The following is a 119173-nucleotide window of genomic DNA, read 5'->3' on the forward strand; positions in this document are numbered from 1 at the left end:
CCCCCCCCATCCCACCCCATTACTTGGACCTTCGGTTCCTACCCTTAGCTCTTTCTCATCCCCTCTTCCCTCCACACTTCCCACCTTGCCTGGATCTTCCTCGAATCCTTTCAGCTTCTTTCCCTCTTCCTTTTCAATCAGTCCGCACAGAAATATTTAAGCATTTATTTCCAGGCCCCTGATCTTAAATCCACCAGAATGAACTTGGAAAGAGACCGAGCCAACTAGCGCTTTATTTTTCGGCGTCACTCGTGTGTCAAGTACTGTGCTAGGGACCTTGATACAAGCCCAAAAAAAATTCCCTGCATTCAACATTATGTTCTTAATTGGAGCGACAAGGACATATAGAAGTATATACAGAAATATACATATATGTATATATGTATGTATGTATGTATGTATGTATGTATATATATGGAGAGAGAGAGAGAGAATGCAAGTAAATACAAAGTGGTTAAAAGCAATGTATAGCTTAAACGTGGGGGAGGGGGTGGCAGCGATGGGCGGTGATCAGAAAAACCAGTTTCTATAAGATGGTGTTTGACCTTCCACTTGAGAGGGATTTATATGAGGCCAACTGGGTGAGGGAGAAGCATCTGCCTTTCCTAGAGGAAAGCCCATGCTGAGGCACCGGGTGAACAAGGAGGGTCCATGTCTGCCACAGAGCCCTGTTGAACAGAATCAGAATCGAGAGGGTGCGGAAGGGGACTAAAGAACCCCACCTCCACTGCTGCACAGAATTTCTTAGCACTTCCTAGCCAGCTCGAGGTCGAGCCTTCGGGGCAGCCAGGACTGCCCTCCTAGGACAGTCGCACCTCTTCCTCCTGGCCACCTGTAAGCCGGCCTCTGGCCCAGAGCCCCCAGCTGGGGGAGCCGGTTCTGTTCTACTTTCCTGAATGGATAGGTGCAGAATGACCCCTCTACCGGGGCGGAAGCAATCCTAAGTGAAGACAGAAACAAACTGGGTGATCCAGAAAGCCTTCTGCTTCTGGGCTCCCTTCTCCACGGTCCCTGGCCAAGCACTTCAATGGAGCCTTAACTCGTCCTGTGCTACAAAACGGACTGGGGAAGGGGGCCACGCCTCTGCTGCCTAAATCAGCTCTTCCATTCAAGATGTGAACGCCAGGTAAAAGGATTCTTTAGAAGTGACGGTGTTCGTCCGGACTTCCGGAGTCTTGGGGAGCCTTCCTTCCCCCGCTCTCCAAGCGGCTCACAGGGACCCAAACCTCTGACAGCCCGGACAGAGTAGGGATCCAAACGTGCGAAAAGCCTCGGAAGCAGTAACGGGATAGATTGGATCCTGCCCAGCGGAGCAGAGCGCAGGATCACATTCTTCCATTCCAGTCAGGCCGTGTGCTAAGGCCAGGGCACCCACAGAAGGCTTCTTGAGAAGAGTAGGCCACATGGGGAAAGGGCTTTGCTCCCCAATCTTTCTCTGGGCAAGGGAACACCCCAATTGCAATGATCTTCCTAAACCTGGATCTTTGGAACATACAAAATTCCTTCTACTTGGAACGAATTCACTCCCAGTGTTATGGAAAACAAGTTTTGAGAAGGTTGAAGATAGTGAATAAAGGAGAGAGAGCTGCCGCCCCCCTTACAAAGAAGGAAAAAATAGAGGGGAAAATATAAATATATCAGGCCCCACATCGCCTTGGATGATCTGGGTTCCTGGGAATCTCATGGTGTATTACTTGCCTTTGTCTAGTGGGTGTTAGAGAGAGAGTCTGGGACTTTTATAAAGTTCCCCAGATCCTCCAATCTGAAAGATGGGCTCTTTCTCACTGTCTGTGAGGGCCTATTGTTTGGTGAATTGCCCAAAAGAATCATTTAGGACCATGATTCATTTTCCCCAAACTTAAACTATCCAAATTTGAAATTCCAGGAGTCCTCACTCCCCTGTGAAATGCCCCCAAGAGGATTTTTGCATGGGGGAAATGTAAACAATTCATTTTTTTCTCTTCAAGTTTGGAGTTTACAATTTATTTTTCAGTTATTGGGAAATTCTGCCCTTTTTCCCATCCCCAACCCCCTGAACAGCACCTGCCCCAGGATCATCCCACATCTCACTTCCTTTGGTGTTTACTGGATTGTACAGGCTGTTAATTCCTTTTTTCTTTTTTTTAATCCCCGTGATACTACCTTTTTCCTATTTATCATTATCTGGACCTCCTTGCCTGCAGGTGTGTTCTGATCCTCAGTGGGGCAGGACCCAACTGTAGGAACTAGAATAACAGGAAGATTTTTACATCTTCCTATGTAGGGCATACATATCCTATTCCTATATAAAGCATTCATAGACTGCCCTTCCCAATCTTCCATAACACTGGGAGTAAATTCTAGCATAAGGAGCACAAACCTAGCCTCCCTATTCAAGGAAAACAATGGTTGTCAAGGGAATGTCACCTGGGAAGTTATAACATATCTGACCTGTTTAGTATGAAAGGAATCAATGCCATTTGGCTCCGTCTACTCTAATTCCTGCTCTGTGAGTTTCCAGGGTCTAATCCAGAATTTGAGGAAAGGGGTTGGTTCCTTCTAAAAGTCCCAGACTCTCTAGAACACCCACTAGACAAAGACATCATCATGAGATTCCTATGAACCTAGATCATCAAAGGTAATGTGGAGCTTAAGGCATTTAAATTTTTCCTTTTCCTATTTTTTCATTCCACTTTTTTTAACTATTCCTCTTCTAATACTCTCATCTAGCAAAGCAGAAAGGAGACTGGGGAGAAAGGAAGATGAAAGTGGATGGTGAGCAGATGGGAGACTGAAACTGGGGAAGATCCCATAGAATGCTCTCATGAAAAAGTATCAGGAGAGAACTCCCAGAGATGAGACTTCTTTCCCAAAGAGAAAGATGGGCACCTAGAGGAAAAGGAGATAGGGTTTTAAGGGAAGGAAAGATAGTTTAGGTAGTTGTGGAGGAAGAGAAGAGATCATCCTTTGGTTCCCTGTGACTCAGAACAAGCCAACCCACTCTCAATACTACCCCCTAGGACCCAGCTTAGTAGACATCCCAAGCAAGAGGGAGTGGTCAGTTTTCCGGAGAGGAAACATTACATTTTAGTACAGCTGTTAATAAGAAAACCAACAGAAAGATATATTGTGAACTTTTTTTTTTTAAACAGAAAGTTAATAGCTGAACCAAGTTGCTATGGAAATACACTGAGAAAAAATCTGCAAACTCCTTCCTATGACATGATAGTTTCAGTCTATAAAAGCTCAAACTTAAGAAGCCAAAACCGATAAGGTGGGTGAAGAGAAAAATATTCTAAAGGGTTTTGAGGAGAGATTTCTGCTATATGAGAATTTTCTGACCTTGACTTTTCATGAAATCAGACAAGAATATCCTGATCTATTTAGGGAAATAACAGAAGATAGCAAAACTTTTACTAGGAGGGAGGTTTTCAGGCAAATTTTACCTGGCTACATTAAGCCCAAAGCTCTGGAAAAGGCTTGGAATCAAAGTTTATCAAAATAGAATGTTACAAATATCAGGGATTAGATTCCTAACAGATTTCCTTCATTTTATTTATATAATCATTTTCTTTCAATATTTACTATGTGTTGCCATCTCTTAAATATAGTATTTAGTTTATAATGTAATCTTAACAACAAGCCTTTTTAAATTAAAAAAAAAAGGTGATAAAAGAGAAAATTTATGTTTAGTACTATTTCAGGTAAGCCAGCCTTAGCAGAAAGTCTATGATTCAAGATCTATGGAATGATCAAAACGTCCCACCATCACTGCCTGATGTTGCCAGTTGGATGAAATTATTTTTTAAAATATTCTCTGAGGAAAAACAACTGCTTGAACACATGGTTCAACGGGGATGTGATTGGGGATGCAGACTCTAAATGATCACCCTAGTGCAAATATCAATAACATGGGAATAGGTCTTGATCAATGACACATGTAAAACCCAGTGGAACTGTGTGTCAGCGGTGGGGGGACAAGGTTGGAAGTTACATGAATCATGTAACCATGGAAAAATATTATAAATTAATTAAAGATTTTAAATTAAAAAATAAAAGTAATTTTAAAAGCTTTAAAAATAAAAATATTCTCTGAGTTGAATCTGCATACTCTGTCTTTAAAAGCAGGACAGTAAATAGCACAGGACCCTTGTCTTTTTCAGGCATCAACCCAAATCTGTGTTCAGTCTGGGGCCCAGAGTAGGAAGATCACCAGGCTCAGGAGATAGTCTGGAATAACTAGGAAGAGGAATAGAAAAGAAAATATAAGAACTTCTAGGGATGAGAAAGATGATTCTGAACCTACTTTGGAATTAGCCCTTTTGGGCCTTAGATCCTGCTCATTCTTCTTTATAGGGAAAAATGCCTTATGACAGACACCATACACTGGTCCTTCAGATAATACCCTGTCATTTTAGCTGGCTCAGGCCTCATCAACTTGGGCACCTTAAAGACAAATAATGACGTCTATCTTCTGTTGAGTATCAGAAGCAAAGTAGCTCCTTTAGATCTCAGCCTAGGAATAGAGCAGTGTGGAGTTAGCCTTCATAAGAATGGGCTACTCATCATGCAGACCATCTTACCTCCTCCCCTTATGTCTCCCCCAGAGAATAGGAAAAGATTTCCCTAATTACCCCATCGCCCTTGATATATAATATTCATTTTCTGCTTTTCTGGAGGAAGGTGAGTGGGGAGGTCAGGAACAACAGTGGTCTGATCCCTGGACACTCTCCAATGACCTGGGAACATTGCTATCTTGGCCATTCTTTGGCCTTCATCCCACATTACTTTTCTCCCTTTAGATCTTGACAGCTGTTTCTGAGGGTGGGAATTTACACTATCCCTAGGATTCAAGGCTAACCTTAGACCTGAAATCCCTGCTGTGGAGTTCATATAACATCCCAAGTAGAGTCTTCCATCTGACCTGCCAACACCTGGCTGGAGCCTTGCCCTTCCAGAGACAGAGGAGTCCTGGGGGACTGATGGCAGCATCAAGAAGGGAGTCTAGGGGAACTGGGAGAGACAGAAGAGGGCAAAAAAAGGAAGGAAGGAAGTGTGGGGGGAAAGGAAGGAGAGGATACTAGAAAGTCCCAGCTATCCTGAGAGATATCTGAAAGGAGACAGATCTAGTGAACTGTATGGGCAACTAAGCATGAACAAAAGAAATGGGGTGTCTGTGGGGAGCACAGCCAATTAGGGAAGAAACGCAATTTCTGCCAAGACCTATTCGGAACTTCATCTGATTCACCTCTTGTGGGAACCCTTGCTATACATACACAGAAAATATCGTCTATTATTTCTCATCAGAGTTCTGACAAGCACCATCTCCTGAATACCCAGAGACTCTGTATTCCCAACACAATTTTTGGTTATTAGAGGAGGGGGACCCAATCCCTGCTCCCCTCCCGTTTCCAAATACCCCCCTTCAGTCAAGGTTACTTAGAAAAGAAGACGGTGAAACCCATCAAGATTTGTCCCACTGTTTCCAAAAGCATCAGTTCTTATACAAGTTTGGGGAAATTGGGGACCTTTCCACTGTGGTGGAAATATCCGTCTTGTGTCAAGGGGAAGGTCTGAAATGTAACACCCGAGTTTCTCACTCCTTTTCTTCCTATAACTACATATGTGTATGGAGGGGGAAGAAAAGATCAAACTATCTTTTGACCAATTAAATGGACTTTTGTTCAAGCCTTCAGCTGAAGGTGTAAGGACTTTGGGAGTCTGGTCAAGGTTAACAAGGTTAAAAGATGAAGGCTTCAAAGCAATTCAATTCTACAAGTAATTAAGTACCTATTCTGCCCAAGCACAAAGACAAAAACAAAATAGTAATTGCCCTCAGGAGATTACATTCTAGGGGATAAGGAGGTTGGGGTAGGGGCTAGAGATGGGGGTGGAACAAAGTTCAAGTTAACAAAGCATTTATTAAGCACCTACTTTGAGCTAGGCAACCTGTGCAAAGGTAAGGATACCAAAGAAGACAATAATTAATCTCTCACCTCAAGGAGCTCACAATCTATTGGGGAGACAATAGGCAAAAAACTATGACTATACAAAATAAATTGGAAATACTCTCAGAGGGAACAAGTATTTATTAAGGACTTACAATAAGTGCTTATAAATATCTCAGGGGATCCTCACAATAACCCTCGAAGGCAGGAACAATTATGATCCCCATTCTACAGTTGAGGAAACTGAAGTAACCAGAATTTAATTAACTTGCCCAGAATTTAACAGCTACTAAATGTCTGAGACCAGATCTAAACTCTGGTCTTCCTGATTCCAGACCCAGTGTAATATCTACTGAACCACCTGGTTAAATTTAAGGGAGAAGATCCTTCCTGAAGGCTTGTTTGATCATACTATCTGTAGAGTTCTTTCCCTCGTCAAATTACCTGGTATACATGTAGAAGGCATCCAGTGACCTAGACAGAGTTAATTTACTTGATAACGAAGTCTTTGATCACTAAAGAAATTTCTTCAGACAAAATGTAAACATGTTCATTGATACTCATTTGGGACCTGGTTCCAATGATGAAGTTATCTCCTTGGTGAAGAACATAAGACTTGAGTACTTATGTGGACAATACCTTAAGGATTATCGATTAATTCAGAGCTAGTTTGGGATCATTAGGCTTTTGAAAAGAAGAGCTAGAGAGCTTGAGATTACTGGGGCCATGTCGTTTCCCCTAATTAAAAAAACTCCAGAGGCTCCCAATTACCTCCAGGATCGAATATAAGATCCTTGTTTGACTTACAAAACCCTTCAAACAGGACACTTTCATATCTTTCCAGTCTTCTTAGACTTTACTCCCTTTGTTGTGGGGGGCTTGAGGTGAACCCCTGGGGTTCTGGAAGGGTACCTTTTGCAAGAATGCAAGACTCTGAAACTTAGCTTAAAAATAAAAAGAGAAATTTATTAATTTAGAAGGTAATGTTGAATCTGGCCTGGAGGACAGCATTGTTAGAAGACTGCCTTCTAGGTAGAACAGCATAGATGGAAAGCTGCTCCTAGATGACATCAATTCTGGGGTCTTTTATACTCTTTACAACAGTGAAAATGTGACTTTATGCCACACTGAAGACGTGACTCTAGAGTGGTATGTCCTGAGGTATGAGCAGGGGAGGCTGGTCATCTGACGGGGATCTGCCTAAAGACATAGGGGGTGACCCTCTTAGTTTAGGGGACATGAAAGGTAGATGTCTTAGATACAACCTGATAGTATCAAGGCATAATCTGGAGGTGTACCTCTCTGTCCATCTCAGGTCTAAAGGATGATCCAAGGAGGATAATCCTCTCACGGTCTTGAGTATTCAGATGTTTTAGGTTAGGAGTCACAAGGATAGAAGGGAGCAAAGGAATTTCTCTGCTTATAATTTGCCTGAAACACTTCTATAGTTTTGGGGGTACAATGCCCTTGCCATCTTCTACATACTCTATGATCCAGTGACACCGGCCTCCTTGCTTTTCCTCCCATATTAAATTCCATGTCCTGACTGTGCATTAAAGCTTCCTCCATTCCATACCTGAAATAGTCTCCCCTCCATACCTCTATAAGAGGAATTTTGGATTTTGGATTTCCTTTTATTTCTTACAAGTTTTGGTTAACTTTGGCACAGGTATTGGTCTTCTTGGGAAATGATCTCTGACTTCTAAGACTAAAAGGATACTTAACATTTGATTAGATCTTCTAGCCCCCCACCTAAGCTGAGATCATCAAGTACTTTAAAGTCTATTGTTGTATGGGAGAGATTGGGTTTAGATCAACTTCTCACATCCTACACCAATATAAATTTAGAATGGGTGAATGACTTGAATATAAAGAAGGAAACTAGAAGTAAATTGGGTGAACACAGAATAGTATACTTGTCAGATCTTTGGGAAATCTAAGATTTTAAGACCAAGCAAGAGATAGAAAAAATTACAAAATGTAAAATAAATAATTTTGATTACATTAAATTAAAAAAAATTTGTACAAACAAAACCAATGCAACCAAAATTAGAAGGGAAACATTGGGAAAAAATCTTTATAACAAAAAACTCTGACTCAAATATATAAGGAGCTAAATCAATTGTATAATAAAATCAAGCCATTCCCCAACTAATAAATGGGCAAGGGACATGAACAGGCAATTTTCAGATAAAGAAATCAAAACTATCAATAAGCACACGAAAAAGTGTTCTAAATCTCTTATAATTGGAGAAATGCAAATCAAAACAACCTCACACCTAGCAGATTAGCTAACATGACAGCAAAGGAAAGTAATAAATGTTGGAGGGGATGTGGCAAAATTGGGACATTAATGCATTGCTGATGGAGTTGTGAATTGATCCAACCATTCTGGATGGCAATTTGGAGCTATGCTCAAAGGACTGCCTGCCCTTTGATCCAGCCATACTACTACTGGGTTTATACCCCAAAGAGATAATAGGGGAAAAGACTTGTATAAAAATATTTATAGCCATTCTCTTTGTGGTGGCAAAAAAGTGAAAATGGGGAGGGGGGGGATGTCCTTCAATTCGGGAATGGCTGAACAAATTGTGGTATCTGTTGGTGATGGAACACTCTTGTGCTAAAAGGAATAATGAACTTGAAAAATTCCATGTGAACTGGAATGACCTCCAGGAATTGATGCAGAGTGAAAGGAGCAGAACCTGGAGAACCTTATACACAGAGACTGATACACTGTGGTATAATTGAACATAACAGACTTCTCTACTATGTAGTATACAGAATTGGGGATATAGTTTTTTCTAGCTTTGGCTGAGTTCCAAAAAGCTGTTAGAGGTTTTAGAATCTTGAGGAGAGGCAGTTGACTGGATCTTCCGTGGAGGGAGGAAGTCAATGACCGAGCTCTTAGATTATCTAGCTTCAATATTGAAATTTAGCCTAGCATTAATATATTTACTTAAGAAATTATTATTTTAGATAGACCCTTTATATCTTCCTTTCCTAATACCACCCTACCTTCCCTCCCTTATCTTAGTGGCTGTGGAGTTTATAAGGAGAGTGATTAGAGAGGAGTTAAATCTGTGAAGAGTTATCTAATTGACAGCATAATAAATCATCATTTATTTTCCTTTAGATAGCATTTTGTAAAACTGAGTGAGGCAGGTCCTTACTTAGATTCCATCTTTACTTCCCTTCCCCCACCTGAGGTTCCTGAGATAACTGATAGGGCTTTCCTTTAATCCACCTTCCTAACCAACATCCTTCAAATAAATAAACCCTTTATGTTTCAATAGTCCTATTTAGTGTAATTTGTCTGTTAGTTATCAAGAGGGGAGAAGAGGGAAAGAGACAACCTACTCTGGGCTCAGAGGGTAGCTGGGGCATCCATCTTGAAGGAAGGTGTTACTTCAAAATAGGTCCCTTCCTGTGAAATTAACTAAAGCCTGTTTGTTAATTTCAGACTAGTCTATTTCCCTCAGCTTGTGCTTGAGTCTAAGTCCCTGTCTGTAAGCCTGCAGTGTTAGTCTGTTTAGTTTAACTTCTTTTCTCCCAAAAAGATCTCTGTTTCCCTTCTGTGTTATACTCCTGACCTCAGTCCTATTATACCCTAAATCTCCTTTAATCCCAGCCTACCTGTAGCCTAATTTATCCATTTACCAAGTCTCCAACATCCTCCTTTCAATTCCCTTATCCCAAACACCTTTCCTCAAATTACCCTCATAACAACTAGCAGCAATGCAATGATCCAGAACAATTCTGAGGGACTTATGAGAAAGAATGCTATCCACATCCAGAGAAAGAACTGTGGGAGTAGAAACACAGAAGAAAAACAAATGCTTGAACACATGGGTTGATGGAGACATGATTGGGGATGTAGACTCTAAGTAATCAACCCAGTGAAATTATCAATAATATGGAAATAGGTCTTGATCAATGATACATGTAAAACCCAGTGGAATTGCGCGTTTCAAGGGCAGGGAAAGAACATGAATCATGTAACCATGGAAAAGTACTCTAAATTAATTAAATAAAAATTTTCAATTAAAAAAATAAAATAAATAAGGTCTATTGTTAAGTCTGAAATGGGTGAGTCCGGGACTTCCCTTGGGGTGACTTCTCAGGAGATAGGGGCAAAATTGAGGTCTTCAGATTTCAAGTTGACAATATATGGATACCTATGTGTATTATATATGTGTATAATACATGTGAGAGAAACAAACTGTGAGAAGGGTCATGAGTGAGTACTCCAACCAGCAAGTGAGAGTACAAGGTGTGGGGACAGACAGCTTCCTTTTTAGCCTAGTCCCTGACACAAGAAAACCCCTCCCCTTGTCTACCATTGGCTGGTCACTAAAGAGTTACAATCTATACATAGAAGTTAACTAATCAGAACACAAGCCAGCGATACCTAATTATACTAAATATTCATTTGGTCCAAGCCAATCAGATTAGTGCATATTTTTAAACATTTATCTGCATTATGTTTTCTTTCAACCAATCAGAGGAGGAGAAGGTTATATACTGTCCTTGTTTTGATTGGTTAAAATAGGATTGAAACAATCCTTGTTTTGATTGGTTAAAACCCACTTGAATAATTAGGATAATTAAGTTTTGTAAGTCACACGTTCCAATTAGCTAGCTTTCCAGATAAGGGCATAACTCTCAAGTAACCAGCCAATAGTGAAGGAGGGGATCATCTTTAAGATAAAAAAAGGAGCCTGCCGGGCTTTCAGTCTTTATACTTACTGAATGGCTTGATTTTTTATACAATTGATTTAGCTCTTTATATATTTGAGTCATAGTTTTTTGTTATAAAGATTTTTTCCCAATTTGTTGTTTCCCTTCTGATCTTGGCTACATTGTTTTTGTTTGTACAAAAGCTTTTTAGTTTTATATAATCAAAATAATTTATTTTACATTTTGTAATTTTCTCTATCTCTTGCTTGGTTTTAAAATCTTTTCTTTCCCAGAGATCTGACAAGTATACTATTCTGTGTTCACTTAACTTATTTATAGTTTCCCTCTTTATATTCAAGTCATTTACCCATTCTGAATTTACCTTGAAGTAGGGTGTGAGATGTTGATCTAAACCTAATCTCTCCCATATTGTTTTCCAAATTTCCCAACAGTTTTTGTCAAATAGTGGATTTTTGTCCCCCCCAAAAAAAAGGTGTATTCCTTTTTGCCCCTATTTATTTTTCTCCACATATCTATTAAATCTAATTTTTCTAGGGCTTCATTCACCTCTCTTACCTCTTTCTTATTTATTTTTTGGTTTGATTTATCTAGATCTGAAAGAGGAATATTTAGATCTCCCACTAGTATGGTTTTACTATCTATTTCCTTCTTGAGCTCTATCAGTTTCTCCTTTACAAATTTGGATGCTATGCTATTTGGTGCATACATATTGAGCAATGTTATTTCCTCATTGTCTATACTGCCTTTTATCAGGATGTAATTACCTTCCCTGTCTTTTTAAATCATATCTATTTTTGCTTTGGCTTTATCAGAAATCATGATCGCCACTCCTGCCTTTTTTTTTTTCTCATTTGAAGCCCAAAAGATTTTGCTGAAGCCCTTTATTTTAAACTTGTATATGTCCACCCGCCTCATATGTGTTTCTTGTAGACAACATATGTTAGGGTTTTGGTTTCTAATCCACTCTGCTATTTGCTTCTGTTTAATGGGTGAGTTCATCCCATTCACATTCAGAGTTATAATTATCAATTGTGTATTTGCCAACATTTTGTTATCCTCCCCTAATTCTATTCCTTCTTACACTATTTCCTTTTAAACCAGTGGTTTGCTTTAAGCCAGTAACCCTTGTCCCCTCCCTTGATTTACTTCCCTTTTTACCCCCTCCCTTATTATTCCTCTCTTTTTATTTTTAAGGCCTAATGAATTCCCTCCCCCTTCTTCTCCCCTCCCTTTTATGACCTCCCCACTCCCCTGCTCCCCTTGGTTTATTCCTTCTGACTTTCTCAGTAGGGTTAGATAGAGTTTTATATCCCAGTGGATATAACTACTCTTCCCTGTCTGGGTTGATTACACTGAGAGTAAGGTTTAAATATTTCCTCTTAATGCTCTCTTCCTCTCCTTCTTATAATAGTATTCATCCCTTCCCCTTCCCATGCCTTCTTTGTGTGTAATAGAATATCCTATTTTTCTTATTCCTTCAAGATTCTCTTGGTGTCCTCTACTATTCACCCCCCTTTTTCCCTCCCACCCATATCATCTTAGACCATTTAGTACTCCAACCTCTCCCTATGAATAATTCTTCTAATTATTATAATAGTAAATGCTATAATGGTGAACAGAGTTCACTACAGAGAATTATACATAACATTTCCCCACATAGGAGTACCAATAATTAGATCTTATTGAAGCCCTGAAAGAGGCAAATTTAAAAAATATACGTTTTCTTACTTTCCCTTCTATTTCTTATTTACCTTTTCATGTTTCTCTTGATTTTTGTGGTTGGATATCGAACTTTCCATTTAGTCCTGGTCTTTTCTGTGCAAATTCTTGGAAATTTTCTATCTTGTTGAATGCCCAAATTTTCCCCTGGAAGAATATAGTCAGTTTTGATGGGTAGGTGATCCTTGGTTGTAAACCCAGTTCTCTTGCCTTTCTGAATATCATATTCCAAGCCTTGCAGTCTTTTGGTGTGGAGGCTGCCAGATCCTGTGTGATCCTGATTGGTGCTCCTTGATATCTGAATTGTCTCTTTCTGGCTTCTTGTAAAATTTTTTCTTTTACTTGGAAGCTCTTGAATTTGGCTATTATATTCCTGGGGGTTGTTTTTTCAGTGTCTAGTGTAGAGGGTGATCTATGGATCCTTTCAATGTCTATATTGCCCTCTTGTTGTAGAACTTTAGGGCAATTTTGCTGAATAATTTCTTTTAGTATGGAGTCCAAATTTCTGTTAATTTCTGCTTTTTCAGGAAAACCAATGATTTCCAGATTGTCTCTTCTAGACCTGTTTTCTTGATCTGTCAGTTTCTCGTTGAGATATTTCATGTTTCCTTCTATTTTATCAGTCTTTTGACTTTGTTTTGTTTGTTCTTGCTGTCTTGATAGATCATTGGCTTCTACTTGCCCAGTTCTTGTCTTTAGAGACTGGTTTTCTGCTATAAGCTTTTGATTTTCCTTTTCAGTTTGGTCTGATCTGTTTTCCAGCTGTTTGATTTTGGTCTCCAATTTGCTTATTAATTCTTTTGATTTGGGGGCTTCTTTTTCTAATTGCCCAATTCTAGCCTTTAGAGACTGGTTTTCCTTTTCAATCTGGTCATTTCTGGTCTTTGATTTACTTGCCTCACTTTCCAATTGTGAAATTCTGCCTTTTAAACTGTTATTTTCTTGCCAGATCTCTTCCATCTTTTTCATGATCTCAGATTTGAACTCTTCAAGACCCTGTGACCCATTTTCATTGTTTTGGGAAGGTTTGGATATGGTTACTTGTTTATTCTCCTCTGCTGTTTCCTCTATTGTCTGGATTTTTTCTGTGTAAAAGTTGTCAAGTGTTAAAGGTTTTTTCTTCTTCATCTTTCTCTTCTGGTTTTCCTGATGATTCTGGCTTGCCATTGTAAGCTGAGTGCCCTCTCAGCTTTATGCTTGTGCCCAGGATCTGTCTGCGCCCTTTAGACTCCTGAGATCTCAAGTCTAGTTGTTTTGAGACAAGCCTCCTGGTGGTCTCCTTGCTTGTTCTTCTGCCTGAAGCTCCTTTAACGGTCTCAGGGAGCTGCTTCCACAGTCAAGCAGCTCTCTGCACTGGGTCCCCACTCAAGGTCCGCTCCTGCACTCAGAATCAGCCCCTTTGTCCACGCCCTAGTCTGCGCTTTAATCGGTGCCTCAGCCTGCGCCTGTGTCAGCCCTTCACCTGTGCCTGGGCTCAGGGTCTGTGCTCAGAGTCTGTGAATTCCTGAGTTTTCCGGGGGGTTCCCAAGTCTTGCTGCTCCCAGGAACAAGCCCTGGTGAGCTGCCAATGACCCAATGGGTGCCCAAAACCTGCTCCGACTCCCGTGTACTGGCTTTGGTGTTGTAGATGGTGGGGGATGGGGGAGGGGGTTGCTCCACTCATGTTTTCGTGAGAGCTGTTTTGCCCCTTTATAGCATGGAAATGCCTCGATTCCACGTACCTCCAATGCTGTGCCCTGTTGTGGGGTCCCTTCTTTCCTCTGGATTTGTTTTTATGTCTTCTTGATTAGTCCTATATGCATGGGTTAGGAGAAGTCAAGCAATTGCTTTTTACTCTGCCGCCATCTTAACCTGGAACTCTCTTCTATACATTTTAAAAGAATGTTTCCGTGACATTCTTTGCTAACCTGTCTTCTTAATACTCAATTAAAAGCTCAGAGAAAGGAAAAAAAACATTATCAATAAAAATCTATTTAAACAATAAAAAACAAAACATTTCCCATCTCTAGTAGCTTTTGGAGTTTTTTAAAATTTATTTTAATTTTCTTTTTTTTATTTCTTTAGGACCCTAATTAACTTTTCCAACCTTACTCCATCCATACTTGAAACTCTTTCTCATTCCCCTATATTTCAAAAGGACTTTCCACATATAAAATGTAAATAATTGATCCCTTTTTAGATTTGGGCTGGAGAGGAAAGATTCAGTTCTTAGGTAACTTTAGAGATCTCCTCCTGACCTTCCTTGTTAAAGATGCTTGCAGTTCTTTGACTTGAATACAGCCCACCATATTGAATAAATGAATGAATGAATGAATGAGCATTTAAGCATGTACTATGTGCCAAGAACCATGTTTATTGTTTGGGGCATAAAATCAAAAGAGAGAATTAACATATAAAGGAAGCAGTAACCAAGGTGAATGTTTCCATGTGGAAAACCACAAGGATGGAGAGCAGAGTCATAATAGGGTTGGCAGATATATTTTTTCCAGAACAATGGCAGTGTAATTCAATGGTTCTAGAGAATGGGGTGGGATGGATAATGGAGTGTGCTTTAGGTTGACAAGAACTTACCCAGAGTGGAATATGAGTCATAGCCAGGGTCAACTGGATATAGTAGGGAATATGGCCAACTCACCTGTTAAAATAATGTAGGATCCTAGGGCAAGAGTTCCTGAGCTGAGAGTGTTAAGCCCAGGAAGGCAAACTCCAACAATCTAGAGCAGAGGTGTCAAGCAAGCAAAATGCCCAAGGCATGGAAGTCTTTAAACTGGAGTGGGGCCCAAACCAGGTTAAAATATGATTGGGGGGACCTCTAGATGGCTAAATGGTTAGAGAGCCAGCCTAGAGATGGGAGGTCCTGAATCCAAATTTGTCCTCTGACACTTCCTAGCTGCATGGCCCTGGACAAGCCACTTAATTCCAACTGCCCAGCCTTTACTGCTCTTCTGCCTTGAAACTAAAACTTAGTATTAATACTAAATCAGAAGTAAAATAAACCAATCATGAAAATGTAATTGGGAAATATTTAACAAAATAAACAAAAATGCAGTCAAATATAGATGAGGTAAATACATAGTTTTCTAAGTCAATGTGGGGTGGCACAGATTCTGGATTAGTGGCTTCCATGTCTATGTGAGTCTAATAGCATTGGTCTAGAGAGCACAGGATGGGAAGAAAGGGAATTTCAGACTAGGGAGTAGTGTAAACAAAAGCATAGACAAAGGGGAACACAAATATATGTTTTGAGGCAGGAAATTAGTCTAATATGGCTGAAGTATAGAGTGCAAGAAGAAAAGGAATATGAAATAAGATAGTACAAATTAAAGCTTGGGAGGAAGAAGAGAAACAAATTCATTTGAACTGGTCAAAGGAGAATAGAACAAAATAGATACACAAACAGTTTGATAGGAACATTAAAGATAGCAATAAGACAAGAAAAACAAATTGGAGGGGGGGAGCAAAGGCAAAGAAGAAACAAAATGAAAAAAGAAAGAAAAACAAAAAAGAAAAAGAAAAAAACTTCAGATATGACAATAGATTTAAAAAATAATTTCAACTAAAAATTAAATTTAAAAGCTTCATCTAAATTGAAGGATATAGAATAAATACTCCTAGATATCAGTATTTCTATACTACCAATACAACACAGCATAAAGAGATAGAAAGGGAAATTTCATTTAAAATAACTATAGAATGTATAAAATACCCAGGAACTACAAAAATAATACAATTATAAAAAATTCTTTACAGATATAAAGATATATCTAAATTATTGGGGGAAATATGAATTGCTTATGGGCAGAGCTAGCCAATATGATATAAAATGACTACCAGAGCTAATTTGCTTATTCATTTGCATACCAAAAAAACTACTAAAAGTTGACTATAGAATTAAAAATAAATAATAATGAAATTCACTTAGAGACACTAACGATCAAGATCTCAAGGGAAATAATGAAAAAGAATAGTGGAAAGGAAAGAGGTCTACCAGTATAAGATTTCAAATTATACTTCAAGGAAGTAATTATCAAAACAAATTAATAATGGTTTAAAATAGAGAAGTTGATCAGTGGAACAGATTAGGTACACAACATATAGATGCAAACAACAAATGTAGTGGTTGATAAACTGAAAGCCCTCAACTACTTGGATAAGGACTCACTATTGTGCTAGGAAACTACTGGGAAAGTTGGGCAGCAATCCAGAAAATAGATGTAGATCAACAATTCGCAACACATACCAATATAAGTGTCAAATGGAGACCTAAATTTAAAAGGTCATGTCAACAAATTAGGGGAATAAGGAAAAAATTACCTTTCAGATTTATGAATAGAGGAAGAATTCATGACCAAATAAGGGATAGAGGGGATGATAAAAGATCAAATTTTTAATTACATAATACATAAAGATTTTTGCACTAGTACAAGAGAGTAAAATTAGAAGGGAGAGAAACCATTTTTAGCAAGTTTTCTTGATAAAAGTCTCATTTCCAAATTATAAAAGGACTTGATTCAAATATATATGAATAAGACCCATTCCTCGATTGATAAAAATATAAACTGACAGTTCACAGAGGAAGAAATCCAAGCTCCTGTAGGCATATAAAAAATTGTTCTAAATCACTAATAGAGAAATGCAAATTAAAATAACTTTGAGGTTCTATTACATTACCATCAAATTGGCAAAAAAAAGAAAATGACAAGTATTGGAAAGGCTATAGGAAAATAGGCACATTGATGCACTGTTTGGGGAGGGGGCTGTGAATTTATCTAGATATTCTGGAATGCAATCTGCCACTATGTTCAAACAGTCACTTAACGGTACATACATTTTGACCCATTACATTACTACTACTACTAAGCTCAAACCAAAAAGAAATCAATTAACAAGGAAAAAATCATATATTGACAAAAATATTTATAGCAGCTCACTTTAAAAAAAAATAAACCTTTAGCTTCCACTTTAGAATCAATACTGTGTATTGATTCCAAGGCAAAAAAGTGGTTAAGACTGGGCAATGGAGGTTAAATAACTTTCCCAGTCACTTTCCCAGTGTCTAAGGTCAGATTTGAACCCAGGACCTCCTGACTCTAGGTCTGGCTCTCAGTCCACTGTAAGAGTTAAATTAAAGTCCAATACTTCAAGTATTATTTTTATAAAATTTATTATCTTACAAAATAGAACCAGATGACTAAGTTTTTCTCTGTTCAAAAATCCCTGCTCTACCAAAGCCTCAACAGGAAGGAAAGAGAGCTAGACACAAAACTCCACCAAATATATATCCTGTCTATGTCAACACATAATGACAGGAAGTGAATGGAGTGCTAGAAATCATAGTTTTGCTAGGGATTGTAGTTTTGCTAGGGATCATAGTTTTTAGGGTAACGGATTCTAATTACACAATCTCCTCTGAGATCCTTCGGAAGACTAGTCTCCCCAATGGATCTTGAAAACATAACCAATTTATAAATTACAATAATTTGGGGACTAAAGGGAAAGAGAACAAAACCAATGATTGCTAGGCACATTGACAAAAAAAACAATTAGGGGGCAGTCCCCTTTGGTATATAAGAGTATACATACAAAATAAATATGTTACAACACCCCACAGTTCAGTTTCACTATAACCCAAAGTTCATTCTGGATCTTTCAGTGCAGTGTGAAATTTCTGCAGTCATCTCCATGGTGCCTTCTCCAAGCAGTTCACTTCCTGGATTCTGGGAGGTAGCAAATTTCCTAACTTTATAAAACTAGAGTTTTATGACAATTAAACAATCCCTCCTTTGGAGGGTGTTGATAAACACATGGATCAACTCAGGATACATTAATTTTCACTAAGAAAAGAGCTTTATAAAAAACAGTAGTATAACAGCTAATTCAAGAAAACCTTTTGGGTCTAAAACATCATCAAGAATCTGAATCATTCTGGTGGAGGTAGATCAAGCTGAAGAATTAAAAAAACATCGAAAAGCTAGTAGGCTTCATGGGAAATATTTCCTCTTGGGGGCCATTTAGGGATATCATGCTCCTTAGGAAAATTTTATAAGACTATAACCCATCACGAGGTAAGCCTTGGGTTTGCTCTCTCCTTTGGCATGAGATTGTAACAGCTCTAAAGGCATGTCTTTTATATGTCCCATCCATTGTACTGTGGAAGTGAGAATTAGTGCTATAACATTTCATTTCATCTACTAAATGGACCCTTACTTCTTGTTATTAACAACTCAAAGGTACTTTTATAATGGTATCTTTTAGTTTTTTAGTCATATGGGAAGGTACAAATGAAGACAATGTAACAGCACATATAGCTTATTGTCAAAACACAGTAACTTAAAGTGACATGGTGTAACAGAACTTAAAAAACAAAATAAAATCTTAAAACAAGCAATCAGCAAATAACCATATATGTGACAAGATTCAAGAGTTCTTTTTTCCCAATTCCAATACAGAGATTTACATAAAACAATGGAGTCTAAAAAGGCTTAACTTCCACCTCCAGACTCTATAAGGTTCCTTCCATTCCTCAGTATCATCATCCATCTAGGTTCCTTTTGGTCACACCTCTGGGATCTCTCATAGTGAGGGAGAATTCTGAGCTGAACATAGTGTGGAGGAATCCCACATTGGATGTGTTGTAGAGATTGGGCAGGCCAGAATGGCAAGGGGGTGTAGGGAGAAGAATCTCTCCTTGAAATTGCAAGGACCAGTGTACCTAGGAACAGTAGGAAGAAAAGACATCCTAAAACTGGGAGCTGTTTGAGATAGGTAATGAATTGCTCTTTCATAGAGTGAGCCATCTTTGCAATTCTACTTTCTGTTTGGAAGAGTAACCTTTCTTCCCCTTCCCCCTACAGGTAAAATGCCAGGGAGCAGCTTGCTTCCTCTTCCATGTGGACAGGGTAGAAGCTCTCCTCAGGTAAAAGCCGCTTAGAGGAAGCTAATTATTGGAAACACACCCAGGCTTCCAAGGCAAGCAGCAAACAAGCACTCAGCTGTTGGCAATGTAAGGGAAAGAGGGATTTATACTTTCCAAGCCTCTGGAGAGTGGCTCCAATCAGCAACAGCAACAGCAGCATTAACAGCAGCAGCAGCAGGAGCAGTAATCAAAGAGGCAATGTCCCTGCTAGGACCACCCAGGCAGGGTTGCAGGATGTGCAGGAGCACAGGAGCAGGCAGCTAGGACCACCTAGGGAGTTAGCAGAAGGTGGCAGGAAGAGCAGCAATAGGCTGGACTCCGGAGAGAGTTGGAGGGGGTGTGTGGAAAACTGTGGCAGGAGAAATGTGGTTTCTTTTTAAACTAATCTACTCAGAGAGAATTAAGGATTCTGAATCCCATTTCTGGTCACCATAAATGTAGGGTTTAAATTAATGTTCAATACTTCAACTACTATATTTTTTAAAGTTTATTATCTGACAAAATAGAACCATGTGACTAAGTTTTTCTAACTGATCAAAAATCCTTGCTCCATCAAAATCACAACAAGAAGAAAAGACAGCAAGACACAGTAATGACAGGAAGTGAGTGGAGTGCTGGGAATCATAGTTTTGCTAGGGATCATAGTTTTTAGGGTAACAGATTCTAATTACACACCACTGAACCACCTAGCTGCCCTCAGCAGCTCATTTGTAGTGGTAAAGAACTGGAAACTAGAGGGTTGCCCATCAATTGGGGAATAACTGAAAAATTATACTCTATCCATGAAATAGAATACTATTGTTCCATAAGAAATGATGGAAAGGGTAGTTTCAGAGAAACCTAAGGATATATGTGAGAACTAATGCAGAAACAGAAGAACAATTTTTGCTTATATGCTATAAGTAATATCAAAGCTGTAAAAATGAACAATTGTGAAAGACTAAACAACTCTGATCAATGTAGGTTTTAACTGTGATTGCTAAGGAATCATGATAGAGTGCTGCCCGCTTCAGAAAAGAGAGGTAGAACACATAGGATGAGAAACACTTTTTTGGACAGGGTCAATGTGGAAATTTGTTTTGCCTGATCACATTTAGCTGTACATAAAAAAGTTTTATACTCTTTTGGTGAGGAGATACAGTAGAAGAGAGGGGAAAAATGCTTGAAAATTGAATAAAATTTTTAAGAAATAAAATGTTTTTTTCTTGATTTTAGAGAAAGGCTTTTTAATTATATTAAAGAAAATTTATTTTATTTCTATGCTTTTCATTGCTTTAAACATAATAAATAATAAACAAATGCAGTATTTGATTAAAGACTTCTGCATAAGAACATGGGATCATAGAAGTCAAGGATGGAAGGAACTGTAGAAGCAATCTAGTGCAAGTCCTACATTTTATGGGAGGAAATACTCAGAAACACCAAATAATAATTTGCCTACCCAACAGAGTTCACAGCCAGGTCTTCCTAACTCAAAGGCTAGAAGTCGATCCATTATACTTTCCTGACACTGCCTATTTTCTTCATTTACAGATATAATTCTGTATTTTGTTATAAGATTTTTTTATACTAATTATTTTTCTAAATGTTGAACTATCTATGCATTCATGATATTACCACAATGATAATAATGAATAATTTTAGGTCATATTTCTGTAATTCCTTGGCCAATAGTTTATTTGATATTTTACATTAATATTATTTGGCATTATTGGACTAAAGTTCTTTTCTCTGCTTTATATTTCTCTTGTCTGGGAATCAGGATAATAATCACATACAAAGAGTTTGGCAGAGTATCTTCTTTTGCCATTTATTTATCTCATAGGTTTTGGTTGAATGCCTTCTTTTGCTATTTTTGAAAAAAATTTATGTAGCACAGGAATGCTTTGTTCTTTAAATGTTGTATAGAACTCATTTGGAAATCTGCCTGGACAAAGAATTTTTTCCCATAGGAATTAAATTAAAATTTATTTAATTTTTCTTTCTGAGATTAAATTATGTAGGACATTTATTTTCTAGTTTGCTATTTGGTGCCTATTAAATTTTTGGAGACAATCATCCATTTTGCTTGGGTTTTCAAGTTTGTTGGTGTATAATTTGGCACAGTAGTTTTTAATTATTTATTTACTTTCCATTTGTTGTGAATTGCCCCATTTCATCATTGACTCTTAAAAAAAAACCTAATTAATGATTAACCAATTTATCTGTTTTTAAAAAACTAGCTTTTTAAAAATTAATTCAAATATCTAAAATGTTTACTGTTTATGTTGTTAGTTTTCAGAAACTTCCCTTTTTTGACTGTTTTGAGATTATATTTACATTGCCTTTCTCAATTCATCTCTATTTTGTTAACATAAATGTTCAAGGATATAAATTGTCTTGTAAGGACTTTTTTTTATTAGAAAAAAATTAAAAACCCTTACCTTCTGTCTTATAATTATAACTAGGTATCAGTTCTAGGCAGAAGAGTGGTAAAGGCTAGGCAATTGGGGTTAAGAGATTTACCCAAAGTCACACGGCTGGGAAGTGTCTAAGACAAGATTAGAACTCAGGATTTTCCATCTCCTGGTCTTGGGCTCTATCCACTGAGCCATCTAGCTGCCTCTTTATAAGTATTCAATGAATGAAATAAAATGTATGAATAAGCATTTACTAAGCCTTACTAAGTGCTAAGCATTGTACTGAGTACTGGGGGTAAAAATGAAAAAATAGAGTAATTGCCTTTAAAAAGAATAAGACAACACCTACAAGAGAGTGATGGCCAGGGTCTGTCATTCAAGTATTGACCTTGGAATATTTAGGTTTGGAAAGTTACAGGAATGGGAATAAAACCATGGAGGAATAAATTCTCCTACCTTTTCTAACAACCATAGAAGAATTGAGTTAATTAGGATTCCAGAACTGAAAAGTAGGGGTAGAAATGGAGAAGGGAAGGGCAAAGGACATGTTCCCATAAGTAAGCAAATGGAAAAGAAGATGACTAGGGAAAAAAGTAAAGCATGGTTGGCATTACCCAAATATTATGAAGCATTCACTATTCACTAATATAGACATTCTCTAATCAATACAATGTGACATCTAGAATGAGAGATTGAGCTGCATCCCATGTTACTGTGGCATGTTTTCTTGTTGCTATAATTTTCTGTGGTATTCTTGATAGTTTATACAATTTGGTATTTATTTAACTCATTGATTAAGATGTTGTCTTTAAACTTTATTTAGCTCTATAACTTTTTTCATATTTCCTTTCGAGTTATAGTTTTTGATTATGTTAAAATCTGTAAAAACTGTGTTTAAAATTTTTTCCATTTTTCAGTATATATGTGTTATTTGTGTTCATAACCAGTTTTAGTATACATCCCATAAATGTCTGAGAACATGCATATTCCCTAAGATTTCCCATTAAAAAGAGTCCATAGGTTTGTCAAATGCAGTCTTTCCAAAATTTTATTCAAGTGTATAATAATTTCCTTTGTGGGGCCATCTAGGTGGGTCAGTGGATAAAGAGCCAGGTCTAGAGATGGGAGGTCCTGGGTTCAAATATAACCTCAGACACTTCCTAGCTATGTCACCCTAGGCAAGCCATTTAACCCTGACCACTTTTCTGCCTTGGAGTCAATATTTAGTATGATTCTAAGACAGAAAATAAGGGTTTTTAAAAAAATAATTTCCTTCTTTTTTGTTTTTTTTTCTGTTGTATTTTTCAGAATCAGACAGAATGACATTAAAATTACTTATAATGAGTGACTTACTACTATACAGTGGATCAAGTACTAACGTTAGAGTTAGAAAGACCCAAAGTCAAATTTTGCCTCTAATACTTGCTGTGGTTCTAGGCAAATCAGATGACCTCATTCAGCCTGTTTCCTCACTTGTAAAATGGCTATAGTAATAGTAATATAATATAATAGTAATAACTTCACAGAATTGTTGTAAGGATGGAATGGCATAATATATGCAGATATTATTTTTAGAATACTTGTAAAATTTAAAGTGCTATGCTAATTTTATTATAATTATCTAATAATTAAAATTTTTGTTTAGCTTTTTCTTTAGGAGTTAAGTTACTATGTCATTTAGTGCATAATATTTAATAGTTTATCTATTCTGCTTTTATTAATAATGATTTCCCTCTTCTTTCTCTTAATATTGCCTATGTTTTCTATTGCCTTATCTTAAATCATGATTATAATTTTTGCTTTTGGGGATTCATCTGAAGCAAATGCATCTAATTCTAGCAAATGCATCTAATTCACTTTAAATCAACATGAATCCTCATGGTCAACCTGTTTCTTATAAGCAGCAAATTGCTGAATTTTGTTTTCTAATCCATTTTGAAATTAGTTTTCTTCTTGTTGAAAGATTTAGCAAATTCAATTCAATCAGTCAAATGAACATTCAGATGTGTAAGTGAAGGGTTTAGTTTTCCCTGGAGTATATTCTATTTTTTATAGGGGTATTTTAAATGTTTTTTAATATTCCATTGTGTGATGAGGAGGCCAAAATACAAATTCCTCTTTTTTGTGTTCAAAACCCTTTAAAAAATGTCTTTAGCTTATTTTTCTAGATAATGTGAGAGGGTGATAGAGGAAGGAAGGAGGATTGGAGGAATGGGAGAAAGGAGAAAGGAGAAAGGAAGGTAGCAGTCCCCAGCCCCCCACCCCCAGGGGTTAATTGACCAGAGCCCTTCAGGGGCTCAAATAAATGATCAGAGAGCAACTTTAGGGTTTTGAATAGCTAGGTTTTATTTAGATTAGGAAAGGGAAAGTCTAGGGAAAACTAGGAGGTAGGAAGAAAGGGGAAAAGGCACCAAAAGAGAGAGATCAGGGTCTGAGAGCTTCTAGGATCAAGAAAGCAGCAAGAGAGACTCCAGGGTAGAGAGAGAGAAAAGGTGCCAAATTTTCTCTTTTATGCTTTCCTTGACATCTCCCACAAAGGAAGTGGGAGGTGTCAGGGGAAGTTGTAGCAGAGAGAGTCCTGGGAGTTGTAGTCTCCCAGGGCTTACATCAATTTCAAATAGCACAATAGTGTACATTACACAACCTCAAACATCCTACTTGCTCTTCCCTCCACAGGATATCACATCCTCCAGTTCCCTGCCTTTGACCAGACTTGTCTATAATGTCAATAATGCTTTCTCTCTTAAGTGTACCTTTTGGACCCTTTAACTTCCTTAAAAGTTCAGTTCAGGTGTCACCTCCTATATATGAGGCCTTTCCTAATTCCTCAGCTTTGAATATCATTTTTATTTATTTTTTATTTATCAGCACCCATGTTGTATCTTAACCCTGATTCCCAACAAAAGTTACGTTCATAGCAAGTAGGGAATGTTTGGTTTTTATCTTTGTGTCTCCAATATTTATTGCAATGTATCACACATAGGTGTTTAATAAATATTTGCCTAATTAAATTGGTTTGTAATGATATGGTCTTCCAGTTGTGATTTTAGAATTTTTTTTTTTAGAGATAAGTATTTTTTTAAATTCTAATATCTTTTATATATATCCTTCTATATTAATTTTATTTGTTACAGGGCTAGGCAATGGGGGTTAAGTGACTTGCCCAGGGCCACACAGCTAGGAAGTGTCTGAGGCCAGATTTGAACCCAGGACCTCCTGTCTCTAGGCCTGGCTCTCAATCCACTGAGCCATCTAGCTGCCCAACTTTAGAATTTTTAAAATTGTTCTCATTTTTCTATTTCTGCATTTTTTGTGTACTTGAGCATGCACTGATTCTCAGAGTCAATTGCTTCACTGAGATTTTCTTTTCTTTGTTATCAGCTCTTATCATTTAAAAATTTTTCTTTTCTTCAGCAATCTTATTTCCAGTTTTAAAGATATCAGATCGTCTTTTCTGTGTCTTATTGTGATTCTAAGTAACTGAAGATTCTTGCAATGTGTCCATCCATTCTCTCTTCTTGAGCTATGGGAATTTCCATTGTAACTTGCTCTTTCCTTTTGTATTCATTTATATAACAATATTTATAGAGGTAGCCAGATAGCACAGTGTATAGATTGCCAGGGCCTGAATCAGGAAGATATGAATTCAAAGCTGGCCTTAGACACTTCCTACCTATGTGATCCAGAGCAAATCACTTAACCTCAATCATTTAGCCCTTAGGGCTCTTCTGTCTTAGAACTAAGATAGAAGGCAAGAGTTTTAAAAATATATATTTATAGCTGTTCTTTTTGTGGAAGCGAAGAATTAAAAACTCAGAGGATGCCCATAAATTGGAGAGTTGCTGAACAAGTTAAGACTTACAAATGTGATAGAATACTACTGTGCTAAAAGAAGTGATGGAGGGAATGGTTTCAATAGAACCTGGAAAAATTATTAGGAACTGATGTAAAGTGAAGAAAGCAGAACCTGGGGAACAATTTACTTAATAGTAAGGCCACTATAAAAACAAAAACAAAAAATAAAAACTTTAAAACAATTAGGAACTCTGATCAACATAAAAGCTAGCCACAGTTCTGGAGGATTCATGATAAAACATGTTACTCACCTGATAGAACACTAATGGACTTAAGAGTGTAGATTGAGACCTTTTTTTGGACATGATTAATGTGGGAATTTGTTTTACTTGATTGTACGTGTATGTAATGGGTTTTATTTTATTTTTCTTGCTATCTTGGTAGAAGGGGAGAAGTTGGAGGGAAAGAATGAAAACCTGAAAACAAAATAAAATTGAATTTTAAAAAAGAATTAGGACTTTGAAAAATTGCATAATTCAAGAGGCCATTGACATAGTCAAGTCTCTAAAGGTGATGTTAGAGTAATGGATCCAGAAGAGAATCATGAGCCTAAATTCATTGAGAAAGATGATTGTAGATTGAGTAGATGGCACCAAGTCTGGGGAAAGAGTGGTTTAAAAAAAAAAAAAGGACATTGAAGGATGGCTATAGAAGAATGACTGAGACATGATAGTGTGAAGCAGAATAAATCTGTCCCTCCTGTATACAGAGGGCTGGGATGAATAATATTAGAAGGAATAGCTACCAGTGGAAAGGATAGTAAGGGATGTGGTTTCCTCAAGTGAAAGCCAGGTTCACTTGGGTTCCCAATTGGTTAAGACCCATCACCTTACCTATCTTATGCCGTGAAATTGAACCCAGGGTCTGAATCCAAAACACTAGGATGCAAAGCATTGAATCTGTTAAAAACCAACTTCCTTCCATTCCAGCCCTTTCTAAGGGAGCGGGAATGGGAAAACAATGATTTTCTGGGGAGAGGAGTGTCAGATGACATTCTGACGAATCCCAGGTACATGTGTCCAATCTAAGCCTTGCTCTTGGAGTCTTCAAGATTGTTCTCTTGGATTTTAGGGAAAAGTGCTAGTTCCTTTGGGAAGCCTCAGAGCCTGTCTCCAGGACCCTCTAGAAGCAATACATTGACAGTGACTTACATAAACCTAGATTGGTAAGAGAAGTAATTGTTTAAAATTTTATTTTCCTTCATCCTTTGGGAGGCTAGAATGAAGAACAGAGTTGAGGCTAGTGTATATCCCTGATAGGGGTTAGGAAAAAAATTTATGAAGTCTTTTCAGAAGGATTAGCCTAAGAAAAAGACTCCAAAAGAGAAATACAGGATGGATGCCTAAAGAAAGGTAAGACAGGCTAGAGATGGACAAGGTCAACAGTTCTGTAAGGTTTGGGCAAAAAATTGTCCTTTGATTCTTTGTACTCATCCTTTATTTGTCCAGGCAGGTGCCCTCTCACAACCACCAATCCCAGAGCCTTGCTAAGAGGTTAGAGATAATGAGTTTTGTCTCTAGGGATGCCACAGGACATATTAATATAGTTCCAAAGAGCTTGAGTGTGGGATATTAAAGAAGGCAAAATAATCATGTGTCCCCATTATCTTTTTCTGGCTCCACATTCTCTCTGAGGGACAAGTCAGAACTTTGAGGAACAACCATAATTAAGGGGCAGGACCTAGGATATTGACTCAACAAAAAGACTAAGAGAGAAGTGTTAAGTAGGTAGGAGGAAAATCAGGAGGTAGAAGTATCAAAACTAAAGAAGAGAATATCCAGGAGGAAGAGGATGTCAGATGGTGCAGAGATGTACAAAAAAAGAAAAGAAAAAGAAAACAAAACAAAACAAAAAAGAAAACTAAGAAAAGCTGTTGGCTTGATACAAAGAAAAAACCTTCTAACAATTGTTATTGTTGTTGAGACTTTTCAGTCATGCCCCACTCTTCATGACCCCATTTTGGGTTTCCGTGGCAAAGATACTGAAGTGGTTTGCCATTTCCTTCTTCAACCTATTTGATAGATGAGGAAAATGAGAGAAACAGGGTTGAGTGACTTGCCCAGGGTTACACAGCTAATAAGTGTCTGAGGCCAGATTTGAACTCAGGAAGAGGAGTCTTCCAGACTCCAGGCATGGCACTCTATCCACTGTGCCACCTAGCTACCCGCTTCTAACAATTAGACTTCTTCAAAATTGGAAAGAACCACCCTCCAAGGTAATAGAATCCTTGTCATTAAAGGCCTTTAAATGGAAGCTAGATGTCTATTTGTCAAATATAGATTGGACAAGATGACTTCTGAGGTCCCTTCCAAGTCTGAGATTGTGGGATTCAAAGATATGTGTGAACACACATAGGTATTATAGGTTTAAAGGTAGAAATACTAGTTAGGTGACTATTATAAAAGTCAGAAGTTTTTAACATTTTTTGTATGTATATCATGGGCCTCTTTGGCAGTTAGGAGAAGCCTAGGGATCTCTCCTCAGAAGAATGTTTTTGAATGCATAAAATAAAATATATGGGATGCAGAAAATTAATTTAATTGAAATAGAGTATCATATTATAACATTAAAAAAAGTTCAAAATCATGCTATATGTCCGTAATGGATTACTATTGCGCTATAAGAAATGACAAGCAAGATGATTTCAGAAAAAGCTGGAAAGATCTGCAGGAACTGATGCAGAGTGAAATAAGCAGAACTGGGAGAATATTGTAAACAGTAACAGCAATATTGGATGATTATCTGTGAAAATTTTGCTACTCTCAGCAATGCAGTGATCTGGGACAGTCCTGAAAGACTTATGATGGGGAATGCTATCCACCTTCAGAGAAAGAACTGTTAGAGCCATCTTTCATATCAGTGTATTTTTGGTTTTATTTGGGGGTTTTGGTTATGTATGACCTGGCTCTTACAATGACCAATATGGAAGTACGTTTTGTGTGACAATAAGAATGTTTTAAAAGTTCATCAGTCTTAGGTTAAGAACTCTTAGACTAAACAAAAGAGTTAGGGTCCTCAGCAAGGGTGTTTGGAAATGGAAATAGAAAGGACAATATTAATGCAATAGATATCTGAGGAAAATTTCATAGGCTCTGAAAACTAATTGGATATGAGTAGTAAAGAAGAGAGAAGCACCAAAGATGATTCTGAGGGTCTAGGCCAAAGTGACCAGGAGCATGGAATTACAATCATCTGAAATAGAAAAAATAGGGAAAGGAATCAATTTGGAGTAAAAGATGAGTTTAGTTTCCTATATGTAGTGTTTGATGAGCCTACAGGCATCCAGGTAGAAATAGCCAGTAAGCAGTTGGGAATACAAGACTTCAGGTGGGCTTTTGAGATATTGATTTAGGAATCATCTAGATGGAAGTGATCATTAAAGTCATGAAAGTAGATGAGATCTTCAAAAGACAGAGTTTAGAGAGAGAAGAAGACAAGGGATATACACTTGAAAGAACATTCACTTTGAGGGATGGAAGGTTTTAAAGATAACATAATAATTAGGGGGATAGTTAGGGGAACAAAGGTACAGCTGGGGTTAAATTAGTCCCTCAGCTGGACTGGGGAACAGTGGAGAGGTGACAGATTAAAGGAGATACATTTTGGTAACACACACTAGTGGGGAATGGCTGGATAACAAAACAGATGACTAAAGCCAGGGTACACAAATCACAACTTACAGTGGGTTCACAATGTCACTAAGGTATCTGGGAAAGGAGAAAGACCAAGGAAGCAAGTTTTATGTAAAAAGGGGTTTAATAACTGAACAAGGACAGGGAGTGGAGGTAAGAAGGAGCAACTGCCACTAAAGTCTATTGGTAAATCAGGGACTGGAGGGATGGAGATGGCTAATCTATCTCTAACACTAATCTAGCAGACAGCCTAGGGCAAGGGCTGGCTGGTCAGGGTTAAGGGTATCTCACTAAACTGTCCTTTGGCTATTGTCTAGATGTCTCAGCTTGTCCCAGGAACATAGGTAAAAACAGCAAGATAAATCCAATAGGGAAATCAGGGAGATGGAACTATCCATATGTCCACCATTACAGATAAAATTCCTATCTCAACCTGAAGCTTCTTGGTCTTGCTAGAAGATCTTGTAGTTAATGCCCACAGCTCAGCTCCTAAATTCAAAGATACCACTCAACCCCACAGGCTCCCCAGACAGCTGCTAAAACCAACTCCCAAAACAAATGCCAGCTTAGAGTCTCTGTGAAAATGTCCCATCTGCCAGCATTCCAGGTTTGGAATCTTCAGCTTTTGCCTGGCAAAGTCTGCTTTTTGCTAACTAAGATAAATCCTACATTTTCCTATAACAAAGGGCAATGATGAGCCAACAAGATTGAGAAGAGATGGAGGCAAACTATAAGGGTATAGTGTCATGTGAACTAATAAGGAGAAGTTTATCAAGACTGTAAAATACTTGAAAGTGGTCGAGAAGGATGAGTGTTGAAAGAAAGGTCATTGGATTTGGTGGTAAAGAGGTCATTGGAGTATAAGGGGTATGAATCCAGCCACTGGTGTACATCCTCATTGCCACCCTACCTACGAGAGGGCTCAGTTCTAGCACTGAAGATGCTTTCCTATAGCATATCTAAATATCCTCCTTAACATTTCATTTGAGGATGATAATAAATCCTTTATTAACTGTAAATCTCAGCCACATACTTGGACTTGGCCTTTAAAAAGGAAAGAACAGGTGTGAGAGAGAGGAGATCTACAGAGACTTGGGTTTAACTCCTAGGGTACAGATAAGCAAAAATGAGAGACAAATATTTTAGGCAATACTCCAAGATTGAACTCAATAGGTATAAAACTTAAATTTTGTTTCTAAACTACAAGTTACACTAGGAAAAAAAAAACAACAACCAACTCTGTTCCAGGAAATCAATAAAAATGGGTGCCATTTTGTCAAGCTTGAGTAGGGAGAAAGGAGAGGCAGCAAATATAGACTACTCTTTCTCAAAGTTTGGCAGTGAGCAGGAAGGAGAAATATAATACAAATTTATTAAGAAAGCAAGGTGAAGGGAATTAAACTTTTTTTTAATAATGGGAAAACCTGAGTATGTTATAGCTTGAAAGGATGGAAACGAAAGATCCGAAGATTTGTTTTATGGAGAACACAGAAGCCATTTGCCCTGAGACCTCTCTTCTAACCTATATTACATTTTGAAGCCCTTTGATATTATTATCTTCTGTTCTCAGATGAAGAGAGGGCCTACTCCTGGCTCTACTTGGAATCCCCTCTGGTTTCCTCCAGCAAATTACCCTTACAATCATCTCTTCTTTTCAATTTTTTCCTATCTATTGTTCCTTCTCTGTTGCCTACAAACATACACAGAACTTACCCATTTATTTAGGTTTTTTTAGATAAAGTTTTATTAAAAAAACCCACCAAATTCTTACCTTCTGTCTTAGAATCAATACTGTGTATTGGTTCCAAGGCAGAATCTCTATAAGGCTAGGCAATGGGGGTTAAGTGACTTGCTTAGAGTCATATAGCTAGAAAGTATCTGAAGTCAAATTTGAACCCAGGATTTCCTATCTCTAGACCTGGCTTTCAATTCATTAAGCCACCAAGCTGTCCCCTAAATATAATCATGTATTTTATTTTATTTTATTTTAATTTATTTTATTTTTTTAAAACCTTACCTTTTATCTTAGTATCAATTCCAAGACAGAAAAGCAGCAAGGACTAGGCAATTAGGGTTAAGTGATTTGTCCAGGGTCATATAACTGAAAAATATCTGAGGTCACATTTGAACCCAAGTCTGCCCTACTCTAAGCCTGGTGCTCTATCCATTGTGCTACATAGCTGTCCCCTTCATTTTTTTAAAATAAATTTATGTTGATATATTTTGTTCTTATATCACCTATACATCCCAATGTCTCCTTCCCTCTCATCAGTGTCTATAACAACAACAAAAATTTCCTATAACAAAGAATAAAAAGAGAAATTAAAAGTTTAAAAAAACTATCATGTCAAAGAGTGCTGTAGGCAAAATTGTATAGCCATAGTGCTCTACTTCTTTAAAGAAGTTGATGAGGAAAAGGGGTCTCCCTCATTAAAAAAAACAAACAAACAGAAAATTTCATTTGACCCTACAATTCCCCCAAGTTATAATCCTAGAACTGTTGAGAGGTAGCTTAGAGTAAGAAGATAATTATTATAACACATAATTGTATTATAATAAATGGAATAAAATTATATTAAAAATACATATAAAATACATAATATAATAAAATAATATAAGTATAAAAACTAAAATAATATATTATATTAGAATATTTGGCTATGTATTATAATGATGAGATTATTATTAGACTAGAGCTCCTTAAGAACGATAACTATTTTTTGCTTTTTATTTTTCATCTCCAGCACTTAGCACAGTACTTGCACATGGTAATTGGTGCTTAATACATGCTTAATCAAAACTTGAACTGACATAGAGAATTGGACTTGGTATCAGGAAGGTTTGGGTTTAAATTCCAACTCTGATTCATATTGTATGACCCTGGACAAGTGATTTAACCTCTCTATATTTCAGTTTCCTCATCTGTTAAATAATGAGGATCAACTCAATGACCTATGAATTCCTTTCCAGTTCTCAATCTATGGTTTAGATGTAGATGATTACCTTCTCCCTTTTATAGTCAGACTTCCAGAAAAATCTGTTGTTTCCATTTCCTCTCTTCTCACTCATATTTCATCCTTTTCCATCTGGCTTCTAGGCTTATCAACTGTTCTTTCCAAAGAGAAAGACAAAGAGTAGAATTTTTAGAAATCTTGTTCCCAATGTATGACACAGCATCTTTCACAGAACAGGAATTTGGCAAATGTCTGTGGAATTGCATTTAGAGAATTAATGTTGAATGACCTCAATCTTGTCCAGGAAGCATATAATTTATATAGGGTGTATAATATCATAAATATAATATAAATAAAATATATAATTTAAGGCCATCTACTGTTAAACTGGGAAGAATTTAAGGCCATCTACTGTTAAACTGGTTTTAGGACCCCCCCAAAAAAGAAGAAAGTTTGCAGTATCCAACTTACATACGTGCCTACATATGATGTTGCAATATATATCTGTACATAGAGTATATTAATATTCTTCATCAGATATGTATATAAACATGCACAGAGACATAAGTATGTACATGGTCTTAAATGCATAAAATAAAATGCATGGGATTACAAAGGAGACTAATTATACTGAAATACAGTTATTGAAGAGTTATTGAGAGGCAGCACAGTGGAGTCAGGAGGACTTGGGTCAAATCTGGTCTAAGATACTTCCTAGCTCTGTGATATCACTTAACCCAGATTACATAGCCCTTCTTGGAGTATTAATTAATTAGAATTAATACTAAGTCAGAAAGTGAGGGTTAAAAAATATTGCTGGATTTTGTTTTGTTTTTTTAAAACAGGACCTCTGGTTAAGAATTTCTGTTCTGGACTCTCAGATTTTTTTGGATCCTGAATCTGTCCTATTAGCTAATCTTTCAATTTCCTGTCATCTACAAATTTGATAATCATACCTTTAATTACTTTATCCTGTTATGGGCAAAAGACATTAAAAACTGTCCTGATAGCCCAAGGAGTCAAACTAGAAGCAAAAGATGGAAGATGCAAAAAAGTAGATGCAAGCTTGAAGGAAAACTTCTCAACTACTGGAGCTATCCAAAGTGAATAGACTACCTTGGGAGAGAGTGGGCTCCCCATCCCCTTAAAGGAGGTCTGTAATGTATTTAAATTACCTCCAGCTGCTTTCTCTGGTTATTCAAGAGTAGGAATTGAGACAGATGACATGAATTTCCCTGAATTGGATATTAGTAGGACAGGAATAAGGGAATGAGGAATTAATGAATAGAGAAGAGGATACCCAAAGGGTCAAGATTGAATAAAAAGGGAAGTCAAAAAATCTTGATGGGAAGGTAGACTAAGAAACTGAGATTCCCAAAGGTCATGATGAGTGCAAAGAATTAGTATAGGAAGTGTGAGCAAGAGACAGAGGTAGAAAGCCAAAGAACTTTGTGTAAAAAAAGGAATTTCCAAGTTCCAAGTCTTAGAGATGAAATCATTTCATGTAATGGTGAGGTCTAAGGTGGAACCATTGAACTGGGTGGCTAAAACAGAATAAAGATGAGTCATAGGAATTGAGTAATTCAAGGAATTGTGAGAAGAGGGTGTTAGAAAGGACCCTTCGATATGGATAGTGATGTGTAAGGCTGGTATCCAATAAAGGAATGAAAGAGGAGAAGAAAGATGGTGGGGCAGGAGCCAAAGTCATGGAGAAAAAGATGACAGCGTCCTGGTGGACGGGTGGATATAGGGACAAGGACTGGGATAAGGTGCTAGAGTTGGATGGAATGAATTTCCAAAGAGGAGAAGTTGTTGAATGATGATTGTAAGACTAAGATCTTCAGGAAGTAACTGTGGGGAGTAAGGAATGTCCTGAATTCACCTCCAGGTCTGATGAAGATCTGACTATTTTATAGGCCAACTTTCAAAGCTCCTTCATATATTGTGCCATTTGATCTTTTCAACAACTCTGTGAGTTAGACAGGGCACAGAAGAAGACTAACAACTATAATCTCTGTCTGACTCCTTTTGAACAGGAAAAGAAAAAAAAAACAAAAGAAAAACAAGGAAGGTAGAAACCAGTGTGCCAACTAAAGAGAAGATAGTAGCAAATGAGAAACTACTCCCTAAATAATTTTTATACCAATTCACCTGGTAGTCCAAATGCCTTGATTTATAGGAGTAGATTTTCCATCTAAATTCATAACAAGCGAGTAAGATTCTAAATTTTACTTCATGGTTTGTTTTCTACAAAAGTTTATATGGTTTTGCCTTATTTCAAATACTGTCATTTCAATTTTTTTATATCTCTTATTCTCATAATACTTTTTTATTGAATTTTATTTTATTTACACATAGGAACAATATTACCTTTATTTTCAAGTATATCTCTTCTACTCAGAGAGCCCTTTGCAAGGAAAACTGAAAAAAAGAAAGAGAACAAAAGAAGTTAAGTAAAACTAATCAACAAATCAACTGAGGTAGATAGAAGACATGATATTCCACAAACATAGTCCTCTGGCTTTTGTTCTATTTTCATAAAAAAGGAAGAAAGTTTGAACTTTAGGCCACATAAATCAGCTTTAACATGTCTGTGGTTCAGGGTACATTTTTGTTTGTTTGTTTGTTTGTTTGTTTGTTTGTTTGTTTGTTTGTTTGTTTCTTTCTTTCTTTCTTTCTTTCTTTCTTTCTTTCTTTCATCCTTTATCTTCTGTCTTAGAATTGATACTAAGTAAAATTCCAAAGCAGAACAGTTGTAAGGGCTAGGCTGTTGTAGTTAAATGACTTGCCCAGGGTCACACAGCTAAGAAGTAACTGAGATCAAATTTTAGCCCAGGACCTCTGGCTTCTGGGCTTGGCTCTCTATCCCCTGAGCCACTGCACTGCACCCACAGTAAATCTTAAACTCTTCACTCTCCTTCATTGCTTATGTCCAGCCAGTTTCCCAGTCAGTAGATTCTATGTCAATGATTCCCTTCTCTCTGGTTGTATAATCACCATCTAAGTCCTGGTCTTCATCACCTTTTTCCTTTTCTTTTGCATTTACATCCTAATTGGTCTTCCTGCTTTCAGCTGGTCAGTTGACAAGCTATTATTAAGCACCTAACATAGGCCAAGCATTATGCTAAGTACTGGGGATACAAAGAAAGAAAAGGGGAAAAAAATACTGTCCCTGCTTAAAAGAACTCAAAAGCAAATCGTGGTGACAACAGGAAAAATTATCTACAAAAAAGGAATAAACAGGATAAATTGGAAATAACCAAATGAGGAAAGACACTGGCAGTATTAAGGAGGATCAGGGAAATCTTAAAGATGGTGGGATTTTATCTGAGATATGATAGAAGCCAAGGAAGCCAGGAAGCAGAGATGAGGAGGGAGAGAATTCCAGGCATGAGTGACAGCCAGTAAAAATGCACAGAGCTGTGTGATCCTGGGCAAGTCACTTAACCCCAATTGTCTAGCCCTTACCGCTCTTCTGCCTTGGAACCAATACTTAGAGTCAATTCTAAGGAAGGAAGGAAGGAAAGGAAGGAAGGAAGGAAAGGAAGGAAGGAAGGAAGGAAGGAAGGAAGGAAAGAAAGAAAGAAAGAAAGAAAGAAAGAAAGAAAGAAAGAAAGAAAGAAAGAAAGAAAGAAAGAAAGAAAGAAAGAAAGAAAGAAAAAGAAAGGAAGGAAGGAAGGAAGAAAGAAAGAAGGAAAGGAAGGAAGAAAGAAAGAAAGGAAGGAAGGAAGAAAGAAAGAAAGGAAGGAAGGAAGGAAGGAAGGGAGGGAGGGAGGAAGGAAGACAAAAATAGTTATTGCCCTCTATGGGGAGATTTGTCTGAAGTCCCAGAGATAGTATCAGAGCAGGGATCCAAATCCAGGTACTCTGATCCCAAAGTCAATGCTTTTTCCATTGTCAGGTTCTTCTAGGTAGGGAATCAGAGCAAGTCTTTTAGTCTTGATTTTCTCATCTGTAAAACGGGGATAATAATAGCATCTACCTCCAAGACTTATTGGATCACATGAAATAGAATTTGTAAAGCACTTTGTGAATTTTAAAATGTTATTTAATGCTAGCTATTATTACCACCATTATCATTCTTGTCATCAAGGAAGGTTTCAAGGACCAGTTGTTTTTGAAGAAGGGTCCATCTTGATGGAGGAAAGGATTTCAACAATCCAAAATGTTTAGGGAAGTCCATTCCAGGAACAAGAGATGTCATGGACAAGTGTATAGAAGCAGGAGAGTACAGGAGAATAGTTAATAGTCCAGTTTGGTTGAAACGTAGAATATGTGGAACAGAATTATTTGAAATGAGGCCAGATGAATACTTTGGAAACAGACTATGGTGGCCCTTTTGAATGTTACTAGGATAAGGAGTTTACATTTTATCCTGTAGGCAATGGGGATCTATTAAAAGTTTTTAAACCAAGAAACTTGGCATAGATTTGCACATTAGCAAAATTCTTTTGGCAGCAAAGTAGAAATTGAATTAGAAGGGGAAGAAATAGGAGGCAGATAGACCAGTCAGGAAAACAATATAATATTTTAGGATAGAACTAGGTTGATAGCATAAAATGTAGGGAAGAGACTTCAAATTATATATTTAGAGTTAGAAGAGACCTCAAAGGTCATCTTGTCAAATACCCTTATTTTGCAGATGAGGAAAATGAGGTTGAAAGAGGGTAAGAGACTTGTCTAAGGTTATACAGGTAGTTTAATATATTATAATATATTATTATAGAATTATATAATATAATAATAGCTAGAGTTTATATCAAGCTTTAATGTTTTCAAAGTGCTTTAAATATTATCTTATTCTAGCTTTGTGACAATCCTAGGAAGTAGATGCTATTATGGGGATCAGAGGATGGAGAGAGTAAACATTCATAAGCATCTCTATTCATCAGACAGAGGCAGCTAGATGGTTCAGTGGAGAGGGCACTGGGCCTGGAGTCAGGAAGACTCGAGTTCAAATTTGGCCTCAGTCACTTCCCAGCTGTGTGACCCTGGGCAAGTCACATTGCCTAGCCCTTGCCCTTCTGTCTTAGAGTTGTTACTAAGACAAAAAGGAAGAGTTTAAAAAAGAAAGTAAAAGGCACCAAGTGGGGAAGAAGAAGATGTGATGTGGAAGAGCTAGAAAGAGAGAATATTTTTGTCAGAAGGATGAATTTATTGACTTTGATTAATTTTTTGCCTTTTTGCTCAGTTTCTACTATTGGATCCCTTGTGAAATGATTTCAAATGTCTCATCATAAATCCCATGTTCTCCTTTTCTGTACTTTGAGGGAGGGAGAAAGGGAGAGACTGAAAGATAGACAGAGACAGTGAGACAAAGACAGAAATAGAGACAGAGACAAAGAAACAGAGATAGAGACAGTGACAGAGACAAAGAGGCAGATAGAGAGACACAGAGAGACTTCGAAGGAAGCATATGTGGACGATTCATAAAATACTAATTAACCAAAGTGATGCCAGACAACATCTGGCTACTGGCCACTTGCAGCAATCCCCCATCTAGAAGAGCATTCGGACTCTGGATTCCCACCCTGTCTCTCCAGCTGAGTACAACAGGAAGGGCTCCTCTTGCCTCTGGATCCATTCCCCAGACATCTAGGGGCACGCTCCTTAATCTTGGCCCCCCCAAATCCCTACGGTGTTCCCCGCCCCCAGTCACACCCTTATTGCATCCAAGCACTCTTCCTCACTAAAGTATTGACTCATCAGCCCTTCACTCTCTGTTCCATACACCCTTGGCCTCAGGTTCCATCTTAGTCTTTCAAATAACCAGTACCCAGCTCTCTCACAAATGTACCCACAAACCTAACTTGTATCCCAAATCACTCATATCAGCAGCAGCCCCCCAAAGAAATTCACTGACTCCCTTCATGGAGCCCAGGAATCTGCAAGTATAGTTAAGGAAAGTGGGCGGCTGTGGGCAACAACTCCTTCCAATCCAGCTGTTTGCTTTTCAGCCCTGGCCTCTCCCCAAGGTCTAAAAGTCTTCTAGCTTGTTCATTGTCCAGTTTTATTCTCCCACTTTTCATTTATTTTTCCAGTTACTTTTGTTACAGTAATTATTCTTGCAATAGTTGTATGAAGTCACAGAATTTTCCATTTCTCTTTTTGCTCTATCTAGAAGCTAGTTCTTTCTTGCACATTAGATCTAGTCTTTAAAGGATTAACCTGAACTCAAATTGTTTTGGGCTTTTTTTGAATCACTTATAGCAACTACTCAACACTATATAAAAATTGAAAAGATAATGATGGTTGTCCTTCAACTTTCATTATTCTACTCTATGCATGTCAGTACTCAAAGTCTTTGCCCAGACTAAGAACATTTGCTTTTAACATTCTTCTAAAAATGTGTATTGATCTCTTTGTTTTTATATCACTTTTATTTTTTTTTTGCAGCACCTTACATTTATTTATTTATTAAATAAAAACCCTTTAGCTTCTGTCTTGGATTCATTGGTTCCAAGACATAAAAGTATCACCTTTATTTTAAATAATATTCCTTCTTACTCCCCTCCCAGGCAAACATCCCTAAACAGTCCAATTTTATAGAATTGTAGAACCTCTGAGCTTAAAAGAAGTTATCTTATCTGACCCCTGCCTAAAGAGGAATCCTTCTCTTCATAGCATTCCTGACAGATGGTTGGTCCATTTAACCTTTGCTTTATTGCTTCAAATGTATTATCTATAATTCCCAGGTTTGTGTCATCCATAGAATTTGTAAGTATTCCTTTTCTATGTTCATCCAAGTCACTGATCAAAACGTAGAATGGGAAAGAGATAAGGACTAAGTCCTATGGCCTATCACTAGAGTCTTCCCTTCAAGTTGATTTATTTTTTTTATTATTTATTAAACATATTCTTTGGGTATGCCTCTTTAAATAGCTATGACTACTAATGAGCTAATCTGCCATCATTATCTCGTTTTCGGTGGTGCTCCTCAAATCATATGTGACTGCTATTTGGATCTTGTATACTGTTCCCTTCAAATGATCAGATTGGTATTTCCCAAATCTACACTGTTGCTCAAGCCAGACCTTGACCACTATCTCTAGCTTGTGTTCATGAACTCCCTCTCTTTCTTCTCTAGCTCAAATAGAGGAGAGAACTACCTGTCACATAAAAGAAAATTCTAGTTCTCATTTGAAGTCTGCCCCCTTCCCTGCCTCATTTTTTATGGACTTAGGTATCAAATGCTGCCTTGAGGTTGGGAGTAGACCAGGTGCATATATGACTCCTTAAACTTTATGAATTATGTATAGAATTTATGAATTACGAAATATACCCTTCTTAGTCTATTCTGTGCTTCTCTTTTTTAGAGTTGAAATCTACTTTCTTGCCTTCTTATCACTCTTCCATTTTATCTTCTCAGGTCCTCCTTTCTTTTCCATCTCATAAACCCCTAGAATTTTAGATATGGAAACAAACCTTCATTGGGGAGCTAGTATAACTCTCTAAAGATATATACAAGGAGGAAAATAAGGATCAAAGAGCCATGGTGAGTTGACTTAGGTCATATGGCTATCGATGAAGCTATGACTAGGGCTTAATAAATGTTTATTGAATGAATGAATGAGTGAATGAATGAATGAATGACAGTTCTCTGTTTCTTCAGACTTATGCTGGCTCCCCCTCCTTTCTGCTTTTTCCCACTGCCTTTTCTCTCCTCATCATAGTTGCCCATTGGGTTCTTCCATTTCATACTTAGGATCAGCTCTCTCTCTTCCTGGAGAAGTTTGGGAGTCATTCCATCTACAAGGAAGAGACCTAAAAGCCAAAAGCAACTCTATAGTTCATTTAGTAAGCTTGACAAGAAAAATATCATAAGTATTTTCCTGGTAGGGGTTAGAGAAGAAAGGGAACACAGTGCTTAGGGACTTGGGCATAGGATAAACCCCAGGAGCAGTTTACCAGAAGGGGATCAGATGGATTTAGATTGTAAGTTCCATAAGAGGAAGAACTATTTTTTGTAAGTATAGAGGCTGGCATATTGTAAGCACTTAATAAATGTTTATTGGTGAGTTATTAATAGTATCCTCAGCACTTAGCAGAGTGCCTGGCATATAGTAGACATTTAATAAATGTTTGTTGTTAATCATTAATTATATTCCCAAAGCTTAGTGCTGTATTTGGAACATAGCAAGGGCTTAAAAAATGTTTATTAAATTGTATTAGATGGAAGCCAAGATTGGGAGAGCAGGAAGAGGGTTGGAGGGGATGATCAGTTATCACAGTCTGCAAAGGAGAAAGCAAAACCAAAGTCTGTGGAGCAGATAGAGCTGTGGACACCCTGCAGGTGAGAAAATCAACACATGCAATCATAAGAGATTGGAGAGGGCAAATGACTTCCCTAAAAAGTCCAAATTAACCAAAGGGCACAGGGAGACACAGAGTTCCAGGCAATGAAAGAGGTTCTGCTAAGTAAACAGGCTTAGTAGCAATGAGGTAGTCTATGGGTTACCATGGCAACCAGCATTTGGACCAACTCAGTCAGCCTCGGGGCTATGGAGATGCCCTTTTGTTCAGGACAGAGGTTTCAGCAATTCTCCAGATCCCCTCATTCTTTGATTCATGATTCACTGCTGATAAGAAATAGAATAATGTTGGTAACAATCATCCTGAGTGGGGCTGGTGGATGACAAAGAGAGAAGAAGCTGTCTGGGAAGGTGAAGCTATAAGAAATTTCTCATTATGTGGGAAGTGAGTGTGAGGACCAAACATTTATGGGGATAAATAATCCAGATGAAACTCTCAGTCCCTCGTGGAGCCCGTTTTTGATCAGCTTTCTTTCTTTATTTTGTTTTCTTAATTGTTTTTAATTACATGTAAAAATATTTTTTTAACAATTTTTAACAATTGTTTTCTGACGTTTTGTGATTCAAATTCTCTCTCTCTCTCTCCCTCCCTCCTCTCCTTCCTGAGACAGTAAAAAAAATTCTGATATATGTTATACCAGTTCTGTCATGCAATACATATTTCCATATTACTCATGTGAAAGAAGACACATCACATATACAAGAAAAAATTCATGAAGGAGATTAAGTGAAAAATGGTCTTCTTCGATCTCTATTCAGACTTCATCAGTTCCTTCTGTGGTTGTGAATAGGCATTTTTCATCATGAAAATTGGGTTTATCTTGGAACTTTGCATTGCTGATAATAATGTAGTCCTTCACAGTTGGTCATTGTAAATAATATTATTGTATACCATGTTCTCCTGGTTCTGCTCACTTATTTTTGCATCACTTCAATATAAGTCTTCCCAGGTTTTTCTGAAATCATCCTGTTTGGCATTGCTTATGGCACAAGAGTATTCCATTACAATCACATGCCACAACTTGTTTATCCATTCCCTAATCAATGGACACCCCCTCCGTTTCCAATTCTTTGCCACTACAGAAGGAGCTGCTAAAGAGATTTTTGCACATATAGGTCCTTTTCCTTTTTCTCTGATCTCTTTAGAGTAGTAGTACTGCTGGATCGAAGAGTATGTACAGTTTTATATCCCTTTAGACATAGTTCCAATTTGCTCTCCAGAATGGTTTTAATTAGTTTTCAATTCAATAAACAATTATAATTGACCATACTATGTTAAGCTCAAGGAAATTATTACTGTTCTCAGTTTACATTCTACTGGAAGGTTGACTCCTAGGGCCAAATCTCCTCTTAATCATCTTATCACTTCTCAGTGCTTTATCTTTCAACTGGATTCTGGTATTCCTAAATACCTCCATTTAGGGAGAAGCCTACATTTGTGGGGATCCTCCCCTTTCCCCTCCTTTTTTAGCCAGTCAGAGTTATTTGATTCTCTAAAGGTGGATCTGGAATCTAGGTCTGAAGAGCAGCTTGGCAATGTGTAGAAAATGCCAGAGTTGAAGTCAGGAAATGCTGAGTTTGGTTCCAACTTTGATAATCTTTTGGATGACCCCAAACAAATCACTTAGCTTCTCTGACCCTTTGTTTCTTCAACCATAGCAATACTTAATTCAAGGGGCAACTAGGTGGCACAGAGGATCTTTCATGTCTAGGGTCTCCACATTAAGGGGAATATTAGAAGTATTTAATAGAAGGCATCAAGGTGGCACAGTCAATTAAAGCACCAAGCCTGGAGTTGGGGAGATCTGGGTTCCAATCTGGCCTCAGATACTTCCTAGCTGTGTGACCCAGAGCAAGCCACTTAACCCCCATCATCTAGCCCTTTCCACTTTTCTGCCTTGGAATTAATACATAGTAATGATTCTAAAATGGAAGGTAAGAGTTTAAAAAATATATATAATATACAGTATATATCCATTATAAGGGCAGCTAGATAGTATAGTGGATAGAGCACTGGACTAGAATCAAGACGAAGCACCTTCATGTGTTCCAATCTGGCCTCAAACACCTACTAGCTGTGTGGCCCTGGGCAAGTCACTTAGCCCTGTTTGCCTTAGTTTCCTCATCTGTAAAATGGGCTAGAGAAGAAAATGGCAAACCACTCCAGTGTCTCAGCCAAGAAAACCCCAAATGGGATCATGGAGAGTCCTGATGTGACTGAAACAACATTACGACATAGGTCAATTATAGAACAAAAATTCAAAGCAATTTATTCTTTCCACACACAAAAAAATGCTAAATAAAAAGGAATCCCAGACATATGTTTATCCCCAAACCATCAAATTTTAAACATGAAGCGAGTGGCTTATTAACTGTTAAATTCTCAAAGAGCTTGATATTTAAAATATTAAAATATATTTTAGGAAAATATATTGTGAGATAATTGAATATGCATCGTATCTCCAAATTTCACTTTAGTTCTACACTGTTCAAAGAATTCCTTCCATGTCCATGTCTTTTAGCAAGCAGATAAGTAGTTGAACTCATACTCCTACCAGTGGTCATCCTGTCGAAGAAACACTGCAGTAACTGCTAAAGGCTGTAGCTGGCACCAACTGAGGGTAGAACCTCCTAAATTCACTGTTTCCTCCAGGAATAGACAGTTCATCTCAGGGACTGATACTCAGGAAAGAAACATAAAGCAGAAAAGGCCCTCTTCTTCACTATTAACCTCTGTCTTCACTTCTATTTCCTTATGTACATTTAGAAAGAAGTCTCATTAGTTTTTCTGTCATCACTCTGTTTTTGTACTGTTATCTGTGTTCATTCTTCTGGCATTTCTGTTCTTTGGGATGTTCAAGAAGAAAACCACTTCCATCCTGGTTTTCTTTTTTAAGACGTATCAAACTCTTCTTCATGATTGAAAAGGAGAGGTGCATTTTGCTTCTTTTTTTTGGTATTTTTTTTGTATTTGTAGTTTCAGGTCATGAAGATATATATAATGGGGTCATGAAGAGTCAAGCATGACTGAAAAACAAGTCTTTGAGTTTGCAACCTTGGTTTGTTTGTTTGCTTGTGTGTTTGTTTTCCAGAGGCAATCTAGGAATTCTTTCAATTGGGATTTTATTTTCTATGTTCAGAGGTTCTGGACAGTCCTCTTCTATTATTTCCTTCATCATGGTGTTAAGATTTTTTTGTCCTGTCCTGTTCTTCTGGGAGACCTATGATTCTTAAATTGTTACTACACATCCTGTCTTCAAGATCCATATGTTTTGCTTGCATAATGGGCATATTTTCTTTTAGTTTTATTTCTTTGGTGAAGCTTATCAGTGCAGATCTGAGATTTTCTGTTCTATTCATTATTTTTGTTATGTAAGTCATAAATTTTGGTCCCATAATTCTCTTTACTCTTAAGTATTGGATTATTTTCCTTTTTTCTGTAGTGTTTATTCATAGATGCCTGAACTTATTTATTAGATCTGGAGGCAATATTTTCTTCTACTGTTACTGTTTTTTCCCCCATTAATTTATCTATTTATGTTCAAGGTCTTTGAGATTTCTTCTTCCTGAAATCTTTTGTTACTATTCCTCTTTATCCTTCCCTCCCCTCCACTTATTTTCCTTATCACTCACTTCCTGACTCCCTCCCCTCTGATTGTGGTTTCCTTGTGGGCTTGATCTCAAAGCATCTCAGCCTCAGCCTCCTCCCACACTGGTCACTTCTCTGTTCACCAGCTTAGGTCTCTGTTTCAAGTGACTTTTGGGTAATCAGAACTAGCCCCAACTGGGTGCTATGCTTTTTCCCTCAGGATTAGTAGAGTGCCTCACAGGTCCCCACATGCATAGTCCTGGACTAGTGACCTGTCTTACTCCCTCCATTCCTTAGTCCTCTGGCTCAGAGCCTGTTTTCCCCAACACCGGCAGTTCATGACTCTACAGCCTTGGTATTTTCAAGTTGTAGCCCTTGACAGGATTTTATTCCTAAGGAGCTATGGCCACACTGGCTATTAAGGCCTGAGCAAACTTCCTCAGTGTGAAGTAGTTAGGAAGTCTCTACTTCAAAAAGGAAAAGAGGGACTGGGGTATAGGAGTGAATTTTGATATAAGCTTGTGTTAAATCCTTGGGTCTGCTACTGCAGCCTTGCTGCTAGTAGGATGGGAAGCAAGGGAAAGGTGATTACATGAGCTCAGAGCCATCAGTTCCTGGATGATGATGATGATGATGATGATGATGATGATGATGATGATGATGATGATGATGTTTGTTGTTTGTTGTTGTACCTTTCTTTTAGTGTCTTGGACTATGAAAATGGCTAAAGTTACTTTATCTTTGGAACTGAAATAGGGAACTGTCCTAGAGGGATGTGAGATGATGTAACTTACCTAGGAACCTCTCTAGGGCCAGTAAAACACAAACCCCTTGGCTATAAAATAAAACAAAATTTATTTTATAATAAGAATAAGGAAAACTGGTAGGTAAGACCCTAACACTCTTAAAACTAAGCTCCACCCAACTTCTACACCTCCTGCAAAAGGAGAGCTCTTCTTTCTCTTCTCTGGGTCATACCTATAGCTCCCTGGTCTTTTCTAAACCCTAAAACCATCTAACTCTAAACTAATCTGTTTACTCTGGATTAACAAAAAGAGGGAAAAGGGAATTCTGGAAGATAATTTCTGTTTTGAGGAGGTTTGATATATTATAGGGATTTAAGAAAATGTGTAGTTCACCATGTTGCTTGCATGACCTGAAATATCAGAATATTCCTATTTAATGCTCCCTCCTTCCTCAGATAACTGTCTCGCCATTCTTGGTGTGTATGTTTCCCTTGCTGTCTGCCCACTCTTGCTGGTGCTACAACCAAATCCAGTTTCTGTGATGCCTGTTGGGGCTGCCATACTTCCAGGCTTCCCATGAACTTGTGGCCTTTCAGAACTTTCAAGGTCACCTGGATGCTTCCATCTCAAGGATGGTCACCAACTGAGGGAAAAAAGCACAACCAAGACAAAGATGGGTAGTAAACAGGATAGCTGATTTCTACTCCCACCAACTCTTATGACCATGTCAATACAGTCTACATGCTTCATAGACAGAAAGTAAGAGTGTTATAAGAGCTTAATAGTTTGCTTTTGAATAAATCTTGAGTCATCAGTTTTTCTGGCTCACTAGCTAATTTGGGGTCTCTATAATTATAGAGTGCTCTCCTGCAGATGATCCAAGATAGGCTTCCCCCAAGCTTTCATGTGGTAGACTTGTAATGAGGCAGAAAATATTTGTGCTTTTTTTTTTTTTCAAGGAATGGCTTCCATAGGCTAGTTTACTCATATTACAACTACATCTGGAACTGGGATGTTCCGAGCAGTATAGAAATTCTGTTTATTCAAAGGTAGTCAAAAACAGAGGATAAGAGAGAGAAAAATCTCTTCCCTAATTACACTACCCATTACCTGCCCCCCCTTTTTTTCACACTTCCATATTAGTCATTGTTGTAAAAGCACATTCTCAAATAAAACCATAAATATACTGGTGTGTAAGATAGTATGCTTTGATCTGCATCCACCCAACTCCAACAGTTCTTTCTCTGGAGGTGGATAGTATTCCTCCTCATAAATCTTTCAGAATTGTCCCAGATCATTGCACTACTGAGAGTAGCCAAGTTTTCACAGTTGATCATCATACAATATTGCTGTTACTGTGTACAATGTTCTCTTGGTTCTGCTTATTTTGCTCTGCATCAGTTCATGCAGATTTTTCCAGATTTTTCTGAAATCATCTTGCTTATCATTTCTTATAGCACAATAGTATTCCATTACTGACATATACCACAATTTATTCAGCCATTCCCCAATTGATGGACATCCCCTCAATTTCCAGTTATTTGCCACCACAAAAAGAGCTGCTAACAAATATTTTTGTACAAGTAGGTCCTTTCCCCTTTTTCATTATCTCTTTGGGATACAGATCCAGTAGTGGTATTACAACATCAAAAGGTATGCAGTGTTTTATAACCCTTTGGGCATAGTTCCAAATTGCCCTCCACAATGGTTGGATCAGTTCACAACTCCACCAACAATGCATTATTGTCTCAATTTGGCCACATCCCCTCCAACATTTATCATTTTCCTTTACTGTCCTACTGGCCAAACTGATAGGTGTGAAGTGGTGGTGTTTTAATTTGCATTTTTCTAATCAAAGTGATTTAGAACATTTTTTCATATGATTATAGATAACTTTGATTTCTTTCTCTGAAAATTGCTTGTTTATATTTTTTGATCATTTGTCAGTAATTTCTATTCTTATAAATGGTTTCTATTTTTATAAATTTGATTTAGTTCTCTATGTATTTGAGAAATGAAACATTTAACAGAGAAATTTGTTACAAACAATTTTCCCCTGTTTGTTGTTTCCCTTCTAATCTTGGTTACATTAGTTTTGTTTGTACAGAAGCTTTTTAATTTAATATAATCAAAATTAGTCATTTTATATCTTATGATGCTCTCTGTCTCTTGTTTATTCACAAATTCTTTCATTTTCCATAGATCTTCCAGGTAAACTATTCTATGTTCCTCTAATTTCCTTATCATTTCACTCTTTATATCTAAATCATATACCCATTTTGACCTTATCTTGTTATAAGATATGAAATATTGGTCTATACCTATTTTCTGCCAAACTTTCCCCCCCATTTATTGCCTTTTAACTTGGCAAGATGACCACATTCACCCTATGATTCCCTGAGGAACCCTCTTTATAATGAGATGAGAAAACAGAAGCCCAGAGAGGGGAAATGATTTGCATGGGGACATACAATAACTGTCAAAACAAAGATTTGAAACTGAGTCCTGGGACTCCAGATTCACTGTTCTTTCTAACATATTACATCATTCCAAATTCACCTCAACCTCCGATGCCTTTTCCCAATCCCATAAAGTCAAAATTTGAAATTCTAGGGCCCTGTCTACTCTCCACTCTCTTATGTCCCCCAAAAGGTCTCGATTTGTATAAAAACAGGAAGAAGAAATTGTGCCCAAAGCAATTCAGCCTCCTTCTCTCTTTTCCTCTTTGCTAACAGAAAGATGACCAAAGGCACTAGGAAAGGAAAGGAATCCTCTATTAGAGGCAGCTATTTTTTAAGATGCTTGATTCCACTTAATCATCCATCCATTCATCAGCAAGTAATTAATAAATATCTACTATGTACCAAACTTTATTCTAGGTACTGTAGATACAAGGATATTATATATTCTACTAGGGGAAAACACTGTTAACACAGATAAGGAAATATAATATACATATACAATAAATGCCAAGTATTTACCCCAGGTGGAAAGGGGGAGGCTCTAGTACTGGGAAGAACCAGAATAGGTTTTTGATAAGAAGCTGCACTTGTGATGAGGAAGCTAGCCGTACCCTGAGGCAAAGGTGAGGAGGTAATTCATTCCAGCTGATGGATTTCAAATTGCTTTGGTTGCTCTCAGAAGGAGAGGTGCATTTTGCTTCTTGAATGTGTTTCTAATTTCAGGTCCCTTAATGCATTGGTTGACTGATACAGCAAAAGATGTCCAGATTTGCCCTTTTGATTTGCTAAAGATCATCTTAAATTCTGTGTTCCTGACTCATGGCCTCAAGCCTCGGATACCAGCTATCAGTAGAGAGTGCCAGGCCTGAAGTTGGGAAGATCTGAATTCAAATCTAACCTCAGATACTTCCTAGCTGTGTAGCCCCTAGTCAAGTCACTATAATCTCTGATTGCCTGACCAAAAAAGGACCCACTGGAAAAGAAATGGCAAATCACTCCATAAGTCTTGTCAAGAAAACCCCATGTGTGGGAAGCCAATAAGAGAATAGATAAAAATCTGAGACCCCTCTTTTGACACCTCTTATGATCCATACCTTTTCTTATTGGAAAAACATTATAGACTTATTGGAAAGCTTTGAGTCCATAACCAGACCAGAATCTACTGAGTTAACAATTTCTCTCCTTGACAATTCCTCTCCTTGATAATTAAGAAGCCTGAACCCTAAAAAATATATTACTTAGATAAGGACTGGAGCCAGACAATTTAGTCCAGACTATCTGACCAGGTGCAGATCTGTAAATCAAGGCAGAACACTATTAGTAAACATCTCCATGAAATTTATTTCTGCTCCCAGAATTAAACCCCTACTAATTGGTGGTTGGAATTTGGCCCTTGTCCTTGCACCCATATCTCTACTTTTTAGATTTTAATGGATTATGTATGATTTGTAACCCCTTCGCAGCTGTTACTCTTTCTTTGTGTTCTTTGTTTGAAACCAGTATAAAATAAAGTCCAAATCTCATAGCAATAGAGCAAATGGGCTAACCACTAGTCTGGTTGTTCTCATTTTCTTTCTCCTGCCTTAACAATCCTAAGCCACCAACGCCACTCAGGACCCCAAAACCATATAGAGGCTGGCCCCCTATGCCCATGGACAGCTATGGTCCATGAAGTCACCAAGATTAAGACAGGACTCAATAACAACAACCTCTATGAAAAGGCTGTGTGTCATGGATTCCTTCCGCAGTCTGATAAAGCCTACTGAAGCCCTTCTCAGAATAATGATTTTAAGTTACTAAAAAGAGGAAGTCAAATTGACAAGTATTTTTTAAATGTCTACTATGTGTAAAGCACTGGGTATAATAAAGAAATACAAATAGAGTGCCTGCCCTCAAGAAGCTTACAATCTAAATAACAAAGACCATATACAAATAAGTGCATATGCATATAATTGGAGAGAAAGAGAGAGAGAGAGAGAAAAGAGGGAGAAGAGAGAGAAAAGAGAGGAGAGACAGAGAGACAGAGACAGAGAGGGAAAGAGAGAGAGAGAGAGAGAGAGAGAGAGAGAGAGAAGTCTTGGTTGAGTTGAAAAGATTATTTATTAAAAGGGAAAATAATTAGACATGCATGCCAGAGGACATCCAGAATAGAACCTGAACAGTATGAGACAGGTAGAGATCATTTATATTTGCAACTTACAAAGGGGGTGGTTTGGGTAGGAGATGAGGTTTGAGAGTGGGCAGTCTCTTCCAGAAATAGGTGAAATGAAGAAGCATGATGGGAGCAAAGGCTGACCACAAGGCTGGTTTAAGCCTGCGTAGGCTGCATCAGATAGGGTTTGTGATGGGCAGCTCATCACGGGTCAGCCAGTAAAGACAGTGAAGGCATCTGGTGGTGACCAAGACTTCTGGTTCACTGAAGACTCCTGATTGGCTCTTTTCTGCAAACAGACTTACTCTGTGTCCAGTGCATCTGTGTAGTAAATTAGCTCTTGGAAAATAAACACATTAGTTTTAGGAATATTTCCAAATATTTAGCATCTTTTTTTATAGTAGTAAAGAAATGGAGACAAAAAGAACAAAACCAAAATAACTAGGCACAATGTCAGCAACAATGAACTGTTCCTTCAGGTGCTACACCATCATTTTAGCTGGCTTAGGCTTATTTTGGATTTCTCTCAGTTTAGGAACCTCCCAAGATAAGAAACATTTATCTTCTGATGAGTATTAAAAGCCAACTGGATCTCCCCATACCCACAGACCCCATCTCAGCCTAGAAATGGGGCCATATTGAGATGGGACTGATATGAATAGGCCAATTGTCAACCAAATCTGAGCTTACCTCCTTCCTGTACCTCTCTCCCAGAGACCAGGAAGAAAGTATGGGTGTTTAACAAAATAGAAGATTTCCAAGTATTTGTAAAGAAAAGACCAGAACTAAATGGAAATTTTGATGTCCAAATACAAAAATCAAGAGAAACATGAAAAGGTAAATAAGAAAGGGGAGGGGATTTTCCCCTTTTTTTAAGGGCTTCAATAAAATCAAATTGTTTATATTCCTATATGGAAAAATGTTATTCATAACTGCCAAAAATTGTATTCACTCTAATAGTAGTTAGAAGAATTATTCACAGGTAGAGATTGGGGTACTAAGTGGTTTAAGATGATAAAAAAAAAAAAAGAGAGACTTCGCTAGAGGGCAATTGGACATTAGCCCAACACCCTTTTTCATTTTGTACTTTTCTTGGAGTGAGTGGGAGGGAACAACCTCAGTCTGAGAACTGAATGTTCTGTCCGTCCTGGGAATGTTCCTCACTTGCTCTGTGGCCTCCATTCCACACTTCTTGGGACATGATGATGTTCACAATAGTAACATAACTTTTCTATAGGGAGGCAGTGTGACTCTAGCCTCAGCATGACCTGGGTTTAAATCCTGCCTTGGACCATCCTTGCTCGTTGTGTGACCTCAAACAAGTCACCTCAGGCAATTATATAAGACCTTGAGTTTTTGTGTTTTTTTTTAAACCCTTACCTAAAACCAAGACACAGTCAATACTGCTCCAAGGCAGAAGAGTGGTAAGGGCTAGGCAATGGGGGTTAAATGACCTGCCCAGGGTCACACAGCTGGGAAGTGTCTGAGGTCAGATTTGAACCCAGGACCTCCTGTCTCTAGGTCTGGCTCTCAATCCACTGAGCTCCCCAACTGCCCCCAGACCTTGAGTTTTAGAGAAGGCAGTCACTTACACAGATAGAGCTAATTTCTATTCTCATTGAAACCATTGGTCAAATTCCCTTTTCCTTAAAGTTTGCAGAGTGCTTTATAGAAATGATCTTATTTTGTAATCGCAATAACCCTTTGAGGTAGATGCTCTTATTATCTCCATTTTATAGATGAGGGAACCGAGGCTTCCAGGGGTCAAATAAAATATTCAGGATCCCACAGCTAGTGAGTGCAGGAACTAAATTAAGAAAAACAGAGATCACAGGGGTGGATTGCTTCTGTGCTAAGAGTCTTATTTATCTAAGGGAAGAATGGAGCAAATAATATGGAAAATAAAATGAGCAAAGGAAATACACTAATATAGAGAGGAAAAAGAAGTGAGTAGAATGAATTTGAATTCAGGTCTTCCTGACTCCAGGCTGGTGTTCCATCTCCTGTGCCATCTAACTGCCCCCTCATCCCGGTAAGCAAACATAAGGTATTAAACTGTTTACATTATATGTTTTCTCTCAGAACCCCATCATTATCAGGGAGCAGAGAGAGAGTTTAATTAGACAAAGTGCCCAGGAGCAGTTTTGTCATGTCTTAATGATCCTGAAAAAAGAATGGAAAGGGAAGAAAGGAAGAGCAATACATGATGGGGGCGAGAAGAACCTCACATAATCAGGATGCATGAATAGAGGTCTATACAAATGAAGAGGAAGGCGAGGGGGAGCACTTGGCCTTTGGCTCCCATCTGATGATGGCCTCCCTCTCATCTCAACTGGTCCAAGAAGAGAAGAACACACACCAACACGTACACTCACAGTTGGGTACTGAAAGGTAGTTCACTCCATAGGGAAAGAGGAGAACGTGGAGGCAAGAGAGGAGGGAGGAATAAGGGAGCAGGGAGATCAAGGGATGGATTAATCCTAAACAAAACAAGTTCTAACCGATAATGTAGAAAAATATTATAGAAACTCTTTTTCTTGGCTGCTCTCAGCAATGCAATGATTTGAGACAATCCTGAAAGTCTTTTGACAGGGAATACTATGCACTTCCAGAGAAAGAACTGTTGAAGTTGTCTTTCACATCGGTGTATTTTTAGGGGTTTGATTAAGTATGAGTGTGTTCTTATAACAATGACCAATATGGATGTGTGTTTTGCACAACAATAAAAATAAAATAAAAATAAATCTTTGGGGGATAACAAGGAATTGGAAACTAAGGGCTTTACACATGAATTGGGGAATGGCAGAACAAGTTTTGGTGTATAAATATGATGAAATATTGTACTGTAAGAAACAATGGGTGGCTCAGTGGATTGAGAACCAGGCCCAAAGATGGGAGGTCCTGAGTTCAAATGTGACCTCAGACACTTCCTAGCTGTGTGACCCTGGGCAAGTCACTTGACCCCCATTGCCTACCCTTATCACTCTTCTGCCTTGAAACCAATATACAGTATTCATTCCAAGATGGAAGGCAAGGGTTTAAAAAAAAAAAAAAAGAAAGAAACAATGATTGGAGGGGCAACTAATAGTACAGTGGATAGAGTGCCAGACTTGGAGTGGGGAGAGCTTGAATTCAAATCTGGTTTCTGACACTTTCTAGCTGTGTAACCCTGGGCAAGTCACTTAACCCCCATTGCCTATCATGTACCACTCTTCTACCTGAGAACTGATACTAAGACATAAGGTAAGTTTTTTGTTTTTGTTTTTTTAAAGAAAGAAAAAAATGATGATTGAGATGATCTCAGAAAAACTTGGAAAGATTTGTATGAACTGATGAAAAATGAAGTGAGCAGGACCAAAACAACTTATGCAATTGGCAATATTGTAAAGATAATCAATTCTAAAAAACCTAGCACTTCAGCTTTAATCAACACAATGACTCATGATGAAACATGCCAGCCACGTCCAGAAAGAGAACTAGTAGACTCAGAATGCAGATTGAAGAATATTTTCTTCTATTTCTTTTTTTTTTAAAGATTTTTTTTCCTTTTACTTTTTTTAAACCCTTAACTTCTGTGTATTGGCTCCTAGGTGGAAGAGTGGTAAGGGTGGGCAATGGGGGTCAAGTGACTTGCCCAGGGTCACACAGCTGGGAAGCGTCTGAGGCAGGATTTGAACCTAGGACCTCCCATCTCTAGGCCTGACTCTCAATCCACTGAGCTATCCAGCTGCCCCTTCTATTTCTTTTTTTCTGGGAACATGGTTAATAAGGAAATTCGTTTTGCATGACTATCCATAATTTGTAATAGATTCTATTTTTCCTGCCTTCTCAATGGATAGGGAAGGGAGAGAAATAGAATTTAGAACTGAAAATGAAACAAAATTGAATTAAAAAAATTATTAGGGGGATGGTTTCTAAGAAATCATGGGGAACTTGTATTTACTGACACAATGTGAAATAAGCAGAGCCATGAGAAGAATTTCTGTAATGACAACAATGTTGGAAAGGCAAGCAATTTTGAAGGATATAAAACCTCTGATAAAGGGTAATGTCCAACCATAATTCCAAAGGACTTGATGAAACATTGTATTTAACTTCTGATAGAGATGCACTTAGAGGGCAGAATGAAATATGGCTGGCAAGCCAATGAAGAAATTTGTTAGACTATACATATTTATAATAGAAGTTTTGCTTCTCTTTCTTATTTTGGGTTGGGGATGAGAGAGATGAAAGGTGGATTTTGCTCACTGAATTAAAATGTACATTCTTTAAAAACCCTAAAAAGTTTGTCAAATACAACAAATACATCAAAGTCATCAGGGAATCAGTTGGGGGCAGGGAAAGGGAGGTTAAGGGGGAGTATAATAATGAAGTGGCAAAGAAATGCCAATTTTGGAGGATGGATCCTAGAAAGACAGAGTGGATGGTTTAAAAACTAGAAGAAAACAAAGAAAAGGTAAGATTCATTGATTGAGTCAGGGCAAGGAGAGGGAAGAAGGGGGGGGGGGGAAGATGGATTCAGTTATGAACCATTGTTTTTTGTCAATGGTTTATCCATTTATAGATGAGGAGGTGAGAGAAGAAACAGCACCTTGGAAAAAAATCTTTGCAGCAAGTTTCTCTTATAAAAGTCTGATATCTAAGATACATATGGAACTTATTCAAATATACAAGAACAAAGGTTATTAAAAGATAAATGTCCAGAGGTTTTGAGCAGTTTCCAAAAGATGAAATCTGAGCTATCAATGCCCATGTGGAAAAAAAGCTCCAAATCATTAATAATAAGAGTAATATAGGGGGCTTCTAGGTGGCACAGTAGGTAGAGCCTGAGGCCTGGAATCAGGAGGACCTGGGTTCAAATTTGAACTCAGATATTGTTGTGGGGGGCTAGAGGTGAGCCCTTGGGGTTCAGGATTGGTATCCTTTGCAAGAATTCAAGACTCCAAAACCTAGCATAGAAATAAAAAGCAAAAGTTATTAATTTAGAAATCATCTTGAATTTGGCTAGGAGGACAGCATAGATGGAACATTGCCTCCTCAAAGGGATAAATTCTGGAGTTTTTAATACTCTATTTAGAAGAGGTGTTATGTGACTCCAGGAGGGTATGGATTCAGGCAAAAGGAGGGAGCAGCCGAGTGGCTCAGTGGATTGAGAGCCAGGCCTAGAGACAGGAGGTCCTAGGTTCAAATCTGACCTCAGACACTTCCCAGCTGTGTGACCCTGGGCAAGTCACTTAACCCCCTTACCTAGCCCTTACCACTTCTTCTGCCTTGGAACCAATACAAAGATTCCAAGATGGAAGGTAAGGTTAAAAATAAAAGTGTGTGGGGTCACCTGATCAGGGCCAGAGCAGTATCTTATGTCCTAAAGACATAGGGTTTGGCTGGGCATAGTTTAGGGGGTAGGCAAGTAGAAGTCCAAGATTACAACCTGACGGTATTGGGGCATAACCTGGAGTTGTACCTCTGTGTCCATCTCAAAATCTAGGGGAAAATTCCAAGGGGAATATTTATCTCAGGGGTCTTTCTCTTTGATGTCCAGAGTCATCTTTAATAAGAATGTAAGGAAGCAAAGGAATTTCCCTGCTTAGAGTTTGACCTGAAGCACTTCAATATTTTGGGGGTGCAGAGTCCCAGGCCAACACTTCCTTAGCTGAATGATCCTGGGCAAGTCACTTAAACCCCATTGCCTAACTCTTGCTTGCCCTTCTGTCTTAGCCTTGTTACTAAGACAGAAAAATAAGGGTTAAAAAAAAAGATGCAAGTTAATGCAAGATAAAATAATTCTGGAGATCCACCTCATACCTTTGAGACTGGCACAGATGATTAAAAAAAATGAAAACGAAAATTGTTGGAGGGGATACGGGAAGAAGCAATACACCATCGGTGAAGCTGGGGATCAGTCAGCCCTTCTGAACTATATCTAGAAAGTCAATAAACACTGCATACTCTTCAACCCAAGGATAGTGCTACTTAGACATACCCCCAAACAGCTCAAAGAAAGTGGAAAAGGATTCCTGGAAAGATATTTATAGTAGAACTTTTTATTTTAACCAAGAATTGTAAACTAAGGAAGCGTCCAAAAACTGGAGAATGGCTAAACAAGTTATGGTACCTGATCATAATGTGATATTATCGCAATGTAGGAAACTAGGGAAGGGGTGATTTCCAAGAATCCTGGAAAGTCATGTATGAATTGTTGCAGGGCAAAGGGAAAAGAGTCAGGAGCATAATTTATACAGTAATGCCAGCAATGTAAAGGCAAACAACTTTGAAAGACTGAATTCTTTTTTTTTTCTTAAATCCTCACCTTCTGTCTTAAAATCAATTCTGAATATCAATTTCAAGGTAGAGAAATAATAAGAGCTAGGCAATGTAGGTTAAATGACTTGCCCAGGGTCACCCAGCTAGGAAGCATCTGTGAGCCGATTTGAACCCAGGACCTCCTATCTCCAGTCCTGGCTCTCAATCCACTGAACCACCTAGCTGCCCCAAAAGGCTGAATTCTGTTCAAAGCAAGGACCAGCCATTTCACCAGAGTATTTATAATAAAGCATGTTACCTACTTCCTGACAGAGAGATGATGAACTCAAGGTATAAAAGAAAAATATATCTGTACTTAATTGACATGAGCATTGTGTGGATTTGTTTTGTCTGATGATGTTAAACACAAAGGTGTTTTGTTTTTTTTTCTCCTTCATTTCATTCACTGGAAGAAAGGAGCTGGCAATACGGATGCCTCCTAGACCTGAAAAAAAAAAGAAAGGAAAAAAGGGGCCATTGAAATATTTTTTTTTAAATTTTTAAAACCTTAACTTCTATATATTAGTTCCTTGGTGGAAGAGTGGTAAGGGTAGGCAATGGGGGTCAAGTGACTTGCCCAGGGTCACACAGCTGGGAAGTGTCTGAGGCCAGATTTGAACCTAGGACCTCCTAGGTTCAGGCTCTCAATCCACTGAGCTACCCAGCTGCCCCCTGAAATATTTTTTAAATGCATCCAAGAACACAAAAAGAAGTTGAGAAGGAAGTACTAGGGAATAAGACAATTTTGAAATAGCATTTCAAATAGCAGTTGTTGTTGGGGGGTTTTAAGCAAGCTGAAGGAAACAGATTCATGGTTCAAATACAATCTTCATTTTACTAATGGAAAGCTCATGTCCATACCACCACCAAGATGTCATGAAGGAAACTAATGTGTGTTGGAGTTTATCAGGTAATTAACAATTTAGAGTTAACAAATTCCAAGGAAATTGGGCAGATTTGGCCCAGATACAACACTCCTACCATCCACAGATCCAAAAAAGCAAACAATCATGGTCAAAACGAGAAATCTATTAAATTTCAGATCTAACGACTAAGCAGGAAAATGTGGTAATTTGGGAATAATGAATGCAAACCAAGGTCAACGGTGGCTTTCTTCTTTGTGCCTTTGATCCCTCCTCTCTCCTTGAGAACTTTGATTCATCAATAAACCTCTCTTATTCACATGTGTATTCAATCACTCCCTCTTCTATGGTTTCTTCCACTTAACTTACAAATATATTCAAGTCTCCCCTTGTTTCCATATTTCAATAATTCCATTAGCTCATCACTGTGCAGATTGCATATACTGCATGATAGTATTGACTACATTCTTATCTTAGAGCAAGGGTACTCAATGGGTTGTTTTTTTCCTTGGAAAGTCTAGCTTCCTCTCCATAGCAATAATGATCCCCATAATGTGTGGTCCCCTTCTAGTCCATGCCACTGTACAACCTACCTGCTACCCCCAGCATCCCTTCATAATGATGCCTGTATTTGTCCCATGTTCCTTCATCCCCAAGAGGAAAGTCACCCTCACCTGGTATAATTGCTCTATATCTTCTCTTGTTACACTTTTGGGCATGTCTTCCCATCAGGCCCCCAGTGAGAAGCCACATTAGTCAGGAGACCTACCTCTGGATCTTCCAATATTTCACAGATTGCTGATATCACTGCACTTGGATGGACCATCTGTTACTTCTCACTTTGCCCTCATGATTAGCCTACTTCCATTTCTTTCCATTCACGTTATTTTTTTATTCTGAACTATCTTAAAAAAAGGAGGATATTCCCATACGTTTAGCAGAGCATAAAAAGAGGATTCTGTATGAAACTATGAATGTCCATTTCTGCATTTGCTTTTAAATATGTAATAAATTCCATATGTTACTTTAAAAACTATCCTACAAATTTGCAGGACTTATAACAAAGAAAAGTATCCATTTCCAGAGAAAGAACCATTGGCATCAGATGCAGATCAAAGCATACAATTTTTCACATTAGTTTATTTTTTGTTTTATTTTAGGGTTTTTGGTTTTATATGAGTATTCTTACATATATTACAACAATGACCAATATGGAAATATGTTTTGCTTGATAACACATGTATAACCCAGATCAAATTGCTTACCATCTCTGGGAAGGAGGAGGAAAGGAAGGAGAGAGATAATTTGGATACTATCGTTTTGGAAAACATGTTGAAAATTGTTATTACATGTAAATGGGAAAATAAATATCTCTGAATAAAAAACAAACTATCCCTATTGTGCTTCCTTCTGAACTTTTTTCTATTCTATTCTGTTTGTTAAAAAAAAAAAACAAAATAAAAACAACGTTTCATTCCATCTTAGAGTCAATACTGAGTATTGGTTCCAAGATAGTAGAGCAGTAAGAGCTAGGTAATGGGAGTTAAGTGACTTGTCCAGAGGCACATAGGTAGGAAATGTCTGAGGCCAAAATTGAATCAGGACCTTGTGGAGATTAAAATTAATATGCAAATACTAAATATTAATAAATATTTTATTTATACTTTGGAGATATTGAATATTAATTTAAAAATCCACAACCTCCCATCTCTACGTCTGGTTCTCTTTCCACTGAGCCACCTAGCTAACTGCCTCCTATTCGGTTCACTTTTTTTTTGAGGATAGGGATTATTTTATTTTGGCCTTTATATCCTCAGCATTTAATATAGTCTCTTGTACATGGCAAACAGTTTACAATGTTTGTTCAATTGAATTGAATGGAAATAAGCCATGAAAAATATAGAAATAATTTAAAATTCATTTTAATTCAAAAGAAAATTTTCTGACATTTTTAATTGCTGAGAATGAAAATTTTATGTCAAAGAAATCTCTTCACTTTTAGATTTTCATTGAAATGGAGGGAAAAAGAGGTTGTGTTGGTCTCAGACAATTCTTAGCTGTGTGTTCCTGGGCAAGGGTTAACTTTTTAAAATATTCCAATTACCCTCTCTTTTTTTGCATAATATTGCAAAATCCTTAATCCCTCAATGTTACCCCCAGTTAACCAAGAGAAAAAAGTGGGGAGAACTCTTGAAATAAAACATAATGATAGAGGTGGGGGTACTGACCAGAGCCCAGTTCTTATAAGCCACAGGCATAATTCCTGTTGGGGAAGAGGCTGCAGGGTCTGGTCTCAGAAGAGACACAACAATATAAGTAATGGAAATGTCTTGGAGTGGTTTTGAAGCATGTAGACCAGAGACATTCTGTAACTGGTCTTGGTCTGCTAACCAAATGTCGAGAGCCTGCAGCTCTGGAATCAGAACCTGGGGTAGAGAAGAAATAATTAGTCTGCCTCAATCTCTTTCTCTTTGTTGGGGCTCTAAGAAATTCAGAGAAACATGGGAGAATTTACATGAATGGAGGCAAAGTGAAATAAGCAGAACCCAAAGAAAAAGAAACAAAATTGTTACTGCAATGTAAATGACAAGATCACTAAGAAGGCAGCTATTTCCTCAAAGTCTGGGAAAAAACCAGACAAACAGAGAAATGATCCTTGAATCTCTGGGAACCTCCCTTTCCAGGTTTATTACACATTACTCTCAGCTGATTTGTTCTCTTTAGATGAACATGTCCAAAACAGAACTCATTATCTTTCACCCCAACCTTCCCCTTACTAACCTCCTTATAAATTGAATACTACCATGCCTCCAGTCACCTGGGCTTAGAATTTTGGGGTCCTCCTTGACTTCTCACTCTTCTTCCACCTCTGAATCCATTCTGCTGCACAGAGGATAGACACCATTTGTTCCCATTGCTTCTGAAATAGCCTCCCTGGCCAGGGAACTCAACTCAGAGTTAACAGGGATGCACGAACATTTCAGGGGAAGGGGATAGGCACCTCACTTGGGTCCCAAATCCCTCCTTCCTCTATTCCCCGCTATTCTCTCTCCTTTTTCCCATTTCTCAGTGTGCAGAAGTTTTGGAAAGTGAGAGGTGAACAGCCATTCTTCCTTTTCCATTTATTCTATTCTATTTCTATTATATTCCAATTTGTTCTATTATACATATTTTTTATTTTATTAAATTTATTAAATTTTAAATTAAAATTATTAGCATTTTTTCCTACCAACCAAATATAATAACAAATTTCCACATTAAAGACATTTAAAAAGAGTAGCAACAAAACATCTCCCACTCCCCCCCCACCGGTAAAGTTGGGGCACATTCTCCCCCAAATACAAACAGCATTAACTAGGAGAATGAATAAATAGAGATCATGAATGGGTGCCAAAAACAGGGTTTCGGTATGACCAGAGTATTTATGTGAGGACTATCTCATACCTACAAAGGCTATGGGGCCATTGGTTTTCCATGTGGTTCCTATTTTTAATTTCTTTCTTTTAAAGACCCGGGTTCCCTTTTCCTAGATGAATGCAAGTGTCAACCACTTACAAAATGTGCCTCTCGGTTGTAGAGGTTAAAAGGACAGATAATGGTTATTTGCCCTCTAATTAATTATCAAATAACTCTCAGGCTCAGGGCTTTTGCCTTTATTTGTACCTTCGTATTTAGCACCATGCCCTGGATCATAGTGGTTTGATAAGTGCCACTGAAGATTCTGAAGTTTTAAAGCTCAAGATCTCACCCCTTTGCCCATGTCTATTAGTGGGCAGAAAAAAGGTACTGGAATGATCCATGCCCAGAGATCAAGTTCAGTTTCTCAGTTAACAGTCCAGCCACATTCCTAAACTTTTCTAATGTCAATAGAGCTGCTTAAAGTCTGAAAGGGCTTTTTTGCTCCAAACTAGGGCAACTGGTAAATTGAAGTACTCAAAATCTGAAAGGGGAACATTTGTTTTCTTAAGATTTTTATTGGTATCTCTAGATTTGCGCTGGTATCACTAACCTTTCTCCTTTTTGGACAGCCATTGCTTATTACGAAGAATTTTTGATTTAAAAAAAAAAAGGAAGAAAAGAAAACATTCAGGAAAACTTTTTAATACATCAGAAAAAAATGATGCAATGTTAAGAAGAACATCTTTGTAATTTATGTTCTCTCTTATCAGCCCCTTACATCCTGCCAGGGCAGACAATCCAAGTTTCAGAGGGCACACCCTTTCCTACAGTTTTGCAGAACTCTTTTTTTTTCCCTTTGATTATTTTTTTCTTTGTAACAAGGAATAGCTGACTGAATAAAGAAGGAGAGAAAGATATTCAGAAGTAAAAAGGATATACAAACAAATGAATTAGTAAAAAAATTAGATTTTTTTTTAAAGCAAGAAAGCAAGAGGCTTTCAAGATGGCAGAATATTGGAATTTTATAATCAGAAGAAACATTTGCAGTTAACTAGTGTTACCCAGATGTGAAAAAGAATCCTTGCTGTTAAGTCACTAGTGGTCATCTTGTAACATCAGCTTTGAAAATCTCCAATGAGAAAATCCCTACTATCTTTCTTGGCAGCCTCCTCCACCTAGGAATAGCTCTAGTTGTTAGGGAGATTTTGCTGAGTCTTAATTTGGCTCTTTGCTATTTCGATAGTCCCATTGCCCCAAAGTCCTGTCATTTGGAGATAAAAATACAAGATTAATTCCTATTTCATGTTACTGCCCTTTAAAGCTTGAGGGTCATCAGTATGTCACCCTATGAGTTTTCTCTTCTCTAGGTTATGACATGATCTCAAGGCCTTGACTGTCCTATTTGCCTTCCTTTAGGGTTCCCAAACTTTTTTGGCCTACCGCCCCCTTTCCAGAAAAAATATTACTTTAGCCCCCTGGAAATGAAATTTTAAAAAATTTTAATAGCAATTAATAGGAAAGATAAATGCACCTGTGGCCATCACTGCTCCCCTAGATTGCTGCAGCACCCACCAGGGGGTGGTGGTGCCCACTTTGGGAATCCCTGCTAAAGGTTTTCCAGTTTTGCAATGTTCTGACTAAAATGTGGCTCCTGAAATGGTACACAATTCTCCAGATATGATCTGGCCAGAGTATCATATATTGGGCCATCATTTCTTTATTCCAGTAAGCTAATCATCTCTTCTTGCAACCCCCAAAACACCATGGCTTCTTAAATTGTCATAACATATAGATGTGGAAGGGGGAAGGAAACAGGCATTTTTTTCCCCTTTAAATTCTTCATTTATACTGTAAAAAAATTAATTCCCAGGCATCTCATCCCCTCTCTCCCTCTCTGAATTGTTTTAATCTACAATTCTCTAATTCAGTAGTGATTGAGAATATTTTTTATATGCCTATATATGGCTTTGATTTCTTCAACCAAAAACTGTCTACTCATATCTTTTGACTATTTATCAGTTGGGGAATGGTTCTTATTCTTACATATTTAATAAAAACCTCTATATGTTTTATATACATATATTTTTAGATATACTAAGACCTATAAAAATTATTATAACCCCTTCCCCCCCAATTTTCTTCTTTCTTTTGAATCTTGGCCATATTAATTTTGTTTGTATAAAATTTTAAAATTTAATGTAATCAAAATTATTCAATTTACATTTCACAATGTTCTCTCTTGCTTATTCATGAATTTCTCCCCTATCCATAAATTTGATAGGTAATGTTTCCTGTTCTTCTAATTTGTTTATGATAGCTCTCTTTATATCTAGATCTTTTATCCATTTTGATCTTATCTTAGTAAGTGGTGTGAGAAATTGGTCTATACCTAGTTTCTGTCAGACTATTTTGCTATTGTCCCAGTATTTTTTGCCAAATACTGAGTTCTTATCCCCAAAACTTGGATCTATACTTTTGTCAAATACAAGATTATATAATCTTTTATAACTGTTTGTTGTATGTCTGTTTTGTTCTACTGCTCTTCCCTTCTATTTCTTAACCAGTACCAAATAGTGTTTTTGATTGTTTGTTTTTTAATTAAACTCTTACCTTCTGTCTTAGAATCATTGTATTGGTTCCAAGGCAGAAGAGCAGTAAGGGCTAGGCAATGGGGGGGTCAAGTGACTTGCCCAGGGTCACACAGCTAGGAAGTGTCTGAGGCCAGATAGGACCTCCTGTCTCTAGGACTGGCTCTCAATCCACTGAGCCACCCAGCTGCCCCCAGTACCAGAGAGTTTTGATAATTACTGCTTTATAATATAGTTTCAAATCTGGTACTGGGTTCAAGCATTTATTATGTGCCTACTCTCTGCTAGGCACTATAGTAAATTCTTTACAGATATAATCTCATTTGATTTTCACAACAACTCTGCAAAGTATATGGTATTATCATCCCAATTTTATCATTGAGGCAGACAGAGGTGTGAAGTGATTTGCCCAGGGTCACAGAGGTAGTAAGTAGATCTGGATTTGAACTCCAGTCTTTCTAACTCTAGGCACAGTCTTCTTTTTTACTGTGCCACCTATCTACTAATTTACAAAGATTTTGCAATCCACTAAAATCCCCAGATATTCTCCAAACTTTTGTCTATGTTCTTCTTATTTTGTATATAGAAATTTGGTTTTTTAAAATCCAATTTCAATAATTTTTTTTGCATTAATTCCTATTAAATTTCATCTTATAGGATTCAGGTCTATGTTTTAGCCTTTCAAAGAACATTTTGGATCCTGATTCAGTCATCCCAAGAGCACAGCTAAGGGTTCTCTTATTCTTTATTTATATTAATTATCAACTCCTTATTAGTCATTTCTGACTTCTGTTCTTTCCAGTCCAAAGGTTCCTTTGGTAAAGAAAACCCAAACAAAGTTAACAAAGAATCAACTCTCCTTTTTCTCTTTTGTCAGTTATAATAGTCCTATTCCCTCCAGAGAAGAAGTCCCATCCTTTCTTGGATCTTTTCTTTTTTCTTACCCACTAAGTAAAACAAAACATTTTGTTGTCCTTAGCTTTCCTTGACAGACACAACTCATTTTGAACTTTTGGCCCCATTTATATAAGACTGTGCCTTGCCTAGGGGTAGCATAGAGTGCCCAGCCTGGAGTCAGGAAGACCTGAGTTCCAATCCAGTCTCAAATCGTAGCTGTGTGACTCTGGGCAAGTCATTTAGCCCCATTTGCCTCACTTTCCTCATTTGTAAAATGAGTTGGAGAAGGAAATGGCAGACCACTCCAGTATCTTTGCTAAGAAAATCCCATTTGGACACAACTGGAAATGACTGAACAAGAAGCTATGCTTTTCAGTATTTCTCTTCTGTTACCAGTCCTGGTTGCCACCTTCTATTTCTCTTTTAAAAATTCAAGTTGGTGTGTATCTCTGAGCACTGAAATCAGTTCTTTTCAAATAACTCCTATTTTTTCCTCTTGATATTTCCCCAAATTTTAATATAGAGAGTTTCTTCTCCCTTTTGCACTGACTATACACCTATCCTTCCTCTGAACTGTTCAAAAATCTCCTCTCCAAAACCTAGGATGCATTTCAAACTCTCTTTCCTCTTTATCACAAATTTTAAGTGATAGGGGTCATTTTTTCCCAAGGTTCCCCTGCTTTCCACTCACAGAAACAGATGGTGAGACATCAGATCCTGACTAGAATTTTCCCTTGTTGATTAATCTTATTTTTTGAAGGATGAAGCTGTCATGAAAGGAAATTAGGAAGTGATGATGCCTAATCCCGAAGTCAGTTGGCTGTAGTCAGAGGACACTACAAAGCCACCCCAAAATCATTTTATGAGAGCTGATTGTTAACATTGCAGAGCTGAGTAACCACATCTGGGCAAAACACTACAAAATAGATGTACTGATTTGTTCATTGTTTTCCCATGGTGTCAGACTCAAATAGAAAGATCCCTACTGGCTGCATATTGGTTTAGAGAACCATAAATGAATATTATTTATGTTTTATTATATTTTTATTTTTATGTTAAACATTTGCCAATTGTGTGTGCGTATGTGTGTATATATATGTATATATATATATATATATATATTTTTTTTTTTAACCCTTACCTTCTGTCTTAGAATCTGTACTAAGTATACTTGGGTTTCAAGGCAAGAACTAGGCAATTGGGGTTAAGTGACTTGCCAAAGGTCACATAGGTAAGAAGTGTTTGAGACTAGATTTGAACCCAGGTCTTCCCAAATCCAGGCCTGGCTCTCTATCTATTGAGCCACCTAGCTGCCCCTTCCCAATTACATTTTAATCTGGTTCAAATTTGGTGCTTCTGGTATGGACCAGGGCAAACTATGACCCAATGAGGCTAAATCTACTTATTTTTATAAATACTACATGTGAAGAATGGTTTCTACAATGGTTTAAATACAATAAAATTTTATTTAAACATGTAAAAATTATTTTTTGGTGGTCTTTACGGAACCCTGTGGGCAGCTGGTTTGGGATCTCAGGCTGAAGTTTCAGCTTTCTGGTCTAGACTCAAGAAAATGCATAATAATGCAGATTAAATTTTAAATTGTCTTGTGTGCTTATTTTTCCCCAAAAGCCACCAATTAAACATTTACCATCACACTTCTGGCTATAGAGACATTGTAATGGACTTGGAATCAGAAAAACTATACTTACTAAATGCTTGTTGATTAACTCCCTGAGGGCTAAAGTCCTTCCTCTGAGACAAACTCATTGTGTGATTGCTGGAAACTCACTTAATCTGAGTCTAGATTTGTTTCCTCATTGGTAAAACGAGGATAATAATAATGATTGTACTTCTGACTTCACTTATGAGACTCAAATGAAGCCATATACATAAAGCATTGCATAAATCTCAGTTACTTTATTAATCCAATACTATTATTTTAAGTGGCTCAGTAGATAGAGTGCCAGGACTAGAGTCAGGAAGATCTGAATTCAAATCTAGTCCCAGATACTTATTAGCTGTATGATTGTGGTGTGAGTTTTAAAATTAATATACAATAACTATTATTTTTTATAAAGTTTTATTAATAACAACTAAAATAAAAAAACTACCTAACCCAGCCACAGTTCTGAAAAAAAGAGCGCAAGCAGGAGGAGCTACAGAATTTATAAACAATTACGTGAAGACGCAAACGTGCACAAAGGGAAAAGCATTCTGGGTAATGTAGTTTTAGGGGGTTCAAGATTTTCTAACTATACAGTGGGCAAGTCACTTAACCTCCGTTTGCCTTATACCACTGGAGATGGAAATGGTAAACCACTCCAGTTTTTTTGCCAAGAAAACCCTGTGGACAACATTGTCAAGCTCATGGGGTCAACAAAGAGTTGGACACAATTCATGGACTGAAAAACAACAAATCATTTTCAAGATGAGGAAACTGAGGCTTAGATGGGGGAAAGACCCTCCGTCCCCACCCCAAACTCATTCTCCATCAGGGACATTGAGGGTAGTGGGAGGTAGCACTGTAATCTCCATCTCCAGCTCTTTTTAGGAGAAGCAGCCTGGGGTAGGGAAGCCTAGGGTAGGTGACTGGGCAGTCACTTCCTTCCACTAACTTTCCTGATTCTTTCTTCCTTCTCCCTCCCACTTCAAAGGGAGTCACAGAGCTTTCCCAGGGAAGAGCTGTGCTGGTCCTCCCAGAAGGGACATTTCCCAGGTAAATGAGACAAGAAAACTACAAATGAAATGAAATGAAAAAGCATTCATTAATGAAATATGTACTTACTAGTGAAAGAGACTAGTAAGTGACTAAACACATTAGCAGGCTGGAGACCCAAACATAAAAAGTGAGACCCTCCCTCCCCTCAAAATGCTTACATCAGGGCAGCTGGGTAGCTCAGTGGAGTGAGAGTCAGGCCTAGAGACAGGAGGTCCTAGGTTCAAACCCGGGCTCAGCCACTTCCCAGCTGTGTGACCCTGGGCAAGTCACTTGACCCCCATTGCCCACCCTTACCAATCTTCCACCTATGAGACAATACACCGAAGTACAAGGATTTAAAAAAAAATGCTTACATTAAACAAATATCATTTGTTACATGTATAACCCAGTGGAATTGCTTGTCAACTCCAGGACAGAGGAGGGAGACAACATGAATTGTGTAACTTTGGAAAACTTAGGTGGGAATTTGTTAATAGAATAACATAAAGAAAAAATAAAATCCTTTTGCTCATAACAACAACAAAAACAAAACCCCATTAATTTCTCTTAGGAACAACTCTAAGACAGAAGGGAAAGGACTAGGCAAATGGTGTTAAATGACTTGCTCTATCCATTGTACCACCTGTCTGTCCCAAGAGGCTTACATTCTAACAGGGGAAAATAGTACACATCTAGGTGAGGAGGCCTAGAGTCAGGAAGACTGATTTTCCCGAGGTCCAGTCTGGCCTCAGACACTTTCTAGCTATGTGAACCTGGGCAAGTCACTTAACCCTGTTTGCCTCAGTTTCCTCATCTGTAAAATGAGCTGGAGAAGGAAATGGCAAACTATTCGAGTATCTTTGCCAAGAAAACCTCAAATAGGGTCATGAAGAATAAGATATGAATGAAAGGACTGAACAATACATATCAGGGAGTGGTGGCCAAGAAGGCAATTTTGCTTGGGTGTGGGTGGGTAGACTAATAAAGGTGGGGTGGGGGGAGGGAGCCTCAGGAAAGGCAAATTGATCCATTGGAGAAAGGGCAAACCCTTTCCAAAGTCAATGGTACTATTGTTTGACAGAGGATGCCTTGAACAAGAGGTGGGTCAGATACTGCCTAGACTGCTGGAAAGTGGTAGGATAATTTAGAGAAGCAATATGGCAGAGTGGATAGAGTTCAGGACTTTAAGTCAGTAAAATCTGGGTTCAAATTCTACCTTGGATACTTAATTGGGCAAATCACAACTTCCCTGTGTCTTAGGGAAGTTCCTTCATCTATAAAGTAGAAGGAAGGACTTGGATGCATCTAAATGTATGGTCCTCTAATTCTATTATAGTTGGTCTGGATCAATGATTCCCAAAGTGGGCGCCATCGCATCCCCCTGGTGGGTGCTGCAGTGATCCAGGAGATCGGTGATGGCCACAGGTGCACTGGGGGCAGTGAATAACTGTAAGGGAGCGGTGATAGTATGTGACAGGGGCACTAAGTAATATTTTTTCTGGAAAGGGGGCGGTAGGCCAAAAAAGTTTGGGAAATACTGCTCTGGATGGTCCAAAGCTTCATCTAGTTGGGGCTGGCTAAATGTAGGGGTTAGAGAGGGTTAAAGTTGTTGATGTTCAGTCATTTTTCAGTTGTGTCTGATCCTTTGTGACCCTATTTGGGGTTTTCTTGCAAATTTGTCTTTTTCTTTTGCAATATCCCTAAGACTTAGCACAGTATCTGGCTCATACAAGGCACTTAATTAATGTTAATTGATTGACTAAGATAGTTTGCACATACTTAGTCCCCAGTCCAGGTTGATGTTCAAAAGATGAGTGGATTAACTTCAAGGCCTAGAGCATGAATCTGGAAAATCTGGTCTGAGTGGGGAAAAGTAGGGCAGCAATGCTGGTGTAGATGGCTTCAGGGGAAGGTTGGACTGCTGCTTTGCATGGTCTGGAAGCAGGAATCAGGTTAACAAGTAAGTTTGCAGAATCAAGAGAGCTTGGATCTAGGGTGGGCCAGCCCTCTTTCCCTGGAAGCATGTCACCCACCTGGACATGCCGGAGTCACCAGGGAAGAAGCTGGGACCGTTCCATTCCATTGCCTTAATTGTCTCCCTTTTCCTTATTAGGGATCCATCTCACCCCACTGAGCTCAGAGTTTGAATTCCAATATAAGGAATCAGGAGAAATGATGGAAAGTGGGACACCTTTAAACTTGACCAGAGCCCAAGGCACTTGTCACAAGTTACTCAATGCATCTAGGCTACTCTCTAAGGCTGAACTTCATTTGGGGAAGGGTGGTTCCTTACATTGATGGAATCCCAGGTCTGGCTAAAAAAAAAAAAAAAAAAAAAGAAATAAAGAAATAAAGAAAACCAATTGGTGAGTTGCATAGACACAGTCAATGACGAGACTTGGGGAAAATACTTTGCCATTGAGGGAATTAAGATTTATATTTCCCCTGCTTCATATATTTGCACATAATTACATATATAATGTGTATTATATATGTCATTATAGTGGACAGTTTTCCTTCTACTAAGAGTGGGGGGGGGGGAAGAGAGCTCAATTTTATATAACTGAGTAGGAAGAGGAAGATGAAGAGGAAGTCACAGGTCCTGGCTTCAAACTTGACCTCAGACACTTCCTAGCTGTGCGACCCTGGGTGAGTCAACCCATTGTCCAGCCCTTACTGCTCTTCTGCCAATACACAGTATTGATTCTAAGATGAAAGGTAAGGGAAAAAAAAAAAAAAAAAAGCTCAGAGGCTAATGGAGCTCCCAGAGACCTTGGTGGCAGTACCAATCTTGTTGGCCAGTTTCCAGACTTGAATCTGCTTCCCCTTACCCCCAACATCTTACCTCACAGCACAGGACTAATAGGAAGTTGGGGCAGTTTAAAGCTAATAAGGAAACGAGGAATTGTTTCCACTTCCCCAAATCTAGCTAAGCCCAAGACTGAGGGACAAAGGACTTGGGTAGCTTATAGCATGGGGTCGTGGATGTAGAGATGGAAGGGACCTCAGAATTGTCCAATTACACCTTTCTTTTTATAGACAAAGGCTGACAGAAGTTGATGGGACATGCTAGCTTAAAGTTATACAGGTCGTGAGGGTCTGAGGTGGGATTTAAGCCCAGGTCTTTGGACTCTCGAGCTGGTGCTCTTTCCGCTGTAACCCGCTGCATCCATTTTTTCAGGAACCATCTCTAAAAACCAGTGAAGAGGAGCAGCTGGTTCCACAGGTTTGACTGTGTACACCACCTGTCAAGACAGCTGTCTGTGGGTCACAGGTTACTGGGAGTTGGCTGCCAGTTTTATAGGCAAATGTAGAACCCACCCTACCTCTTTTCCCTGTTAGTCAACAAGCTTTTATTAAGGGTTTACCACTTGTCAGGAGCTGTTTCTCCAGATCATTTTCTCTTTGATCTGTCCTAACCCCAGGCAAGTAACTTCAGAGAAGGAATGATGATGGTAATTTGGTTGGTTGGGAATTACCTTGAGGGAAGAGCACAAATCTGGAAGCTAGTTAGTGAAATGGATAATGTGGGCCTCAAAGTCAGAAGACTCCAATCTAACCTCAGATACTAGCTGCATGGCCTTGGGCAAATCACTCAACCCTGTTTGCTCCAATTTCTTCATCTTTCCAATGAACCAGAGAAGGAAATGGTGGAACTGTCTCAAGTGTCTTTGCCAAGAAAACCTCAAATGAGGTCATGAAGTCAGATACAACTGAAAAATGATTTCACAAGAGTACAGATCACTGGTGGAAGGATCTGGGGTCAGCAAGAATTAGTTGCCAAAATAGTATTGCCATGGTGTTCAATAGACCAGAATCAGGCATTTATAGAGGAGGGAGTCTGAGAGTGTTGGAGACAAGGGGAAAAAAGGGCAGATTAAAAAAAGGCTGAGGATCCAATTTGGATAAAGTACTCATTTTCACCTCCTCAGTTAGGAAAAGGACTAGGACATATTTCATGGTGAGAGACTAGTAGGAAGAGAAATAAAATAGAATTGAAAAGGGGAAAACAAGGTAGTAGGATGTAAGTGCTAATTTGAATAACAAATTTATATGACATGCCTATTGTTCAAAACCTATGTTGTGATATGTAGAACTAATAATCTTGGATGAGAATTCTTTGGGCACGGATGGCTTCTGTGTATAATGATTAAATTGGGATTTTGATTAAATAAGAGTTATAAAAAGTGGTCTATTAGCAGCTTTTAACAATTTTGTTTAATTGGAATATTAGTAAAAAGAGGGAAATGAGGAAGGGAAAGAGGTAAGGAGACTGCCTAGCCTAGCCTACCCTAAATGCTGATCTGGTGAAATGAAGTTCGCTCCCTGACAGAGTTCTAATCTCCATGTGGGAATCCTAGTCACTCACCAGCAAGCTGGGCAAGATCCAGGCAAGGTCCCAATGCAGAAAAACCCTCATGAGCTAAGCTCACCGAGGAAGCCACGAACCCAACAAGAAAATCCTCCACTCCAAGAAGCTCCAAAACCAAAAGTCGAAGTCCCAAAGCCGAAAACTCCAGTGGAAAGCCCAATGCTCCCATTCGAAGTCCAAAAGCTCCTAGGAGCCATCGTCCTCCAAAGGAGATCCAAGGAACAGAGACTCCAAAGAACTCCAAAGGAGAAGTCCCTTGGACAGGAAGTTCAGGACTTTTTATAGTCCCTTCCCCTCTTTACAGGAACCAATCCCAGTCTTTCAATTTGCCTAGCACTGTGGTGGTGGGGAGGGCAGTGGCCTCTGGAGTTGTCACCCACTCTAGCCAAGTGACTTGTGAACTCTCATGCTTAGGGACTGCTAAGGTTCTAAGTAGGGGGACTTCAGTTTTTGATTAACTTAAAAGTCACTGATTGATTCACTCTTCACAGGTGATATGGGACTGATCTCAGAGAAAGGTAGCCAGTGGTGTGACAAGCCTGAGCTTTTAACTGTAGTTGTCCCAGTCACCTTGGTTAGGGAAACCAGATTATAAGGCTCTTGCCCTACCATAGACTTGGAGGAGCCTACAAGGGGTACACAGGGGAAGCTAAATGCTCATGGGAAGACGGTCTAAAAAGAGGAGCAATTGTCCTGGGAGGTGAGAAAAGCTTCTTCTGACAGCCTCATTTAGGCCCCACCAATGGACACAGGGAGAATTTGTCAAATGTGGACGCAGAAGGAGGAGGAGGAGAGGGAAGCTTGGAGTCCCATTCATCCACCTTCAAAGTTTTCATTTTCTTGTTCTACTTTCAGTCCAGCTAAGGGAAAGAAAGAGGAGTAAAAGGCCAACGAAAAGCAGCAGAGTTTGCAGACTTTTGGGGGGCACCCACACCGTCCCTTCCCTACCCCAAAGTCCCACAAAGTACCCCATTTACTGCAGGTAAGAAAAGATTTTATTTTGGAGTGGTAGGAAAAGAGAAAGATACAAAAGACGGATAAGGCCGAATGAGGTTGGTGGCTGGACGCTTTCTAGAATTCTTCGCTTTCATCTTCTCCCTCTATAGAGTCTGTGCCTACTTCCTCGTAATCTTTCTCCAGGGCTGCCAGATCTTCCCGGGCCTCAGAGAATTCTCCTTCCTCCATGCCTTCGCCCACATACCAGTGTACAAACGCCCGCTTTGCGTACATGAGGTCAAACTTGTGATCCAGACGGGCCCACGCCTCCGCGATGGCAGTGGTGTTACTGAGCATGCAGACCGCCCGCTGCACTTCGGCCAGGTCTCCGCCGGGCACCACCGTCGGGGGCTGGTAATTGATACCCACCTGCAAGAGACAGAAGGAAGTTAGCTCCGGCGGATGGGGGGCCGCTCACACCTCCAGGTCTCCTGCGTTCATCTGGGGAGGTCTTGGGTCTGGGCAAGTCATTTAACCCCCATTACCTAGCCCTTACCATTGTTTTATCTTAGAACCAATACTCAGTATTGATTCTAAGATATTTAAAAAAAAAACAAACATCTGATCTCAGGGGGGCAGCTGGATTGAGAGCACAGGCCCAGAGACTGGGTTGAAATCTGGCCTCAGACACTTCCCAGCTGTGTGACCCTAGGCAAGTCATTTAACCCCATTGCCTAGCCCTTATCAACTGTTTTGCCTTAGAACCAATACCCAGTATTGATTCTAAGATGGAAGGGAAGAGTTATTAAAAAAGAAAACAACTAATCTCAGATAATTCCTAACTGTGTGACCTTGGGGCAAGTCACTTAACCCCAGTTGCCTAGTTCTTGCCAATTTTCTGCCTTTAGAATCAATAAATAGTATTGATTGCAAGACAGAAGGTAAGGGTTTAAAAAAAAGAAATCCAAGTAGTCTTTCCTAATTGTTTAGGAGGTAAATTACTAATTATTTGAGAGTTCACCAATTTTTAAAAGTATACTTCTGGGACACAACACAATGATGATGTTGGGGATGAACTCTACATAGTAATTAGAAGACTGAATTCCAGGCTCAGTCCTGACACTAACAAGCTGTGATGCCTCAGGCCCAGAAAGGACCAATAAGTTGCCAATTTCCTGCATGATTCAAATTCTTTTAAAACGGCAATCAAGAATCCCAAGGTCTGCATTCTAAACCCTGTGAGAGCCAAGATAAGTCAAAAGGGTTGGAGAAACCGAAGGTTGGGGTTGCTCCTACCCTTATATGGGGAGTTTAAAGGACTTAGGACCTTGCATTCATTTCAATTTAATTCAATGAATCTTTATTAAGTGCCCGCTGCATACTAGGTACTGTGCTAAGCTCTGGGGATTCAAAAAAGAGGCAACAGAGAGTCACTCTGCCTTCACCAATAACCTAAGTCGCCGTCTTCCTTTCCGATCTATTTATCAGGGGATGTCTGGGCAGTAGCTCTTACCTTCTTAGTCTTGGTTGCCTCGGGTCCGAGAAAGTGAGTTTGTGTTCCCTGAGCATCCAGGAACTTCTAACCACCATAAACTCCTGAGCTTCCTTTCTCCACTTGACCATGCAAGCTCAGGGAAGATACATATTTGGGCTCTGACTCAGGCTTAAGTGCCACGTTTAAAACGGGTGCTATTTTACAGTCAATGTATCCCAAGTCAAATACTGGGGATCTGGGTCATCAGCCACCCTCGGTTCCCTCCCCTGCCTCTCCTACTTGCCTTGAAGCCAGTGGGACACCAGTCTACAAACTGAATGGTTCTCTTGGTCTTGATGGTGGCAATGGCGGCATTGACGTCCTTAGGCACCACGTCGCCTCTGTAGAGCATGCAGCAAGCCATGTACTTGCCGTGACGAGGGTCGCACTTCACCATCTGGTTGGAGGGGTCGAAGCAGGCATTGGAGATCTCGGCTACAGAGAGCTGCTCGTGATAGGCCTTTTCAGCAGAGACGATGGGCGAGTAGGTGACGAGGGGGAAGTGGATTCGGGGATAAGGCACCAGATTGGTCTGGAACTCGGTGAGGTCTACGTTGAGAGCGCCGTCAAAGCGCAGGGAGGCGGTGATGGAGGAAACGATCTGGCCGATGAGCCGGTTGAGATTGGTGTAGGTAGGACGCTCGATGTCCAGGTTCCGGCGGCAGATGTCATAGATGGCTTCGTTGTCCACCATGAAGGCACAGTCTGAGTGCTCCAGTGTGGTGTGGGTGGTCAGGATGGAGTTATAAGGTTCTACCACAGCCGTGGAAACCTGTGGGGCTGGGTAGATGGCAAATTCCAGCTTGGACTTCTTGCCATAGTCAACAGAGAGTCTCTCCATCAGGAGAGAGGTGAAGCCTGAACCTGTACCACCCCCAAAGCTGTGAAATATCAGAAATCCCTGCAGTCCTGTGCATTGGTCCGACTGATGGGAAAGAAAGAAGGAAGAAAACACGCATGTCAAGTGGCTAAGATATCAGGCAAGAAAGACTACAAAACCCTCTCAAATGAATAAGGAGACATCTACCCCCAAACCCCTCGATTTGGGAAAAGAATTCCCTTTTAAAAACAAAACAAAGTATAAAAGGACATACTTTCTTCCCTTCTCCTATGTTAGTAGCTTTTAGGGAGGAGATTATCTGGGAGGTAATTAAAGGATCTTAAGGAGACGTACAGACATAATGGGGATAAGCCACAATTGTTGGCTTCCCCAGGTTCCCACAGCCTCCACACTTCTACTATAAAGAACTTGAAACAACCTGGAAAGATTTAAGTGCCGCTAGGTCATTGTAGCTTTCGGGGCAAGGCAGGCATTAGGGAGAATATCAGGATCTTCCTGATTTGGTCCTAGTAGTTTCTTCCGTTAGGAAGACTGGCTTAAAGCCAGAGAACAGAATTGTTTTCTTAAAAAGGGAGATCTCTGACTCAGTTAGTTTTCCTGCCACATGCTAGATACATTTACAGCTCTTAATCCTCCAGGTAGGGAATGGAATATACTAAAGAGCAAGATTAACTATTAACTTTCTAGGCTGGTGAGTACTGCCCTGAATTCCCAATTAATCATCTAAAAACAGCCATGTCAAGTAGTTATGGATGAGGACAGAAGATAATCAAAGGTGTGGGGCCATGGGGCCACTGGAGCTCCTTACTCCCTCTGTTTGTTGGGATTTAGAATGGACTGGATCCGATACGTGGCTCAAATAGATTATCAGACCCTCCAGGTTTGAGGAAGGACCGAAAGAGCCAATAAATCGCCCTGAGCAAGAGGCTCAGATGGATAATTTTCCTTAGGGCTGGGGTCTTTAACTTGGGGAAGGGAGGGCCAGGATTTCATTGACACATTCCAAGATGGGATCTGTGACATACACAAAAGGTTAAAAACTCCACTGTAGGGAAAGGTTCTATTCTTTATTCTAGGTTTCTTTTTCCTAGTTTAATCTCAATTTGAGAGCATCTTCTCTTTTAGAACATTTCTCATTGATGCTGCCTAAGTGACCATTCCTTGGGAGGGGCAGACACCAGAAAAATGGTTGGACAGGTCAACCTTGACGGAAGACTGGGGAACCATTGTTCTCTGGCAAGGGAGGTCTGGTTTTCCTTTACTCGTATCCTCCTACCTAAGGTCCCAAAGACTTTTGGGGAAAATGGTGATGACTAGGAGGAAGGTAAGGGTTGAGGGAGATAAGGGAGGATGCCATGCTTGCCCAGCTCACCAGTTTTCGGATGCGCTCCAGTACAAGATCAATTATTTCTTTCCCGACAGTATAATGGCCCCGGGCATAGTTATTTGCAGCATCTTCCTTGCCAGAGATCAGCTGCTCTGGGTGAAACAGTTGTTTATAGATGCTGGTCCGAACCTCATCTGTGAGGATCAAGGGAAGAAAGGACAGGTTAGTGGAAGGAATGAAACAGTCATTTTTAAAGCATCTACTATATACAAAGCATGGTGCTAAGTGCTTTACTATTATCATCTCATTTGATCCTAACAACCCTGAGAGGTAGATGCTATGATGATGTCTGTTTTACAATAGAAGAACTTCAGAGAGAAGTTAAATGACTTGCTCAGGGTCTAGTGGGTCTAAGGCCAAATTTGGTCTTCCCTAGTGGACTATATTTTGCAAAGTAACTAAAACATTACCACCCCCTAATGAATTTCGTCACAGAGAATAGGTCAGAACGGAGAAAGGGTCTGGCTTATCCTAAGCCTTTCACTTCAGACTTTTAGGTCTATGGGTTTGAGAGTCTGGGTGTAAAGGAAAGGTAAGAGATATTTAACCTTTGGGCAGCTAGGTGGCGCAGTGGATAGAGCACCAGACCTGGAGTGGAGAAGATTCAAGTTCGAATGTGACCTTAAATCACTTACTAGCTATGTGACTTTGGGCAAGTCACTTAACCCTGTTGGTCTCAGTTTTCTAGTTTGTCAACGAACTGGAGAAGGAAATGGCAACCACTCCAGTATCTTTGCCAAGATAGCCCAAATGGGGTCAGGAAGAATCTCGAATGAATGAATGAATAACAACATTTTAACTTTTAAGTCTTTAATTCTAGAATGGGGAAACATTCCAATATTTCTCTGGAGCTTAAAAAGTGCTTTTAATAACAATCTTGTGAAGCACATAGGAGGAATACTATTATAGGGAGTCAGAGAAGAAAAGCAACATGTCCAGCAGCATTCAGGATTTGAACACTCAGATCTCTTCAAGACTAGTTCTTCCTACTAACTTGAAACTCATAAAAAAACCCACAAAACTCATTGTAGACATGATCAGCATCTGTTTTGACCTACAAGGAAGAAGAAGAGATGGGGAGAAAGGAGAAAGTAATGGCAGATAGTTAGTTGGTCCAGTGGGGCCACTGGGTAAAAGTCAAAGAGAAATGACTTTATATCTGGCTTCAGACCCTTAGGGTTGACCTGGGTCTCAATTTCCTCATCTATAAAATAGGGATGATAATAGTTATCTACCTCCCAGGATTGTTATGAAGAGAAAACAAAATAACATTTGAGAAGCATTTGACAAACTTTTAAGTGCTAGATAAGTACTGGTTATTATTGTTGTTGTTGTTGTTTTTGAGGGCTCAAGGTTCTTGTGCTGGGGTGGGGGTTAGGGAAGGAAGAAATTCATCATCAAAGCACTGATGACCCCAATCTCTGCTATGCATCTAGAAATGCTTATTATTAACGTTGCTGCTCTTGTTAATAACAATAATAAAAAACAGAAGTAAGCCAGATAGACATCAGGACTACGCTCCCACCTTGTCACCTGCTAATTGCAGCAATGGTTTTAGAAAGCTGGGAGGTTCATAGGGCAGGAAGTCAAAGAGGTTCAGTTGAGTTAAGAAAAAAGGCATTGGGGAGCCTACAGAGCTAATAACAATAAATTCAAACAATCCCCTGCTTGGAAGTATTGGTTAAATTCTTTTAGCTAAGCATCCATCATTTTATGAGAATCCCATTCCCCTTAGATTAGTCAACCTGGAACTGTTACTCCTTTTGGAAGGGGGAGGAGGTGCCTGTGTCCTTCTGAGTGGGAGCAGAAGGAGGGGGAAGTGTCTGTTCCTGTTTTTCCTGCCCTATCCCCCATCAGACTGGCTGAAAGAATACCTAGCTGTCAGTGTCCACCCACATGGAGATGATTAACTCTACTGAATGTTTTTTGGGATTGCTCCCTCCACTTCCAGATAAAAGCAGCTCTAGATACAAGGCAGAGATTGAAGGCAGTGGTGCTTTGGGGAATTTCTTCCCTCCCTGGCCCCAAGGACAGGAAGAACCCAGGGTCTTCAGCACTGCTCTCTCCTGGAGGCAGCAGTGGCAAGAGCAGCAGACTGCCCTGTTGTTTTTGGCAAGCAGAAAGACTTGGATTCCATTGCAGGCTCGTTTCCCAAGCCAGGTTCCCCAAGGGCTTTGGGGCCCAGGGCAAGGAGTCCAGGTTGGGGGAAGGGGAAGCTTTTCTTTCTCTCCCTTCCCTTCTCCCAAACAGGGTTCTTTTTAAAAACTCCTTACCTATTACAGAAGGCTCCAAGTCTACAAAGACTGCTCTGGGGACGTGCTTGCCAGCCCCAGTCTCACTGAAGAAGGTATTGAAGGAGTCATCACCACCCCCCAAGGTCCTGTCACTGGACATGGTACCATTGGGTAGGATACCATGCTCTAAGCAATATAATTCCCAGCAGGCATTGCCCATCTGCACTCCAGCCTGGCCGACATGGATAGAGATACACTCTCGCTGTTTGGAGGAGAAAAAAAAACGCACAGATGAGCAGAGGTTTTTTTGTTCCTGTTTTTCGAGGTAGGGGAAGAAGTTGGGAAATGAGGATTTTAGAGGAACAATAACAGCACCTTTCCTGCTATTTCCTACTGGCAAGATCCGCTGTGTTGGCTCAATCCTCATTCCCACCCAGCCAGTAAAAGCAATATCACCTGCTAACTGAAGAAGGGGAATTGTTATGGACACTGCTGTGCTGGTACAGCATTAGCTTAGAGTCGGGTCTGGGCACCGGCTCCATACTCTAAGCCTCCAGAATACCCGGCTTCCTGTACAAGGACTCTAATTGCTATGAACCAGTCCCCTTTGTGGACCTCTATTTCACCCTCCCCCCTCTTCTCCTGCCCAAACAGGCAGGCAAGTTCCTTTTCCCTAATTAGGAAAGGCAAGACCTGACTTCTAGATTCCAGTCAAAGGTATCGTGATTGGCCAAGTATCCTACACCACTTGGAAATGCGTAAAACCAAGAAGGCTAGACAGCCTCTGTGACATCCTTCCCCACTCCCCAGCCCTCCAAGTGGGCCATTGTCTCCATCTTCTATAGCACAACGGGAAGAAGCAAACTGGAAGAGATCAAGTCACTCTCCGGAGTCTAGAAAGAGAGGGTCCCTTCCAGCTTCCGCCGGGCGGATGACTTCTCGAGCGGCTCGGCCCAGATGTTTGAAACTCCTATCTTTTTTTTCTTCACCTTCTTCCCTCTCCCCTACCACCAAGGGCATCACCACCTTTCGGCTGCAAAAAGGAGGCGTTCCCTAGGGCGCTGACCCCTGCTGGCAGGACTTGGGAAACTTGGCAGGCGCAGGGACAGGATAGATTACTGTACCACAACCCTCCCTTCAAATATTTAAAAGGACCCAGCGCACAGGGGGAGATTTTTCCTGTTGCGCTGGAAGAGGCAACATTAGGGAAGCCCCCAAATCTTAAGCAGCTAATACAGTAAAGAAGCTTGAAACTTCAAATTGCGCCCCGCCCCACTCCTCTGTCCTAGTGCGGGCTGCCTGCTCCAGACTGACATCAGACCAAGGGGCCCCAGAACCCCTAAACCAAGAGCAGGAGAGTTTCCTCCCTCCCTCTCTCCGTCTCAGGGTGTCCAAACACCAAGGGCGGTGGAGACTTTGTTCTCCACCAGAAAAATGAGATAAGGGCAGGGGAGGGTCAAAGATTCCTGCCTGATCCCAAGAGACCTCCAAGAGTATCTAAAAGGGGGGGACGGGGTTGGAGCCAACAATCCGACATGGCGAGTTAGTAAATGAGCAGCTTATTCCACTTTCCCCTCCTCTCCAAGGGATCAGACTGGATTCCTACAACGTAACCCATCTCGCCGACCCTCCATCTGGGAGTGCCCTCAGAACGGGTTAGTTAGGGACTTCCCCATAGCCAAGTCCCAGGAAAGTGGGTGGGAAAGTGCCCCCTCCCAGCAGCCCGGACCCTTCCGTACAGTCCTCCCCCCCTCACCATGGTTGCTCTGAAGTGTGAAGATGGGAAGGTGCTGTTGACTGCAAACAGGTTACGGGTCTCGGCCAACACAGCAAATTGGAGAGCGCGTACCTCCTGCGGTGGCTTATATAGCCCCGCCGAGCCTCAGGCCCTGCCCTCATCTCGGCTCGCATTGGGCTGTCTCCGAGCTGGGCCCTATTTTTCACTCTTCTCACTGGGCCAGGCCCCCAAAGAAATCCGCCCCTCATTCCCTCACTGGGCCGCCGCTTATGAAATATCCCCGCCGGAGCTGCTCATTGGGCCGTTTGTAAAAGGAGAGGGAGGCGGCTGTACACCTCCGGACCGAGGGCCGGAGCCTTTCTCCCACCTACTCCCGGTGTGTTGCATGAAGGTCATCAAAGAGAAGATTTGGCGTTTGGCTTCCCTCCGACCCCCACCCAGGACCTCTATGTGGCCCCCGTGTGCCCATAGGAGTAACTGGAATTTAGTTTGGAGTTTGGCCTCAATATACGCCCTGGGAAGCTCTTAGTGGAATCATTTGAGTGATTTTTTTTAAAGGACCTTGAGTTTTCTTTTTAAATTCTTTGTTCTAAGGGGCAGTTTTCTGGAAGCTCAGTGGATACATTCGGAATTATCTGCATTTTACTGAAAAAGTCTCTCCGTGTTATTACTTTGCCTATCTTCAGTTTTCAGGTTGATTGAGCGCAGAATTGGAATCCCACACCCATCTCAAAGTCCTGATTCAGCTGTTGTCCAGAGCACATCTATCTCCAATTTCTGTCCCTTCTGGTTAACCAATTGGCCCCTTTCCCTATTGGGACAGACTGATGAGGGAGTGGTGTCATTCAGCTTCATCAAACGATTGGATAAAGTATTTCCACCCTTTAATAACGATCGCCTTTAATATTTTCCCTAGCCTGGTGAAGAAGTCCATTCCCATCCCACTGCCCCTCAGGATAATTACATCCTCCTGGAAGATGAACTTTAGGAGAGCCAGACAAGGCGGTAGTGGCAACAGGCTATGGGACAGGCTGCTGTGGGAAATTCACTGAGTCGGATTGAGACAGCTAAATTCCATTCTCTCAAGGCACCATTGCAAGTGGTGAAGTTCCTTAGCCCATCCCAGGACTCTAGATGGGGTGGGGTGAGGAGAACATACAGAAGATTTAAAAATTGGCCTCTCCTTTGCTTATCTGATTTGTGATCAGCTGGCCTTTGACCAAGTAAGATACAGATTCTATTTGTGCATACAAAAAAATCAGATAGGTAGCACCAAAACAATGTTTTCGTTTCTCATAAAATATTTGCAGGTGAATATCTCCCTCAAGCACCTCCAGGAGGTAAAAGTCCCAGATTCAATGTCAATTTGTATATTAGAAAAATCATCCCAACTTTTCAAAGGCCACTAGCTCCGCTTGTACTGTATGAAACCACTCTAAAATGTGTCACTGGTCACAAAGGGGATATAGTGAGAAATCATAAATGATTCCCTGCAAGGGAGTACTTTGAAAGTGCTTAAATGTAAAGTGCTTTAGGAAATCCAGATGTCAATGTGGATTTTTGGATGACTCAGTTTACCCTTACTTTTTTTTTAACTCTTACCTTCCATCTTAGAGTCAATACTGTGTATTGGCTCCAAGGCAGAAGAATGGTAAGGGCTAGGCAATGGGGGTTAAGTGTCTTGTCCAGGGTCACACAGCTAGGCAGTGTCTGAGGCCAGATTTGAACCTAGGACCTCCCATCTCTAGGCCTAGCTTTCAATCCACTGAGCCACCCAGCTGCCCCCAGTTTACCCTTATTTTGAGAAACCCCCAGTACTAAGCACACCTATTTTGATTTGAATGTTGAAGCATCTTTTTATTTTGGAGGTTCCTCTATAGAGTCTATTGGATGAAAGTTTCCTCTCCAGGAGCCCAGCTTCTGAGTCTGACCCTTGTCTTTAATTTGTTGCAGCTGACCATTCTCTAATGCCATAGCTGCTAAATGTTAGGTTTACACACCTGTTTATGTTTAGCCTTTGTAGGCTTCCCAAAAGGTATAAAGAGATTCTCAGGTTCAGTATCTCTTTGGAGTTAGCACTAAGAGCTGTGTCTTCTCCCAGGGATACGGTTCCCAGAATCTCAGAGCCTTTGGTTCTGTATGGAATTTGTTTATGACTTTGTGTGGTGCCCAGATTAATGAGCCTATCTCTTTATTTGATTAAAGTGTGGGTTTTCTGACCACTTGGAAGTTTTGTATTTATTTTCCAAGTTAACAGAGGCATTAGTAAACCATCATAGCAACTAGAAGAAAAAAAAAAAGTCTGCTTGCTCTACTGAGGAGGTGGGCAGTACTTGTAGCAAAAAGTAACTATTACTATTTGGCCTAGGGATGCCTTTCCTTACATACATAATAAAGTTAGCAACATTGATGCCACTAAATTGAATAGTACATCCCTCTCCCATCCCTCTTTCCTTAGCAATCAATAATCCTGCCAAAGATGTCACTATAATCCAACCACCTTATTGACTTGTTTTCCAGTTGTGGCTGACCCTGGGACCCCCCTTTTGGGGTTTTCTTAGCAAAGATACTGGAGTTGTTTTGCCATTTCCTTCCTCAACATCCCAGGGATTCTCATCTTTTTGGAACACTGACATTTTGTTTCATTCTGGAATATCCTCTACCAACTTCCATAGCACTATGCATTTCATTTATGCACTGTTCTGTTTTGATTTCTTTATTACTTAAGTATGGATCAAAAACTTTTAAGTTCCAAAGGGGCAGAATCCATGTTTTAATTAAACATTTTCAATATTGTCTAACTTAAGTGGAAACAGGGGCTACTAAACTGTACATAAGGAATACTAACATATTGACACTATATGTTCTATTAGATTTTTATTTATGTTAAACACTTCATTTTAATCTGCTTCAGGCCTCACTAGGAAGTGTTGCCTGCTATGGATTTACATAAAGTAGGGCCTTTAAGACATGGTTGTTAAATTTGATCAGTTTTATGACTTTCTAAAACGGAGTCTTAGATTTCTTTCTTTCTTCACTCACACTGTCTCAACATATTTCCAAATTTAGTGTTTTTAAATCAACCTCTTCTGACTTTTGCAGGTCTCATTGGAGAAGGGCGTATGGAATAAGAAATATGTATTATTCTCAAGGTAATAGTTATTAATATCTAATAATATATATTGACCCCTCCCATCCATTTCTCTTCTAGCTCCTTTCAAGACAAGGTTACTCACCCTCTCCTCCTTCAAGCAGGACAAAAGCCTGCTCTCTGGGTCTCTGGGGATTTGCCTTGGGCAGGTGACCCAGCCTGACCCAAAGATCACTTTTTCCCCCCCTAAACTCTTACCTTCCACCTTAGAATCAATATTGCATATTGGTTCCAAGGCAGAAGAGCAGTAAGGGCTAAGCAAAGGGATTAAGTGATTTGCCCAGGGCTACCCAGCTAGGAAGTGTCTGTGGCCATATTTGAATCCAGAACTTCCCATCTCCAGGCCCTTCTTTCAATTCACTGAGCAACCCACTGCATCCCCAACTTGCTTTTCAAGTAGATCAAAAGCTCCAGAGCCCTTTGAAAAGGGAGTTGGAGCCTTTTTTTTTTTTTTTTTAATATCTTTCCCTTAAACACAACAATAAAATGATACTGAAATGAAAACAACAGTCTTGTCGAGTGAGGGTGGGGTGACTGGAGATGGAAAGGCTCTAAGAGAACAAGCATATCTTGTTCACCAAGAGATTGAATCAAGATAAAACATCTAGACCGACAGGCTTCTTTGGGGGCATCTCTGAGTCTGTGTCAGTGAGGTATTTCTTGAGTCTTTGGCCTTAGCCCTCTTTCCCACCTCCAGGTATTTAACCTCTTATGCTCAAAGCTCAAATGGAGACATTGAAAAAACACTTTCCGGAGAACCAAGAAAAATTGGGAAGCTGGTGTCTCCCCCAGCTCAGCAGTTATTCCCTTTCCATTCTCTAGTTGCAAAGGACCCTCAACAAGGCCAAACTTCCCTGATTACACAACCTGGAGCAACCACAGTGACCTTGACCACAGGAGTAAGCACAACCCTTTCAGATGTAGTGAAAGTGGATAATGCATTAATTAAAAAACATTTACTTAAAGCATCCAGCTATGTGGAAAGCACTGTGAAAAGCTACCCCAAAAAAAGTTTTCTATTAAAGGAGATTGGACACCAAGAAGCCAAAGCCAAGTGGGGCTCCCTACTGGCTTAAGTAGCTGATGAGCCAGAGGAGGCAGGAAGGCCCAAGATGAGCCCCAGGAGGTATGGTTCATACCTTCTCTCCAAGGACACACATGAAGTCTTTTAGCCACTGTTCAGATGTTTTTATTGTTGGTAGTAAATCTGAAAAGATGAAGTAGTAAATGTCTTGTACCAAATTTGGGCTTCTGCATAAAAACTGCATGTCCAGGTTTGGCTGGTGATATGAGGGGCCAACATGCCCTTAGACACACCTATTTGGCTTTGCTTCTCTGGCCCAAATGTCTTTTTTGAATTAAAAAAAAAAAATCCTGTTGTATTCCTAGCAACTATACAGCAACACATTTTACTTACTGGATATTTAGAAAATGTCAGTACTGTACAATTCTACTTACAGGAACACTTCAGGGGTCCACGCCTGGGAAATAAAGTCACTACTCTTAGGTGGACAAGTTGGTCAAAGGTTTATGTACAATGCTTTCACCTTGATAGAGAAGCCCACTCTATAAATATGTTAAGGGGTTGGAGAGAGGCAAGGAAGAGGTGAGAAGAGGAAACAGAGCACCAAATCAAGGGGTGTGAGGCACTGAAGTTCTCAAGATGGCATTTGCACTTTGAATAATCTTTGCTTCCTCTCTACCTCAACTCTCAGCCCCCTGTGTTGTCCTAAGAGGTTGCTTTAAACTTTATACATCATTTGAAAGTACCATGGACCAGTTCAGTGGAGATGATAAGAGTAAATGGAAACCACAGAAGAGAATAAAACAAGTGTGCCAACTCATTCATATTTAATGCCCTCTTGTATCAGCACCAAACCAGAAGGGCCAAGAGTTTTCCTAACAGTCAGGAAACATAAACCCACTTGAACTGAATAAGAATACAGGTAACTAAATGGAAATTTGCATTCTGTAATTTGTTATGATGGTGAATGTTAAAGATAAAGTCCCATCTCATCAATTATTCTTGCCTGTACCACTGTCCATTAAGTTCAGTTACTCTGTACAGATGATGCTTTCTTTAGACACAATTCTTCCCATGAAGAAGGGAATCAGTCATCTGTTTAGACATGAGCCAAGTCTGTGAATTTCACCTACAAGTCAGCAATGGCTCCTCCCTTAAGTGTTCTCCACCCTGATACTCAAAGGAGAATCTTGGACACAATTGGCAAATTCCTTTTCTTTGTGGTGGTTATCAAAAGAAGATGCTAAAAATTTAAGTCTCTACTCATACATTATAGGTGTGGGGTTAGACCACAGACAATAAACCACATGAGAATTTCAAAAGCTATAAAGGGGTCAAACAAATAATAAAAATGACTGTCAATTTAGAGCAAGAAACAAAAAAGTAGCACCCAGATAAGAGACACACACAGGTAGGGCAGTGGAGGAATTCCTGGGAGGCACTTGGCTTCCCATATCACTCAAACTAGAGAGAGAAAGAGGAGGAAGTGTTGTGATACAGGGAGAACTATGAGAGACATATGCACTTGAGGTTTCAAGGAAGCAAGTTAGGGTAAAATCCTCTGTGTTCAAGTAGACATGTTGGTACTCACAACTTTACATTAGTATAGAGAAGAAAGCAGAAAAGTTATATCAGATTAGAATGACCACTCTTTGGGAGAGATGCTTCCACCATGGTAAATTGCTGCTGAAGGTCCCTTAGTCACTCATGAGAAACTCTCTCCAAAGCCACATAGAAACTATTTTTGTCATCCAGGCAGTGCCAGCCGATGGGTCCAATTTCACAATCTGCGCAGACCAGAAATTTGATGTTCCCCACATCTTTGGTGAAGCCCACATTCTCAAAGGTGAACATGTCATCCACCAGCCAGTGTTCTTGAAGGAAGTCACCCTCTGGGTTGCTGCCATCAGCTAGAGCTGGCTTCTTCCTCATGGAGGGAAGGAAAAGCTGCCATGCAAAAAAACATAAAGAGTCACCTGGGCTCACACACCACCCCATTTCTTGATCATACTCATTGCCCTACAACCTCATAACAAATTTTAAAAGGGGAACACGATTTATGGTTTGTAATTTTGGATGGTTTCTGATGATATTCTTATATAGCAAAGGTGCTATTTTATTGCTGGTGCCTTCTCAATGTAGCAGTACAGAGTATCCCAGCTTTCTAATTCCTTGCATGTCCTGAGTGGACGGGATATATAGCATTATATGAAGGGTTCTTAGGATTCAAAGGCAACTTTGGGAGTTGAATTGGAATTCCAAGTCCAAGATCCCTGGAATTCCACCCTTTCAACTTCCAGGATTCTCCATCAGCAGACCAGAAAATCAAAAAGCTTTTGCAGCTAGAGCCACTTTAATTTTCCAATGCTACAAAATCAGCTTTACTTCTACTTGACCAATCCAAATCAGGTTTCCAATCTCTCATCCTTATATAGCTGCTCTTATCACATTTTCCTCTAGACTTCAGCAATCTCCTCTTTTGTAAAATGATAGATTATCTCTAAGTTTTCTTCTAGCTCTAAATTTTAGGATCTCTATCATCTTCAACCAGTTATGAAACAGCTTCAGTGTACTGATTTGGCATTTTGGATGGCTAACAACTCAAATGGAAGCCCTTATATAGTAAGTGATTCAACAGACATGTGGGACAGGAAGAGCAGGATAGGCAGGTTCTCTCCAAACTACAATAAACCATGATGTGTGCAACAGATGTTGATGAGGACTTTCTTAGTTTGCATTCAAGAACTCCTGTGTGGAACCACACTGGTGGTCACTTCAAGAGTTCTTTTGGGAGAACCACACTCCTAATCCTTCCCTGACTTTGAGTACTTACCTTTGTTCAAATAGATGTCTCTGTATAGTCCTAATACACATTTATTTGCTAATTCACCTGTGACTTCTCTGATTACACAACAAAGTTAGAAGTCATTTCATGTCTACAGGCAACAATTTCCCAAAAAATATGTTGTGCCCACACTCAGTCTTCTGGGCATGGATTAGATAGATCACATAACAATATGCAGGGAGACAGGTTATGTGACTTGAGGCAATCCCTGAGAATTTAACCTTGGTGAAGAGCTTTGCTATCAACAGATTAAGCAAAGATGTAAATATACATTATTCCATTAAAGAGATCAAGCAAATCATGTGCTTGGCATTACTCTTAAGTGTTAGCACAACAAAGAAATATAACTCTATTCTATTTCCCCCTGACTTACTAGTACTATCTTTTCTTATTTACTGGTCACATATATTCAACAACACCTCAGTTTACTGAGTGTCCCCACTGTAAGATCCAGTAACTACTCTCACTAATCTCTGAACATTCCCATTTAAATTTGCTTCTTGCCTAGAGCAGTAACAGAGGAAATATCCCAAACTAATTGTCCTAATGTCAGGGACCTCCCTTAAATAAAGGCCAGGTTATGGGAGGTGTTTTTATTTTTATTTTTAATTGATCAAGACCTATTTCCATATTACTGATATTTGCACTAGGGTGATCGTGTAGGAGGTGTTTTTAATAGGAATATTTAAGGGTATTAGTTGAATACTGGGTAGAGGGAATCAAGGTATTTAGCACCTAGGGCCTAGATGTCTAAAAAACCCCTCCGCAGATTGAAGAAACCTAATTGCACCTACCTCACAGGGTAGTTCTGAAGATCAAATAATATGGGGAAATGCTTTGCAAACCTTAACATGGATTATAAACAGTAGCTTTTATTATGAGGGTAAAGGATGCCATTGAATTAATCAATCAAATTATACTAGGATTCTAGAGTTACCTTTGCATAGTTTGGAATACTCTCCCACTACCTCCTGGAACACTCAGCTTCTTTTAAAATTCAAATGCCACCTTCTTCAAAAGGACTTTTCCTAATTCTCAAAGTTGTTAGTCCCTCTTATTTATGAACATGCTATATCCCCCCCCCCCACTAAAAGGTAAACTGAGGGCAGACTTTTTTCTTGTCTTTAAATTCAGTGATTGGCATTCATCAAGAAGTAAAAAACTTTTTCTTTCCATTATTTGTGAGAGAAAATGTTTTTTTGGAGGAGGAAAAGCTGAAAACACATAGGTTTTTCCAGACCTAGAATAGACCACAGGTACTAGACAACACCCAGACTAAGTTACTTTTTGCTAGTTTAGGAATATTGTGTTTTATGTTTAGATTTGTTCGTAAGAGGAAGCAATGTTAAGGTTGCAGAAAGACTAGACTGAGTGACCTAGGTTTTTAGCCACACCTCAGGCCCTATCCAACTATGATGCTCTAGGCCAGTGATGGGCAACCTTTTGAGCTTGGTGTGTCAAAATTTGCCAAAAAATAGAGCATAACTTGGGTGGTGTGTCACTTCAAGAAAAAACCCATAATGTCACAATATTTATAGTTTAAATAACAAAAATGTATAATTGTAATATATAACTGTATTTAATAAACCAAAATAGGTAAATTAATATAGGTAGAATTGTCATCTATAGTGCACAGTGTTTATACTGAACTACAGCAAATGTTTTATCCTCCACACGTGGCCCCATATTTCCCTGTATGCCGTGTGTCATCGAAAATGGCTATGTGTGTCATAGGTGTCAATCATCATTCTAGGAAGTAGGTTTTCTCCTAAGGGGATAGCCATGAGTTAATTTTGATTTTTTTTAAGCTACCTTCCATTTTAGAATCAATACATTTACAAACCGAATTAATTTCTTAAACGTAGGTTTTAAATTTCTGTAATAAATTATCTATTTGGAAACCTAGCTTTTACTAGTTAAAAAGAAACCATGACTATTGGAGGAAAAGAAACTCAAGCTCTAAAGCACAGGCTTTGAGAAAAGATTCTGGAGAACAGGTATAATTCTATCAACCTATGAATCAAAAAATTAGAGCATGAGGAATCACAGAAACAAGGAAAGGCATGAAACCCACCCTTCCCTCCAGAGAAAATGTCGGTGGGGAGATGGAAAAGCACTTGTGAAGAGTTAAACCATTTAGTTTATCCTCCATATTACTTAGTGGGACACTGGCATTTTAGTAATCTGACCCCGCACACAGCTGTACCTGAGACTCTTTTCAAAGCCATTTTTACAATCGTTCTGGGAATGTGGAGAACTATCGGCAAAGCATGTGAACAGCTAACTCTGGATTGTTACCCTATTCTGAAGATTTTTTTAAAATTCGGGGTGACCGTGGGCGTGGGAGCTTTCCCGTTTCCCGGGACTTGGAGTCTACGTGTGGCCAAAGGGTTTGGGGCCAGGAGGCCCGCAGCCGTGTTGCTCGGGCTAAAAGCGGAGGCCGGGGAATTGAGGGGCTTTTTTGCCCACGAAGTGGCTGAGGGGTTGATTCAAACGGCCCGGCTTGGGGCTCACTCCCGGTCTGGAGTACTGGGAGGGCGCCCCTCCGCCCCGAAGTTTCAAGGGATCCTGAGTTTGGGCTCACTTCAGCTCAGGGTTCCAACCGTGACTCCCCAAAACATTGGGATCAAAGAAGAAAGGCTGGTACGGGGTATGTAGGGAGCACGACTACGCCGCGGGAGAAAGGGAAGGACAGGTACGAAATGTTGGAGAGGTGAGGCACTTGCCGGAAGAACCAGCTAGCGAGGGTGCGGATCTCGGGGAAGAAAGAAGTCTCGCGTGTCCAGAAGCTGGGCGCAGAACTGCTAGGGGGCGGGGCCTCAAGGCGCTAAGGGCGGGGCTACGGACTGGGAGGGTGAGGTCTTCAGACCCTGCAGTCCGCTTCTCTAGGCGAGGAAGGAGGGCTCCTTCTTGCCTGATACCTGTCTGCGTGAGAAGAGAGCGGCCCCGGGCTGCAGCACCCGGGATCCACAGCGCTGACACAGCACAGCTTTCCTGTTTCGGCCCTCAGCTGACACTAGTTCGTTCGTCTGCAACTCCGGCTCCATCACGCCGCTGCCGCTGCCACTGCCGCTGCCGCTGCTACCGCTACCGCTACCGCCGCCTCCGGCACCACCACCACCACCACCACTATCACTTCCCTGAGTCGCCTCCACCGCGCAGGCGCAGACTGTCTCTCAGCGTGGGAGCCTTCTTCCCCACCTTCTTTCTTCAGTGCGCAGCCGCTACTTCTCTAGTCGCCACTGTCACTCGAGTCACCGCGCAGGCGTCTTCGGCTACTTTTAGGTCTGCTACGCAGGCGCTATCCTCCTCCATTGCTTGCGCTGAATGGTCAGCTGTGTCGGAGTGGCTTTGTGACACGAACACTGGACTATTGGGAACCAGTGTCAAACTCTCTCCTCCCACCATTGCCAATTCACAGGACGTCAGCTCCCAACCTCCTTTATCCCAAACCCGGTTAGGCCAGATGGCTTACGAAATAACCTTGTTTTACGATGTAACGCTTTCAGACCCTTTGGAAGAATGACCCAGTGACTATTTCCTTAAGCTGCTGAGGGTGGGAGCAGCACGTTCACCTCGAGGCACTCAACCCGATTCTCTAACCCTTTGAGGCAAGCTGGCTTAAAAAGCCGGCGTTGCTAGAAAATGCTGACCATCTTTTTTTCTCTGAGAGTAGTAAAAAGTTCTAAAGATGCCAGCCTTCGTTTCTCTTTTTGCGTTGGGTCTTTGGTCTGGTGAAGAAAATGAGACTATTGCATATTTTCACCCCAGAACTCTCGTTTAGCCTTAACCACAGGTTTTTACAAATATCTACGAACACTTCTGAGCTGGTCATAGGTTAAGATCTACAGTCTTTCCTTCATTTTACGTTTGAAGAAATGAGCCCGTCTATGGAGGCTGCGATTTGCCCAAAGGTTATGCAGGCAGAATCAAGAGGTTAGAACCACACAGGAAGCTGTGGATGGTTTTAGCCCATCACCTTCACCTCTCATATCCATGAGGTTGGGAGGGGTTTTAAAACTTGTGACATAGGTTTGGCTCATAGTCTTAAATGTTCTGGAGGTCACTGGGAGATTGTGACTTGCCCAAGGTCACACAGCTAGTGTTTTAAAGCAGGTCTTGGATTTCCCCTGGGACTGCCCCACTTCAGTATATCTACTATACCAAGTTGTCATCTATTTAATTTCGAAAATTGCTTTAAACCACTGGTCAGAAGATCCCAGTTGCTTAAGACTATCAAAAGGTTGGTATCCTTTCTCAAAGATGTCTTCCTCTCCTACTTCAATAGCCCCAAATTCCTCCTCTCACTGAATACTTGTAGAAGTAGTAGTCAGTGACTGCAGGTTTTAGGGAGACATGATTTAGAACTGACTAGAATACTAATGGGTTAGGACCTGGTAAGGAAAATCTGTTCATTTAGGAAGAGAAATCCTACAATACCACATGACACTAGTGCTTCCTACATTCAGTACAGCTTATCCCATCTTCACCCTGTGTAAAAGTATTATCACCACCTTCCATTGTATAGAAGGACACAATCCAACCAGTTTTTAGCAAGTAAACTAGGTTTTTGATCCAGCTCTTCTGAAATCCCAGTACAATATTCTTAGAGGAACTAAGGACCATGTAGCTGATTCAAACTGAAGTTAGCTGACCATAAGATGTGGCATACATACTTAGAAAGTAACCACATTGATATTATGTTTCTTTTCCTTGACCTCCCCCTCCCCATTTGAGTAAACTGTAGTTGGGCAAACTGAGTGGTATGCTAGGAGTGGTATGACCTGGCCTACAAGGTTGTTCTGGTTCCTACAAAAGAATAGCAGCTGTCTCCCATCTCTTAATTGTAGCAGGACCTAATGCTCTATAGCAAGTACAGAGTGGGTAAGAGATTTAGTATAAATCAAATTCATTCTCAAGAAGGCACCTAAAGCTGATCCTCTCCCCTTTTTCTATAAAGGCCTTTAGAGTACAGTGAGGATCTGCCACAAACTGCACTCAAGACATGTGGTTTTTAATATTTTCATAAAAAAATACAAATGAAATGAACTCTATGAGGAGAGTCAAACACAAGACTCTGGGAAAGGGGCCCAAGTAGACTTTTAAGATCAGAGGTCAAGTGCTTCCTTACTCAGATGACTGTTCTAACCCCACCCCCAAAAGCAAGCATTTCATTTCAACTCTCAGTGGGGCCCAGTTGGCAAAATGGTTCAGAAGACCACCAAAGGTGTGGAAAGCCTTTCAGAACATTTCTGCTTATCCTTGATTATGCAGCACTAGGACACAGGAACATTAATTACAGGGAGAAGTCAGGAACAGTGGAGGAAGATAAAAAAAAAACTGAGCAGCAGCAAGAACCACTCTAAGAGATGAGCCCTGCTGAAAACAAGGCTCTATCTGTTCTAGGCAAACCTTGCCATGGCTAGATGTAGCCTGCTATGGATGAAACGTATGGACTGATTGCACTGATCCTTGAATTTCTTCCCTGGCACATTCCACTTCCACAGTGAGACATTCCATTTGTTAGCTTTGTTTTGTTTCTTCCAGAGGTTAGTGATCTCCAACATCATGAGAAACAAAGCTCTATATTACACACAACAGGGGAGGAGGATTTCTGAATGGGTACACCATAGTCTTTCAGGATAGAATTAGTATGCCAAGTCCACTTATACTCTACATTAAGTTGGATTCTTGTCCATTACCCTCTCTCCCTTCAGCAGCACCCCTGATTCTAGGATGCCTGATGACCCCCCCAGGCCTCCAGCCTCTAAGTTTTGATAGGAACCTTTAATTTCTCTGAGGCTGTTACTGTCTTATGGAATGAAACTTCGAGTCCTGCCGTCCCCAGTTACCAGTGCACACCAAAATAGTTGTTTTCCTAGAAAAAATCCTTGGACTTAACCAATGTTAAAATCAAGTTGGCACCCTGTGAACTAGGCTGAGCATATCAAATGCCCAGAAGCCATGCCCACCTCAGCTTTCTGGCAGGTATCAAGCACAACACAAAATTTGCTTAAGCACAAGGTGGACTGGAGAATACCAGGAAAAGGCTCCCAGAAGCAAGGATTGAGAAGACAGTGATCTCTCACATGTCACTCAAAGTGCTTTCCCTTGTGTTTCTGTCAACTACCCAATCCCAGGAGCTGCTGCCAACACAGGGGAGTTCAAATAAGTATAGCCATCACTGCACCGGTGCCTGTAATCGCCCCGTCCACACAGTGGGAAAGAAATTTCTGCAAGGAATCCTTGGCTCTCCCCCAACCTGCCCCTTGAACTGGTCAATGGCTTTGGCTGGTGTTCCACCCTTGGTCACTTTTCACGGAGGACACACACGCCTGCATCACACCGCTGGGTCCCCATAGATGTCACCACTTCCCAGCTGTCGACGATGGGGTCATAGCACTCAATGCTACTCAGTAGAGAGGTCCCATCATAGCTGGGGGGGGAGAAAGCAAAAGAGGGCATTAAGAGCTCTGCTCCTTCCCCTGACAAACCACTGTTCAATATAATAACTATGTCCCACTCCTGAACCCTCCTCCTTCTAAAATATAGGATTGAGTCCCACAGAGTCTCTTGCCCTAGGCACATGATGACTCCTTCCTAGTTCCTGAATCCTCACCCTGCAATAGCATAGAGCCTCCCCCGAAGCACTGTGGCCCCAACATAGCATCGTGGGGTAGTCATACTGGTAACTGTGGTCCAGGAGTCAGTTCGGATATTATAGGCTTCCACAGAAGAGAGGTGTGCAGTACCATCAAACCCTCCCACAACATAAATATGGTCATTCAGCAGTGCTACTCCTGCACCTGTGGAAAAACAGGGAATACCAAATAAGTATTACCAGATTTAAGATTCTGTTCTAATTAGATCACAGAAATAGAAATTGAAGACCCTTGCTTCTCAACCCTTATAGCCAATTTGCCTTGGAGCAACCTAGGGATGTGGATGCATAATAGGCCTAGAGTAACCAATCCCATGGGGAGATCTTAGGGTAAGGTCTGAGGCAAAGAAAATTAGAAATGGTTCTTATTTCTCATCTTTCCCTCCAATTTCTTCTATTCCATACTGGATTCATCCTTTAACTTCCTTCTCAAAAGAAAGGGAAAAAAGCAACAAGGCAAAAACTTAGAATAAGAGATACCATGAAAGGTAATGACAGTTTTTGCCTTTTTGTCTTATCTCCAACTCTTAGCACGTGCCTGGCATATAATATTAGCACTGGAGGTAGGTAGGTGGCTCACTGGATAGGAAGGCAGGTCTATACAGGAAGTCCTGGGTTAAAATTTGACCTCAGGTTACCAGTGTGACCTTGGACAAGTTACCCCCAATTGCCTTGACTTTAATATTCTGTCTTAGAACAAGTATTTAGTATTGATTCTAAGAGGGAAGATGAGGTTTTAAAAAAAATTTTTTTTTGTTGATTGAATTTTCTTGAATTAGAAGAAATGATATGTAATTAAAGTCCTTCATAAAAAATTAGAAAACCAGGGGCAGCTGGGTAGCTCAGTGGATTGAGAGTCAGGCCTAGATATGGGAGGTCCTAGGTTCAAATCTGGCCTCATCCACTTCCTCTGTGTGACCCTGGGCAAGGCACTTAATAACCCCCATTGCCTAGCCCTACCATTCTTCTGCCTTGGAACCAATACACAGTATTGATTCTAAGACAGAAGGTAAGGGTTTAAAAAAGAATAGTAAATAAAAAAAAAAAGAATTAGAATAGCAAAGTATTTCTTTTTCCCTTTGTTCCCATCTACTCTACTTTTAAAAAATCTTCACTCAGTAAACACCTAAGCTTTGCCTACAACATCCTATTAGCCAGTTGGGGACTGAAGTCCACTTCATGACAAATCCTACTTTGATGGGGAAAACAAAGAGAAAAGAAATCGTTTTGTCCATGCTTTACAATAAGTAGGTGTTAGAACCACTGAAGAGAATCCACAGGTCCAGATTCCTAGTATTAAAGAGACCTTACCAGTACTAGACAGTAACTTAAATTTAGCCCATCAGTATTGCTTTCTCTCCCAATTCCAACCTCACCTTTCCTCACCTGAGCGTTTAGTAGCCATTGGTGTAACATTAGTCCAGTGTCCTGTGTGGGGATCATACTTCTCAACCGAATTCAAAATATTCAGTCCATCATATCCTCCTGGAACACAAAGTAGGACCATTTTGGCAATTCTTATGATGAATGTTTTTTTACTTCCCCATTTGGTCTCAGTTCTCCTACTGTAGTTTCATATAGCTTGAATAAAACACTGACCATCATATTCTTAGAAGCTAACTTGATCTTAGTTATTAGAATTCTAGAAGAAATCTATTTTGTGAAAGCAGCACAACAAATGGAAGATGTCTATGGATTAGCCTGTATTTTGATGAAAAAGAATTCATACCCAACAAGCAGTATCTGAAACAGAGCTCCCTCCCCCATCTCTAGGTCCCACACTAAGTACCAAGGCAGTAGATCACCCCATTGGCCACCACTAGTCCGGCACCTTCCCGGGCTGTCTGCATGTCTCCCAACATGCTCCACTGGTCAATGTTTGGGTCGTATCTCTCCATACTAGTGTGCCGCCTGCTCCCATCAAAGCCACCAGAGACATAGATCATATCTGTACATAATACACAAACAATAATAAGAATACAAGCTAGCATTTAAATAGAACTTTAAGGATTGAAAAGCACTTTACAATATTATCTCATTTGAATCTCACAACAACCTTGGTAGGTAGACAGGTACTGCTATTTTTTAACTGCATTTTACAGATGAAGAAACTAAAGCTGGGAGAGGTTAAGTGTCTTGTCCAAGGTCACAGAGATCATATTGGAATTTCAGGTTCTCCTGACTCCAAGTCCATCAGTAGGGTCATCCTAGCTTCCTCAAATCACAAACCAATGGAAAAAGAAAGGCTTCTAAAACCTCTGTTCCCTACAAACTCTGGAAGTAAACTGAGAAGCTCTGTTAAACTTTTTTTGTTGACATTATGAAGATCTGAAGCTAAGGAAGTTAGTCAATTACTTAATTGAAGAGTAGGGTAGAAAAGAATGCTCTATGGCAATTCAAGGCAAGGGGAGCATTAAAATATAGTTTTTAATCTTAGTTTTGCAGCTAGGACACACAGGGACTTGATTACCCAACTCCTACCCATCACAACTTGGTTCAAGGCTTTGTTTATACTCAAGGGCTAATGGTTAAGGAGATGCAATTTTGGTCTTTTCAGTGTCTTCCAATTCCTCTAATCTCACTCCCATGCCTAACAATAGGAGATGTTACAAGTTCCAATTATTTAGCCATAGCTGAATGTGTTTATTACCCTAAAACATGCCTACCTCCTAGAGTGGTGGCACCTGCCAAGCCTCTCCGGACATTCATGGGGGCCATAGAATACCAGACTCCATCCTCATCAGCTGTGTAGTCCAGGCACTCTACTGAGCTGAGGCGGGAGCGGCCATCATAGCCACCAATTACATAGATTCTGTCATGTAGGGATACTGTGGCTACATAACGCCTTTTCCGAGTGATGCTCTATGATATGTAGAAAGAATAAACAAATGCTAGGGATGGGGTTCAAAGACATCTACCATATGTTTATGAAAGAAAAATCTTGATTGCTACCCTCTGCTATCATATACTTTCTCCTAGCCTCTGCTGGGAGTCATCCCTTTTCTCTTTCATGATCTTCCCACCATACCTGACTTCCAAGTCTTTATTAAAATCTTTTTGGAAGACTCATCAATTCTACATATTTTATTAGGTTCTTCTTTAATGTCCTGTTACCATCCAGTCTCTTATTACTGTTTATCTTACTCTTAAAGGGCCTGCCTGGGGAAAAGCAACATGAATTTTCTTGGTTGGATTTTGAAAAGCACTTTTGCTTTATCACTGCTCAAATCACAGCCACTATCATATGACTCCATTTAGGTCTCATGACGCCTCTTTTAGCTCTGAAAGTTCATCTCATGAAACAATAAAAAGGAAGATAAAATTCATTACCAACAGGACAGTTCAGAGCTTTGTTTGCAGAGATTATCCCTCCCGAATTACAATGAGGCTGTGCTAAGTCCCAATACTATCAGAAGCACTCAAACCTTTATAGTAAAGTTTTGACTTAGAACCTCAACAAAGGCTAAGGCTATCTTCATAGGAATCATGACAAGAAGTTTATCTACTCCTAGGCTGATAATGCAATTTATCATCACTTGGAGAGTAAGTGATGCAAACTGAAACTCTCTGTTCAAAAGGGTGTTTTTATTATTTCTTACTGGCAAAAAACTCCATTCCTGAGTCTTGGGATCATACTTCTCTACCACATCGATGGGGGACTGCTGGCTGCCAAACCCTCCAATCACCAGAAGTACCTCATTGGCTCCTGAGGACAAAGTCAGAAAACAATAGGTTACTTTCTATCCCTAGTTGGAAATGTGGTTCCTCCTGGGGAAGTCCAGACAGAAACATTTAAGGGGCATCTAGTCTCTTCAGTGACTCAGAGGAATGGTTCAAGGTAAACAATATGTACTAGGAATTGTCTGGGAGAATGCTACTTTTTCATAGGGCCTCTGATTGGGAAAAATTGCATTCCTGATATCCTAAGAGTATTCAATATTCAAGAATTCAAGACAGTAAAAACCCAAAATGCCAAAAAAATTCACACATGAAAGTATATTATAGATTCTACTTAGCTATGACAAACTGAAAGGACTGGAGTCACTACAAGAACAGTGAGGAGCTGAGGGAGGATACTTCTTGTCTCTCATTGTGAAAAAAAATCTGGAGATATGGGTTGAAGGATAGGGAAGGTTTCTCTCACTTAAACCCCATATCCCTAAAACGGCCAGTAGTTTGGTTTTTTTTTTTTTCCTCTATGACACCAATTCCCTGATTTTACCACCTGAATGATGAGTAAACTCCTTACCAGCTGACCAAAGCTGCCAAAATCCTGAGACTGCTCACCAGAAAAAGAAAGCTCCATCATTTTCTTTCTTTCTTCCTTCATTCCTTTTTTCAAAACCCTTAACTTATGCCTCTTAGTATCAGTTCTAAGACAGAAGAGCAGCAAGAGATAGGCAATTGGAGTTAATGACTTGCCCAGGCTCAAACAGCTAGGAAGCGTGTGAGGCTACAATTGAACCCAGGTCCTGCTGACTCCAGGCCTGGTGCTCTATCCATTAGCTACCTAGCTACCCCTGCTCCATTATTTTTAAAGAAGAAAATCCCTGTTTCAACAGCATTATTTGCCTCTGTTCTCTTGAAGCACTTCAGGGCAGCTGATTTTCATTCGGTTTCTAAAAGACTGTTGTTACATATCAGACTATTAATGGTTACAATAGTAGCCTGGACATGCCTTGAACCTACCAGGAAAAGAACATAGACTCTACAGTTTAGTCTCATTCTCTAAGGGTAAATTCTTCCCAAAGTCCAAATAAAGAAGTCCCTTTCCCCAGTCTAAAGTAATAGTCAAACCATTCTTTCTTTGGAAAATCAATGAGTTTTGACCAAAAGAACTTTTCAGATTACACTAAACCTGTGATCATATTCCCACAGATTCTCTCCAGTTGGGAGGACGGGACCAAAAGTAGCTTTGTTTCTTTCCTTTAAGCATTGTAGCCACTTTTCCCCAGTCATACCCACTTTCTGTGAAAGTGACATGGAAAGGAAAGGGAGAGAATTCAATCTAAATGCCACTGTCCTTATATGTGATAATGCTACTGAGAGCAATTAATATATGAATGAATAGGCTTAACCAATACATAACCAATTAACAGGTCTTTTCATATTTTGCAAACATTAAGGTTAGTCTTCTGATTTGTGGCTTGTAGTCTCTGCTATTCTATGTAACAAATTTTGTTCAGGATTTCCCAGATATTAAAATTAGAAGAAACTCTTACCCTCTTTTCTTTTAAAATATTCTAAGTACAGATGACCAGCTTTTTGAAGGATTGGCTAGATCAGCTAGATTGCTCTACAAAACTGGGGCAGTCTGACATTCTCTCAAATGGTCTCCACTAGTGAGGGACAAAGAAGAAAGTTAGGTTATGAGCCCAGTGGTCTCCAAGTTCTAAATGGTTTTACCATGAGAAAGTTTGGCCAACAAGTGAAACTAGAGTTAGGGGGAAAGTTCATTTCAGAAGTCAGCTGCTCTCACTGTCCCTTGAGGAGACAGATTTCATGCTTATAAGAGAAAGGATTGCCTAAAAACTTACAAGAACAGAATCAAACACTATATCACCAGAACAGCTTATAGCAGTGTCAAAAAAAAAAAAAAAGCCAGCCTTCTAAAAGGGGTTCAGTTACCTAAACTTTCATTGTGTACTAATATTTAGCTTGTATTTAACCCAAAGACACAATAACTATTTTTGATGCTTACTCTTTTCCCAAAGAAATGCTATTATTTCTTTAATGTAAATATTTTTTGGCTGAGGGAAGCTAACAGTTAAAGAAAAAGCCAACCACCCTACACAATATACTTTTAAAAAATTTAGCTGTCCAAAACCAAGGATTTATTCTAATTTTCAAATGAACTTCTATTCAGAACCATCATTCTACTTGATATATCTTTTTTTTTTAAAACCCTTCCCTTCCCTCTTAGAAGCAATACTAAGTGTTGGTTCCAAGGCAGAAGAGCAGTAATGGTTAGGCAACGGGGGTTAAGTGACTTGCCCAGGGTCACACAGCTAGGAGGTATCTGAAACCAGATCTGAACCTAGGACCTTGTCTGTAGGCCTGGCTCTCAATCCACTGAGCCACTAACTTCCCCTTCCATTGGTATATCTTTCAGTCATTTCTACAGACAGAGAAAGTTGGAAAGGAGTGAATTAACCCTCAGTCACCTCCAAGTAGATCCTAAGCTTAAAGCCTATATGTAGAATGCCATGGGATTGCCATGCTACAACTTCTAAAAAGAGAAAAATGAGAGTCATTTGCCTTCTGAGAAACAAACCAGAAATCTCTCAATCATGTCAGAAGGCAAGATTTGCTGCAGATGATGATTAGCTGGTTTATCCTACGGCACATTACAAAGCATTGAGAATGCGTCCATCCATGTCAGGAAATGTAGCTAAAGGATATCTACATTCTACAAAGGCACAGGCTTACAGCAAAGAATACATTCTCTACATATATGCTCAGAGAAACTTTTTTGTCATGAAAAAACTACCAGAGAAGGGGGAACTCTATATCTGAACTTATATCAGGATACACGTCTATGAGGATAGGAAGTATGGGCTTCTCTAAAGTGCCTCCAATTACAAGCATGGTCACCCATTCCTGCCAAACAACATTTAGAAAAAGGCTACACACTTCAAGTTGTGGCTGTAATTCTTTCCAGATACAAAGGTAATGCCAGTATAGAATGTATAGTTTTAGGACAAGTGCTAAAACAAATATGCCTGAAAAACAATTTTAAAAAATTATCAGCTTTGTCTTAGAGTCAATATTAAGTACTGGTTCCAAAGGAGAAGAGCATTAAGGTGAGGCAGTTGGGGTTAAGTGACTTGCCTTGGGTCATACAGTTAGGAAGTATCTGAGGCTAGATTTGAATTCCTAACCTACTGAGCCACCTAGTGCTCCAGAAACAATCTATTTTGAAAATCCTGCCAAGGGGAGGTTCTATGAGGAATATAGTAATACTTATCATCAACTAATAATACGAAGGTTTGGATCAAAAAAGTCTAGGTTTATGTGCATACAAAAAAACTCACTGTTGCCTACTCAGAAGAATGCAGGTATTATGTTCATAAAAGAACTATGTTATCACCTGTAGTTAATCAATTAAATTCCAGTTTCATTCAACAAATATTTGAGTGCCTACCATATGCCTTGTGATATACATATTCTAGGCACTGTGGGCCAGACCAAATAGTCCAGGCAGAAATTGCAGAGCATCCTCTTGATCAGATGAAATTTAGTGATAATTTTACCAAGACATTATAATCAAAGTATACTAGAGTATAACTGTTCCTATGGAACTAAGTGGCCTTTTATCACATTATGTCACCTCCACCTAGAATTCTCCAGGAGAAACTCCATGATGGTAGAACTTTAGCTTTGTCCCTGAATCACTAGTAGCTTGCACATATTAAAGGCTTAATATTTGTTGGTGTGGAATTAGTAAAATCTTGTCTTTGCTAAAATTTTAAAGCCCTTACTTTCTGTCTTAGAACCAATACACAGTATTGATACACAGTATTGGTTCTAAGACAGAAGAGCAATGGGGGGGGTTAAGTGACTTGCCCAGGGTCATACAGCTAGGAAGTGTCTGAGGCTAGATTTGAACCTAGGACCTCCTATCTTCAGGCCTGACCCTCAATCCCGAGTCACCTAGCTCCTCTGCCTTTGCTAATTTTTGCTAAGTTCTTTAAAAATCTATGTGCTAATATCCTATGACAATGCCTTGCACAAAACAGAAGCTTATTAATAAATGGCTTTTGAATTAAGTCAGTCCTGTCCCAATTGTCAATAGAATTGTTAGCTCCTTTGGGACCATTTTCTGTCTTGCAAAAGAAGGGAACTAATAACAGATCTTAGATGACTTGGGTTCAAATTCTGTATCTGAGGGATCCTATATTTCTTCCTCTATAAAGTGAGGGGGTTGGATTAACTGGCTTCTGTGGTCCCTTTTGGCTCCTATGATCCCATGAAGTCTAACTTTTTTTTTTTACTTTTTAAAAAATTATTAAATAATGGGAAGCTAAGTGGCTCAATGGATAGGTCATCAGGCCTAGAGACAGGAGATCAATCCTGTGTTCAAATGTAGCCTCAGATATTTCCTAGCTGTGTGACCCTAGGAAAGTCACTTAACTCCCATTGCCTTGCCCTTACAGCTCTTCTGCCTTGGAACCAACACACAGTATTGATTCTAAGATGGAAGGCAAGAGTTAAAAGAAAAAATGGAATGCTTCATGAATTTGCATGTCATTCTTGCACAGGAGCCAAATTTCAGTACATGTGTTGCTGAAACAAGCACTCACTAGCTCAAAAAAAAATTTTTAAGCCCTTATGAACCTTCTGTCTTAGAAAGGATACTAAGTATGGAGACATGAAGCCAGGACCTCTTGACTCCAGGTCTGGCACTCTATCTACTGTGCTACCTAGATGCCTCTTCTAGCTCTTTCTTAGAGAAAATCAGTCCCTAAAAGGCCAGATCTTATTTCTTAAGAGTCCTTGTATACAGATTTGGGAGATGGTGCTAAATCTTCATTTATCATTTATAGAAAGAGCAGATTACATGTTTGGAGGGCAGTTGTATTGCTGATGTGAATACCTTAGAGATCGGTTACAACATATTTGCTCCGGGGTATAATTTAAGCATATTAATGAGTTTCTTCATCATCAGTTAATCTAGTAGGGGTTAAATGATTGCCAGTGGAAAGCAAGGATGACAGAAGAGGGAATCTGAAGGGCAAAAAGACAAACTCTACCAACTTCAGACACCCTGATTTTGCCTGGAGTGGGTGGCCATGCTCTCAAGGTAATTTCTGTTTCCCTGTTCTTAACCTTCCATTTACCACACATTCATCCTTACCAAGTCGAGCTCTTGTTCTGGGACCCTGCATCTGACTTCGCAGTTCTGGTCTCAGGTGGAACTTCTTTGCTTCATCAACCAGGTCCCTGCACTGCAAGCTGCATCGTATGAAAGGCTAGAATACAGCCAATGTTTAAATGAACCACAGGCAATAAATATTTTCAGGGACGTGCAAACTATATTAAATGGGAACTGACTTTTAAATATACAGAACCAAGACACTAGGCTCCACAAGGGCTGCTGGGAATAAAACCATAGAAAGAAGTCTTGAAAATATCCCATTACGTTGTTTTCAAGAATATTTAAGGGGAACACTAAGAGGCTGCAGTAACCTCCAGGCATGAGAGGGATGGATATCCTTTTTAAGAAGCTATAGGCAACACACCTAGCTCTCTCACTTTTCTGACCACCCAAGGAGGTCTATTATGAATGGGACAGCAAAATGAATAGTAAGGGTAAAGGCAACTGGTCAAACAATATGAATAGATAGTTTTCAGATGAAGAAGTCAAAGCTATCAATAACCATATAAAAACGTTCTAAATCCCTTTTGATTAGAGAAATGCAAATTTAAACAACTCTGAGGTACCACCTTACACCTGGCAGACTGGCCAATATGGCAGTAAAGGAAAATAATAAAGTTCAAGGGAATGTAGCAAAATTGGGACACTAATACATTCCTAGTGGAGTTGTAAATTGAGCCAACCATTCTGGAAGGCAATTTGGAATTATGCCCAAAGGGCTTTAAAAGAATGTTGGATCAAAAGATCCAGCAATAGCACTACTAGGTCTGTATCCCTAAGAGATTAAAAAAAAATGGGAAAAGACCTCTTTGTACAAAATATTCATAGCTACGCTTTTTGTGGTGGCAAAAAATTCGTAACTAAAGAGATGTCCCCTCAATTGGGGAATGGTTGAACAAATTATGTATGTGGTACATAATGGTGATGGAATACTATTGTGCTATAAGGAATGATGAACAGAATGATTTCAGAAAGAACTGGAAAGACATACGTGAACTGATGCAGAGTGAAATAAGCAGAACCAGGAGAACATATTGTGGGACGATCAAGTGTGATAGACTTTGCTACTAGCAGCAATATAATGATCCAGGACAATTCTGAGGGACTTGTGAAAAAGAATGCTATCCAACTCTAGAGAAAGAACTGTTGGAGTAGAAATGCAAATGAAAACATATGATTTGTCACTTGCTTATTTGGATATATGATTTGGGGTTTTGGTTTTTATCAGGTTATTCTCTTACAAGAATGAATAATATGGAAATATGTTCTGAATGATAATACATGCATAACCCAGTGGAATTGCTTGTCAGCTCCAGGATGGAGGGAGGGAAACAACATGAATTATATAACTTTGGAAAACTTATGTGTAAATTTGTTAATGAAATAAAATAAAGATAAAATGAAAGAAAATAATGAATCATCATGGCAAAAAAAAAAAAAAAAAGAGTAAAGGCTAGCAAGAGGTGCCTGGGGGGAATTGTAAAGGATGACGTGTAGATTAAAGATAATCTGAGCTTTGTTACTAAAAAACTTGTAAATTCTTCAGTTTCCATTTCTTTTCCTTGACAAGTACATTTTTTAAAAAGTTAAAGATGGGTGTTAGGGGGAACAAGAGAGAGAAATTAACAACCATGATAGGTGGCAAAGTAGATAGAGCACTGGGCCTAAAGTCAGGAAGACCTGAGTTTAAATCTCGCCTTAGACACTTACTAGCTATATGACCCTGGGCAAGTCAATTAACCCTGTTTTTTCCTCAGTTTTCTCATCTGTAATTTAAGTTGGAGAAGGAAATGGCGAGCCACTCCAGTATCTTTGCCAAGAAAATCCCAATGGAGTCACAAAGAATCAGACACAACTGAAAGGAATGAGCAACAATAACAAAAAATAACACTGATATAGGGGCCAAACAAATGAGCTTATAAATTAACTTGACTCAAAGTTGCATTTTATACTCATGAAGTCAATGATTAAAATGCATCAAAATCAGAATGGTGAAATATAACATTTTAAAGATACTTTCAGATAGCTTATACTCAACCAATGACCTTGACTTTTCCATGGTCTAAAAAATAAGATATTACTCCTATTCCTTACTGGTCCTGTTTTCCTAGCCAAACTAAAACAGGCTCCCCTTAATTTGGGTGAAAGGGGAGCTGGCTAGTTGCCACTGGTTAGCTGTGTGAAATAGTTAAAGCTTCTGGAATACACAGCAAGTATTAAGAGCCTGGACAAGTAGCACACTATGGTAGAAAGGTGAAAGATTTCAAAGACTGGTCCTGCCATTTAAGCAATTCGTGCAACTCTGAACAAGTCACTGTACTTTTTGTTTCCTCATCTGCAAAATGAATGGGCTAAAAGAGATGACTGCTAATGGCCCAGCCAATTTCAAGTCTATGAGCCTAAATGACAAATTCAAAATAATAACACAAAATGAAATAACATGTAATAGTTTGTGTGTAACTAAAAGCTTCCACAGACAGTACTTCTGGCTACACTGATCTGTAAACTTAAATACATTCTCCTAGATGTTTGAAGATGACTGTTTTTAGCACCCTTTAATCCCAGCTTCATGGCTAGGAAGGTCTCTTAGAAAAACTCTAATGTCCTATATACAGAGAATAAAAATCTTATTCAGTACATGTGGCTGAGAAACAGTGAAACCAAAGAAAATGGTAGAGTCTAGGCATCTCCTAGGACCTACCTCAGCATCTATCACATCCGTGATGTACCTGGGGGTCAGCAGGGGCATCCGGACATATTGTAGCAAATCAGGCAAGGATTCCTCCCTCTCTTTTTTGGCATGCTTCACCCAGTTGATGACAGCCTCAAAGACGGGCTCTTCAGAATCTACCTACAAATGTACCATAAAGAATATGGGTTACTGCTATTCATTTCAGTTCATCTTCTCTAGTTATTCATGGATTAGATGAAGCTTTCTTTTTTTTTTTTTTTAATATTTATTTTTTAGAAAAGTTAACATGATTACATGATTCATGTTCTTACTTTCCCCTTCATCCCCCCACCCCCCCATAGCTGCTGGGCATTTCCACTGGTTTAGATGAAGCTTTCTTAAAGAGATATTGTTTTAATCTTCCTCCAAACTCACTTTTCTAAGTGTCCCAGGCCTAGGTGACAGTTTCCTGTGTCATGGTTAAATCAGGTCAGTCACAGAATGATTGCTGGGTTGCTAAGAATATTTTTTAGGAATATTATAACCAATAGGCTGTAAAATATCTTTTTCATTTTTAATTTCTTCCTCTCCTTCCCTTTTTCTTAAGCTTCAGAAATGTGAGGACATTTGTTATCTTTAATTCAAAACTAGGTCTTAGATTAACCCTTCATTTATAACATCTCTATATAAGAGGCACAGTTCCTAACATTCATAATAGCCTGAAGAGTGTGAACAGAAAACAGAGTTTAAATCAGGTCACCTGGAAAATAGAAGGAATTCATCACCCCTTGTTAGAGAAGGGAGACTTAGGTCTGAATGTTATATTCTTTCTACTTTGTAGTATTAGGTTTCAGAGTTTACTTTACTGCATTAAGTCCATTACCAGAGGTTTCACTACTAATTTTTTCCAAGAATGCAAGTTTTTGAGAAGCTTTTAGTATTTTATTGATATTAAAGTAGACATGGCAGAAATAAATGGAACAAAAGAGCAACACTCTATACTTTTAACAACTCATGGCTTAAGGTAGAGATAGCCAGATCAGCTTGAGTTGTAGGTTTCTCAGTCACATACACCAAAGACATGAGCCTGCCAGGAGGCTGCCCTGGTTCACTTAGAATGATGTGATTTACCAATGTTCAGTTAACATATCTGCTGTATAAAGTAGCATACATATTTGTAGTAGGTGCCATGGACAGCGATTTTCAATTAACTTTCACTACTGTCACAGGAGAATTAAAAAAAAAAACCCAAAGATCTGAAATGAGTTGCAAAGAATTCAAAAAGGTTTATTCTCCTAATGGGGAGAGGGGGAACCAGAATATTTCCCTTTAGAGTCAGCTTATAATGAAACTAACTAAATGAAGATGGAAAGCCAAAAATAGATATAATTATGAGCTGTATAGGTAAGTTCTGTGTTTACAAAGGTCTCTCTCTAGCCCTTAGAGTGATCCTTTGACTAAACCTAGAAAACTACTCTACTCAAGAAAAGTAAATTCTGTTAAATGACTAGCAATGGGATTTAGGACTGGGATTGAGTGGCCTTACTATTCCATTTCTTGCTCTATCATTAACTGAAAGTTTACTAGGGTAGTAATGCAATTATATTCTTTTTTTTTTTTTTTTATTTTTTTTTTTTATATTTTTAAACCCTTAACTTCTGTGTATTAGTTCCTTGGTGGAAGAGTGGTAAGGGTAGGCAATGGGGGTCAAGTGACTTGCTCAGGGTCACACAGCTGGGAAGTGTCTGAGGCCAGATTTGAACCTAGGACCTCCCGTCTCTAGGCCTGGCTCTCAATCCACTGAGCTACCCAGCTGCCCTCTTGCAATTATATTCTACAACAATTTTTGCTTCATGAAAAATTGAAAATACATAAAGAATTCTGAAAGAAATCTGTACTCCAAGAAAACACCTAGGTTAACTTTGCTGTAAGGACTACATTCTCCACTCCATTCCTGCTCCTCAGTTAGGCACTATATGGCTTCCCACTACCCCACCCAAAAACAAAACAAGTCGCCAAAACAAAAGCAAAGCCCTCCCTACCAAATTCAAGTAGAAGAATCACCACCCACCCCCACCAGATTAAGAGGCTTAGTTTGAGATCTTTATTACTTGTTTGCCCCTCTTGCCCCCCTCTGTCTTCCAGCCAGCCAGCCAGGGTGCTCTATCTGTCCCTGGCCCCCAAATAGTACCTGTCCTTTCCTATCTGTGTCCATATGTTGGCCCCATCTCCGCCCAGCACATCTAAAGCCTTGTTGTCTCCTTCCCTCCTTCTCTTCTTTAGGTCATGCAAATTCACATTATGTTTATAGAAATTCTTGGAATTATCACTCATATAAAGTGAAGTCTAGAGAGAACTACTCTCTTTTTTTGCCAGCAATAGTTTATCCCAATATTACAACAGAGTAATTCCCCTAATGGTAGACAGAATAACTAGCAACAGCTAGTAATATCTTATTGCCGAGACTATCATAGAAAGTACTGAGTGAGGCCAACCATCAAGTCATATACGGACCTGAATTTCATCGCATTTGATTAGCTTTTCCACCTCTCCTTGGCTCAGAAGGATGAACTCTTCATGCTGTACCACTTCAGGAAAATGCTTCTGACTGAAGACTTCAGCTGCCTGCATCAGGTCAACACAGTTATGTGTCTCTGCAAAATCCCTGATGCCCAGGCAGTTGGATGGGTCCAGCTGGCTTTCTAAGAATTCACAACAGGCTTGCTTGACACCTATGACGAACACCAAAAATGAGAGACTTTAAGACACTTTGGAAGGTACAGATGTGTGGCACAATAGAGTATAAAGCCTGAAGTCAGGAGCATCTGGGTTCAAATTTGACCTCAGATTCTTCTAGCTGTGTGACGCTGGGCAAGTCACTTAATCCTGTTTGCCTAGCCCTTGCCCTTTTACCTTATAAAGTTGTTCATAAGACAGAAATTAAGGGTTTAAAAGAAAGACACCTTTCTTTTACATTCTCTAGACCCAGCTTTATTGTTGTATGCTGAATGTCAATGAAAGTCTGTGCTCATGATTAAGGCACAGATTGAAAAACAAAGGTAGGAAATTCTAATTGTGATTTTGTCTCACAAGTTGTTCCTTCATCAAGATCATTTTACTTCTCTGTTCCTCATTTTTAAATAGAAAAATCAATTTTATTTTCAGAGAGGTTGGAAAGAATGCAATAAAAATTACTGCCAATGGTTAGGACAGCTAGTTGGTTCAGTGGATTGAGAAAAAGGCCTAGAGATCAGAGGTCCTAGGTTCAAATATGGCTTCAGATATTTCTTAGCTATGACTCTAGGTAAATCACTTAACCCCCCATTGCTTACCCCTTACCCTCTTTTGCCTTGGAACCAATACACAGTATTGATTCTAAAATGGAAGGTAAGGGTTAAAAAAAATTATTGACAATAGTAAGTCATTTAGCAATATTCCTTTTCTACATTCAAGTCTACCAAACAAATGAAGTCTATTTTTTGGTGCAGAGAAGGTAGCCACAATCTCATAACTCCCTAGTTAGTAGTTTAGGACATAAAATGAAATCCACAAATATGTACAAAAGCAACAGTGTCACACTAATACAGTTTGCTTTGTTTAGGCCATACAGAAAACAATGACTAAAAATAATGAGGCATAACTGGTATCAAAGTAAAAACTGGAATAGGAGGAGGGTACTTCATCACAGTTTAGGAATCATGATGGACCCCCAGAGATATAAAAGCCCCTTTCTGAAGAGAATCAAATACCCTTATTTGGAGGTTATAATATATAGCAACTGATATTGCCTATCTGGTACATTTCCCTAATCTAGGAGCAAAAAACAAATGCAGCATATATTCTTTGTCACAGACTGCCCATAGCAATGTTTCAAAAATCTTCAGCAATGTCTGAATTGTGAAAAGCAGCAACTCTGCATGACTGGTATACCTTTCAGCTGAAGCAGACAAGCTGCAGGAAGCAACTCCTGTACATTCTCCACCGTCACATGCACTGTCTCTGTGTATACAAAGTCCAACAGGATTTCCATAGTGGAGGCAGTCAAACCTTGAATATCCACGTATGGCTTCCCCTTTTCTGAGAGCTGCAGATTCAAAGAGTAGTAAACAGGGATTGAAATTCCAGGGGATACAGATGTAATTTCATTTGATGAAGCTTAAAAGGCTATAAAAATTGCAACACTCTACCTAAATTTTGTGAAAATAGAAATTTATAGCTACAGTGTACCAAAGAGGCAAATAGTATTATTTATCCTGTTCACAAAACACATTGTAGCTATAGGCTTCTATTTTGACAAGAATTGGCTAGTGTTGCAATGTACACAGTTTACAAAGACATCTAGAGAACAAAAGTATTAAGAGACAGGCATTTGTAGCATTTAGCAGTTTAAGATTACTGAAAGCACTGCACAATTTCCCAAATTTCATCTAGGACAATTTCTTTCTCCTCCTGTATTACTTGTTGGATATTATAGAATGTATTCTTTGTTCAGGTGCCAGTTACCCTAGATAGCCTCTCAGGTTCTAATTCTGACATTCTATGATTCAGAGAATTCAAAACTGCAGATAACCCAAAGATACCATGTGATTATCGTTTACTTTTGATGCTTCAAATGGGTACAAATAATATACATCATGAAGGAAAAAAGCATTAGAAAATATGGCTAAAAATTGAAGTGCTTGGCAGGAAATGGAGAACCAAGGGACCTAAGAGGTATAGACATCACTGCTGCCCACTGAAGCAAGTACATCAGAAAAGAAACGTAGATTCGAACACTTTAACAGCTGGCTACAAAGAGGGTGCTTGACAGGATGATGGCTTAAAATAAAGGGATGATGGTCTCTGCCAAAGATGATAGGAACCTAACAAGGGTTAGTAATATATCTATATGGAATCTTATAAGTCTAATAAAAAATGCTTTAAACTGAAAAGGAATGGGAAGGAGAAAGCTGCTTTTGTTAATCTATCCACAAAGCTTAGATACCACAGAGAATGGCTACAAAGTAGACAGAATAGGAGTAGACATCCTATTCAAAGGAGATAAAATCCTAAGGAAGGACAACTTAGATTTAAAAACCCACAGTCTTAGCAATTTCTACACAACATCCCATAGTAGGGGTTAAGGGGCAAGATCAGTTAGAGATTCTAACAAAAGGAAACAAATTTGACCTCTTGGTTCTTTTCTGAAGCTTGAAACCCACAACTAGATTATGGTTCAAGATGATACTTTATTCAAAAGAAAATAGGATAGGTATAAGGGAAAAGAATAGTATTTTTATATTAAAAAGATAAAATTACCATGAAAAACCCCAAGAATCTAAGGGAGGAAAGTAGGATAGAGAACATCTGGGTTAAAAATCAACAGGATCAAAAGCAAAATCTTTATACTACCAGCCAGAGAGAAAGAGAGAACAGATGAGTTTGGAAAATGGATCACAAAAAGTAATATAACAGGGATGACACTTCAATTATTCGGACAGCTTACTGGAGTCCTTTCTTTGCCAAAAGCAGAGAAACTAATGATTTCTTGGATTGGTTAATAATAATTTCATCCATCAAAAACAATGGAGGGACCAACATGAAGAAATTCTGTATTAATCTGGCCTCAGACACTTCCCAGCTGTGTGACTCTGGGCAAGTCACTTGACCCCCATTGCCTACCCTTACCACTCTTCTGCCTTGGAGCTAATACACAGTATTAGCTCCAAGACAGAAGGTAAGGGTTTAAAAAAAAAAAAAAGAAATTCTGTATTAAGTCTTTTTTTTTTTAAACCCTTAACTTCTGTGTATTGGCTCATAGGTGGAAGGTAAAGGTGGGTAATGGGGGTCAAGTGACTTGCCCAGGGTCACACAGCTGGAAAGTGTCTGAAGCCAGCTTTGAACCTAGGACCTTCCGTCTCTAGGCCTGACTCTCAATCCACTGAGCTATCCAGCTGCCCTTAAGTCTTACTAACAAAGAAGACTTGGTTATTAGGATGGAAATACTGGGAACCTCAGGAAAAAGTCACCAATCTTCTCTTAATTGTAACAAAAAAGAAGCAAGTCAGATGAATTCTGGGAGAATAGGTTTCAAAAGCTTTAGAGGAAAGAGGGAACTGATAGACTAAAATTCCAGTCAATCCAGTAGTGAGAGGAAACTCTCAAGGATGAAATCCTGAAGACACAAAGAGAAATAATTTTTTAATAAAAAAAAAATACACATAAAGATGCTGGAAGCAAGTGCAGGTAAAAGAGTAAGTGGCATGGTCTTATAAGATCAGTAAATAAGCTAAAGAAACTGAAGATGATAAGGAAAGCAAAAGACAACAAAAACTTCTAAAAAATATGTTGAGGAAAGATGATTAAAGAAGGGATGGAATGCTACAACTCTTTTTCCAAAAGAAAGAATTATAGAAACTCCAATCACCACATATTTTAAAAAGGTCAGGTTTTATGAAGAGTATATGATGCTATAGAAATACTTAAAAGATGGTATAATAAAATTATTATATAATTTAACAAAAATTGTATTGTTACTAAATACAATGATCACCAAATGGATAGAAACTTCAAAGTATGTTTATAGATCACCATTTTTCAAGCTACAAAGAAGTTGTGTATACATCATCAGTAAGCCATTAGTATGGGCTCTTTGCTAAGACATGGATATAACCATTATGATGTGATAAAAATACTTTTATTTATGTAGTGTTTTAGAGCTTTATAAAATGCTATTTATTACATGTGATTTCATTTAGCCCCTCAACAAACCTTCTGAGATAGCCAACATAAGCATTTGTCTCTAGGTCTTAGTTTCCTCATCTGTAAAATGAGAGTTGGATGATTTCTAAGGCTGATCTAGTCCAAATCTGTGGTTTCATGATCCTCTTTATCCACATTTACAGATGAGGAAACTGGTCTTTTTTTTTAAACCCATACCTTCTATCTTGGAATCAATACTGTTTACTAGTTCCAAGGCAGAAGAGTGGTAACAGCTAGGCAATGGGGGTTAAGTGACACAGCTAGGGTCACACAGCTGGGAAGTGTCTGAAGCCAGATTTGAACCTCGGACCTCCAGGCTCTGGGCCTGACTGTCAATTCCCTGAGCCACCTAGCTGTCCCAGGAAACTGGTTTTTAAAAGTTTCTTAGAGTAAGTTATAGTGCTAAGACTAAGATCCAGGCCTTCTGATTGGTCCACTGAGTTTTTGACCACATCATATTGCCTCTATCAATCTTTTTTATCTTTCAAAAATGTGATATTTTCTACCTCTCTTTTACTCTAAGATATCCTAAATATTCTCCCTTTTTCTTATCTTTATATCACCTCTTATATATAAAAACATTATAAAAATGTTTTTTGTGAAGGAGTGGAAGGGGATCTTTCATATGACTTTACATTCATAATTTTCAATCAGATGCCTATAAAAAATGTACACTATATATAAATTTGAAGTCAGCAGTCCTAATTCAATATTCAGCAGCTGCTGAGTACACCCTCATTACTATCTCAAGGCTAATGGTTCTGAATTATCTTGTTCTGATAATCTTAAGCATACAACTTGTCAAAAATTAGGGATCTGATATTCAGTGTTTACCAAAGACCACTATAAAATAAGATTAGATCTGTTGGAACCACATATTTCAGATTTCTATATTTCTTCTAATCCAGATATATGTCGTAGAATTAGCTCCAGGCTCAATGTCTTAAATACAGCAGTCAGATTTTAGGCAAATGATTTAGCATAGTAAAGTGCAATCCACAGTAATAGCACTCTCTATTCCAAAACTCAACATGTCAGTCAGTCTAAATGTTTGTTGATTAATACTATGATTCTGGAATTAGAGGATTAAATTCTTTGTGGTCAATAGATTCTCTGAACCTATTTACAATTCTTTTACAGGCTGTGTAACAGGTAAAAATTCTCTTTTGCTCAGTCTTCCACAATTAGCAAATATAGCCAACTCATTCTAGGTTTCAAGACCTGATAATAACTCTTCACTTACAGCATCTCTCCATACTGTCAGAAAGGCACCCTATTTGTTGTAAGCAAACTTTTTCTTAGTCTCATTGTTACTTTTACATACTCCAGACTAGGACCTTTTCCTAAGCTGTCCCACACATCCACAACAGCCATCCATGTTCTCCTCTTAGGAAGCCTTTTTAGACTAGGTAAGAACTCATTTTCTTCAGACTACAGCCTAAAAATCACCATGAAAAATTTATTAGATTTTAAAAAGGAGAATAAAAAAGAAAAATAGACTGGATTGTAGAGGCAAGGTATTATTATCATCATGCCTTTGCTATTTGAGATACATGATTTAATAAGCTCCAAGTAGGAGTTCTAACCCCTGGGAAACATTAGTTTCCCACTTACCTCACTAGTGAACATAGCACAGAAGTAATCGCTACAAGCAGCCAGAACAATCCGATGAGCAGGGAAGTCCTTCTGTTCCACTTTCAATGTCACATCACAGAGAGTATTGCTCTTCCGGAGAGAGTTCATTGAATTGAGGATGGACTTAGCATGTGAGTTTGTCATTATGTCTTTGGGAGCCATATTGCCTACCCCCAAGCAATATGGAGACAAAGAGAAAGTAGTCCTTGGATTCTGCAGGTAAAAGAGAAAAAACACTAGCTTATTTCTTAAAGTGTTGGGGCCTGAAGCATCTTCTAAGTTTCAGAAACAACCGAGGGTTATTTGTTTGATTTTAATAATGTCTTCCCAGAAGAGAAGGCTACCACACAATCAGAAAGTTTTATCTCCGTTCAATAAATAATTCCAGTGTTGAGAAAAGGCAAAGTGATTTCTGGACACTCTTGAGAACTTTCATGTAAGAAAATGTAGAACTTCATGTTATGCGAATATCAATAACATGGCTTTATTAATTCTATCATTTCATGTTTCTTCTTTCCATTTCCATTGCCACCACCCTAATACAGGCCTTTATTTCCTCATCTCTGCACTCTATTTTATTTCATGGATACCCTTAATAAATTCTATCCTCTTTCCAATTCAAACTCCGCACCACTATCTAGGCCATGTACATCTGTGTTCTAACTCCCTAACTCCCTGAATTGATTGTAAACTAAAGCATACTTACTTTTTATATCCCTCAAAAAACCTGGAAAAGGGCTTTGACTATTATTGCTCAAAAAATATTGATTGGTCTACTTAATATAATATTGGGAAGGCATATGAACTACAAAGTAGTTCTACCACCTAATTGTAACAAAGACAATGTCAATGAGAAAAATAAATCACTTAGTACATTTCATTAGAAATTTTGTTCAGATGGAGGAAATGTACTATCAGTTCCCAACATAGATAACAAAACTGGCAAGAAGAAACTGGACAACTACAACCACCAGATAGCTAAGCTAAAGATAATGAAAGTGAAGTTACAAAGTACTAAAAGCTGAGCTTATGATAATTTTTAAAAAACCCTTATCATCTGTCTTAAAATTCATACAAAGTATTAGTTTGGGCAGAAAAGTGTTAAGGGCTAGGTAACTGGGGTCACTTAATGACTTGACCAGAGTCCCACAGCTACAAAGTGCCTTAAGAACGAATTTGAACCCAGGACCTCCATACAGGGTGACTATCTTGTGAGCCACCTAACTGCCTCTCCCGATAAATTCTTGCTCTTCCTTATAACAATTCTTTGACAATTTCATGTTTTACAGAACAGAAGAATCAGATTCAGAATACTGAAGTGAATAGGACCTTGGGCAAAAGTGGGTTCTCTCTTGGAGTTTCTAATAAGAAAGAAGAGACATGCTGCAGAAAGAAAAAAAAAGTCTTAGACTCTAAAAAATTCATAAACATAAGTAAGATCTCATTGTCTAAGACTCCAAAAGGGAAACAGCTCAAATTTATGACCATATAGCCATGAACTATTTTTCACAATCAAGAAAAAACTAGAGAGGTACCTTAAGAGACAGATATGAGTATACAAGGTGTTCTCTTATGAGCTCAAATCTTATTTACAGTTTTCAACTTTTATTAAAACAATCAGTTAAAATTTAATAATCTTTCAGAATAGAAAACAGACTCGTCAATATTTAACTCTGAAAGGGGAAGGAACTCCATCTTTCCAGTGATAAAACATGCTATACAAATTCAAATTAAACTTTTGCTCTGAAAAAAGAGATAGATATGTCCGTGTTGAGGGTACGATTTGCTAAATAAGATGAAGAAGAAGATTAACTCTCCTTTGTTGGGAATCAAGGAGATTGGCACAAATGAGAACAGTGCTCCTTTTCTGGGCTAGAGAATTTGAGATGAGCTCACATTTTAAAAGGAGTTCTAAAAATACAGAAAGAGAGGCATCTAGCCAAGAAAGGGGGGAAAAAGGGAGAATAGCATAACTGAAAGTTAATAGAGAATGCTGGTTGTCAGCTTACAAAAAGGTCTACTAGTCTGTTTTAAATTTTTAATCATTGGATTAATTTTTTTAAGACAGAAATAATATATTGATCAAATATGTAGATGATGTAAAGCCAAGAAGGAGGGTTATATGTTGGATAAAAGACTAGGAAATTTCACAATAAGCTGGAACCATAATGGGCAATATAATATGATTTAGTTCATAGTACTGGACTTAAAAGGCCTGGGTTCAAATGCTGCCTCTGATACAAGATGGGTAACCATGAAGAGGCAGGCTACTTATCCTTTCTAGTCCTCCTTTCTCACCTGTAAAATGGAGATAACTGAAGTAACTACTTCAAAGAGATGCTGGGAAGCTCAAATAAGAGCGTGTAAAGGTGATTTGCAAACTTCAGAGTACTAGAGAAACTTCAATTATTATTATTATTATTACTTGTACTAAGCAAAAATTAAATTCAATCACAATAAGTGTAAAATCTTGCAATTAAGTTAAAAAATCCACAACTCAAATATAGGATGAGAAGACAAGAGATGCTCAGATTGAGAGAAGGGTCCTCACTCCAGGTGTATGGCTGTCCAAGAAAACAAAGATAGTAAGCAGCAGAGTGGAGATTTGAACTAACATCCTCCAAATCCAAGTCTAGGGCTCACATTTTTCTCATTCTGGTTTTGTCTGCATTCCCAGTCTCAACCAACTACTTGGCAATTTACCAATTTCTCTTGCCTCCACTGACTTTCTTCTCCTCTTCTCTGGGGTAATAATCTCCACTGTAAGACCTCTCTGCTCCTACTGTAGTGTTACTTAATTTTACTAGACCATCAGTTTCACCCACTACAAATTTATGGTAAATAAACATGGCAGATAACTGCTCATTAATTCTTTTACCCTAGCCTTAAAATTTCTGAGATAATAATATAAAAATAGCTGAGAACCTCATATTGCTTCTTCAGAAAGAAAACTCAGATATACAGCAGTCTTTGAGAAAAAAATCATACGGGCTTAGTTCCCTTTAAATTCAAAATGTGTCAATATATGACTACTAAAAATACTATTGAAATATTGGGCTTCATTAGTGGAGATCCTAGTTCCAATGTATTCCATGTTGGTCAGACCATATTTGGAGTACTGTATTCAGCACATTTTAAAAGGAATATTGAAAAAACTGATGCATCTGGAAGAAGGGAAGCAAAAGTAGTGAGGGAACCTGAAACTATGTAACATGAGAATTGGCTGAAAGTATTAGGGACATTCAGCCTGAATAACAAATTTAAAATGGACATAACAGTTCTTTTCAGATATTCAAAGCACTGCTCTGTGGACCAGGGTTTAGATCTCAATGAGATGGAAGTTACAGAGATATTAACTCACTGAACTTGCTACCAATTAGTGCTATCTGAAAATGGAATAAGTACCTCATGAGGTGGCCAGTTCCTCATTACAAGATATTTAAGAAGCTAGATGTTACCTGTTTTTGTTACTAGCTGTGTGACCCTGGGAAAATCCCTTAACCCTGTTTGCCTCAGTTTCCTCATGTCAAATGATGGAGAAGGAAATGGCAAACCACTTCAGTGTCTCTGCCAAGAAAACCAAATAGGATCACGAAATCAGACATGATTGAAACAACTGAACAACATGAATGGCTGCATGTTAGGAATATTCTAGAATGAATTCTGTATTTGGTAGAGACCTGGACTAAATATGTATCTAGTGCTTAGCACGGTGTTTAGCCCATAGTGGGTGCTTAATAAATATTTATTGATTGTTTATCTGAAACCAGGGGCCTTAACACTGAGGCAATAGTGTCAAAACTCAAACAGAAAAGGGTATAAAGAAAGATCTCTGGCTGCACACTGGTTTAGTAAAAACTAATGCAATGTTACTATGTTTTACTGTATTTTTATTTTGTTAAATATTCCCAATAATTACGTTAAAAAAAACAAAACCTGACCTTCTATCTTAGAATCAATACTAAGTATTGGTGCCCAGGCAGAAGACTGGTAATGGCTAGGTACCTGGGGTTAAATAACTTGCCCAGTGTCACAAAGCCAGGAATGTTTGAGATCAAATTTGAATCCAAGACCTCCCCTCTCTAGGCATGGTTTTCTATCCACTGAGCCATCTAGCTGCCCCTCAATTACATTTTAATCTGATTCCAGCAATGCTGAGGCCACATATTTGATCCCTCTGCTCTAAGACACTATGTTTCTATGATTCCACCTCCTCATTTTCTTCAAGTTTCAGCTAAAATCCCATTTCCTGCAAGTCTTTCTTGATTCTCCTTAACACTAGTGGCGGCTTCCCTCTGAAATTGTCTCCAAGTGATCTTGTAAGGTCTTTTTGCATACATTTGTTTGCCTGCTTTTTCTGTCATTACCTATTGAGCTCCTGGAGGGAAGAAACTGTTTTTTGACTTTCTTGAATCCTCAGAAATTAGCACAGTGCCTGTCACATAGGAAGTATTTAATAAATGCTTAATGACAGAAAATCCTGGGGCAGACTGAGCATAACAATATAAAGTGGGAGAAAGAACCTTAGCCTGTAAATTAGAAAAAACTGGTTCTGATTTTAGTTCTGCCACTAACTAGTTTTATGATTTTGAAGAAGTTTCTTTACCTCTTTGGGCCTTAGTTCTCTTGTGAAATACAAGGGTTTGATTAAGTAATTTCTACAGTCTCTTGCATGACAGTAACCTTTCATGATTCTATTGATGAAAGAGAACCTCTGTTATTGGGTATCGATTGACCAAAGTTAAGATGCATCAATAAATAATTCGATTACATGACATTAAAACTTGCCTCAACCTACAATCTTATCTGAGGCCCCTAAACACTTGGAAACTCATCAACTTCATTTATAAGCAAAATCTGCTACTTTTCAGGTTCAGTATCACCAATTCATGGCCATCATTACATAAATAAACAAACCACAGGGTTTGACAACACAGTTGTAATTCATTAAATATACCAACTATTCAAACTCTAATTAGTCTACTTTTTTAAACAGTTACAAACACTTTCTGGGGGAAAGGAATAGGGGAAATTAACAACTAATCCCAATTTCTTTAGGGTCGAAAGCTTTTTAAATAACCAAGAGAATATGATGATGAAAGTCAAATTGGAGTCTTTAATAATTTACTCTCAACTATCACTTTTTAGTAACAAAGAGATCATTCCAGGCTACTTCATTAGCTGCAGAACACCTATCACAATACTTTCATTACTAGTTATCCTTTTTTTTAAAAAATTGGTTAATTCATACATCATCTTTACCAGGTAGGTGAACGTGTTCTCACTGTACTGATGAAAACATAAATCACCAAAATATAAACCTTTACAAAATCTTTCATCATCGGGGACCTTGGGTTATCAATTATTCTTGACTCTCTTGTTTTGAGGTGTTACCATCTACCAAGGAAGTGGTATCCTGTGTAATTGCTCTGAGGTTAGAGAATGTTATAGGTAAGGAGGACTGGGCCTGCAGTCAGGAAGTCTGGAGTTCAAATCTGCCTTTGGACACTCACTACCTGTGTTACCTTGGACAAATCACTTCATCTTTGCCTCTATTTCCTCAACTGTAAAATGGGGACTATTAATAATAGTACCTCCCTCACAGGATGATGCTGAAGATCAAATGAAAAAAAAAATTTTAAGTCCTTAGCACAGTTCCTGGCACACAGTAGGAACTATAGAAATCATTATTCTCATCTCTTCTCATCACAGGGAAAAGTTGCCAATGTACTAGTAGGGCAAATCATAACTTCTGGGGGCCTCACTTTATCATCTGTAAAATGAAGGTGCTGGACTCTATGATGTCTAAAGTGCCTTCCAGTACTAAAGTCCTCTCATCCTACGGGTGTCAATGGCCAAGAAATTAATGGTAGCACTGCACCAAAAATCAGTGCTCATAGAAACCACTCCACATCACGAAATCCCCTTCCCCAGCAGACCCACTTCCTCTTCCCCAGCTGAGTCTCTGAGTTCACCACAGATCGAGGGTTGCAAGGGTAATGGGAACACGGGATTCAACTTCGGTCCACTTTTAATTTTCGGCAGTACAACTAAAGGCCCTCTTCTCCGCCCCAGAGGGAGGCAGATCCCGAGAGGAGGGGAAGGCGGCTCCGGGGTGCAGCGCCCGCACAGCCCTGCCCCGCCCTCCCTCAGGCCCTGCGCCTCCAGCTCCCTCCCCAGCCACACGGGGGCGACAGCGCGCGGACGGGGCGGGGAGAGGGCAGGAGAGGCTCAACTGTGGCTCCCTCCACCCAACTCACCTCAGCACCCCGCCCAACCCAGCCAGGCAGGGCTGGCCCCCCGCCCGAGGGGGTGGGGTGGGGTGCAGGGCCCGCAGGCGGCTCAGTGGGCGCCGAACAGCCGCCGCCGCCGCCGCCGCCGCCGCCGCCACCGCCGCCACCGCCGCCTCC

The 119173-nt window shown here is 39.3% G+C and overlaps 3 protein-coding genes across 3 annotated transcripts; all 3 read right to left on the reverse strand.

Annotated features, from left to right (window-relative positions):
* Positions 1-71464: 71464 nt before the first annotated feature.
* Positions 71465-79193, reverse strand: LOC123243940 (tubulin alpha-8 chain). The gene is made up of 5 exons (XM_044672124.1): positions 79176-79193; positions 77459-77681; positions 75171-75319; positions 73202-73882; positions 71465-71852 (listed from the first exon to the last, which is right to left on the reverse strand). The coding sequence occupies exons 1-5, from the start codon at positions 79176-79178 to the stop codon at positions 71559-71561; spliced, it is 1350 nt and encodes a 449-aa protein (XP_044528059.1). The 5' UTR covers positions 79179-79193; the 3' UTR covers positions 71465-71558.
* Positions 79194-83818: 4625 nt separating this feature from the next.
* On the reverse strand, positions 83819-89273 carry RABIF (RAB interacting factor). The gene is made up of 2 exons (XM_044672248.1): positions 89099-89273; positions 83819-85279 (listed from the first exon to the last, which is right to left on the reverse strand). The coding sequence occupies exons 1-2, from the start codon at positions 89222-89224 to the stop codon at positions 85034-85036; spliced, it is 372 nt and encodes a 123-aa protein (XP_044528183.1). The 5' UTR covers positions 89225-89273; the 3' UTR covers positions 83819-85033.
* A 1901-nt stretch (positions 89274-91174) lies between these two features.
* On the reverse strand, positions 91175-117453 carry KLHL12 (kelch like family member 12). Its single transcript, XM_044674924.1, has 12 exons — positions 117370-117453; positions 112743-112976; positions 108318-108471; positions 106902-107119; positions 104418-104567; positions 101696-101810; positions 96438-96544; positions 95505-95700; positions 94628-94786; positions 94225-94323; positions 92797-92983; positions 91175-92613 (listed from the first exon to the last, which is right to left on the reverse strand). Exons 1-12 carry the CDS (start codon positions 117451-117453, stop codon positions 92487-92489), a joined length of 1830 nt encoding a protein of 609 aa, XP_044530859.1. The 3' UTR covers positions 91175-92486.
* Positions 117454-119173: the final 1720 nt, after the last annotated feature.

The sequence above is a fragment of the Gracilinanus agilis genome, chromosome 4 (genome assembly GCF_016433145.1).
Source record: "Gracilinanus agilis isolate LMUSP501 chromosome 4, AgileGrace, whole genome shotgun sequence".
NCBI lineage: Eukaryota > Metazoa > Chordata > Mammalia > Didelphimorphia > Didelphidae > Gracilinanus > Gracilinanus agilis.

Bases quoted from the DNA above. Each gene is read 5' to 3' on its own strand.
- KLHL12 (XM_044674924.1), bottom strand. From the start codon at position 117,453: ATGAAAGGTTACTGTCATGCAAGAGACTGTAGAAATTACTTAATCAAA. The intron at 94,787-95,504 runs GTAGGCATGTTT...TATTATGTACAG, and splicing joins AGGTGCCACCACTCTAGGAG to ATATGATCTATGTCTCTGGT. The intron at 92,614-92,796 runs GTGAGGATTCAG...CTCCCCCCCCAG, and splicing joins AGGCTCTATGCTATTGCAGG to CTATGATGGGACCTCTCTAC.
- RABIF (XM_044672248.1), bottom strand. From the start codon at position 89,224: ATGGAGCCGGAGTTGCAGACGAACGAACTAGTGTCAGCTGAGGGCCGA. The intron at 85,280-89,098 runs GTATCAGGCAAG...TTTGCATGGCAG, and splicing joins CTCTCTTCTCACGCAGACAG to CTTTTCCTTCCCTCCATGAG.
- LOC123243940 (XM_044672124.1), bottom strand. The intron at 73,883-75,170 runs GTGAGCTGGGCA...CTTTCCCATCAG, and splicing joins TGGAGCGCATCCGAAAACTG to TCGGACCAATGCACAGGACT. The intron at 71,853-73,201 runs GCAAGTAGGAGA...TGTCTCTTGCAG, and splicing joins GGTGTCCCACTGGCTTCAAG to GTGGGTATCAATTACCAGCC.